At 34.4% G+C, this 144,179-nt stretch overlaps 8 protein-coding genes, 2 long non-coding RNA genes, 1 other non-coding gene and 1 pseudogene across 28 annotated transcripts; 1 reads left to right on the forward strand and 11 right to left on the reverse strand.

Annotated features, from left to right (window-relative positions):
• Positions 1-11,959: 11,959 nt before the first annotated feature.
• Positions 11,960-12,043, reverse strand: TRNAL-CAA (transfer RNA leucine (anticodon CAA)). Its single transcript has one exon. It is a non-coding gene; the product is annotated as a tRNA-Leu (tRNA).
• A 1,190-nt stretch (positions 12,044-13,233) lies between these two features.
• LOC113693706 (uncharacterized) lies at positions 13,234-21,344 on the reverse strand. Of its 5 annotated transcripts, XR_011841312.1 has the most exons (4): positions 21,164-21,339; positions 19,621-21,062; positions 17,639-19,513; positions 13,234-17,454 (listed from the first exon to the last, which is right to left on the reverse strand). It is a non-coding gene; the product is annotated as an uncharacterized lncRNA (long non-coding RNA). The 5 variants fall into 5 exon arrangements; XR_011841282.1 differs by having other exon boundaries at positions 13,234-19,513; positions 21,164-21,338; XR_011841307.1 differs by lacking the exon at positions 21,164-21,339 and having other exon boundaries at positions 13,234-19,346; positions 19,429-19,513; positions 19,621-21,157.
• A 2,723-nt stretch (positions 21,345-24,067) lies between these two features.
• LOC113737543 (linamarin synthase 1-like) lies at positions 24,068-53,546 on the reverse strand (annotated as a pseudogene).
• Positions 53,547-65,609: 12,063 nt separating this feature from the next.
• Positions 65,610-71,880, reverse strand: LOC113693764 (linamarin synthase 2-like). The gene is made up of 2 exons (XM_027212481.2): positions 71,289-71,880; positions 65,610-66,786 (listed from the first exon to the last, which is right to left on the reverse strand). Exons 1-2 carry the CDS (start codon positions 71,797-71,799, stop codon positions 65,843-65,845), a joined length of 1,455 nt encoding a protein of 484 aa, XP_027068282.2. The 5' UTR covers positions 71,800-71,880; the 3' UTR covers positions 65,610-65,842.
• Positions 71,881-73,656: 1,776 nt separating this feature from the next.
• LOC113737686 (linamarin synthase 2-like) lies at positions 73,657-76,007 on the reverse strand. The gene is made up of 2 exons (XM_072081608.1): positions 75,387-76,007; positions 73,657-74,746 (listed from the first exon to the last, which is right to left on the reverse strand). Exons 1-2 carry the CDS (start codon positions 75,904-75,906, stop codon positions 73,752-73,754), a joined length of 1,515 nt encoding a protein of 504 aa, XP_071937709.1. The 5' UTR covers positions 75,907-76,007; the 3' UTR covers positions 73,657-73,751.
• Positions 76,008-83,142: 7,135 nt separating this feature from the next.
• On the forward strand, positions 83,143-87,148 carry LOC113693826 (putative late blight resistance protein homolog R1A-3). The gene is made up of 2 exons (XM_027212594.2): positions 83,143-86,501; positions 86,848-87,148. The coding sequence occupies exon 1, from the start codon at positions 83,355-83,357 to the stop codon at positions 86,460-86,462; it is 3,108 nt and encodes a 1,035-aa protein (XP_027068395.1). The 5' UTR covers positions 83,143-83,354; the 3' UTR covers positions 86,463-86,501; positions 86,848-87,148.
• Positions 87,149-90,501: 3,353 nt separating this feature from the next.
• LOC113693900 (uncharacterized) lies at positions 90,502-97,968 on the reverse strand. Of its 13 annotated transcripts, XR_011841456.1 has the most exons (7): positions 96,756-97,966; positions 96,477-96,628; positions 95,585-96,379; positions 92,866-95,176; positions 91,341-92,776; positions 91,117-91,226; positions 90,502-90,980 (listed from the first exon to the last, which is right to left on the reverse strand). It is a non-coding gene; the product is annotated as an uncharacterized lncRNA (long non-coding RNA). The 13 variants fall into 13 exon arrangements; XR_011841451.1 differs by having other exon boundaries at positions 95,585-95,669; positions 95,765-97,967; XR_003449216.2 differs by having other exon boundaries at positions 95,585-96,628.
• Positions 97,969-102,923: 4,955 nt separating this feature from the next.
• Positions 102,924-103,772, reverse strand: LOC113737835 (dirigent protein 22-like). The gene has a single exon (XM_072082043.1). It carries the CDS (start codon positions 103,703-103,705, stop codon positions 103,127-103,129), a length of 579 nt encoding a protein of 192 aa, XP_071938144.1. The 5' UTR covers positions 103,706-103,772; the 3' UTR covers positions 102,924-103,126.
• A 4,585-nt stretch (positions 103,773-108,357) lies between these two features.
• Positions 108,358-117,476, reverse strand: LOC113694011 (uncharacterized). Of its 2 annotated transcripts, XM_027212887.2 has the most exons (11): positions 117,297-117,476; positions 117,115-117,169; positions 114,855-116,996; positions 114,469-114,760; positions 114,276-114,358; positions 113,187-113,425; positions 112,441-112,527; positions 111,194-111,293; positions 109,786-109,984; positions 109,340-109,713; positions 108,358-108,681 (listed from the first exon to the last, which is right to left on the reverse strand). In XM_027212887.2, exons 3-10 carry the CDS (start codon positions 116,979-116,981, stop codon positions 109,553-109,555), a joined length of 3,288 nt encoding a protein of 1,095 aa, XP_027068688.2. In that variant the 5' UTR covers positions 116,982-116,996; positions 117,115-117,169; positions 117,297-117,476; the 3' UTR covers positions 108,358-108,681; positions 109,340-109,552. The 2 variants fall into 2 exon arrangements, with proteins under 2 accessions (XP_027068688.2, XP_071938048.1); XM_072081947.1 differs by lacking the exon at positions 108,358-108,681 and having other exon boundaries at positions 109,438-109,713; positions 112,438-112,527; positions 117,297-117,437.
• Positions 117,477-128,210: 10,734 nt separating this feature from the next.
• On the reverse strand, positions 128,211-128,848 carry LOC113692702 (dirigent protein 22-like). Its single transcript, XM_027214364.2, has one exon. It carries the CDS (start codon positions 128,828-128,830, stop codon positions 128,243-128,245), a length of 588 nt encoding a protein of 195 aa, XP_027070165.2. The 5' UTR covers positions 128,831-128,848; the 3' UTR covers positions 128,211-128,242.
• Positions 128,849-133,206: 4,358 nt separating this feature from the next.
• LOC113694101 (dirigent protein 22-like) lies at positions 133,207-134,174 on the reverse strand. The gene has a single exon (XM_027212982.2). The coding sequence runs from the start codon at positions 134,027-134,029 to the stop codon at positions 133,448-133,450; it is 582 nt and encodes a 193-aa protein (XP_027068783.1). The 5' UTR covers positions 134,030-134,174; the 3' UTR covers positions 133,207-133,447.
• Positions 134,175-137,557: 3,383 nt separating this feature from the next.
• LOC113694186 (dirigent protein 22-like) lies at positions 137,558-138,361 on the reverse strand. The gene has a single exon (XM_072082148.1). The coding sequence runs from the start codon at positions 138,262-138,264 to the stop codon at positions 137,680-137,682; it is 585 nt and encodes a 194-aa protein (XP_071938249.1). The 5' UTR covers positions 138,265-138,361; the 3' UTR covers positions 137,558-137,679.
• Positions 138,362-144,179: the final 5,818 nt, after the last annotated feature.

Genomic DNA, 144,179 nt, shown 5'->3' on the forward strand with positions numbered 1-144,179 from the left:
CATTTATTTTTTCTAAATGATTTTTAAATCAAAATGTTTTCATCATTATCATTTTATCAATTTAGCATCAGTGATTCTAACTTGCATTAATTTGTTTTAATTTAGTTTTTCATGTAGTTTTGGAGATGAGCATATTTTAGTCATGAATTTATAGTTTTATATATAATTATTAGGTGTATATTTGATTGCAAGTTTTTTTTTTTGGAACATTTTGTATGATTAGCTGAATATAACTAAGAACTTAATTTGAATATTTCTGAAACTTATAAAAATATAAAATAATTATGACATCATGCTAACGTCAACGAAACAGTTTGACCAATTGATTCCTGATTCAATATTTTAGCCGAGTCACTATCCGATTTGAGTTTAACAACATTGCCTACAACCATGACAACTTTATCATTTAACACTCATTCTTACCGAAAAAAAAAAAGCACAACAAATCTCGATGATAAATTTTCAATTTTCAAGTTATTGTACATATATGTCTCACCTCCCCTATCACTTTCTGAGAACAATCATATACAGCAGTTCGTAGCCCTCAATGCTATGTGTACATAGAAAACTGCATTAGTTTTTTTTTTTTTTGGGGTAAGAACTGCTTTAGGTTGCTTACAACGAAAAGGAAATCATTGTATTCTTTTACCTAAAAGCTTTTCCCAGTGGTCCTCATTTTGATTTGCTCTTTAAGAAGAAAAGATTGTTTAGAAGCAGTACAATTGAACACTTCTTTGGCATTCTAACTTATTATAACATCCTTTCAATTTTTTAAACATCTCTTTTCAATAATCATCTTTGGCTCTTCCTAGATATGGAACAAAATTGGTGTCAGCCAGGAGGCTTGCTGTGGCTCATGCAGCAGCAGGGAGTGCAGGTTCAATTTGGAATTTGACGTTCAGTCCTAATTCATTGGCTTGTTGATTGATCCTTTCTAGGTTCGTGTTAATGTCCCTGATCATTGAAATATTGAAGTCAACCTCAAACGAAAACCAATTGTACTGAAGAATGAGAAGAAGAAGCATGCCTTCTTGAATCTTGAGTTGATTTCGATGCTTCGCCACTCGACTGAGATTTTCATAGTTGAGCCAAAATCAATCCATTCGCTCTCGGATGCTTATTGCTGCTTTGCTGGCTCCCATTATTTCGAGAAAAGGAAAACAAAATGGAGAAAATTCTATGATGACAACATGAAAAGAAACTCTTATGCTTGTTAAAAGTGCGTAACCAACTTGTTAAGAGTTGCCCTAAAATCCAATTCAAGTGACAGAAACATGAACTTACCAATTAGTTGAAAGTGGCAGCGGATCCTCGGTTTTATAAGTTAGTGTTACACCCATATTACACTACTTAAGTTGATGTAACTTTTACACATGTACTTTTTGTTGGATATTTTAATAAAAAATATCACATATTTATTTTGAATTCAAACACAACAAATTACAAATTGTTCAATGAATTTTCAGCTACAAATACAACCGTTCAAAAGTGTAACTTATGTATTTAAAATGAGATTTATGTCTTGAATTGTATAACCTATGTAATGATTAGGTTTATGAATTCTTTTTTTTTTTTCCGGAAATGTTGAGAGATTATATTGATAAACCATAGTAGCTTTACAAAAGTATGGGTAAAGACCCAAAGACACTATACATACGCTGACCCATTTAGTAAATTTTTTTACCATGATACAATGAATCTAGACTTTTCAATCTATAGCTGAAACATGAGGTGCTAATTCCTCTTAATGTTGGTATTTTAATACTCCTAATTTCTTAACCTATAAATAGAGGCATCTATCAACCAAACTTGATATATACTTTGCCATCTCTAGACTATCTTCTACTTTTCTTTTTGAATTTTATAGGGTAAAAAAAGGAAAAATCGCCAATTTAGTCCTCAAACTATTTTACTAAAGCCGATTTGGTCCCTAAAAGTTTTATCGCATCAATTAAGTCCCTTAACTAAAATTCTTGTGCCAATTAAGGATTTATACGGCGTCGCCACCCAAAACTCATGTATCTGTACAGAAAACAACGGCCAGGCAGGGGCTTTTTTGGAAGTTCGCATCCTAATTTCTACGAGAAGCAAGACAGAGCCCATTTTGCATCCGAATTGGGAGAAACATGTGAAATTAGGGGTTTTCCAAGACAGAAACCCATTTTGCATGCAAATAGCAGAAGAAATTGGGGGTTGTGGAAATTAATTTCATAGATACAATTGCATGTACTAACAACTAACTAAATAAAAGTAGCTAAACTTTCGCAAATTACCATGAAGACGAATGGGTAAAAATAATTTCTTATTGTATCTAATCTTGACGTAATTTCCTCTGCTGGTCCATTGGCCTTACTATAAATGAATCGACAGACAAAGACAACCATCACTTTTGTTAATGAACTTACCGCAACATGCGTATCTATGGAAAGTCTTTCTTTCTTCTACTTTCCTCACTCCTTCTCTTTCTTTCTTTCTTTCTTTCTTTCTTTTTTTTTTCTCCTCTCTTCTCTTCCTCTATTTTTTCCCCACCTCATCACTCAGATTATAGACCTCATCAATGAAGTACCAAGCCTCTGAACTTCCGTTGGGGAAACCACAGGCACGGAAAAAAGCACCTAGGATAGCTCCGTTACTTATTGCCTTGACTGTTCTTTTCACAATTATCCCTTTATATTATCCTGCATTAAGATACAACAGTAATCCCAAGAAAATAAATGAAGCATCCTCTTTTGACCATCATCTAGGCGAAGAAGGTGACCGAACATTGGCGGCCCCAAACGAAACACAAGGGGATGATGATATTGCAGAGAGACCCCCCCGAAAGCTCGAAAGATCAAGAGGACGAATCAGCAGATACAGAGACAAGAACAACAACAACAGGAAGGACATAATGGAATTTTGAATCGGTTTCAAACCCCCAATTTCTTTCGCTATTTGCATGCAAAATGGGTTTCTGTCTTGGAAAACCCCTAATTTCACAGGTTTCCCCCAATTCGGATGCAAAATGGGCTCTGTCTTGCTTCCCGTAGAAATTAGGATGCGAACTTCCAAAAAGGCCCCTGCCTGGCCGTTGTTTTCTGTATAGATACATGAGTTTTAGGTGGCGACGCCGTATGTCCTTAATTGGCACAAGAATTTTAGTTAGGGACTTAATTGGTGCGATAAAACTTTTAGGGACCAAATCGGCTTTAGCAAAATAATTTGAGGACTAAATTGGCGATTTTCCCGGGTAAAAAATGGTGTTGCGTGAGATTTTCATCTTACTCCAATAGTTAGATTGGAGTATATTACAGTGAGATAGATTGGGATGTTGTATCCTTGAGACAGCATACTGAGACCTACTACACCGAAAGATACTCCGTAAGAGCATGAATTGTCTAAAAAAGAGCGACCTAATCCATGTCAAATTAATTTTTTATGGTACAAATTATTTGCATTTTTAATATAATATTGAGGTATGAAATTTTTGTTAATTTCTTTGTTAAATTTTCTTAGAGAAATAATTGTTACTTATATGATTATTTTGGCCTAGAACCAACACTTTTTTTATTAGATTGGTGTAAACTAATATTTGGTATATAAGTTTTTTTTTTTTTAAAAAAGCAATGGCTATGTGTTTAGATTTTTTAAGCTCAATTTCAATTAAATTTGTGGTTAAATTTTGAAAAAATATTAATAAAATTGTTACTAATATTGTGTGTATATATATATATATATATTAAAAAATAATAGAGCAAGACAAGAGAATATCATAAACCCACGGGTAAACCGTGGGTACTGGAAATGAGGTGGAAACGGGAAGTGAAAGGAGTGGGGAGAATATGAGCAAGAGCTCTGCCATCTCGAAGTCATACGTTTGCCATTCCAAATTCAATTCAATTGAACTATATTTTGATTTTCAAACTCTTTTACCTTCCTTTTCACCTTGTAAGGCTAGGATTTCAATTGAACCAAAAAATTATACATAACTTTCAAATCATATACACGTTTAACATTTTTCGAGATTATTTTACCTATGAAACTATCATAAACTTGATGACTAGCAGATTATATTTTTTTTGTTTGCAAACTAAATCGGAGTAATTTACATTAGAAGCTATATGCACCATACAGACTTTCGTAGACTTTTCAGACTTTCGTAGACTTAGAATGTAGCAAGTGCCATGTGATTTTTCCCTTCACTTTGTGTTTGTTGGCAGGGAGTTTTCGTCTATTTATAAGGGGAAACTCTGTCAAAATTTTCTTAAAATAAATAAAATTTTCCATTAAAAAAAAATGCACCATACAGGATTTGGAGTGAAAATGGTTTTCACCAGGCCACGAATCAAGGGTAGCTACTCTTAATGCCAGGCCGATCGATGATATAATCAAGAATCAGAATTTGACCATACACACTCCAGTGGCAACTTATGCTCACAAAGAATCTTTGTTTCTCTTTTTTTTTTTTTTAAATATAAAAATAAGCAAAATTGCGCCACCAAACGAATACTCGAATAGTCTTGAATGACGAATAAATACTTAGTGGAGAAGAATGGCAAAGCAAAGATTAAAGCATGACTTCCAAGCTAAAATAGCAGTCACTATGAAAAAAATCAACCCTCAAATAAGGTTTTTTTTTTCCTTCTTCACCATATGGTTACCAAGAAGGCAAGAAGCATCCTTCTTTTTTTTTTTTTTTTTTTTTTTTTTGCAATACATGGTGTTGCCACACAAGTGCTGTGCAGCAACTGTTGTAATTTTTTATTTTTTATTTTTTTTGCACTGGGGGACTGAAATAACAAGTTTTTTTTTTAAAAAAAAATAGAAATTTGTATGTTGCAGCACAGCTACTATACGGCAACAGATGAACTTTAAAAAAAAAAAAAAATGTAATGTGTTTATTGCCTCACCACCAAAGCTGTGCAACAGCAGACAAATTTTAAAAAAAAAATGTATATGTTATGGACAGAATTATTTGAAAAAATTTTGATGAAAATTATATGTATACAATATAAGAAAATTCAACCATCCCTTTTTGATACCACATCCATGATCCTAATTTAATAAACTCTTGCAGTAAAATTTAATAATTTAAACTCCTAAATTCATCTATAGGTTGATATATCTTTTTCCATACACAACAATGAATTAATACTCATGGACATGATATCCAAAAGGTACTGTAGAACTCCTCTATAATGTATAATGCCTAAAGGATTGACAGGTGGTGTAAACACTTTTCGTCATTTTATAAACTTTCAATTTTACCCTTATAAAAAATTAATTTTTACCGTAATAAGTCAATTAAAATTTTCCAACAAAACTACTCTTAACCATCTAATATATTTTTTAAAAATTTATTTCCTTAATTAAGGTGTATAAATTTTTGGGTCCCATAATTTAAAAAATTATGTTATTCAACATTCAACTATGCCTAATTTCCTAATTAATGCAATTAAGAAAATTTTATTTTCTTAATTAATAACATAAATTAATTAAATTACGTACAACTTAATGCAATTTATATTTTTAAAAATTTATGTTCTTAATTAAGGCGTATAAATTTTTTGGTCGCATAATTTACACAAATTATGCCATTTAAAATTCAACTACGCCTAATTTCCTAATTAATGCAATTAAAAATTTTATTTTCTCAATTAATAGCATATATTAATTAAGTTAGGCACAACTTAATATAATTTATGTTTTTAAAATTTTATTTTCTTAATGCAACTAGTCGTCGGACAATTAATTAATTTTTTTTTGAACCTTGCCGCACTTGACAAGTGCGGCAAGCCGGCAACTCTAAAGGTATCCCCTCAAGTTTACGTCTTTCGTAGTCTTTGTTCCTCCAACTATGACGGTGCCCAGAACTACAAGGGTACAAGATTGGATTTTAAGTATTTCGTTGTTCCGAATAGATCAAGCCCTTACTTTTCCATCAAAATGTAATATTCCTCATTTTGTGATTATGCTTTCACTTAATTTATGCAATCAACATCTTGCTGGATTCTTCCATTAGTTATTATTAGCTTTCTATCAGATGATGCACTTGGCCTCTCTTAGATAATATATTAATCAAAGTTTTTGTTCTTTGATAAATTACTTTCTTTCATTAATCATAGGACACAAGAATACTTTGCAAAAATACCTACATTTTATCTAAGTCACAAAATCTGTGGTTTTAAAATCTAAAATGTAGTACAAGAGCTCACGGAGTTTCAATGCGGCCATAGAAACCCAAAAGATATAAGAAATTATTATATAAATAAAGTCAGTTTCTAGATATATAATTAAATTGCCTTCCCCATCAATATGCAACATCTCAATAAAAAAAATAGCTAAAGAAAATAACAATGAAATAGAGATGTACCTGATTAGAAACCTATCAAAAGATGCAAAAAGATGCAAATGCCACCTATTTCTCAGAGAAGGAAGAAGATGGTTAGATAAAGCTTAGTTATTATTACCAACTGGGCATCATCCCGGTAGGAGGACCAGGTTGAAGGGTCAGTGGTTCAACCAGTGGATCACGGGTTGAATCGTTGGATCACACTATATAATGAAAAATATATATAATATAATTAAATAAACATATAAATTATAATATAAGTACATAAATTCTTAAATGTTAACAAGTCATAACCTATTCATATTTCATAGTTCATACACACAAGCCATACTCATACGTGTTCCTTAATTCATGAATTCATATTGATATTATATGCAAACATAAATAATAAATCTAAGTGTAAAAAAAAATAAACCCTAATTCCCAAATTTCTTTTCAATTTTTCTCATCTAATTGTCAAAAAAGCGACAAGGCCCATGTTGGTGTGGCTGATCAAATTAAAAGATCAGGTAAAAAGTTAATTTCAGAAAAAAAAAAAAAAAGAAAGTTCGTAAGAAAGATAAAATGCTTACAAGTGAGCATGTTCTTTGCTATTTGCCATTTTCACCATTAGGATTATAGACCATGAATTAAAATTTTTTCCTCCCTCTTCTTCCCGTTCTTAATTCTTGAAAGTTAAGATGGTTTAATTCTCAAAACTGCAATAAGAAATGAAAGTTCATTTTTACTGTCGTCCCTCATTCTTTTTTTGGGTTGATGAGTAAAAACTATGTGTCGGAAAAAAATACGAATTCATTTATCATTTATGAGTAAACAATCCACTGATGGTTGATGCGTAAACAATCCACTGATACCAATTCATTTACCAAGAGTGAATTTTTCCGTCAACTCGTCCCTCATTCTTTTTTTGGGTTGATGAGTAAAAACCATGTGACGGAAAAAAATACGGGATAAGGGGCTTCATTTCGAAATGTATTTGTCATGCCCCATAAAACCTTCAAATTATCAATGCCGGCCTATAAATTGAAAGAAAATTAAGCTTATATATTAGTAAGTTGGCAAATCATATATTCTGCTGCTAGTTCCAATGTTTTAAAAGGCGAGAGCATTAGGAAAGGTGTTTTATGTATGTGTGTGTATTCACCTAGGCATTAATCAGGCCGAGCTTTAGAGGCTGAAATTTGACTCACATTTTAATTGGGTCTTAAATCTAAGTTTAAACTCTACTGTTCCAATATTTTAAAAGGCTCAATCCCTTTTCTTTCGAGCCAGCCTGGCCTTATTGACTTTTTTCTTTTCGCTCATTCAATTGACAACATCCATATCATGCTATTTTACAGGAGAAAGAAAACTCAAATAGGTTGTATAATGAGCCAGAGGTTGTATAAGCCTATAAGGAGCTAGAGAGAGGACTCAGCTAGACCAAAAGGGTTTCTAGCACATTTTTTTAATTTTTTAAACTACTATGAGATTTAATCTCTCGATCTAGAGTCCAAAAAGGGATTTCAAATCCCTTTTGGCAGCCAACTTATTGCTTGCTTAGCTCTATTGACAGTTCTACATTAAATTAAACTATTACTTATGGAAATTAATCATTGAAAGTCATTTGCATAAGATAAAATTACAATATATAGTAGCTTTGAACTGCTTTAGTAAAAAGGTATTTTAATTGTATAAAAATTTTAGGGATAATTTCAGAAATCTCCCTTGAGGTTTAGATTAATTTTAGATAGCTCCCCTCATATTTTGAAAATTACATATTCCTCCCCTAAAACATAGGGTTTCACCGTGATGATGTAAGACCAAAAAAGTATATGAATGCCCCTTGAGGTTTAGAGTAATTTTAGACAGCTCTCCTCACGTTTTGAAAATTACATATTCCTCCCCTAAAACATAGGGTTTCACCTTGATGATGTAAGACCAAAAAAGTATATGAATGCCCAAAATTGCTCTCATCTAAATTTTCTTTATATGAATAATCATTAAACTTTTTTAAAAGTCAAGAATACACTTGTATACTACCAATAATGTCTTGATATTTTCCATCCCCATGGTTTTCTACATTCGCCCAAACTTTCAAACTATTATCACTTCTTCTTCAAATTATACTTTTTCGTAATCCAGTAGTTTTTTTGTGTTCAATGATATAAATAATTGGGTTGTTGGTAGTAATGATTGTTTCCATCATCATCAACAACAGTAGCATATTTGAGTGATAGAAAGAATGAGACATCAATCTTGATTAGCATATTTAAGTGATAAAAGGTTACAATTTAATGGCCATAGTTGAAATAGTTTGGCCACAATTTATGATCTGGACAAAAAGAATTGCTTTCCTTTTTTCATTTTCCTTTTTTCCATTATCTTTTCCCGTTTTTATGAATGGCTTGTTTTTTAAAAAATTATGAAGGTTATTATAGTCATTGTCTATTATCAAGGGAAGTAAGTATAATATTAAAACTTCAAGGGAACTCAGTGAAATTGTTAGAAATCTTAGGGGAGGTTTCTAAAATTATCCCAAAATTTTAAGATGTAGTTACAAAGATGTATATGGGTTAGGATAGGATTCTGGATTCAAAACTTGGACCTTGATTTTGTTTAGAGTTGGAAACAAGGCATCTAAATACGGTTAATGCAACAGTTTGATTGCTAATTAAATTTTTTATTACAGGAGGATAAATTTTGATTTGTCTAAAAATATTTTTCATGGTTTAAAATTTAAATAAATAAAAGCCCAAATTTTCTATTGTAGCCTTAACATAATTTCCAAGGAAAAGTATTTAATTCATGAGAATTGGAATTTATCCTTTCAAGTCAAGGTTACTAATATTCTGTAAGACTCAAACATGTATCCATCCTGTATTATATTTACTTTTTAAATTATCACCCTTGTCAAAATGCTCAAATTGTTTGCACAAGGATTTTTAGTCCTGTTACCAAGGCATCAGAATACATTAAAACAACGTGTTTGCTTATTAAATTTTTTTTTTTTATCGACAGTACATCCAACTATATCAAGACCAACCAAACTCGGTTCATATGTTGTCCAAATGTACTGTCTTGCTAGTTAGTTGATTTTGTGATTCTATTATAAATACATTGACAAGTATATGTAGATTCCCTCCCGTCATAGACGGAACTAGATTTAGGACGTGAAATTATGAAAAGCTTAGCGGCTTTAGAATTACGAAACACTTAAAATTCAGTCTTGTGTCCTTGTAGTTCCGAGTACCTTCAGAGTTGGATCGAGGAACAAAGACTATGAAAGATGTAAACCTGAAGCGATACCTTTACCGCTAGTTTGGGAGGAAGGAAATGAATAGAAAGTAAAAGTTTTGAAAGGACAAAAAAACTTTTTCTATCGTTTGAAAGTAAAAATAAGTACGAAAAGAAAATATTTGGAAAGATTTGACTTCCCTCCATCTCTTTAAAAACTTTCCACCCAAAGTTAGGCAGAAAAGGAAGGAGGACACAGTAGTTTTTAGTGAATTTTCAAATATGATAATATTACTCTTTAAATCATGATACAAAAAATTTAATTCCCGAAGAATTTCTTCATACAAACATCCTTTCACTTTATCTCATAGTTATTAAATCCGGTTCAACTCAACGGTTGAACCGGTCAAACTGATGGACCTATCATGGAACCGAGTGATTTAGCAATTGAATTAGAGTTACAGATGACTCGCTTTAAACCGTTTGATTCGGATGGTCGAACAAATGATTCGTTAAACCCGACGGGTTTTGAAATTTTTTTTCTTCCTTTCTGAGGTCTTTCTTAAGAACTTGAACATAATCATAGAGTTTGATTGTACCAAACATAATTGTTTTAACAATTTTGTTTGATATCAATATTTTTCAATACCATTAATTATATAGAAAGAAACATAAAAGATTCAACATTTGAAGATATGGGAGTAAAAGGACAATCTTTCTTCCTATCATTTTAGAAATTCTTTTTTTTAGGTATAATGTTAGATTAATTAACAATAATTATTAAAAGAGACCTATCATTAAGAAATTCAAACCTAAGAGAGTAAAATTGTTTTCAAAGATTCCATTTGTAAGCACTATATTGTTCTTAAGAATTTTTTTTTCTGAGGTCTTTCTTAAGAAATTGAACCTAATCATAGAGTTTGGTTGTACCAAACACAATTGTTTTAACAATTTTATTGAATATCTAAATATTTTTTAATACCATTTATTGGACTCAGCAGATGAAGATACAAGAGTAAACCTGTCATTCAAAAATTCGAAACTAAGAAAGTGAAGTTGTTTTCAAAGATTTCAGAAATGCCTCCAAAATGTGTAATACTTTAGATTTGCAACTGTGCATATGCCAGAAAAAAATATGAAAGACAAACTATCTTTAAATCTATCTCACATAAAAAAAAAATCTAGGAGGAAATTAAACAATCGGATACTTTTGTTAGTAATACTAAAACCTCTAATTTCTACAAATCTTGTGTGACAATAGTAGCATTCCTTTAATGAAAAATAAGGACACAACCAAATGTAGACTAAAGCCTTGTGGCAACATTATGCCAACAAATAAACAACTTCTGAAATAAGTCAATACATAAATAAAAAAGAAAAGAAAGGAAAATGGCATACACAAGAAAGGCATGAACTACCTAAGACTCGAATTTTAAGTGCCTACAACTATTATGATGCCATGAAACCAGGAAAAAGACTCTTGGCCAATCTTCTCCTTTGTTTTATTTCATCCCATCACCACCAAGACTTTTCCACCAATACTCATTCTAACCAATATATATATATATATATATATATAGAGCACAACAAATCTTGATGACAAATTTCAATTTTCAAATGGTTGTGCATAAATTTTTCTCACCTCCCAACCATAGTTGATCATTACATGCACCTTTGTGCCCATGCCTCAATTAAGCGCACCAAGATGAAATAAGAATAAACTATTTAGTAGGTTTAGACTACTTTGATTGTTAAATTTTGATCAATAATATATTTTAAATTTGAATTTAACTCCTCAAAGTAAGTATGTCAAATTTTACTCCTCCATCATTAAATTCGATGCAAATCCTGTATTTGTTTTTAGTCGAAACAATTTCTTCTTGTATAGTTCTTGAAGAAACCATGTGGATGCGAATGCCTTTTTAAACATTTATCTTCCATTTGATGCTTTTATCTGATCGTGTAAAAATGTTGGATCTCGTCTAAATTCTACAGAACGACCCCAAAAGAAAGTGTACGAATGTTGTACTAATGCCAATTACTATTTAGTTGAACACAAATACGGTGGTTCATTCTTTATTGTGAAGGGCCAATTTGATATATAAAATACATGACGGACGAAAAGTAACTAACTAAAATAATTTAAAAACTTCCTAAATAGTTTACACCAAATATTTCTCCAGTTGGGGATTTTGTTTGAAATATTCCCCAAGAAAAGAATGAACCACGATCCAACATTTTTACACGATCAGATAAAAGCATCAAATGGAAGATAAATGTTTAAAAAGGCATTCGCATCCACATGGTTTCTTCAAGAACTATACAAGAAGAAATTGTTTCGACTAAAAACAAATACAGGATTTGGATTTTATAACCATGCCCGAATTATCTGCTGTCACTCTATCGGTTGTTTGTCAGAAGTGGGATTTGAACCCACGCCCTCTCACGAGGACCAGAACTTGAGTCTGGCGCCTTAGACCACTCGGCCATCCTGACTGACTGCCCAGTTGGAGCAACACAGTGATTATATGATAATAAAAGCCGAAATGCTAAACGTAAACTAATTCCCCCCGTTGTCAAGTTATTAGGCGATGATTTCCTAGTTATTTGCACGGCAAGGCAAATTATACGCACTAGAACCTCCTTTTTCTTTCATATAGCTTTTGTTCTCTCGGAAGAAACATGAGCAGTAGTGTTTAACCCTTAAACCGAACCACATCAATCATTGTGATCTTCTAGTAAAACTTGAAGAACCATATTTAGTAATGACCGATACTATCTCATAAGATCAGGCTTTCCCTCCTCTTTTTCCCGGGCTTGGGACCGGCTGTCTGATGAGACAGGCAGAGTTACAAGCATCCTACCAAACAAAACAGCACAAGCATACAAACAAGCAAGCCACAATTAAGAACCACAGACAAGAAAGTGCTGCTATAGATGCATCTCCCACAAAACAAAACAAAAAAAATCGAACTCAGATGCAGCAAAGTCAAAAAAGACCGTCAGGCCGAGGGAACCATCAAGCCACATCCCCACACAGCAATCTCAATTAATCAGTTTTAACAAAAATAGCAAAATAAACTGTACTAATAGCACACCTTTCCTTAATAACACACTTTTTTTTTCTTTTTTTGGGTGGCTGGGTGTGTGTGTCTCCATATGGAGGGGGGCCTTGAATCCCATTAGACAACCTTGAGGTTACCTGACCAAACATATACCACGATTACAACCGCCCAACTTTCTTCACTTGTTTTCATACCAAATCTTACCCTTAAACTGCAGCAGGGTTAACCTATAAATCAACTAAGTTACCACCCCTCAGTTATGAACTTCCAAATTAGGAGATCTACTACCGTGTGAAACTATTAGGCGACAGTTAATTTTCTATAGCATTCAAGGGGCTTAAGCTGCACAGATAAATCGTCCACAGCAAATGACAAGGTTGCCCTGGAACACACTCATTTCATGAATCCAACGAAATCATGAATCCACACTTCAAACAAATTAATGAATTTCGATACTTGAAAACAAGGCATTTGGATTCCTCTCAATTTCTCAATCATTTACAAAATGGTTCTATGAACATACACCTGTGCCAGGGCCTGTTAAGATGCAACCCCCTCCCAAAACAGCAATGCATACAACTATTGCAGATCTTAAATTGGACCTCATAATGCCACACCATATCTGTCAAGGCCATAAGAAAATATTGTCCAATAACTTCTCCCTAAAGAAAACAAAATTCAGTTACATGCACTTCAAATTGCATACTAAACCCATGTACCAGGGGATCACAAAATTCAAGTATGAAATGAAATTCACAAACAATACCAGTACCAGTGGTTTGCAAGTTGATGACTACAAAAACAGATATTGCATCTGTTCTTACATGACTAAACAATACCAATAGCAATACCAGTGGTATGTAAGTCGATGACTTCCAAAACAGATATTGCATGCATCTGTTCTAACATGACTGAACCAGCATCTGCTTACAAGTGCGAATAACCAAATGTTTTCTTCCATTCAATTATAGATAATGGAGGCTAGCAGCAAGTATTCAATGGTGATAGGACCACTGCGGATTTCTGACCCTCGTCTATAATAGTGGGCGTACCAGTTACAACACACCAAAAGCCACAACACACCAAAAGCCCAAGAATGATAGAGGCGGCAAGAAATATACCAACAACTTGACCATGACCATGAACTTGATAATCCATACTGAGTTACATCTTAGGCTGCACCCCAGAGTCTATCAGAAGTTTCTTTCCACATTCAAAGTTGTCAATCAAATTCCAGGTAGACTAGGAAGCGCTACATCTTCACCATCTATACAACTTGAAAGGAGAGACAAATAGAAATCCCAATTTCTGGATATTGAACTCAAGAACTGGTTGAGGTAAAGATGTCTTAAATTCAATGGAATAAAAATGCTTGCTATAGAATATACAAAACTTCGCTAAAGACAACCAAAACTCCTCTCATGCTATCAAAGCAGAATCTGCAACTTCAAAGTATATTGACAACACCGTCATGAATAAACCTGGACAAACAAATGACACTGCAATTGCGCTCAAAACATATCCATTACAAATGATCAGGATAAGAAACCTCTACGTCTGTTTCGATTTCTTGGTGATCAGTAGTATGCAACTAGTATGGATTAATAATGCAGAAATTCAGGCTTAAAATCATTCATCCGAGTTCAACCCCCAGCTCTTCCTGAAATTGAATGCCATAATTTAAAAAACTATAGTGCTATACAAAGAAAACCAGGCACAATCACACGAGCGAGGAACTCCTTCGAAATCATGTAGACCACAATACCAGGTAACAAAAGGTAACAAAATGACCAGAGATTCTTGAATTCAAACTCCCTAAATGGAAACCAGTTATGCAACATCACATTCAACATGTGCAAAATCAATCAGGATCATGGTGAACCATAAATTGAAGTTCTTCTTTGCATCCCCTAATTCTGATAATTCACCCCGTCAGTCTACAGCAATAACATCAAACAGCAACAGAGAGAATTTTGACAGATGAAGAAGCTAATTGACGTCAGAATTTTCCAAAAACTTGTACTGAACCCTGAAGAACATGACAAACCAATTATTTCTATGCACCCTGAAGAACATGCCAAACCAAATATTTCCATGCACCCTTTATTCTTTCAAATACTTTATGAACTCAATAGTAAAAATGCTGAAAACACAGCATAGTTGGACGACCATCATGAGTAATTCAGAATTCATCCATCAAAAGCTAAAGAATTGAAGAAGTATATGTGAACCGTCATCCCACCTTATATTCAATTCCATAAGGCCTATAACATATATCTTGAACCTGTTACTTAAGAACAATACCATGACCAAAACTCCTAAATCCAATCTGCAAAATTAAACAGATTATAAAGCATGACTAATGCATCAGTGATGTTTTCAACAAACACAATAACAAGATGGCATGAAGAGAGATTCCATGATTCAAACCACAATATCGTGGATATCTGAATAACATAATCATCCAAGAGACCCCTATTTCTTCACAATCCTCTCGCTAGGACTACAGTTGTGCAAGGGAGTACCAGGACATCAGAACCCAACTTAAAACTCGACACCAAGATGAAAACCAATATCAGAGCTGTCCATTATCAGAGCTGTCCATTAATCCCAACCATCCAGAAATTTAGGTTATATACATACCATCAAAACTAATTAATATACCAAGCATAATGTTAATTCTTTTCAGATCATGATGAATCATCAAAACACCAGGAACCGCCAATACATGCATGTTCAATGGCAGAATTAGATAGTTTACAAGAAAACAATCCCCAAATAAAGAAAGGGCCTGGGATAAAGCTAATCAGAAACTAATAGAGAAGCAAAATAGGTGCAAGTGAATTAAATGGGCAGGTCACAGCACAATTAACAGTTGGGATTAAGCAGTGATACGCAAATCACTGCTCTCTTAAATGAGGATCAGGAACATGGGCTTCACATCCCCAAGCGGAAAGGAATGGTAAGAGTAGACGAACACCCTCCAAAACAATGTACTAGCCTTTGATCTGACAATAGAGACCTTAAGTCTTCGCCACACCTCCAAGTCACTGGAAGCCTAGACTCACAAAAAATAATATAGTAAATTAAAGAACAGCGAGAAAATCATTTTTCAAGAAAATGAACAAAAAAATAGAAAAAAAAGGTTGGGAAAGAGAAAAGCTCATCCAAAATCTTATCACAAAACCAGGATCCCAAACATGGCCAATAGTCCCGGTTCAAGCTTCCCTAAAATCAAGACAACAGATAGAAACCGTCACCAAATACCCCCAGTGAATTTTCAAGGAAAGAGAACAAACAAAGACCACGTTGGCAAGAAAAACTCCCAATTTAATTCACATCCATCCAAATAAAAGCTCTTCTACCCTCCGCAAACCAGAAGTCCACTGTTCCTGAAAGACAACATCAAAAGAACCAGAACCCGAGGAAACGAAATCTTGAAACATCACCAAGATCGGAACAAACAGTAAAGCAACTGCCTATAGCAATGCAACAATGATGCAGAAAGCAAAACTCCAAATTACATATTACATTCACATCCATCCAACAATTTTTAAGAATCATCACCTCCAAAAGCCCATATTCAGTCACCACCCTCATTAGAATTCTGCGAGTGAGTGAAAACATGAATAGCCAACAGAGACTTGAACTTGGCACAAAGATGAAATAAAAATTGTAGATCATCTAGAATATTATCAGAACTGATAAATGTAGCATTCAATCTTCTTCAGACCAAGACGAATCAGCACCACCAAAAAACACTACCTATACAGACATGTTAGATGACAGAATTTAATACCCGTTAGATACCAAGCACCGCAGAGCCATCCCCAAAGAGAAGTCCTGGACTAAGCTAATCCATCAAAATACGAAACACAAGAAAAGAACAATAGGGTACAATAACTTAGGTGAATTGAATGGAGAGAAGACAATTCGTAGATGGTTTAGAAAAAAAAAAGTTGAGAATAAGCAGAGATATACACTTGGTTATACCTCAATCTATTTCTCATGGATCAGGAAAGTCAACTCTGCAGGGATTACCACCAGACCAAATAATGGAGACAGAATAAGAAAATATTAACAGAAAAATTATAGTGTCAAAACCCCTAAATTCCTCATGCACAAAAGATAAATTAGTATAGGTGAGAAAATAACTCCCTCCAAATAAGTTTACTAGCCCTTGATCCGAGAATGGAGAGGTAAGTTGAACCACCTTCACTGAAGGCCCTAGTAATATAGGAAATTATAAGACAGAGCAGATCTACCATCCAGAGATCTCTCACTCAATTCAAGGAAACAACAGAAAACAAGTAGGGAAAGAGAGAGCTCCTCCAAAATCTTTTCGCCCAGAATAGCACAGTAACAAACATGATAACAATGCTTTGATCCAAGCTATCCTAAAATGAAGACGAGAGAAGCCATTACCAACAAACACCAGTGATCTCACGGCAAACAGAACAAACAAGAGAACTCCTGATTTACCACATCCATCCAAGAGAAGAGAGCACTTTTTGCCCATGCAGAACTCCACCATTCTAAGACAACCACACCAAAAGAACCAGAAAAGAAGAGACAATCTTAGAAAAAGAAAAGAACAAGTACCATTCATGAAGTACACAACATACTGCAAAAGTGCAAGAAAGTGCAGGCCTTCATGATCAATTCTTAATCAACACCACAGAGAAACTTCTGGAAGCCCAGAGCCACCACCTATAGCAACATCACCTAAAGCAACAACAAAAACACCACCTGGAGGTCCAGGTAAAAGCTCCAGATTTTTCATTACATTCAGACCCATCCAATTTATTCACGAAGAGACACATCCCAGAGACCTCCCTTTGACTGCGGAAAGCAACACAAAAAGCCAACAAAAATTCAAAATTCGACACAGATGAGAACTGACAATGGAATGAACCAATAACACCAGCTTTTTACAAATTTAGATTACCTACCATAACCCCAAACCTATTCATATAACAAGCATAAACTTCAGATCATGATGAACCACCAAAACACCAGAACCTACCTTAAAACATGTTTAGTGGCAGAATTTCAGCACTAAGAAATACTTCAGAAGATCAAAATCGCCAAACTGGTAAGATCCTAAGCATCTGAGAACCATTCCCCAGAGATAAAGAAGGCATGGGATAAGCAGCAAAATGGGTGCATGTGAATTGAATGGGCAGGTCGAAGGTGTTCAACCATTAATCGCTGGGATTAAGCAGTGATACCTTTTCCTTGAGGATCAGGAACACAAGACTTCCAAGCAATTACTGACAAAACAAATAATGCATAACATTTCTACAAACATGGTGGACTATGGAAGAAAAGATTTACAAAAAAACTAGATTATATTTATAATAGTCTGCAGACATCAAAAAGTACTAAAACCTGTAAAATGCTCAAGCCAAAAAGAATAAAGAATGATAAGCATAGGTAAGAAGATAAATCCCCCTCTATAATAATGTACTAGCCTTTGATCTTGAGGACAGAGACCTAAGTTTTGGCCACACCTCTGAATCACCAGAATCCTAGATTCGACACAAAATGATATGGTAAATTAGAGAACAAGTAGAGAAAATCATTTTTAAAGAAACAGCAAAAAAAAGAGCAGGGAAAGAGAGAGCTTATCCAAAATCTTGTTACAAAACCCATTAGCAGGGTACCAAACACACCAACACTCCTGCAACAAGCTTCCCTAAAATCAACACAACAGACAGAAGGCATCACCAACCGCCACCTTGATTTTTTCAGGCAGAGGGAACAAAGAAAGACCAGGTTGAAAAGATATCTCCCGATTTTATTCACATCCATCCAAGAGAAAACTCTCGCCTCCACACACCAGAAATCCACTATTCTTGAAAGACATCAAAAAAACCAGAAGACAAGACAAATCTTGAAAAATCACCAAGAACAAAACACAGTAATTAGCGTCAAGTCCTTTTACCAATCCACTCTATAGGGAGACTGCTGAAAAACCAGAACTGCTGCCTACAGCAATGCAAAAATAAAGCAGAAAGCAAAATCAAGGATCACATTCACATCCATTGCATAATTCCACGAAGAATCACATCCCATAATTCTAAAAAGAATGGCATCCAAAAGCCCATGTTCCGTCACCACCCTCAATAAAGGAATGGATCAAAAGACTTGGCACAAAGACAAGAATAATCCTCAAATAAAAACTCTGAACAAGTTATCATTCAATCAAACCAATATGCATAGCCTTAACTCTTCTTCAGATCAAGTTGCATAAGCAAAATACCAGGAACCCCAACCATACAAAAATGTTTGATGACGGAATCTACTTCCTGTTATATACTGAGCAGCACATAACCATCCCCAAAGAAAAGCGCTGGATTAAGCTAGTCCATCAAATACAAAAGCCAAAAAAAATGCTAACCTTCGGTGAATTGAATGGGTAGGTTGAAAGCATTCATACAGTTTTTCCAGAAATAAATGGTTGAATAGCAAAGATATGCACTTGGTTACAACCCGTTCTATTCAGAGTGGATCAGGAAAGTTGACTCTGCATGACATGCTGCAGACCAAAAAGATTCACGGACAAATTATATTATAAATATGGTGTCCAACCCCCTAAATTCCTCAAGCACAAAAGAACAATTAGCGTAGGTGAGAAATTAACTCCCTCCAAAAAATTTTACAAGCCCTTGATCCGAGGATGGAAAGGCAAGTTTGAATCACAAATCACTGGAACCCAAAGTTGCAACACCCTAGTAATATAGGAAATTAGAGAACAAGCAGAGCAAATCCACAAATGTCCTAATCAACTTCAACAAAACAGCAGAAAACAACCAGGGAAATAGAGGTCCTCCAAAATCTTGTTAAGCCCGAATAGCAGGGTAACAAACATGATGAAAATGCTCCGATCCAAACTTCCCTAAAATGAAGATAATAGTTAAGCCATTACCAACGCGCGCCAGTGATTTTTAAGCAAAGAACACAAACAAAGAATTGATTGGCAGAAGAGAACTCCCAATTTATCACCTTCATCCATCCAAGAAGAGCTCTTTTTGCTTCTATCCATCCAGGAAGAGCTCTTTTCACTTTCATACACAGAACTCCATCATTCTAAGATCACATCAAAAGAACCAGAATTTAAAAGCTAAGAAATACTTCACAACATCAATATTACCATATTGATACGATCCTAAGCATCTGAGAAACATTCCCAAAGACAGAAGGCAGGGAACCAAAATAAATTCAAAAGCCTAAAGAGAACAAATGGGCAAAACCCAGCAGCAGCAGCAGCAAAATAGGTGGAGGCAAATTGAATGGAGAGGTTGGAAGCTATTTCAATGGTGTTTGTCCTGGGAAGAAAAGGTCTGCAGATATCAAAAGGTGACAAAAGCACAAGATTGTTTGGAAGAATATAACTCCCTCCAAAACAGTTTACCATCCGAGGAAGGAAGGCTCAGTTGTCACTACAACTCCGAATCACTGAAACCCTATATTGCACAACACAAATGCAGGAGATCAGAAAACGAACTCGCTGTCTCACAGAGCAAATCAGCATCAACCAGCTGAAAACAATCAAGGACAGAGAAAACTTCAGGAATCTTGCAAACCAGTATAGCAGGGACAAAAACATGACCAGAGCCTCCTGCATCCAAGCTCCCCTAAATCAATACAACAGATAAGGCCAGTTGCTAATTACTCCCCAGTTAATTTTTTCAGGAAATAAAAAAGGAAACCAAAAAAAAGGGGCGAGGGAAAAACTCCCGGTGTCGTAGCATGATATTCGCATCCAGAAAGTCTCTTTTTAGCCCCACCGAAGACTAGGATTCTGCCACGCCACAACGAGAACATCAAAAGAACCAGGAAAAAAAGACGAATCTTGATAACAAAAAACGATCGAGAAATTACTAATTAACAAACCCAACAATAGTAAAAACTCAATCTTCCTCATCAATCCTCGATAGACAACACGCCAAAACTACCGAAAGTCCAGAGCACTGCCTACAGCAATCACAACAACAATAACAGCCACAGATTAAATATAAACTCCAGATTCAGATTACGCTCACATCCATCCAACAGAAAGTTGCTTCCTACTCCATCCGCCCGAAATCCATCATTCTACAAGAAGCACGGCAAGAAAACCAGAAAGAAGAACCAAAACGGGGCTATTTTTGAACCAAAACAGGGCTAATTTTGAAGGAAATTTGATGTCAAATTTGTCCAATAATTGGAATGATCCAGAAATTACCACATAAACAAACCGAATCTAGTGCAAAAACTGGTATCCTTCCCGTTCAATCCTTCGAAATACCCGATCAACCGCCAAAAAAAAAAAACCATGATTAAATCTCAAAAGTCGCCATCAAAAAAATTAGCGATAATAAGCTTCAAATTAATCAAATCATCACAACCATAGAAGCAACGATCGAACCTAGCGATAATCATCAACCGAAGATCCTAACCTTCAGCTGAGACAAAAAACCACAACAATTGAATCTCATTTACCGAAAGCCTAACCGTAGAATCCCAAGAAAATCCACGATGAAGATAAAAGCATATGATTTCTTACCACAAAACGAAACGGAAGCAAAAGGCCACAGGAAAGGAAAGCGGGGATTGGGGGTATTTATAGATGCTTGGGAAGAGAATGAACTGCTAGGATTAAGCTGTCTTACGTGATCTGGACGGTTAAAAAGAGCTCTTATCCTCGTTGGACTCGGGCTAAGATTCCCTTACGCGTATTGCCCCAAAGTCGGTTGTTTATTTGATTTAGGAAATGTGGTCGCCACCAGATTTATACATATTTTTTTTTTTGGGTGCGATAGAAATCATTTTCTTTTACTGAAATTATTTTTAAAAAAAAACCTTGACAGCTGTGAATGGTCAAAGCCCGTAGGCTTAGGGAACTTTCTCAAAACTTCCGTTCGAATTGTTTTTTTTTTTCTGAAATTTTTGTAGAAAAAAGTACAATAATAATTTGACGTATATGAGATAAAAATATAATTAAAAAATAAATTTATAAAGAAGATAAAATTGTTTTAGAGAAAAATGACAAGATCTAATTTAGTATATAAATTGATTTGTTTAAATAGATTATTTTTTAAAAAATTAATTACATCAAAAGCACTCATGCTTTATGTCACAAATATGTTGTTGGTGTGCTATGTGTGTGGATTGAAGATTATTTCACTTTATTTATACCTTATTGACACATACTGATTTGATTACATTATCAACACATTTTTCAATCACCTTTTTATCTCACATACATCACATCAAAAAAAGTGTTACAATAAAAATATCTCAAATAATTTACAATCCAAACACACTTGCCTTAATATATGTTTATTAACGTAATCTCCTTATTTTGATTTTTTAGTTTCTTGAATAAATTAAAAACACTTAGACTTTTAATTTGGTTGCAATTTAATAATAAAATAGTGGTTGAAATGCAATAATGGATAGCAAGATCGAGTAGGGATATCGTTGTCTAATGGATGTCGTAGATAAGTATTTAGAAAACACATTGATAAATAACGATTAACAAAAAATAATTTTAATTAGATTGTAATTATTCATACTTTACTTCATAACTCCTTGATTTTTTAATTTGTGTGAAAAAATACTTAAAATATTAATTTCAATTACAATTTCATAATGAAATAGTGATTGAAATGCAGTAATTGGTAGCAAGATTGAATGGTGATTGAATAGGGATGTTATTACTAATTAACATGGTAGATAAGTACTAAGGGAACATTGATGAATAATTGTGTGCCAATAACAATTTTCTAACGGAAAAAAATGTGAATATAGATACTTTTTTCTTTCTCTTTTTTTTTATCCAATGAATATGGACCGAATGAAAAGGCAAATGGCCAAAATGAAAACACCAGCAGATTAGAGGATTCCAGATTCCTCTAAAAATGGATATCGGGTGGGATATTATTCAGTATTTCAAGAAGGTTTCACATTCCTCTGAAGTCTCATTTAGGCCCATCTCCAATTTGAATTGTGTCATTCCATAGTTGGGGCCTGGCAGTTCAAATTTCTAGGAGATTGGGTATCAAATAAACAAATTTGTTTGGATTGTGCTTTTCGCGGAAAAATTCTAACTTTTTTATAAATATATTTTTCAAATTATCTTTTTATTTCACATGTATCAAATCATTACAGTACATTGAATTATAAGCACTTTGGCATGGCATTTGGAACTTTGACATAGAGCTCTCAATGAATTGAATTTTTCACGAACAGGTTCTTGTTCAACTTGTATATAATACTCTAATTGAGCTTGAGTTCCGTTCATATATCATATGAGCAAAATTTGAACACTAAATATTTAGTTTGATTCGACTCATTAAAAGCTCTTTTCATATATTATATGAACAAAAATTTCAACATTAAGTATTTAGGTTGATTCGACTCATTCAAAACTCTATTTTGACATATTGAAGTTGTGTTGCACTATCACGTGAACATTCAACTTGCCAATTATGCAGATGCTCATCATAAGTTTTCAACCTGTGTTAGAAAATTGGGAACTTCTAAGTAGTGGCTGGCAATGCAAGCAGTCTCAAATACTGCCAGAAAGGCAATTCCTGTGTTGATCTGCTTAAAAAGATGAGTTTGTCTCTATTATCAACAAATTTTATGAATGTTTCCTTGATGAGTTTGTCCAGCTTATAAACAGAGAAAGACTTTAGAAGCTTTGCACCGCACCACCACAGCCCCAAGAAATGATAGCTTATTAGGAAAATCTTTTTTTGTTTTGTGTTATATTGAGTAATCTCTTGTATTGTCACTTTCTTGTTTTGGGGCTTTAGAAATTTTGTTCTACATTTTATTTTTGTCTTCATTATAATAGATTTTGCTCATCTTTTCTGGTGGATGTAGATCTAATTGATTGAACTACGAAAAAAATCCACAATACAAAATATGCAAGAACATTAGGTTGGTACATTTTCACACCAAAACCTAAATCAAATGCACCAACCAGATGTAACCGTTTCACTGAAAATTATATAGACCTGTCCAAATCTCTAATTTGGAATAGTCGATAGTCTTTATTTCACTGATTGATCTTGTTTAACCTTCTTTCATTTTTCTCTTTTGTTGGTCCTTCTTCTACAGAACAGGAGACTGGTGGAGCGTAGATACTTAGATCATCTGTCAACTCGTGCGAGCTCATAAAATCAATACTGATGAATCTAGTAATCCTGTGATATCTGTATGTTGGATCAGATACAAGAGATACTTGTAGGAAGCACCCTTTCATTAGATTATTCTATCTCTGAGCATATTATTTGCCTTCATTATGCCCTGTTGGTGTTTTCTTCAATTTCATGATGAGCAATTAACAGATATGTTAGCTAAGAAAACAAAAAAAAAAAAAGAAAAAAGAAAAATTGATGCTTTATTGAACCTTCTAATTGCAACGTTCTTCTTAATCCAAGGCATGCAAGTCCAAATACAGATGTAGTTTAAAATGAATAGGACTAACATAGACCAAAATGAAAGATGATAAGCAGCAAAGGAGGGAAGAATGGTGATTGAATTATTTTGAGTATCAAAGCCATTTCAGCCAATTCTTTTCCTTTCAGGCCACAGGAGAAACATTTTTTGCAACTCATCCCTTGTAATGAAGAGCCTCATTGATGAACTTGTTGAAATTAATGTAAGATAATCCCCTTACCTCAGTTGCTTCAGCTTTCTTCTTCTATTCTTTAGCTTTGAACCTCATTTTTCCCCTTCCTCTCCCACAATCATTTTGCGTACAAGTTCTGCAACTTCATCGTACTTCACGTCATGATTTATTTCCATTCCAATTCCCCATTTCTCACAAGAGTAATGACAATTAGTTTGCTAATCAACAAAGAAAGGCCAGCAGATGACAGGCACACCAGCACAAATAGTTTCCATCATAGAATTCCATCCACAGTGAGTAAAAAATACGCCAATAGCTGAATGCTCCAACACTTTCTCCTATGCACACCAGCTTGTTAAGAACCCTCTATCCTGAATCTCTTCCAGGAAATCTTCAGGCAACATTACTGATTATCCTCCCTGCACTACATTAGGCCGAACAATCCATAAGAACTGTTGCCTGCTGGTAGCAAGTCCCCAAGCAAATTCTCTGAAATGATGGTTAGTCATGGTTGTTACACTTCCATAATTAACATAAACAACTGAGTTTGGTGCTCTTCGATCCAGCCACTCGAAAACTTTCAAGTCAGGCTTCCATAAACTTGAATTTAGGGAATTGACTTGGCTTTTGGAAACAATGTGCCTGGCTAATAACTGTAGAGGGCCTATAGTATAAATATTTGGGAAATTGAACTTCGAAATGACTGCCTCCAATGCTTCTGTTTCAAATTCATCGAAGGCATTGAAGATTATTGATGAAGCTTTGAGACAACTCTGTGCTTCCTCTCCCATGAAATCAAACATGATGTCATTGGATCGGTTGCTCTTAAAAAGCTTCGAAGGTCCCTGAATTTTACATTGCTCATTGATAGGGTACAATTTGTTAGTAATTTTATTATTAATTTTCCCTTTTATCCCTGACAAATATTGTGTTAATTGCTGATATTTACTCATATTTGGTATGTGGACTTAATTTCAGGAATAAAGCAGAAAACTACCAAAAGGAGGGACTTTATGGAAAATATGGAGACTTCTAAGGGCTTCAATGCTTGGGTCCTTGAATTGGTGGGGACCACAAGCTAGTGGAAGGCATCTAGTCATTTGGACTCTAAAAAGAAAGCTACGGAAGGAGACTTGGGGCAAGAAGTACTTTGAAGGCTTTGTCCACATGTGTGGGGACCACGTAGAGAGCCTTTAGTTATCTTTCTTTTGTGGCTTAAATAGGGATAACGTAGAGTAGCAGAGGGATATCTCTAGTTTTAGTCTTTTAGTGTAGCTTTACTTTTTTCCTTCTTTTGACTGGCCTCTGGCACACGCCAGGTGTTCGACAAAATTCCCCAACGGGAAAAACACATTTTATTCCTTGCTTCTTAATAGAAAACGCTATGCTTTTGCAATCCATTAATTCGTGTGATGATTTAATTATGCGGCGTGGCTAAGTCTTCCATCTAGTCAAGGGTCAACTCGACGGCGCAGTCCCGAAAACCTGTGAGATCTAATTAGTTTTCACGCGTTCCTTAATTTATTAATATTTGCACGTTGCCTGCTTGTATTTTCATGGGATTATTTTATTAATTGGATGTCAAGGGCCCGATGTTCAATGTGATTTATTAGTCTCGTGCCAATTTAGTCAATTAAATCCGTAATTGTTTGATTGATTAATATTAGTGGCAACTGGTGTGTTTACACATTAGGGGAACGTGCGATCTAATTTAAATAACCCTCGTAGCGTGTTATTGGTTAGGGCTAGGTTTTTCTAATATTAATGCAATTGGGAAATTAATTCCTACGGTCGTACCTAGGAGTATTTTCTGGTTAGGGGTGATCAATGGTCGTACCTTGGTTATCAATAATTTAAGGAAAAATTGGTCGTCAGACTATAACTAGCCTATTAATAAATTAAGTGAACCTCTCCTGCATCAATGATCGGATAAATGGACTGTGCCTGAGTAGTTGCATCCTTGGCTAGAATTTATTTATTCTTGATTTAATTCCTGCTATATTCGTGCTAGTTAATTATTTATTTTTAGTTGAATTGTTTAATTGTTTTTAGTTTCATTCCGGTAAAACCCCCCCTTATCAATTGGACTTTAAAAAGAGACAAATATCTCCAGTCCCTGAGGAGACGACTTTACTTGCCACTGCCTACTATTTTTGCCAACTAATTAATTTTGGTATATCGGATTCAGCAAACTCTTCGGGAACAGGGTGAATCAAGTAACCCATTGCACACCTAGAGTCCCTGCTCCAGTACCTAGGATTAATTATTGACAGCTCTTAGTGGTAGCTAGGTTCTATATTATTATTATTATTATTGCACAGGTTGACGACCTGTCAATTTTTGGCGCCGTTGCCGGGGACTGGCATTATTATTTGTTTCTTTTTAAATTTCATTTTTGCTCTAATTTTCTGGTATTTTTCTAGTGTATGCCTAGGTCTTCTCGTGCAGGTGAATTGATTTTTGACCCTGAAGTAGAGAAAATCGCGCGTAGAACAAGGAAAGAAACCAGACAGCTCAGAGAGGAGCACTCCAGGGCTACATCTCAGAGACCTGAGCCTGAAGTTGAACCAGCAGATTCGTTTGGTGACACTTCAAGTGATTGTTGCCAAGAGAGCGTCGACATGGCAAACACACAAACATTAAGGGAGTTGGCTGCTCCAAACTTGACCCAACAACCTCTTTGCATAACTTTTCCTCGCCTTAGTGAGAATGCAGCTTTTGAATTAAAACCTGGTCTAATACATTTGTTGCCTGTTTTTCATGGTCTGCCAGGAGAGGAACCCCACAAACACATGCAGGAATTTGATGTGGTGTGTTCGAGTATGAAACCTTCGGGAGTAACTGATGAACAAATTAAATTAAGGGCCTTCCCTTTCTCTCTCAAGGATTCGGCAAAGGACTGGTTATACTGTCTACCTGCAGGCATTATCACCACGTGGCCAGAGATGCAGAAAAATTTTTTTGAAAAATATTTCCCTGCATCCAGAGCTGCTAGCTTGCGAAAGGAAATATGTGGAATCAAGCAATTTCACGGGGAATCCTTGTATGAATATTGGGAGAGGTTCACCAGGCTGCGTACCCGATGCCCACATCACCAAATAAGTGATCAACTGCTGATTCAGTATTTCTACGAGGGGCTACTGATGAACGATAGGAATATCATTGATGCAGCAAGTGGTGGTGCACTGGTAAATAAGACTACCCAGGAGGCATGGGACTTAATTGAGCGAATGGCAGAGAATTGCCAGCAGTTTGGTACGAGAGCAGATGTTCCTACGAGAAAGGTAAACGAGGTAAGTTCATCTTCCATCGAACAGCAGTTATCTGAATTAACCTCATTTGTTCGACAGATAGCTGTAGGAAATGCACAGCAGGCCAAAGTGTGTGGGATTTGCACGAATATTGGTCATACCACTGACTCGTGCCCACAGTTACATGAAGAGGGAATTGAGCAAGCAAATATGGCTGGTAACATGCCCATGCCACGTAGACAGTATGACCCCTATTCCAACTCATACAATCCGGGTTGGAGGGATCATCCAAATCTAAGCTATGGGGGAAATAAGCAACAAAATTTCATCCCCAATAGACAGCAGGGTTTCCAGCAACAATATCAAACAAGGAATCAACCCTCCTCTACCTCAGGTATGTCCCTAGAAGACATGGTGAAAACCATAGCCTCTAATACTATGAAATTTCAACAGGACACTGAGGCCAACAATCAAGAGATGAAAGCACGTATGCAAAACTTGGAAAATCAGATGAGTCAATTAGCCTCCATTGTCAACCGACTAGACTCTCAGGGGAAGGGAAAACTCCCATCCCAACCTGAGGTGAATCCCAAGAATGTAAGTGCAATGACCCTCAGGAGTGGGAAAGAGGTTGAAGGTCCAGCCCCAGTGGCTCCGAAGGACAAGAATGAGGACCGTATTGAGAAGGAGCTTGAGGAAGAAGGAACTCCTGGCACAAATGAAGAGGTACTACGTAACCCAGTGGGGCCAGTTAAGCCTAACCCACCACCTTTTCCTAGCAGGTTGGAAAGGCCTAAAAAGCAAGACAAGGAAAAAGAAATTTTGGAGATGTTTAGGAAGGTGGAGATAAATATCCCCTTACTTGACGCAATTAAGCAAGTACCCCGGTATGCCAAATTTTTGAAGGACCTATGCATCAATAGGAAGAAATTGAGGGGAGATGAAAGGATAATCGTGGGAGAGAACGTATCTGCAGTGCTTCAAAGAAAACTTCCACCAAAGTGCGGAGACCCGGGTATGTTCACTATTCCTTGTAAAATAGGGAACACTAGCATTAGGAATGCCATGTTAGATTTAGGAGCCTCTATAAATGTGATGCCCAGGGCTATATATGCTTCTCTGAATTTGGGCCCTTTAAAGGAAACTGGCATTATAATTCAATTGGCTGATAGGACTAATGCTTATCCTGATGGGGTGATAGAAGATGTGTTAGTACAAGTGAACAATTTAGTGTTCCCTGCTGATTTTTATATTCTTGATATGGGTGATGAACGTTCTCCAAATCCATCACCAATTTTGTTGGGGAGGCCCTTCTTGAGCACGGCTCGTACAAAAATTGATGTTAGTAAGGGCACCCTAACGATGGAATTTGATGGAGAAATAGTTCATTTTAGTATATTTGAGGCCATGAAATATCCGTGTCATTCTAATGCTGTTTTTGCTGTGAGTATAATTGACCCTTTGGTGCAAGAAGTATTTGAGATTAATGGCAGGGATGAATTGGAGGTAGCAATCACCAAACATTTGGATCTGGAAGTGGCCTGCGAAATGGAGTTAGACATCAATTTGCAAAGAATGGTTGGAGCCTTGCATTCACTAGGCCAAAGTCCTCTAAGGTATGATGTTGCTCCTATATTTGTGCCTGAACCACACCTAAAGCTGTTACCTTCTATCGTGCAGGCGCCTGAAGTGGAGTTGAAACCCCTTCCCGAGCATTTAAAGTATGCCTTTTTAGGTGAAAAAGAGACGTTACCAGTGATAATCTCATCCAAATTATCACCCACGGAGGAGGACAAACTGCTGCGGGTTTTAAAGGAGCATAAGGAAGCTATAGGGTGGACAATTGCAGACATCAAGGGTATAAGCCCGTCTGTGTGCATGCATCGAATTCGCCTGGAAGAGGATGCTAGGCCGATAAGACAACCACAAAGGAGATTGAACCCCATCATGATGGAAGTGGTCAAAAAAGAGGTAATCAAGCTTCTGGACGTAGGAATTATTTTCTCTATCTCAGACAGCCCATGGGTAAGTCCGGTCCAAGTGGTGCCAAAGAAAGCAGGGGTAACTGCGGAAGAAAATCATGAAGGGGACCTTGTTCCAATTCGAAAGCCTACGGGTTGGCGCCAGTGCATCGATTACCGTAAATTGAACGCAGTGACCAAGAAGGATCATTTTCCCCTTCCATTTATCGATCAAATGGTTGAAAGGTTAGCTCGTCGTGCCTATTATTGTTTTTTGGATGGTTTCTCTGGTTATTTTCAGATAGCAATTGCGCCAGAGGATCAAGAGAAAACAACTTTCACTTGCTCCTTTGGCACTTTTGCCTATCGAAGGATGCCTTTTGGATTGTGTAATGCCCCTGCAACATTCCAGAGGTGCATGATTAGCATTTTTTCTGAATATGTAGAGAGAATAATTGAGGTATTCATGGATGACTTTAGTGTCTATGGTGATAGTTTTGACGATTGCTTAGATAACTTGACATTGATTTTAAAAAGATGCATTGAGACTAACCTGGTGCTAAATTGGGAAAAATGTCACTTCATGGTTGAGCACGGGATAGTTCTAGGACATGTAGTGTCATCTAGAGGAATTGAAGTTGATAAAGCTAAAATAGATGTGATATCTGCTTTACCTTACCCCGTAACTGTACGGGAAGTTCGTTCTTTTCTTGGACATGCAGGTTTCTATCGCAGATTTATCAAGGATTTCTCAAAGATCGGGGCACCACTTTTCAGGCTTTTACAAAAGGATGTCAGTTTTGAATTCGACGAGAAATGCGAAGAAGCGTTCGAGAAGTTGAAAAAATTACTCACTTCTCCACCTGTCATCCAACCCCCTGACTGGAATCTCCCATTTGAAATCATGTGTGACGCCAGCGATTACGCAGTGGGTGCGGTACTAGGTCAAAGAGTGGGAAAGGCAGCCCACGCTATATACTACGCATCTCGAGCCTTGAACGGAGCCCAACTGAACTATTCGACCACCGAGAAAGAGCTCCTAGCTGTAGTTTTTGCTTTAGAAAAATTTCGTTCCTATTTACTTGGTGCTAAAGTTATTATTTTCTCTGATCATGCAGCCCTGCGGTATCTGTTGACCAAGAAAGAGGCAAAACCGCGACTGATAAGGTGGATATTGTTGCTACAGGAGTTTGACTTGGAGATCAGAGATAAGAAAGGGGCAGAGAATTTGGTAGCAGATCACTTGAGTCGGGTACAAGTCACCAAGGACGATATCCCGTTGAGAGAAACCTTCCCTGACGAGCACTTATTTTCTGCTAATTTAACTTTGCCCTGGTATGCAGATATTGTTAATTTTCTAGTTACTGACAAGTTTCCTGCAGGATGGTCTAAGGCAAAAAGGGATAAGTTAAGGAGTGACGTAAAATCGTACATCTGGGATGACCCTTACCTCTGGAAACGTGGTGCTGACCAAATCATTCGGAGATGTGTAAGTGAAAATGAATTCCAATCCATTCTAGCTTATTGTCACTCTTTTGCATGTGGAGGTCACTTTGGACCAAAGAGGACTGCTCGTAAGGTTCTAGAGAGTGGATTTTATTGGCCGACCCTCTTTAAGGATGCCTATTTATTTTGTAAGTCATGTGATAAGTGTCAACGAGTAGGTAGTATTTCTCGAAGGGATCAAATGACCCAAACCCCAATGATTTTTGTTGAGATTTTTGATGTTTGGGGTATTGATTTCATGGGCCATTTTCCTTCATCTTTCGGTTTTTTGTATATATTGCTTGCCGTAGATTATGTCTCAAAGTGGGTGGAAGCAAAAGCCACCCGCACTAATGATTCTAAGGTGGTTGCAGAATTCATTAAATCTAATATCTTTGTCCGTTTTGGGATGCCACGAGCAATTGTAAGTGATCGGGGTACCCATTTCTGCAACAAGACGATTGCTGCACTTTTTAGGAGGTACGGTGTCTTGCACAAAGTCTCCACGTCTTACCATCCGCAGACAAACGGTCAGGCGGAAGCATCGAACCGAGAGATCAAGTCAATTTTGGAAAAAATGGTTCGACCTGATAGGAAGGACTGGAGTGGGAGACTTGAAGATGCCTTGTGGGCATATAGAACGGCGTACAAGACACCAATCGGCATGTCTCCTTACCGTTTGGTATTTGGGAAGCCATGCCACCTCCCTGTCGAGTTCGAGCATAGAGCATTTTGGGCGGTCAAGCAATGCAACATGGATATCGAAGAGGGCGGAATTCAAAGGAAGCTACAGTTACAAGAATTGGAGGAGATTCGCAATGAAGCCTACGAGAATGCTGTGATTTATAAGGAGAAAAACAAGATTTTTCATGACCAGCAGGTCTCTAGGAAGACGTTCGAATGTGGGCAAAAAGTTTTACTGTACCACTCAAAGTTGAAGTTATTTCCAGGTAAGTTACGTTCTCGTTGGATCGGTCCCTTTGTTGTAACTAATGTCTTTGATTATGGTGCAGTGGAGATCCAGAGTCTGAAGACGGAGAAGAAATTTGTGGTGAATGGTCATCGTCTCAAGCCGTATTATGATGATGTTCCAGTTGAGCGGGTAGAGATGATGCATTTGGAGGACCCAATTTGCTTGGTTTAAGCAAATTATGGGTTATGTCTAGCCAAATACACTAAAGAAAGGCGCTTTTTCGGGAGGCAACCCGAATATTGATTTTATTGTTTTTAGTTGTTCATTTCTTTCATTTTGTCGTTTCCTCGTTGGGTAGTAGCAGTATTAATATTTCCTTCACTGAAATCAGGAAGATCAATCTTGGCGTGCCCACGCGGTGTTGGTGTATCCTGAGATCAGAGGACGAATACCAATCTTGGCGTGCCCGCGCGGTGTTGGTGTCTACTGAGATCAGAGGACGAAGAGCAATCTTGGCGTGCCCGCGTGGTGTTTGTGTCTCCTGAGGTCAGTGGATGTTTTGTAATCTTGGCATGCCCACGCGGTGATTGACGACCCAAAACATGGATATAAAAAAAAAAAAAAAAATTTTTTTTATTACTATTATTATTATGATTATTATTATTAATCCAATCAAAAAAAAAAAAAAAAAGTCAATAAACATTTTCAGAGAAATTTTCTTTTAAAACCTTAGGCTTTCGTTTTCTTTTCAAAATTCAGAATTTTGAAATATAAATTCGGAATAATGAAGAAACAGGGTTTTGAGAAATTTATATTTAAAAAAAAAAAAAAAAAAACTCTTTTTCTTCTTTCCTTCTCTTCTTTTCTTCTTTTCTTCTTTCTTTCTTTCTTTCTTTCTTCTTCCCCGCGGCCCTACTTCCCTTTCCCTTCTTTTTTTTTTTTTTCCCCGCTTCCTCTGTTTCTCCCTTTCTTCTTTCTTTCGCTTCCGTCGCGGCCAAGCTCGCCGCGCCTGTCCCCCCGCCAGATCTGCTCTCTCCACCACCACTGCAAGCCGCGAGCCACGACGGCACTTCCCTCGCACGCGACTGCAGTCGCAGCCCACGGACAGCCGCCGCTGCCCGCTGCTATTTCCACCACCACCGCAGCAGCTTCACCCACGCAGGCTGCCGTCGACGCCGCCGCCCACCTCGGGCGACCCTCCTCCGCCTACACCAGCCGCGCCCTTCCACCCCCTCCAAGCTCCAGCTCCTGCAGGCCCACCTCGCTGCGCACGGTTTCTCTCTGCCCAGTTCCACTTCGCCGCCACAGTCGCACGGCTGCTCAACCCTCCAGTCCACCGCCAGTCCTCCAGAAGCTTCCTCCTCGCGCGGGTAGACCAGGCGCTACTTCTGGTGAATTCGTCCTCTATTTTTCTCTTTCCTATTTTTTAATCACTGAGTAGCTGAGGCCAGAGCACTAGTTTTTCATTAGCTGATGCCAGATTTTTGATTTGCTAGTTGAGAACGAAACTTGTGGGCTTATTTGGGTGCTGTGGTATATCTGTGGTTGGTTGTTGATTATTTGGTAAATTTTGTTCTCAATCGATGGTATTTGGGGAGAATCTTTACTCGATTTGACTGTTTATTTAGTTTTTGAGGGGGGGTTTTCTGCTCTGTTTATTTGCTTAATTATTTCTTGGGGGAACTGTTTGGACAAGTTTGAGTTTAATTGCTGCCAAGTGGGGATATTTTCTACTATTTGTTGAACAGCTAGCCCAGTTGCTTTAATTTTTCCCTGTGCCTCACCAGTGGTACTGGTTGAGCACTTTAGCCTATCATTGTTGCTGTTTTGGGAGATACTGGCTTACGTTCAGGTTTCATTTCTGGGGGATTGGGTCTCATTTGCTGAATTTTGTGTCCAATTGTGGGTGAATTGCTGCGATTATTTGCTTATTGGGGGCGCCCGTGACGCTTATACTTGCTTATTGGGGGGCGCCCGTGACGCTTATACTTGTTTATTGGGGGCGCCCGTGACGCTTATATTTGCTACTTGGTTGTTTGGGTTTGCCTGTTGACCACCATGGTGAAGCCTCGATCTTCTTCTAAGACTAGGACCCCTAGGACTCCTAAGCCCCCTCCACCTCAGCATTCCATTCCCGCCTCTGACCCCTCGCACGACCCTTCCTCCTCTGGGAGGCGGGCTCGTCTTGGGCGACAAAGAGGCGTCCATATCTCTGACCCTGCACATTTTGGGGGTCATTTGGTTTTCACCAGGGCGGCCGACAAGCGGCGCTATGAAGCGGCTTGTGAACGACGGATTATTCCTTGTCGTTATCGGGACCTCGCCACCTTGGGCCTTCTTAATATTAGCGTCCCCTTTCACGATTTGATTGAAGCCATCGGGTGGCGCCCCTATTCTCGTATCACTGACCTCCCGGCTTTTGTCGAGTTGGTTAGGGAGTTTTACGCCACGTTTGAGTTTGACCTTCCCACTAACTACACAGTTTCTACCCCTGATGTCATCCGCTTCCGTTTAATGGGCCAGGAATTCCACCATTCCATAACCGACTTCAATCTGGCCTTTGGTTTCATTGATCCTGCTTATGCTGAGTCTAGGGAGTATGCCGAGAGTGCGTGTGACTATGTCCAGCCGTTTTTCTCCCGCTATCGCTTTCTTTGGGATGATATGTCTGTAGACAGGGATAACTATGACCCTCGTCTATCCAAGGGGTCCTATCTGAAGGACCCGGCCTCTCGCTATATCCACCGTTTTTTGGCTTACAGTTTCTCTGGTAGGCGAGATAGTTCGGGCATTCTGTCTAAGCCCGAATTTTTCTTTATATGGTGCATGCAAAACAATATTAAGGTTAATCTTGGGTGTTGGCTCGCGTCTCAGTTCAAGTCCATTTTGCCTAAAAAGAAGCGGCTCTTGATTCTTGGGTCTTACATTACTCACTTGGCTATTAATTTGCATGTCCTTGATATTTCTAACCATAACTTGCATATAGCCTGTCAAATGGAGCCTTTGGATATTCCAAGCTTAGAGAAAATGGGCTTAGTTCGAGAGGGCGACAATGGTTGGGAGGTTGTTCCCCCGGGACCGCTACACCCTCCCCCTCGTTCATCCTTTGCCAGTGCCTCCACGGCAGGCGGTGATCCCGGTCCATCTTCCTCCGTTCCCCTCCATTCCGCCCATACGGATGAGGAATGGAACCAGCTCCGCAACACAGTCGAGCGGCTTGAGATTCGGCAGAAACACATGGACGTTAACATTTACAATATGGCGCAGAATCTAGCGGCTTTTATGCAGCAAGCCGGGTTCCCTCCTCAGTTTCCGCCTAACCCACCCTTGTCTTGACGCCTTCAGGGAAGTACCGTTGCCCCTCCCCTTTTTCTGATATTATCTTTTCACATTGAGGGCAATGCGTCATTTAGGTGTGGGGGGGTCAGTTTGGGTGCTAGTTCTCGTTTCTTTATTATTATTATTATTTTTTTTTTATCTTGTTTTCTGCTTAGGTGTTGCTCCTTTATCTCTTTTGAGTGTCTTTCCCTTACTTCTATCTTGGTGAATATTTTTGGCAGCGCACTTTTTCTTGTTAGTTGTGGTTTGTACTATGAGTTGAGTTACAGTGGCAAGTAAAAGCATGCCTTCTTGGTGAATACTTTGAGTCTAACGACGTGGTGCAATTTATGGCTAACTTGTTTAGGCAGTATAAATATTTTGCTGGCACTGTTGTGTAGTTTGGTCTCCTGTTTACCTTAGTTCTCCATATTTGGGACATGACGCAGGCTATGATCTGTAATTATTTGGTATCTTGGTGTTTTCTGGTGAATAATGTATGGCTATACTCCGCTGGTGTCGCCACCTAGTAACCGGGAGTCTTCACCACAAGTGTCGGCTCTCGCGTCAAAAAGTGACGATATCTATGAGTAAATAGACCGGGAGCTACGAAAGGTCGAGTAACTGGGCTCTTTCATCTAAAAATGTCAGAGTTCACGTCAAAAGATTTGAATAGCTCGGGGCTAAGCATCGGAAAAAGGAAAAAAGAAAAAAAGAGAAACAAAACAGAAAAGAAAAGGGAAAAAAAAAAAGAAAAAAGAAAATCAGATGTGGAGAATATGTGAGTTTATGACCATATTAGCCTGCCGATCCTTGGTTCGTATTGTTGAGATTTTGGTTGCCAGTTGACTTAATTACTAACTGTTGCTAGTTATTATTTGGATTTCCTAAGCGAGTTAGCCATGAATTGGACAGGTCTATGGACTTAAAAGCTAACCGTGAGAGATATGTCTTGACACTTAGTCACTAGACCTTGATTTTGGGTATAGGCACAGCTGGCTATGATAATGTGAAAACTAGCCATTGTTGAGTTAAATTTTCCTCATGCTTGGGGGCAAGCATGATTCAGGTGTGGGGGGAATTGATAGGGTACAATTTGTTAGTAATTTTATTATTAATTTTCCCTTTTATCCCTGACAAATATTGTGTTAATTGCTGATATTTACTCATATTTGGTATGTGGACTTAATTTCAGGAATAAAGCAGAAAACTACCAAAAGGAGGGACTTTATGGAAAATATGGAGACTTCTAAGGGTTTCAATGCTTGGGTCCTTGAATTGGTGGGGACCACAAGCTAGTGGAAGGCATCTAGTCATTTGGACTCTAAAAAGAAAGCTACGGAAGGAGACTTGGGGCAAGAAGTACTTTGAAGGCTTTGTCCACATGTGTGGGGACCACGTAGAGAGCCTTTAGTTATCTTTCTTTTGTGGCTTAAATAGGGATAACGTAGAGTAGCAGAGGGATATCTCTAGTTTTAGTCTTTTAGTGTAGCTTTACTTTTTTCCTTCTTTTGACTGGCCTCTGGCACACGCCAGGTGTTCGACAAAATTCCCCAACGGGAAAAACACATTTTATTCCTTGCTTCTTAATAGAAAACGCTATGCTTTTGCAATCCATTAATTCGTGTGATGATTTAATTATGCGGCGTGGCTAAGTCTTCCATCTAGTCAAGGGTCAACTCGACGGCGCAGTCCCGAAAACCTGTGAGATCTAATTAGTTTTCACGCGTTCCTTAATTTATTAATATTTGCACGTTGCCTGCTTGTATTTTCATGGGATTATTTTATTAATTGGATGTCAAGGGCCCGATGTTCAATGTGATTTATTAGTCTCGTGCCAATTTAGTCAATTAAATCCGTAATTGTTTGATTGATTAATATTAGTGGCAACTGGTGTGTTTACACATTAGGGGAACGTGCGATCTAATTTAAATAACCCTCGTAGCGTGTTATTGGTTAGGGCTAGGTTTTTCTAATATTAATGCAATTGGGAAATTAATTCCTACGGTCGTACCTAGGAGTATTTTCTGGTTAGGGGTGATCAATGGTCGTACCTTGGTTATCAATAATTTAAGGAAAAATTGGTCGTCAGACTATAACTAGCCTATTAATAAATTAAGTGAACCTCTCCTGTATCAATGATCGGATAAATGGACTGTGCCTGAATAGTTGCATCCTTGGCTAGAATTTATTTATTCTTGATTTAATTCCTGCTATATTCGTGCTAGTTAATTATTTATTTTTAGTTGAATTGTTTAATTGTTTTTAGTTTCATTCCGGTAAAACCCCCCCTTATCAATTGGACTTTAAAAAGAGACAAATATCTCCAGTCCCTGAGGAGACGACTTTACTTGCCACTGCCTACTATTTTTGCCAACTAATTAATTCTGGTATATCGGATTCAGCAAACTCTTCGGGAACAGGGTGAATCAAGTAACCCATTGCACACCTAGAGTCCCTGCTCCAGTACCTAGGATTAATTATTGACAGCTCTTAGTGGTAGCTAGGTTCTATATTATTATTATTATTATTGCACAGGTTGACGACCTGTCACTCATGCCACAAATCCAATCAACAAACTTATCAAGAGTACCATCTGTAAGGTAATCGTCATCTGGATAGAAAAACGAAAAATCATTTTTCAAGATTGAGGAACAATTATGAAGACTGTCAAGCAATGAAAATCAAAATTCAAACATTTGAACAACCATCCTTATCAAGTTTTATTCCTTTCAGTATCTGTGTTTCAGAAAATTCATATAGGATTATCTACCAAAGTTGTTGACGCATTAATCAAAATGGTAAAAGAAAGAAGAAAAATTAGAAAGATTGTGTTGAGATATACCAACTTTTCCTATAGATTTTATCAGATTGAGTTTGATATCAAAATAATTAAGTTATTAGAAAAATAAGGATATTTGTTAACAAAAAATCATGTGGTTTGTTAACAAATATTTTAACTAAGATTTGCTAGTAGAAGAAGATTATATTTTGTTAAAATTTTTAAGATAACTGTTAGTTAGATATTTTGCTAGTTTGTTTCATGTAATCACTACAAATAGTGAGTTGATAAATGTAGAACACAAACTCATTTTTCATCTTTAATACAAGTCTCTTATAAGTTTTTTTTGCAACGCTAAGGTGTTGTTTCTTAGTTTATATTTCAAAAAACCAACAAAGTGGTATCAAGAGCCCAAATCTTAAGGGCCTCTTTCTTTGAGAGTGAGTGAATCTAGTGAAAATCTCTTTTTCACTATAAAATTATACATTTAAGCCTTCAACATCAAAATGCCAGGAAACAACTTCTTGTCGAATCCTTCAAGTTTCACTGGTGACAACTACTAAATTTGGGCTGTCAAAATGAAGTTCTATTTGGTGGCTATGATCTTTGGGATATGGTAGAGACAGATCCTGTTTCTGAATTGTCGGAAGATTCAACTATTACAGAGATGAGAGCCCAGAGGAATGCCGTTAAAATGAGATCAAAAGCCATGACATGCATTCATTTAGCAGTTTTCAATGCAGTATTTACAAAAATTATGGCTTGTGAAACTGCAAAGGAAGCTTGGGATGCTCTCAAAGTGACTTTTTAAGGCAATGACAGAATAAGACAGATGCAAGTTTTGAACCTTAGGAGAGAATTCGAACTGTTTAGGATGAAAGACAAGAAAACATTAAAGAGTATTCTGACAGACTCTGAAATGTTGTGAACAAAATCAAGTTGATTGGAGAACAACTTTCGGATAGCAAAGTTGTAGAGAAAGTATTGATAAGTTTACCAGAAAGGTTTGAAACCAAGATTTCCTCCCTTGAAAATTCAAGGGATCTCTCTCGGATGACCTTGTCAGAATTGATCAATACTTTAGAGGCACAAGAACAAAGACGAACTATAAGAACTGAAGAAATCATTGAAGGTGCTTTTCAAGCAACAAATAAGGATCAAATTCGACAAGGTGGTAGAAATGACCAAGAGAAAAATAGCAAAGATGAGAAGAAAAATGGCAAAAATCCTCCGTATTCACACTGTAAGAAAACCTCACATCTTCAATATATTGTTGGTTTAAACCTGACATTCATGTAGGTTTTGTAAGCAAATGGAACATATGGAGAGAGTTTGCAAAAATAAAGGAAAAAGAAGACATCAATCTCAGATGGTTGATGAAAAAGATGAGAAGCAACCTTTTGTGGCCACTTGTTTTGCAAACAATAATTTTAGTTCTGAAACTTGGCTAATAGATAGTGGTTGCACTCATCACATGGCATATGAAGAATCTATGTTTAGAAAACTTGATAAATCGCAAATCTCCAAAGTCAAAATTGGAAATAGAGGTTATATTGAGGTGAAAGGCAGAGGTAGTGTTGCTATTGATTATGGTTCAGGTATCAAAATTATTTTTGATGTTTTATATGTACCTGAAATTAATCAAAATCTATTAAGTGTTGGACAGTTATTGGAGAAGAATTATTCTGTCATTTTCAAAAACAGGACCTGTGTTATACATGATCCAGTTGTGAATGAGTTTTTCTCAGTGAAAATGAGAGGCAAAAATTTTGCTTTGAATTTGTCAGAAATTGACAATACTAAGGTGTAGTATTTTGAATCAAAAAATTCAGATATTGCTAAAATTCAGGAGAAGATCACTGATGAGGCAATTGAAGGAGTTTATGTTGTGAAAATTCATGAAAAGCTACCCAAAGATGATGGTGGTGACAAAACTGATAAAAAACCATACAAAAATTTGAAGGATTGCTTTATGTCTCTGATAGCAATTATTTTTTGTATTGCAAATTTCTTCTTCAGGTTCATCTATTACATATGGGAGTTCCACTTTCAAGTTGCAAAGAAATCATTTGAATACATCAAAAAATTTGGTATTGATTTTGAAGTTTGGCTCAAGAAACATTGCAAGACTGATTACCAGATTGCAGACATTTTTATGAAAGTATTGTCCAAAACAAGGTTCAAAAATTTAAGAAGACAATTGAAAATCTACAGCAAAAATGGCAAGGAGGAGTGTTGAGATATGCCAACTTTTCCTACAGATTTTATCAGATTGAATTTGACATCAAAATAATTTAGTTATTAGAAAAATAAGAATATTTGTTAACAAAAGATCATGTTGATTTGTTAACAAATATTTTAGTTAAGATTTGCCAGTAGAAGAAGATTATATTTTGTTGAAATTTTTAGAATAATTGTTAGTTGGATATTTTATTAGTTTGTTTCATATAATCACTATAAATAGTGAGTTGATGAATGTAGAACACAGGCTCATTTTCCATCATTAATACAAGTTTCTTATAAGTTTTTTTTGCAATACTAAGGTGTTGTTTTTTAGTTCATGCCCCAAAAAACCAACAGACTGCTTCTGTTATTTATGACAGCTAATATGTATCATTAGTTTTGCTATCAACAACTTATCACTGCACATGTATACTTACTAATGTGGTAGCCCATCTCAGTAGATCTAATTGAAGGAGTTACTTAACATATTGCAATCCTATCTTTCTTTTTGTGATAATTTCATGAACCTTCTTTAAGGTTTTTCGTAATATCACTTAGCATTAGTGGTGGAGTCAAGTCTTATAATCATTGGGGCCCGTACTGTATTTCTAAATTGATATTATTGTTATGTTAAAAAAAGTAGTTTACATTAAGATTGTATTTTATCTTGAATTTTCAAGTTTTAAGCTTCTAACATTATTTCTTTTCCATATCCTATTCAATTTTGTATGTTAATAGCTTCCAAACAATTTCACCAATGGAGAGATGTCTAGAAGAAAATACTAATATTTTGGGGCCGGGGAGGGAAGGGGAGGGAGGGGTAATGTTTGGGGAGATTGGGATTTTTCAACATATAAGGGGCAATGTAAATCAAAATTTGTATTTTCCAAAATTTAGGGGTTACAATTATAAGAAAAAAACTAAAAAACTTTCAAATCTTTGAAGCCCATTCTTCATTACAGGATGGCTCTATCATTCCTTATCATCCATGAGATTTTAAAAATATTCCTTACCTCGTCAGTTTGAACTGTCTAGATATTTCATTAAATGCCATCAACTGACAACATTACCCTTGCACTATTAATAACTATTATTTTACCAAAAAAAATCCAAAAGGAAGAAAAAACTTTTAAATAAAAAAATTATGGACAAAAGATAACCAAATTGTCATTCCAAATTGGTTTGTATTTCTCTGTGTCTCCAACTGGTACTTGAGCTTAGTCTATAGTTGGTCACTTGAATAATTTTAGTAAATAATTAACACCTTGGAGAATTTTATCAGTCGAATTTGTAGAAGGCAGGCAAATTTTTTTACAAAGTGCATTCTAATAAATGATGTTATGGAAGTTGCATTTAAAATTATATTAATATTTTCATACGTGTGGTATGCATGCAACCTCCACTTATAAAAAAAGTTATTGAAAATATTAGTTTAAGAATTATTTTGTAACCAAAATTTTTTTAGCTTTACTATTACCCTTATTTATCCTATTTATGAAGCTTACAATAGACATAAAAATTAAAATAAGGCTAAAAGGTAAATGTAAAAATATGAGAGGTTGCATGTAAGAAACTTGAGTTAGATGGAATTCCTTGCTCCCACGCGTTTGCAGTTATGAAAGCGGAAGATATGGACGAGATTCCTAAATCATGCATTCTGTTTAGATGGACTCAGCAAGCAAAGCCAGCAGAAAAAAAAAATTCTATTCAACTTGAAGATTCAGCAATTCAAACAGCTCAATTTGGTGTTTTATATGCATTAAGTAATCAAATGTGTTTTTATGCAGTTAAGACACAACAAGGATATGATGAAGCTAGAGATTGCATTATAAATTTAGCATCTCGTTTCAAAAATCTTTGGGTGAATGACACGCCTCTAGTGCATAAAGCTAAATGAAAGGACAATATGATGGATGAGTCCACAAAGAGGAGTGATTTTGATGTTCCTGATCCAATTCTGTAACAAAGTTCATAAAGCAAAAGTCCTACTTATTTGTATCTTTCTTGTAACATTATTTTTTCTTGCAATTTTCTATTTTAGTTATCCATCTGACACTAGTACGGGCATAGATACGGATTAAGCAACTAGTTTGAGGAGTAATATTTTTTATCATAAAATTAATTTGAATTGAATTAACAAGTTGATATTTTCAAAAAAAAAGTGTAATTTTTTGGGACTTAGATTGTCATTTTTGAAAAAATTTTAAAAAACTATATTTTGGCAATTGTTGTCTTTGACACTTAATTGTCTAGACCAACTTTTATCAGTTATCCGCATACAATTAGTGTCATTAAGAATAATTGAAGTTCTGATAGCAATACTCTATTCAAATGTAAATATCAACCCAAGTGACAAAATAAATGATAACTAAACAAATGAAATATGAGCTCAATTAATCGTGTTCAGACTACAAATTCGGTTAATGGATAATTAGTATATACTAAATTGTATTTCCATTTGTAGAAAAATAATATGCATTTTATATCTACTAACGAATAAATTACTGATGTTTTAAATAAATCAAACCTAAACTCATGGTATGATATGTATGCAGTTGCTCACATTTATATTTATGCCATCATTCTTTCTTTCCATTTTCTTTTTAATAGTGCAAATTTCTTTTAATTATATTGGTAAAAAAAATAAAATACTTTACTAATTATTCCAATTTATGTAGCAAGTGTTAGTAATTTCATTAGAAATTATGCTATGTAAAAATGGTTTAATAATTTTTTACTAAACATAAATACTGCATACAAAAGAAAAAGATATTTGATTTTGTTTTACTTTGATTAGAAAAACTTGTGATAGTAATAACGAAAATGGTGACAGTGGTGCAAATTTTGAATCAACAATCAACGTACCCTTGATTATGGTAATTTTTTAGTAGATCAGACCAATATATGCCATAAAGTGGTAAGATTTAATCATTTATGAGTTGACAATTTTAGCAGTCTATACACCCTTCACCTATAAAAAATTATGATTATTATAAAATGACATTTTATAATAATTTACATAATATTTGCCAACTAAAAATAAGTTTGATAAAAAAATATGCATACAAATTTATAATGTAAATGATACAAAATATATTTGAAAGTCACAAAACTTAATATATGGGTAAATTTAATAATTTTCAAAGATCATGCTACATTAATACACCTTTAACTTTTATAATTGTGACCTAGAAAATAAATTTATTAAAATTTTACCATTTTATTAAATTCATAAGTATTAATATACGGAAATTGTGATGTATAGATAAGTGCTATTCTATATATAACTCGAAAGATTTGTTATTGTCATCCAAACTGTCTAACCTTTCACAAATTCAAAAATAATTCAAAAATTTGTAAAATGACAAATTATTCTTACATATTTTATAAGGTCATGTGAAAAAATAGCCTTCATAGTATATTTAAAATGCTTGAAACACATAACATTTATAAATGATGCATACAATCGTTTATTAGACATTTACGTTATGAGCAATTACTAACTATAATATTTAGTTTCAATCATTAATAAAAAATCTTAGCATTATTTTAAATAAACTTTCTAATACTTGTTTCATATAAGTTTCTTTAAGTAAAATAATAAATTTATGCCACAAACTAGTAAGTTTTGACGATTAACCAAATTTATTATTCTATCAACAAGATTTACTGTTAATCTATAAAAACTTACTATTACTTGAAATAAACTTACTCTCCAAAAAGTAAGTTTCCAATATAGAGTAGTAATTTATTTTTAAAAAAGTAATTTTTCATATATAATTCGATTTGCCTCGGGTTAACTTACTATTTTTAATGCGAAATTTACTAACCAAATTTTTAGGTATTATCTTATTTAGATGACCGGTCCAACAGATAATCAAATGATCGTTAAACGTATTTTTACCTGTGATATTAGGTAAAACCAGTTTCATTATCATAATTATGTTACTTCAGACTTTTCCAAAAATGGAAAAAAAGCATTTGTTTTTGTTTGATAGATAGAAAAAACATTTGCAAACTTGTCTCTATACCCTTCTCAATCCCTCCCTATCCCTCTCGCTTACACAACATCATCTTCCACACCAATACGACCTTACACAGAGTCATTCTTACCCGGTATTTACTTCTCCATCTTGAGTCATTCTTACCAGTGAAAATAAGTCCAACAAGTCTTGGAAGCCTATCGGTTTGCGTCATTCTCTGGAAAGGTCCTTCTTTTTAGCGTCGTTCTCTAGAAAGGTCCTTCTTTTCTTGATTTCACCACGAGAAAGCTACTAGCAGACGAGGGGAAGAGTAGCTCCCAAGGAGGGTCAGCAGAGCAAGGCAAACAGCAAAGGCACTACGCTTTTGGTGCTTTTGCCATTTCACTCTCACAAGACAAGATCATTATACAACCTTGGGATGGTCTAAAACTTGCACCTTTACTACAAAAATTGGTTGTTTTAAGTAAAACTTAGTACTTCATCTTTGTGTTTTAATTTTTTTCTATCCATATCTGAAAACTTTCTAGGAACATCATTCATGGCTCAATGAGGCTGGAGTTGTGCTACTAGTCATCAAGCAAGACCCAGGTTCAGGTAACGACCCTATCTCCCAATATTTAGTATAATATTTACTAGTAATGAGCGGTAGTTTTGGACATTAATGTATTTGTTAACCTATTTTTAAGATATGTTGTTATGAACTGAGTCTTATGGATGGTGATGGAGCTAATCATATGATCAGCTACAATGATGATCAAATGAAAAGCAATTGAAAGTTAGTTACTGCAAGCAAGCAAGAAGTTAACAGTTTGCTAGAATATTAGTGTTAGGTAATAGAGGGAATTTTGTAGTGCTTATTACTAAATCTTCAACCCACTTTCTGTATATAAATAGAGGATTGATTGTATCTTAGGCAGCAATGATTTGAGTTGTAATAACTTCTCCTCTCTGGAATAATAAAATCTTCTCATTCTCCCTCAACCTCTTTTCTGATACTTACCTTTTTCTCAATTCTCACTTCTTCTACTTTCTCCCTAAACCTCTTCTCTGATACTTACCTCTTTCTCAATTCTCACTTCTTCTACTTTCTCCCTAAACTCTCTTTTCTGAACCAGATCATTATATATGTGTCCTATAATATAATATTTAATATTTTAGTTTAGTATTAGTGAGTAATATTTAGTATAATATTTTACTAGTAATGAGCACTATTTTTTGATGGTAATGTGTTTATTAATCTATTTTTTTTAAGATATGTGTCCTATAATATAATATAATATTTTAGTTTAGCAGTAATGAGGAGTGAGCACTAGTTTTGCATATTAATGTATTTGAATATTTGGATGTTAATGTATTTTTAAGATATTTGGATATTAGGATATTAATGTATTTGTTAATTTATTTTTAAGAAATATGTTGGGCTATTATTGGATTGGAAGTAATCTCTTCACAGTATAAAGCTCTCCACCCTGAAGAGGAGCACCAGTCATTGTCTATACAGAAGGCTATCAACTACGTTAGAGACTACTACTATAGCATGCAAGTACCGGACGATGTGAAGGAAGACGCATACTCTTGTCAACGGGTATTTGAATACGCCAATGGGCTTGTTTGGATTGAGATGATTTCAAGTAAAATAATTTGTTTTACAAATTCCAACTATATTTTTATTTTCTCAGTCACCTTTTTATCTCATATATATCACAATACAAAAAAATGCTATAGTAATTATCTCAAATAAATCATCCAAATAAACTCCTATCCAAACAAACGCAATGTTTGAATGAGGATTATCCATGGGATCGTGCCAACAGGAGGTGTAATCCACCTCAAAATGTAAGTTTGTTCTAGTTAATGTTTTCTGTAATTTTTTTAAAAATAGCTAATACTAAATAAAATGTTTGAATTTTTGTCTTTACAAATAAAGCGATTCTTTGCAAGAAGTTTTATACAGCCAAGCACAAAGGAAGAAGTCAATTTGGCACTCTCACAATTTCCTCTTACTGGTGTAGTGTGTGTCTATCAAAGCTTTATCCGTCTCAAAGGAAGGGTTAGGAAAAAAATCAACTAAAATTATGTATATGCACAATCATGTGTTTTGATGTAAAATTGAATGTTATTGCATTGTAGGACATTTATCATGGACCAACGGAGGAGGAAAATTATTTGGGACTTCATGCAATTTTGTTGATGGGGTTTTGGGTCAAAGATGGGGTTGAGATATTTCAATCCAAGAATTCATAGGGTACTGGTTTTGGACACAATGGGATTAGAAAAATCAGAAGAGAGCTCGTCTCCAAGATAATGTATCCTACGGATATATTTTGGTGTCATAGGGGACTAAAATCCTATCAAGTAGGCCTTTCCAAAGGTAAGGAAGAGGACAAAGATGGGGGTGGAAATAAAGGAACAAAAGAAGTGGCAAAAGGGGAAAACCTGGTGCTTCTTCCAAAAATCAATGGCAAAGGGAGAAGGAAGCCTGGTGCTTTTCAACAAATGAAGGTGTGAGTTCTACATTTTGCAGTGTATATATCTGTTGAGCCAAAACATATTTTAGGATGTTATTTATTTTTGATTATGTGTTGATTTTCATGAATGTTAACATGGGCTTTGATAATAGGATATTTGAGGTTTTTCTTTCAAAAGTAAAAATGATTTGGGGGATACTTGTTCATATTCTGAACTCTCTTAAAGGTTATTGTTAATTTTTAAGCTTATTACTTTCTCTGTCTCTGCTGCTGGCAATTTGTTGACCTTGGTCGATCAATCCTTGGTTTTGATGATTAACAAACCAAAATGAAGATTTGGGCTAATGTTTTTATGTGAGCAATTTGTTAGAACAGATTCTTGTGGCACAAAAGAAGAAGCAAAAACAGGGCACTCATGTGGGACGTCCGAAAGGATGAAGAACATCAACGGACGCACGCATCGGACGCACATCGATCGCATCGGACGTCCGAGAAATTTCGCAAAGATTTGATGACTCTCTGACGACGTTCGGACGCAGGGTTCGGACGTCCGACAGGTGGTTTGGACGCAGGGTTCGGACGTCCGACAGGCCAACGGCTAGTTTTGACAGCATTTAATATTTGACCGTTGGAGAGCCTTTTGGAGCCATTTCTCACCTTCTATAAAAACCCCAAAGCACAAGAAGACAAGGGACTTTTGCCAACACAAAATACAAGCTTACAAGTGAGATTTTTGAGTAGAAAGATTCTTTGTTGGTTGTATAAGGGGTTGGGAAAGTTGGGTTGTGAGGTTGCTCAAGTGAAGGTTATTCTCTAGGAGGAGTAAAACCTTGGTGAAGGTGATCCTATCACTTGAAGTGGTAAAACCTTGGTGAAGGTTGCCTCATTTGTATAAAATAGTTCTTAATTGGGTGAGTGATCTTTCAAGTGTAGGTTGTTGAGGGTTAACTAGAATTGTTGTAAAACTCCTTGGTTCAACCAAAGTGTGTTTGGGGTGAGGAAGGAGTGAGTCTTCACTTGTACATCTTGGTTAGCATCGCCATCTATTGAAGAAGCTATTGGATTCATATTTGGTTTGCATTTCTTATCTTTTCTCTTTAATTAAGTTTTCTTTATTGTGCTTAAATTTGATATATCTTTGTGCATCATTGTGATATTGTTTGTACTCATTGGGTTGCACCGGGCACTTACAATTGGTATCAGAGCTTGGTCTCTTTTGATCAAGTTTAACCGCTTAGAGTAAAGATCATGGCAACCATAAAAGTTTCTTTTTTAGAAGGGCAATCTATTGATAGACCACCTATGTTTAATGGTTCTCATTTTAGCATGTGGAAACAAAGAATGATGATTTTCTTACAATCCGTTTATATTATTATGGTATGTGGTAGAAGATGGTACTTATGAAGTTAGAATAGTTGACTCTACCACTAATTTGAGTAGATTAAAGACTAGACAAGAATTGAATGAAAAAGACAAAAGATACCTTTCTTTGAATGCCAAGGCCATGTGTATATTGTATAATGCATTAGATGTAAATGAATCTAGTAGGATTAAAGGTTGTAAATCAGCTAAAGATATTTGGGATAAATTGTGTGTATTTCATGAAGGTAACCAAGATATTAAAGAACAAAAGAAATCTTTGCTTGTTTCTCAATATGAATTTTTCAAAATGCATCCTCTTGAAAATGTTGATAAGATGTGTAGTAGATTTTGTGACATTATTGAAAATCTTAAATTGCTTGGAAAAGAATATTCTTTGGATGAGAAAAATAGAAAGATTTTGAATGCCTTGCAAAAAGAATGGGAAAACAAAATAAATGCTATAGAAGAAGCAAAGGATTTAAATTCTATGTCCATTGAATCTCTTGTGGATACCCTAACCTCTTATGAATTAAAGCTGAAATTCAAAGTGCAAGAGGAAGAAAATGCAAGATTGTATAAGAGAGGCATTGCTTTTAAAGCATCTCAAGTGGGGGATAACCCATCCTTCATGGGTAATGAAATCATGGAAGTGGACAATGATATAACTCCTCACATCAAAAGTTTCAAGAAGATCTTCAACAAGAGATGTTCAAGAGGAGATTGCAAAATTACATGGGATGAATGCAATTCAAAAAGAGAAAAAGAAGAGTTGGCCCAAATGGCACTAATGGCCGTTGGAGAAGATGAGGTAAGTTCTTATCACTCTTCTTGTGATGAAGATAATGAAGATGATGATGTGAAAATTCTTATGATTAAAATGCATAAAAGTTTGAGAAAATCTTATGCTAAAAATAAAGATTTGAAAACAAAAATAAATGATTTGTTGGAAGAAAACTCCAAACTTTTTCAAGAAAACAAATGTTTGAGAATGGAAAATGATGATTTAAAAAATCAAAAAAGTGTTTTGATTGCAAAAATAATTTGAAAAGGAAGTTGGAAGAGAAAACAAAGTTTTATGAAAAAATGTTGGAGGAACAAAATGTGTTAAAGAAAAGAATTAATGATTTGAACGAGTTTCTCCAAAACGAAAAACAAAAGTTTTCTCAAACAAAAGAAAACAAATCTTTTCAAGGCACAAATAAGTTTGCTATGATAAGAAATAAGAAAATTAGTTGCATTAAATCCACCTATGTGCAAAATACTTCTATCATGTGTCACTTTTGTTGCAAATTTGAACATATGCAAAATGATTGCTATGTAAAGAAAAATATGAGAAAATGCATGAAATCCATGTGGATTGCTAGATCATGTCGTATTAACTCCCAAGGACCCTATAAAGAAAGGGTACCAAATGAAATTTCTCATATTTAGGTACATCATGAAGATTTGATCCAAGGAGTGCTGAATGGTTGTAAGTACATTTGAAAATTTTGATATTCAATATGGTCTTGATTTGAAAAATAAAGGGGGAGTTTGTTTTTTTTGATTGATGCCAAAAGGGGGAGTAGGATTTATTGAAATTTCTTTGTATGTTGGCACTTTCTAAGGGGGAGCTTTATTTGAACTTATTTGATAAAAGAAATCTTCATTTTGTTTGTCATCATCAAAAAGGGGGAGATTGTTGACCTTGGTCGATCAATCCTTGGTTTTGATGATTAACAAACCAAAATGAAGATTTGGGCTAATGTTTTTATGTGAGCAATTTGTTAGAACAGATTCTTGTGGCACAAAAGAAGAAGCAAAAACAGGGCACTCATGTGGGACGTCCGAAAGGAAGCTATCGGACGTCCGAAAGGATGAAGAACATCAACGGACGCACGCATCGGACGCACATCGATCGCATCGGACGTCCGAGAAATTTCGCAAAGATTTGATGACTCTCTGACGACGTTCGGACGCAGGGTTCGGACGTCCGACAGGTGGTTTGGACGCAGGGTTCGGACGTCCGACAGGTGGTTCGGACGTCCGACAGGCCAACGGCTAGTTTTGACAGCATTTAATATTTGACCGTTGAAGAGCCTTTTGGAGCCATTTCTCACCTTCTATAAAAACCCCAAAGCACAAGAAGACAAGGGACTTTTGCCAACACAAAATACAAGCTTACAAGTGAGATTTTTGAGTAGAAAGATTCTTTGTTGGTTGTATAAGGGGTTGGGAAAGTTGGGTTGTGAGGTTGTTCAAGTGAAGGTTATTCTCTAGGAGGAGTAAAACCTTGGTGAAGGTGATCCTATCACTTGAAGTGGTAAAACCTTGGTGAAGGTTGCCTCATTTGTATAAAATAGTTCTTAATTGGGTGAGTGATCTTTCAAGTGTAGGTTGTTGAGGGTTAACTAGAATTGTTGTAAAACTCCTTGGTTCAACCAAAGTGTGTTTGGGGTGAGGAAGGAGTGAGTCTTCACTTGTACATCTTGGTTAGCATCGCCATCTATTGAAGAAGCTATTGGATTCATATTTGGTTTGCATTTCTTATCTTTTCTCTTTAATTAAGTTTTCTTTATTGTGCTTAAGTTTGATATATCTTTGTGCATCATTGTGATATTGTTTGTACTCATTGGGTTGCACCGGGCACTTACACAATTTGTGTTGCAAACTTAGGGGGATTGGCTTTAAGTATGAGAAATGCCAATTTTGAGAATTGTTTAACCTTTTTATGTTTCTCTAGAACTGTAGCTTATTATATTCTGTAGGTTTAACTTGTGCGTCTATAAACATATGGTACCTCATTGTCATAAGATTCTGATTTTTAGTCCTAGCTTTTCAGCGTTAATATTGGCACATGATTACATGCTGATCTCAATATCTTGATCCTGTAGAATTCCAATATGGACAAGCTTAAACTAAATGTGCCAAAGTTGCCTTAACTTGAACTTAATGCTTTTAGCCAGAGACTGCAAAAGAATAAGAATCATGCTTATAAAATGCCTTAACTCTCGTATACTTGTTTCCAGCATGAAAGCATAAAATGCTTGAAATGGTTATCACCACCGTGAATCTAGTCTTCTCTTCTCATGCACTGCATTTTAGTAGTTCAAAAATTTGAGTAGTTTAGGAATCTAACTTTTTGTCAAATACTTGCTATTTATTTCATGCTTGGATCTACGACTTGTTTCCTGTTTGCCATTTCCTTGCAGGTTAACATAGCTCTTCATGTTCTTACATGCCCTGTGGCAGATCAGGTTAACTGTCTATTGAACCCTTGGTTGCTCTGAAGGCCGTGATTGCAGGTTAACTTCAATGCATGGGCCTTGCCTTCCAGAGTTCATGATACTTTGAAGGCTGTGGTTGCTCATTACAGTGCAAGCCAGCTCATAACTCAAAGAGAGGTGAGGACCAGATATTTGCTCCATTAGAATTCTTTAACTGTAAGGGGAATAAAGGAAAACTTCTGATATACAAGAACTTGTTCTTATCTGGAAATGCATTTTATCAGTCACATAAACATGAAAGTGACATAGACACGAGCCTTTCTAAGTATGACATTGATCTTTCTAATAGATATCTGTCAAGTGCTTAGTTTTTAGTTGTGCTCAATCAAACATTCAATGGATCCTTCTTTATCTTTTCTAAGATTACAGGAGGTATACATTTGTTGATTTTTGTTTATGCAGACTGTCAGTCAGGAAATTCGGGGCCTTTTGGCCAGAAAAGCAGCCTCCTTTAACATTTCACCTGATGATGTTTCTATAACCTGTCTGACTTTTGGAAGGGAATTTACTGCTGCAATTGAGGCAAAGCAAATTGCTGCACAAGAAGCTGAGACAGCTATATTTGTTGTGGAAAAAGCTAAATAGGAGAATAAAAGTGCCATAGTCAGAGCATAGGTAAGATAATTTCTTCAGTTACTTGAACATTGTATGTGCAACCAGTTTCACAAAACACAAAAGTTGTAACTCTTTGAGTTAACTTTTCATGCTTCAAGAATCATTTAATTTGGAGTTCTGCGGACCGAGATATGGCCAAAATATCATCAACTGGTCAGAGCTCTGTTTCATGTTTCGATCATGCATATGTACTTCTGTATCTCGACTTTTTGACAAGAAAGACGACTAAACTGGATTTCGATATCTTCATACCAAATGTAGATCTCTTTCTTAGCTTCAAAATGGTTAAGAATTATCTCAATCCAATACTTGTATCTCAAGATATTGCCAAAATACCACAAGATGTCAAAACTGTCTTCACTTGCATTCGTTCCTTTAAATGTTTTGCACTTCATGTCTTCTTTAAACCACTTCAATTCATCAATAATCATCCAATTCTCTTCTCAATTCATGCCAATTGATGATTGAATCACCAAACTTACAAAAACATGAAATTTTCACTATTAAAATTCATAGAAATGTAATTTTTGCCACTTAAACCACAAAATGTATATTTTTACCAAAATCTGGTCAGAGCTCTGTTTCATCTTTCGACCATGCACATGTACTTCTGTATCTCAACTTTTTGACAAAGAAGACGACTGACTGGATTTCAATGTCTTCGTACCAAATATAGATCTCTCTCTTAGATTCAAAATGATATAAGAATTACCTCAATCTGATGCTTGTATCTCAAGATATTGCCGAAATATCACAATGTGTCAAAACTATCTTCAGTTGCATTCCTTCCTTTGAATGTTTTGCACTTCATGTCTTCTTTAAACCACTTCAAATAATTAATAACCATGTAATTCTCTTCTCAATTCATGCCAATTGATGATTGAATCGCAAACCTACAAAAACATGAAGTTTTCGCCATTAAAATCCATGAAAATGCAATTTTTGCCATTTAAACCACAAAATGTATATTTTTCCAAAATCCTAGTTAATTAGTTATAAAACTAAATAAAACACACCAAAATTAGCTAATAAAATATACTAAAAATATGTAAAATATATACTTATCAATACCAATTAAGTTGAGATGGAACGTTAAAGACAATAATAGCATAGTCCGGAGACAACAAAACAAATAAAGAAGAAGTTTATAGTACATACTTTTGAATGGAAAAATTCCTCTTCTAATAAGCTCTCTATAGTGCAAGTATCCAATGAAAGAACAAGCAGAAGCAGTCCAAAATTGAACTTCAAGGATGCCCAAATCTTCAGCAGCTTTGATGACAAAGCGCATGCCACCATTAGAAATCACACAACTAACAGGGGGCACTTCAGAAGACGAGTTCAGTTTAATCAAAAGCTCATTAAAAGGAACCAAACAATTTTTTCTGACAGAATCACAAATCGGAGGTACATCTTGAGTGGCATCTTTATCTGATGGTGGCATCCCATCAGGGATAGTCTCAAACCTGAAATCATGGAACCTTTTAACTGATTCTGGCCCTTTTGATCAAATCAAACGTTTGTGGTTAAATTCAGTGTTGACAAAGGTTATATGGAACCCTTTGGCATGCAAAACCTTAGCGAGTCTTATTAATGGGTTAACGTGGCCTTGAGCTGACAATGGAACCAAGACTGCATGAGGTTTTTCTGTGGTTCTTGTGGTTTCCAGAGAACCCATTTTCTATTTAAATGAAAGTCGAAGGCGAAGTATTATGCATAAGTCCCTAATTGATGGTGCCATTTATGGGATTTGGGGCAAAAATTAATTCAGACCATACACAAAGGTCTACACAAGTCATACACTATACTACAAAATATAGTACAAAACATTTGTTTCATGGGTAACACACGTCCAATGAAAATCAAAGTGAACTTTTTAAATTTTTGTTGTGTATATTTAAAAGGGTTAATTACACTTTACTCCTTGAATGTGGTGTTCATTTGCACTTTCCCCTTGAATAAATAAAAGGCACTTTGTGCTTGTAGAATTTAGGGAAAAAATACCTTCTAATAAATCTGCTTAACAGAGTAGGTGTAGAATAACATTTATCATGTCCAAAAAAAAAAAAGAAAAAAATCTGCTTAGCGGATTAGCCAAAAAGACAAATGAGCCCTTTAATTAAGTTTTAACTAAAGTAACAAAAGTTAATTATGAGCAGATATATTTTTCAAAAAAATAAACATGAAATGAGGATATATATATATATTTAACTATTACTGATTCATTTACTGCATATTTATTTACTGTAAACAAACTTGAAGATGGTTCATCAATATTCTAAGATGACCATGTTGTAATGCAATAAGATCCCATTAAATATGTTTGCAATAACATATAGTCCACTTTCGCTAGTAAAATATTTTATCAAATAATAGCAGCCTTTTTTTATTGTTTTCATAAGTTGAGCTTAAGAAAAATATTATAATTCAATTATCAAACTTTAAGCATGTACAAATGAATGAATAATCATATAAATTGGATGAGGAAACACATTTTTTGAGTTATTTTATGAAGGGTATAATTATACAATATCCTTAACCGTCAAAGTTTTAAACAATTTATTAGTTAAAATTGCAAGCATCATATTTTTCTCGGAGCAAAGAGAATATTGTTTGCATTTAGTGGGAAAAGTGCTTATTATTCCCACATGCAGGGGGCAAACTACAATCAACTTTTTGAGAATTTGAAACTTCAATAATTCATGACTGGGTTACCTTTTTCCCACGGGGATGTCATGCCACAAGATGGCCTATGCAGACTAGTACACTTGTCCAACATTAATTGTATAATATAGCTTAAGAATTTTATGGCTAAAAAAATTCATTTTTAAAAGTACACAATAAAGACATATAGTGACCCAAAGACGTCAACCAAATGATATTAAAAGCAACCTCTTCCTATTTATATTGCCAACTTTTTTGGGTGAAATCCTTAAAAATTATTAAATGAAACATGGGAAAAGTTTAGAGATTTGTTTCGAAAATATCCATACCATGGATTTCTCGATTGGCTAATTGTACAAATTTTCTATATTGGTTTATCCTTTTCTACTAAAACTACTATCGATGCAGCCGCAAGTGGAGTTTTGAAGGCAAAATCATCTCAAGAATCTCAAGATTTGATAAAGAAAATGGCAGTAAACAATTATCAATGGGCTAATGAAAGAGATAATCTAAGGCACCTAACATGTATGATTGAAAGTGCTTAGTGCTCAAATGAGCAATATGATGAAGGTGTTGAATAGACAAGTCGGATGTAGTACACATTCTTCTTCCATTGTGCATGTTGCTTGTTGTTTTATATATAGAGGTGATCATGAGGCTAACGAGTGTGTTGATCTTGAGTAGGTTCAATTTGTCAATAATTACATTAGGAATGCTCAAAATAATCCATACTCAAATACATACAATTCGGGATGGAGAAATCATCCATATTTTGAGTGAAAAGATTAAGGCAGCCCTCAAAGACTGACTAATCTGTCGGAATTCTAATTAAGGCAACCACAGACGAATACTAAACCGGATTGGGAGATAGCGATCGAGAAGTTAGCTAAGGGCATTTCGAAAAGATTTGAGCGAATTGAGGGGTGGTTAGACTAATTGATTGGGATTATAGAAAGATGGGGGTTCAAATTGGTCAAATTGCTAATTCAATTAACAACAGAAATTCTGGCGAATTGCCGAGTAAAACTGAAATGAATCCAAGAGAACATGTCAATGCTATCACTCTTAGAAGTGATAAAATGGTTGAGGGACCTAACTTAGGCAATTCAAGTGGTGATAAAGATAAGGAGCAAGTAATTGAAGGAGTGAAAGAAATCCAAAATGATCATGTTGTAATTGATATAGAAGTACTTCCTCCAATGTGATTCCTTTTCCACACAGGTTGTAGAAAGAGGAAAGATCGAGAAGAAATTTTCAAAATTTTTAAACAATTACACATTAACATTCCTTTTATTGATGCTATTACAAGATTTCCTCTTATGCGCGTTTCTTAAAGGATATCATGCCAAAAAAGAAGAAAATTGTGGATAATGAGATGATAGTGTTAACGAAAGAATATAGTGCAATTAAGATATAGAAGTACTTGGTCCTCCTAATTTAAAGTTTAATGTGATTCCTTTTCCACACAGGTTGTAGAAAGATGGGAAAGATCGAGAGTTTGAGAAAGTTTATTTCGAGTTGATGATGAGGAGTTGAAATTTAATTTGATTGATAAAGATAGGGGTATAAATTTTTAAACAATTACACATTAACATTCCTTTTATTGATGCTATTACATAGATTTCCTCATTTATGCGCGTTTCTTAAAGGATATCATGCCAAAAAAGAAGAAAATTGTGGATAATGAGATGATAAAATGTATGAACCCTAAAAACCCAATGTATGTTTCGATCATTTTACATATGCATGCGATGATAAATTTAACAAAAAAATGATCTAGAATGCATTTTGAGTTTTTAGGGTAGATTTGCATAATTTTGAGAAACTTGAAATTTCTACAAAATTTGCAGAAGAATACGCACAACTTAGAAAGACGCGACTTTGAATCGCGTGTTCTATTATTCGCGTATTCAGTTCTGCAAGTTCATTGCAGAAAATGCGACTTCGAATATACAACTCAAAGTCGCGTATTCACATCTGCAAAGATATAACTAAAAACACAACTTCAAATACGCAACTTGAAGTCGCGTATTCAATAAAATGTTTTCACAGAAAACGCAACTTGCAATACACGACTGGAAGTCGGGTATTCTTCCCTTGATACAAAACCCTAAAACGCGCGTATTCTTCCCTTGATACAAAACCCTAAAACGTGACTTTCCTTTTCAGTTTTCTTCTTCATTCATCTTCCAGCCGCCTTTTCCTTCAGCCCAAAACTCCTCTTCACAAAATTCCACTTTTTGCTCAATTTCTTGCTAGATAGCATCAACCCATTATCATTTAGTCCTCATAAAGTCTTTTTAACTGATTGAAATCGAAGAAAAATAACTCAATCGATTTTTAAGAAATTTGGAGCTAGGTTTTGTAGTTCTTAAATTCATCAATTGGAGGTCAATTAGAGTGATTTTCATAAGGCTTTTTGCATAATCATCATCTCCAAACATCACTCTTTGTGATTGAAGTGAGTTTCTTCAATAAGTTTTTGTATTGTAGAAGTTGATATTTCTCAATTTCCTGAGTTTTCTGACATCTTCTAATTTCGAATTTTTGATGATGTTTATTGAAGTTTTTGGCCTCTATTATAATTATTTAGATTGTTTAAGCATGTTTACACGTTCAAATGTAGCAAATTGATGGATTATTAGTTCTTTAAATTTTTAATTTACTATATTTGGTTAAAACTGAAAAATTAGTTTGGAATGTTATTGAACCAATTGTGATAAATGATTATGATTCAAAATAGTTTGTTGATGATATTTTAGCATGTGCATTGTATATAGAGAGTGATTTGATGAATTTTGTGAGTTATTAGGATGATTTTTGTTTAGCTATATTTATAGTTAACTGTGCATTATTGTTGCTAATTATAGATTGTTATAATCATGATTATTGCTAGTTTGATTAAATGGGATATATTTGTTGCCTATTTTAATAAATTGATAATTTTGGACAATTTTGGACATGTTTTATGTCATTTCTCGTATGTCATAATAGTAGTCATTTAAGTATATTTACTTGATTTCTTATAACATGAAGGGATATATTTGTGATTATTTGAGCCAATTATGGTTGTTTATTGTTAAAGCTATGAAATATGTCTTAGTGCATGTGGATATAGGAATCATTTTTCTTAGGTATTATGGCAAGAAGAAAGCAAGTTGTCTACTCATCATTTAGTAGTGATGAAATGGAGGTGAGTGAGAATATTGAAGAAAGTGAAGAAGATATGTCATCTTCACCCCAATCGGTAAGGGGACTACAAGGGAAGGGCACTTTTCAAAGTGCTGAAGTTACCGCTTTGATAATGCCAAGTTTACAAGTCTTAGGAATCACGAGTGGCACAAAACACATGATAATTTTGAGTTTTTCTTTGAGATGCATATGAGTCCAGAAATTAAAGTGGTTTATTGTATTTCGGAGGCGTTTAACCAATTTGGTTGGGCACCGATGCTCACATTGCTGACTCACTATTATCCTGACTTGGTGCGCGAGTTCTACGTTAATATTGATAACAAAGCACATCATAGTGGCGAGATAGTGGAGTCATGGGTGCATGGAAGGCACATTGTTTTATCGTGGGAGTACTTAACTGCTATTTTGGGTTGTAACAACCAAGGTCGGGCAGTCGATCTGAATAAGAGTTTCGTCGCACCCAATAGGCGATGGTATTCATCGTACGCCATGACTAGGTTTGGTCTTGAATACCAACCTTTTAGATTTTCAAGGAAGGAGACAATGGTGGCAAGCATCTTAAAATCTCGCCATCGTCTCATTATCTATATGATGGTACACAATCTCATACCCAAAAAGATGGGTCATACAGAGGTCCAAAAAAGTTATATTTATTTTTTTGATTATATGTTTTATAATCGAAAATTCTCCTACGCTCGAATTCCGTTGTCAAACATCATCATTAGCTACATAAGGTCTACGGAGAGGTGAAGGACTATTTCGTTCAAATTGACATTTTCTCGTCTTCTCTCTTTGGTGTTCGAGCGGCTAGACGTTAACCTGTAGGGGGTAACTCGGAAATTTGTTAAGCCTAAAACTAAGTTATCGGTTTTTCCCCTTCGTCGTATGGGTATTGGTACAGAAAACATTCCTTAGCCTGTTCGAGAATGTAGACAAAAGGCACGACATAGCTGAGAGGAAGCGGGACCTTCTACTGCTGCACCTCCTCCTCCACCATCACAATCGAATTGGTAGCGGCTCTTTACTCGCTTGGACGATATCGAGTATCAGTTGGAACGAATGGACACTTGCTTGGAGAGGATTGAGTAACACCTAAGCATTCCTCCACCTCATGACGGCGATGAAGATGATGATAATGATTGAAGCTGCACCTCTAGAATAGCTCTTATTATTGTTTCCTGATTTTCTTGTCGTTTTTAATCTTTTGTTTGTAGGATATTTAACTTGCCCTTTTTCTTTTACATTTCATCTTTTGGACAGTGTTAGTAGATGTTTGTATTTTAGCAAAGGTTCGTGATTCATGATTGATCTGGATCTCAGCCATTGCATTGGGGAGTACTTTTTTTCTATCTTTTGTTATTTTTCTTTCCCTACACATTGAAGACAATGTGTGTTTTAAGTGTGGGGGAGAAAATGTGTGATAGTTTAATATTTTTTGTGTTTATTACTTGGACTTGATGTTTGGAATATGAATTGCACTTAATTGTTGTTAATCTTGGGTTGCTGGCATTTTAAGGAGAAACTCTGTCAAAATTTTTTCAAAATCTTGTTCAAATTTGCAAATTTACCCCAAAAAATTTTAAATTTTTTAAATTTTATCTAAAGGGCAACAAGTTTCACATTTTTAGTAACTCAAATTCCTTCTATTTTTGAAATAAATATATGTGATTTGAAAACTTCTTTTCTCATTTAACTTGAAAATAATGTGATTGTAATTTGTGTTTTTATAGGAAAGTATATCTTATAAAGTGGAGAAAATTATGCCTACATTTTGCATGATTGATGAAATTTCTTCTCTTTACTTGATTTTATAAGTTAAGTGATAAATATGATCAATAATTTCAATACTCATCTCATGATTATGCTTTTGAGGGACTGATTATTATCTTTATTTCGAGAAAAAAAAGTTTAAAAAAGGAAAATAAAAAAGAAAAAAGAGAAAATAAAAGTTTTTCTACTCTAGTGGTTTTTGTACTTAATAATCAGGAGTCTTCATCTATAAATGTTGACTTTCGTATAAAACAGTACTTGAATTAAGAGTATGCAAAGTAATTTGAATATGTGAAGTGTTGAGTAACTGGAGATTTTCATCTAAAATTATCGATCGCCACGTCAAAAGACACTTTCACAATTTGAGTAATATTTAGCTATGCTATATGAATAAACTCTTTTTTAAATTTGAATAAGACCATAATCATATGTTTAGGAAGCAATTGTATTGATCATAGGAATCGCTTGCTTGTGAAATTGGGTAAGGATGAGAAATTGAATTGAACTATTTATAACTAGAATATAATTAGCTTTCCTTTACTTGATATTATGAGTATTTGAGAATTAATGAATGATTGTATAATAGTTGTTTACCTTATTTTTGAGAAAATGAAGTTGAAATGTGCACATATGTTTATTTTCAAAATATTGGATCGTTGTTAGCTTGTATTTTTAATTGTTTGAAGACAATCAATGGTTCAATTGTGGGGGAGTTTGACAAGAGCATATTTTACGTGTTTTTAGTGTGTTTTATTAGTTACTTTTGATGAATTTTATTTAGTTTTATAGCTAATTTATTAGGATTTTAGTGAAAATGCACATTTTGTGGTTTAAGTGGTAAAAATTACATTTTTATGAATTTTAATAGTTAAACGTCATGTTTTTATTAGTTTAATGATTCAATCATCAAAAGAAATGAATTGAGAACATTTGTGGATGATTGTTGATGACTTAAAATGGTTTAAAGAAGATATGAAATGCAAAACATTCAAAGGAAGAAATGCAAGTAAAGACAGTTTTAATATCTTGAGATATTTTGACTATATCTTGAGTTACAAGCATCAAATTGAAGTGATTCTTATACCATTTTGAAGTAAGAGATAGATCTAAATTTGATATAAAGATATCAAAAACCAGTTCAGTCGTTTTACAGAAGTGCATGTGCATGATCGAAAGTTGAAATAGAGCTCTGACCAGTTAATGGTATTTTGGTAATATCTCGGTTCACAGAGCACTAAATTTGATGATTCTTGCAGCATTGGAAAGGGTTACAACTTTCATGTTTCGCACAAGAGCTAGTTTAGTGTCGATCATTGAGAAAATATCAGTTGAAATGATGTCAAATTCACAGAAGTGAATACATTACTCTTGAATACATGACTTGAAGTCGCGTATTGTAGCCAGATTTTTTGCAACTTACTCTGCTTTCATACTACTTTCTACCTCTACTCCAGACAAGAATTTGGGCTGCACATGTTCAAGGAACCTTTTGAAAGAAAAAAGGAGCTCTATGTTTTATCCAAAAACTACTTTTTGACTCTCTTAACAAGAGAAATGTAAGAATCATTAGAGGAGGGGAGAGTAGGACATTTATAAGGAGTTACCATAAGATTTTAGCATTAGAGTTTAGTGGTTAGTCTTGTTTTGTTCTCTCTAACTAGAACTTTTGTGAGAATAATTGGAGACTTCATTGTACAACTCATTTGTTGGAGAAATAGAAGATCATTGGGAGTTTCTTCACTAATCTTGGCTAAACTTTCTTTATCTATCTCTTACTTGTGATTCAATATGTGTTCATGTAATGAAGCAATGTTCTTTCTAGTGATATATTATATGAGTAGCTAAATTTCTAGATTTAGGTAGTAGATGAATCTTATGGCTACTTAATATGAAGTGAATATGATTTACACTTATTACACCTTATATTAACTTTTTATTTATGCATGCCTATCACTTATTTTGCTTGATCACCAATAGCAAGCTTATAGTTGTTATTATTCAATGAAAGTTGGTAATAATGATGGAACAACATAAATAAACTTGAGTAGTATTCTCATGAGAATAGAGATACACTTAAGTAGATTAACTTGCATTTCATGTAGGAAACAAGAGTAGATCTAGTTATTCATCATGAGAATAGGGAAAACTAGTTTATTTTAGGCCATTTTATCATGAGAATGAGATTTGGTAATATTAGAAATGAATCCCTAGTTAAACAAGAGTTGTAACAAGAGGTAAATTTATTTACTTGTATCTTTTATGTCATAAGTGAAACGTATATCTCTAGACTCAAGTATTTGGTGAATTTTCTCCATTGTTACCTTGCAAATATCTAGTTAAGACTAGTAGATAATAGTAATTATAACATCTTTTGCTTAAATCGATCATTAGTCTAAATAATAGAGTAAGTAAGGACCTAGTACTTGCAAAGTTACTCTCTGTGGGATCGACCCGATATTTGCACTGAACTCTAATTTGACATGTATACTTGCAGTCAAAATGGATATATTTCGGAATTAAATTTGTACTTATATAAAAAAACCCGTCACTATCCCAAATTGATGGTGTTATTTATAGCATATGGGGCAGAAATTGATTTTAATTTTTTTTGGGACAAAGGTGTACAAAATCATATGTTGTATGCTATGTTTTCAGACTTGGACCAGGAATCGAGTCGACAGAGTTGAGGGGTTAAGGGTCAATGGAATCGATAGAAGGTTGAATCGGATGGCATCATAAATACGTCATATATATATTAATAATATATAAACAAAATAATATATAAAATTTATCATTAAATTGGTGGCTTACAACTTCATTTACAAATTTGATAAGTTTACATTTAGTCCAAAAGGATTCAATTTAAAAAAAATTTAAAATTATAGCTAAAAATGTGACTTGGAAAATATATTAGGTTATTCTACACTTTGTTAAAATAATGAAGGGCCAAAATGCATTTAACATAAGCTTTTAGGGTATTCATCAATGCTGACAAATATCAAACCTAATCCATCTTCTTCCTTATTCTTTGCGACCATCAATTCCTCTCTCTCTCTCTCTCTCAATCTTCATTTTTTCTTCTTCTTTTTCTACACTTGAACTCTATTTTTTTCCTTTCATCACACACAATAAACAAACATGATAACTTTCTCTTTTCTTCATTTTTCCTTTTCCCCTCTCTCTCTCTTCTCTATTCTTTTTTCTATTTTTCCTATTTAATATGAAATCTTTCAAAAACTTAAAGAATTTGGAGAATGGAATTTTTCTCTTAATTTGGGTTCTTAATGAAACATTTCAGATTCAATAAAAAAAACAATTCACCTAAGCCATGAATTGATCTCATATTCAAGCAAAGAAGAAGGGATCTCCTCCTTTTCCTTCATGTTCTATAAATGACAGAGAGTTGAGAAGAAAAGATGTGTGTCCATGGCATAAATCATGCTACAATCTCCAAGTGAATTGCTTGACATTCACCATTTCATTTGGATTTTTCAGTTGTTGGAAAATTGCAGAGGCATGAACTCTCTACATGGTCAAATTGTCAAAGGAAAAAAAAAACCATCAAGATAGAAAATTGAAAAATGAGAATACCGTTGAATCAGGAGTCACGGCCCTCACGGGCACTCTGTAGTGGATTTTGACTCCATTGATCGACACTTCCTTAAGACACGTATTCTTTTCTTACATTTCCTTAGTGCCCCTAGTCCCCACCACCACCCGCTTTCCTCCATTTCTAAAACTTGGGTTCTAGCCAGTTTCGCTGATTTTCGATCAAATCAGGGTTTTGCCGAGTTTGACTGAATTTTTGACAACCGACTTTTAAGGAAGACTCAGACCAGATATTTGACTGATTCTCGATTCGATCATTGTTTCTGTTGGAACCCATGGTTGGACTGGAAATGCTGCATCTGCACCATGTGATTTTTTAAAACGAAAAATTATACAGAAATTTAAAGTTTATAGTGTACAAAAGTGAAAAAAAAATTAATCCTAAGCATATTTGTTTCATTTCAAATATAACTTGAATTTGCTTGTATATTTTAACCTATTGCTAATTCCTTCGGTCCGTACTTGAAACTTAAACTTGAAGCTGATTCATTACCATTTTTCTAGTTGTCCATGTTGCAATTAATGCAACAACATTACATTAAATTAGTATGTGCAGTAAGATTCATTGTAGCTTTCCACAAGTTAGTATCTTTTTTATTTTCCACTAGTATATGAACTTGTAGGATGTACCTTTAAATGAGATTGCCTCTTTGTTTCAAAAAAAAAAAAAAGAAAAAAAGGGGGAGAGAGAGAGAGAGAGAGAGAGAGAGAGAGAAATTGCTTGTCTCTGAGCTCATGAAGTTGAAGATAACCCTTAAAGCCACTATCAAAAATTTAATAACATGGCATATTAACATTGAAGATTTGCAGCTGAGGTGCCAAACTAAGCGTAGCATTTCATAAGGATTGTTGCCAGTTGAACTCATGATGTTACTTCAAATTTTGACCTGTCAACTTTTTTACGTGTGTTCCTTTAGTAATAGAAAAAACTTAACAAGACGTAGATAAATTGAAATGAATTCTATGATAGAGATGGTTCCCAAGCAGACAAATAATTGATAATTGAAGCAATTACTATCCAGGTTCTTTTCATTATTTCACTCCTATTAATTGTCAAGATTTCACTCAGTCAAATAGGCACATACTAGCAGGTTATTGTAATCATATTGATTAGCATTATACATTATGTCCTGTTATTAATTGTGTCAAATTCGAGATGAGAAATTAATAGATATTGTATCTAAGACAAAAAAAAAAAGAAAAAAAGAAAGTGATGCTTTATGAAACTTTCTAATTGCATTGTTCTTGTTATTCCAAGGCATGCAACTCCAACCATAGAGCTAGGTAATTCAAAAAAAAATTCTATGGCATCAAATAATTGTTAGTTTCAATACATACACATAAAAAACTTCTATTACATCACTAGGTACTTAATTATTATTAGTAAATAGTAGCTATAAAAGCAACAGGACAAATTAAAAGCATGATAACAGCTAACAGGCGTGGATCAACAAGCTTGGTTTGCACCGACATGGTGAAAAAACTACTCATAACCATAGAAAGTAGAAATGAATTTTGCCAAATTCTAGTTATATGTCTAACATTTCAAATGCAATCTTGCATGTTGATTTATGTGCATGTTGTACATGCATGTACAACCAATCACTTTGACAGACACGAAGGTTCCATATCTTGCAGGTTAATAACTTGGGTAGAGTGTGGTATATTAGAATGAAGAGATAGAATTCAACTATGCATTTTATTGTAAGGACTTCAAAATCAATGAATATCGAAGCTAGGATATTGGCCTTTCCAATATCTGCATGATTAATTACCAGTCATGTGAAAAAATCCCAACTGATCTAGCCATTGGCAGTGCAAGCTGTGCAGAGCCAATGACCAGCGACAACAATCCGGAGAAAATTCTCTAAGTCCTTTAATCTGCATTGAAACCCGCAAAATGGTTATGAAGTTAGAGAAAGAACTTTTTGGAATACTCTATAATTTTTATTTCACTGATTGATCTTGTTTAACCTTCTCTCTTTTTTCCTTTTGTTGTTCCTTCTTTTGCAGAACAGGACGCTTGGTTGAGTGTAGATACTTAGATCCTCTGTCAACTTGTGCGAGGTTGGGTAGGGTATGCATAAAATCAATCCTGATGAATCTAGGAATCCTGTGATATCTATATGCTGCATCAGATACAAGAGGAACTTGTAGGAAGCACCCTTTCATTAGATTATTCTGTCTCTGAGCTTATTGATTGAAGATGGCCCATATAGCCCCAAACAGAGGCTGTCAAAAATTTAATAACAGGAATGGCCAAAGTTAATTTGGCAGCTTCAAGGCATGACTGTGAAAATGTGAAACACGGCATATTTGCACTCAAGATTTGCAGTTTAGGTGCCAAACTACGTAGGATTTTATATAAATTGTTGCCAGTAGAAATCGTGATGTTACTTCATGGCCTGTGTACTTTTTACATATCTGCCTTCATTATGTCCTGTTGGTGTTTTCTTCAATTTCATGATGAGCAATTAACAGATATTGTAGCTAAGAAAACAAAAAAGAAAAAGAAAAATTGACGCTTTATGGAACTTTCTAATTGCAATGTTCTTGTTAATCCAAGGCATGCAACTCCAAATACAGATGTAGTTTAAAATGAATAGGACTAATACAGACCAAAATGAAAGATGATAAGCAGCAAAGGAAGGAAGAAGGGTGATTGAATTATTTTGAGTATCAAAGCCATTTCAGCCAATTCTTTTCCTTTCAAGCCACAGGAGAAACATTTTTTGCAACTCATCCCTTGTAATGAAGAGCCTCATTGATGAACTTGTCAAAATTAATGTAAGATGATCCCCCTACTTCAGTTGCTTCGTCAGCTTTCTTCTTCCATTCTTTAGCTTTGAACCTCATTTTTTCCCCTTCCTCTCCCACAATCATTTTGCGTATAAGTTCTGCAACTTCATCGCGCTTCACATCATGATTTATTTCCATTCCAATTCCCCATTTCTCACAAGAGTAATGACAATTAGTTTGCTGATCAGCAAAGAAAGGCCAACAGATGACAGGCACACCAGCACAAATAGTTTCCATCATAGAATTCCATCCACAGTGTGTCAAAAATGCGCTAACAGCTGAATGCTCCAATACTTTCTCCTGTGCACACCAGCTTGTTAAGAACCCTCTATCCTGAATCTCTTCCAGGAAATCTTCAGGCAGCACTGCTGATTCTCCTCCCTGCACTACATCAGGCCGCACAATCCACAAGAACTGTTGCCTGCTGTTGGCAAGTCCCCAAGCAAATTCTCTGAAATGATGGTCAGTCATGGTTGTTACACTTCCATAATTAACATAAACAACTGAATTTGGTGCTCTTTGATCTAGCCACTCGAAAACTTTCGAGTCAGGCTTCCATAAACTTGAATTCAGGGAATTGACTTGGCTTTTGGAAACAATGTGCCTGGCTAATAACTGTAGAGGGCCTATAGTATAAATATTTGGGAAATTGAACTTCGAAATGACTGCCTCCAATGCTTCTGTTTCAAATTCATCGAAGGCATTGAAGATTATTGATGAAGCTTTGAGACAACTCTGTGCTTCCTCTCCCATGAAATCAAACATAATGTCATTGGGATCTGTTGTTCTTAAAAAGCTTGGAAGGTCCCTGAATTTTACATTGCTCATGCCACAAATCCAATCAACAGGCTTATCAAGAGTACCATCTGTAAGGTAATCGTCATCTGGATAGAAAAATGAAAAAAGGTTTTTCAAGATTGAGGAACAACTATGAAGATTGTCAAGCAATCAAATCAAAATTCAGACATTTGAACAACCATCCTTATCAAGTTTTATTCCTTTTAGTATCTGTGTTTAAGAAAATTCATATAGGATTATCTACCAAGGTTGTTGACACGTTAATCAAAATGGTAAAAGAAAGAAGAAAAATTAGAAAGACTGCTTCTTTTGTTTACGACAGCTACTATGTATGATCAGTTTTGCTATCAACAACTTATCACTGTACATGTATACTTGCTCATGTGGAAGCCCATCTCAGTAGATCCAATTGAAGGAGTTACTTAACATATTGCAATCCTATCTTTCTTTTTGTGATAATTTCAGAAACCTTCTTTAAAGTTTTTCGTAATATTACTTAGCATTAGTGGTGGAGTCAGGACTTATAATCATTGGGGCACGTACTATATTCCTAAATTGATATTATTGTTATGTGAAAAAAGTAGTTTACATTAAGATTGTATTTTATCTTGAATTTTCAAGTTTTAAGCTTCTAACATTATTTCTTTTCCATATCATTCAATTTTGTACGTTAATAGCTTCAAAACAATTTCACCGACAGAGAGATATCTAGAAGAAAATACTAATATTTTGTAGGGGGTAATGTTTGGGGAGATTGGGATTTTTCAAGGGCAATGTAAAGCAAAAATTGTATTTTCCAAAATTTAGGGGTTACAATTATAATAAAAAAACTAAAAAACTTTCAAACCTTTCAAGCCTACTATTTAATTTTTACAAAATTGAGTGACGACGTTGCCCATCCTTCATTACAGGGTGGCTCTGTCATTGCTTATCATCCATGAGATTTTCAAAATATTCCTTACCTCATCAGTTTGATATGACTAGATATTTCATTAAATGCCATCAACTCACTTGCACTATTAATAACTACTGTTTTACAAAAAAAAAAATCCAAAAGGAAGAAAAAATTTTTAATCAAAAAAAATTATGGACAAAAGATAACCAAATTGACATTCCAAATTGGTTTGTATTTCTCTGTGTGTCCAACTGGTACTTGAGTTTAGTCTATAGTTGGTCACTTGAAGAATTTTAGTAAATAATTAACACCTTGGAGAATTTTATCAGCCGAATTTGTAGAAAGCAAGCAAATTTTTTTTAGAAAGTGCGTTCTAATAAATGATGTTATGTAAGTTGCATTTAAAAGTAAATTAATATTTTCATACGTTTGGTATATGCATGTAAACTCCACTTATAAAAAAAATTATTGAAAATATTAGTTTAAGAATTGTTTTGTAACCAAATATTTAGAAACATTCTATGCTGTTTCTTGTCTTTTTTTTTTTTTTTTTGGAAGGGGGTGAGAGGGGTCAAAACCTACTACTTATTTTGTTTTTACATTTATAAGCTCTCATATTTTTACATTAACCTTTTAGCCTTATTTTAATTTTTATTTCTATTGTAAGCTTCTCAATTAATAGGATAAATAAAGGTAAGAGTGAATCTAAAATATCATCTCTCTTGTGATATGCAGTTTTTTAATGTTGATTTCTCCCAAGAAGGCTAATACGTTATAAAAAATTTTAATTCAAGAAAGGTAGGTGAGAATGTGAGATACCTCTATCGTTTGAAAAAGTGCGTTTGGATTGAGTGTTTTTGCATCTGTTTTTGAAAAACTATTTTTCACATTTCAAATGCTACAGTAATGTGTATTTCAAAAACAAATTCAAAAACACCATATCCAAACAATATATCAAAAACAACTCCAAATATATTTCAATTATGTATATTTAATTTGTATATTTTAATAAGTATATTCCAATTTGTATATTTTAATTATGTATTTTAATATGTATATTTCAATTATATTTTAATATATTTTAATATGTATATTTCAATTATGTATTTTAATATGTATATTTCAATTATGTATATTATATATATATATATATATTATATTAATATAAATATATTTATTTCAATTATGTTTAATATTATATATATATCAATTGAAATAAATATTATATATTTATATAAACACATTTATTTATATATAAATTTATAAATATATTTATTCAATTTTGTTTTATAATATATATTAATATATATTAATATGTATATTTCAATTATGTATATTATACATAAATTATATTAATAATAATGTATATTATATATATTATACATTTCTAATATTATATATTTATACATACATATTATAAATATTTTATTTTATTTATAATATACTTTTATATATTTATAATATATTTACATAAATATTATATGTTATATAAATTATATATAATATAATGTATAATATATTATACATTTATATAAATGTACATTTACACATAATATATAAATATTTATGTATATTTATAATATACATTTATATTATGTATAATATATAATATAATACATTTATATTAATATACAAAATATTAATTTTACATTTATACATAATATATAATACATAATATAAATATATTTATAAATGTATAAGTGTATATTATTATAAATGTATAAATTATAAATGAATATTATAAATATATTATAAATTATAAGTGTATATTACTAAAAATGTATAAATTATAAATGAATATTATAAATGTATAAATTATATATTAATACATGTATACATTTATATTAATTATATTAATACATTTCTACATAATATTAATATATATTTATAATTTATTAATTTATACATTTATATAATATTCATTTATAATTTATACATTTTTAATAATATACACTTATACATTTAAATATATATTTATATTGTGTATTATATATATTAATACATTTATACATTTATATTAATATACATAATATTAATTTTACATTTATACATAATATCAATACATATATACATTTATATTAATTATATAAATACATTTCTACATAATATTAATATATATTTATAATATATTAATTTATACATTTATAATAATATACACTTATACATTTATAAATATATTTATATTATGTATTATATATAATATAATACATTTATATATTTTTATATGAATATATAAATATATTTATTTATAAATATCTACAAATGTATTATAAATGCATAAATGCATATTTATATAAAAATATAAAATTTATAATTTATAATTTATACATTTATATAATATTCATTTATAATTTATTCATTTATAATAATATACATCTATACATTTGTAAATATAAATGGATTATAAATGCATAAATGTATATTTATATAAAAATATAAAATTATAATATTCTAAAAATACTCAAAAATATGTTTCAAAAATACCTCTAAAAATAATCCAAAAAAATCTACATTAAAAGTTTTTCATATAATTTTTGAAAAACAACCCTAAAAACAACTAATCCAAACGGACTTGTTTTTCAAATTTAAAAATGCTACAATGGTGTTTTTGAAAAACAAACCCAAAAATAGCTAATCCAAATGGAGCCAAAGGCAGGTGAGATATTGAAAATCCTGGCCGTGACTTGCTAGCCTCCTCGTCTCTCCTTTTCTATTGCAAGATTTGGAGTCTCTTAATAAAATAAAATTAAACAGAACCCTTCATCATGCAACAGCATCGCCCTGTCACACGCCTAGACAAAATTTTCTCCTCGAAACTCGAAAATATGCTCCATTCCCATCAGTCCCCAGTCCTTGGTCCGACCCAAACAACTTCTATAATGTTTTCTAATATGTCCAAGCAACAGAATATATCAGCCAAGTAAGTATTATTTGTGTGTGTGTGTTCTATTCCGATTCCGGAAAAAAAAAAAGTAAGTATTACGTATGTTAGTTTTGTATGTATCTTAAAAATGTAGATGTTATTTAATGAAACGGTAAAATAAAATTTTATAACATGACTAATGCATATTTGAACAAAAAAAAAAAAGAAATTAATGCATATAACATTAACAGAATTTTTCTAACAGATGCAACCGGTCAGTACACCTAGAATATATTTAAATTATACCTAATGTGTTAGGTGAATGCACATATTTATATTTATTGTATCCCTATAATTGACTATTATTTTCAAATTAACTTGCAAGAAATAAACACCACCTCTTTTATCGACTATTCACTCATTGACTAAACACATGTTAACGAGTTTAGTCGGATTTGAGTTCTAATATGATAAAAATAACAATATTCCTACTCGATCAATTATTTTTTTTGTAAGTATATTCGGTCAATTTTATTAGAATGTTTAAGCGGATAATTCAGGGCTGAATTTGGGTAATCAAAATTAAACATCTTCAAACCCAAGTCAAAACGGATCACATCCGGGTCAAGACTTGAGCCATGGTCACCTTACTTTTCAACACTCTCATAATTTCTAAGACAGTGCAAAAATAAAAATAATATGATAAAAGGAAGAGATCCTAAAATTGCTCAGCCATACCAATTAAGTTGGGACGTCGAAGACAGTGACACACCAGGTCTCATAAGACAAGAGAAAAAGACATGGTAAAGAAAGAAGTTTATAGAACTTACTTTTGAATGGAAAAATCCCTCTCCTGATGAGCTCTCTGTAGTGCAAATATCCAATGAAAGAGCAAGCAGAAGCAGTCCAGAATTGAACTTCAGGGATGCCCAAATCTTCAGCAGCTTTGATAGCGAAGCTCATGACACCATCAGAAATGACGCAGCTAACAGGAGGCACTTCAGAAGACGAGTTCAGCTTAATCAACAGCTCCTTAAAAGGAACCAAACAATTTTTTCTGACAGAATCACAGAGCTGAGGCACGTCTTGAGTGGCATCTTTATCTGACGGTGGCATCCCATCAGGGATAGTCTCAAACCTGAAATCATCGAACCCTTTAACTGACTCTGGCCCTTTCGATCGGATCAAACGTTTGTGATTAAATTCAGTGTTGACCAAGGTTATATGGAACCTTTTTGCGTGCAAAAGCTTGGCAAGTCTCATTAATGGGGTAACATGGCCTTGAGCTGGAAATGGAACCAAGACTGCATGGGGTTTTTCTGTGGTTTCTACAGAATCCATTTCCTGCGTAGATGACAGTTAATAGATGGGAGCAGAATGTACTAGTCCCAAATTGATGGTGCCATTTATAGCAGCATATGGGGCAGAAATTGATTTTTCTTTTTTTTTTGGGGGCCACAAAGATATACAATATCATATGTTGTATGTAATATGCACCATTTCTTTATCACAATGAACCAGATGCACAAAGCGACAAAATATAAATAGAAAACATCCTTTCATAGGTCCCATGCATCCCGTTGAATGAAGTAATCATACATTTTTAAAAGGGTTAATTACCCCTTGAATGTAGGAATTATTTGTATGTTTTCCTTGAATAAAAAACGATAGGCACCACTTGTTACCTTTGGAAAAGGATTCCTTCAAATAATTCTTTTCAATGGAATAGCTGAAAGGACAAAATATCCCTTCATAATTTCATTTTGCACCCTTTAATTATGCTTTATTCTTTACTATGATCCATGAACTTTAGTTTGAAACACGTTGCTCTTAAATTCTTAATCTCATCTCATTTTAATCCAATAAACAATGGAGCAGGCAAAAACTAATGGATCAGTTACTACTGTCAATTACCTTACGAATAAAATTAGAATATTTTGTTAATGAAGGGTGGCAACTATTTCAGCAGTTTTGTATATTTTGTTAACAATTGGACTAAATTAGGACAAGTTTAAAACTTTAGGGACCAAAATATACTAAACTTTAGTTCATGGATCAAAGTGAAAATTTTTGTATATTTCAAGGGAATAAAATGCAATCAGCCTTAAGTTTTCCTAACTAATATACCACTTTGACAACAAAATCTATTTCATTATTTATGTTGGAACCCATGGTTGGACTGGAAATGCTGCATCTGTGCCTTGTGATTTTTGAAAAAGAAAAATCATACAGAAATTTAAAGGTTATAGTGTACAAAAGTGAAAAAAAAAAATTAATCCTAAGCATATTTGTTTCATTTGAAATATAACTTGAATTTGCTTGTATATTTTAACCTATTACTAATTCCTTCAGTCCGTACTTGAAACTCAAACTTGAAGCTGATTCATTGCCATTTTTCTAGATGTCCATGTTGCAATTAATGCAACAAGGTTACATTAAATTAGTATGTGCAGTAAGATTCATTGCAGCTTTCCACAATTTAGTATCTTTTTTATTTTCCACTAGTATATGAACTTGTAGGACGTACCCTTAAATCAGATTGCCTCTTTGTTTAAAAAAAAAAAAAAGGAGAGAGAGAGAGAGATAAGAGATTGCCTCCGTCTCTGTGAAGTTGAAGACAAAGCCACAATCAGGGCTGTCAAAAATTTAATAACATGGCATATTCACATTGAAGATTTGCGGCTGAGGTGCCAAACTAAGCGTGGCATTTCACAAGGATTGTTGCCAGTTGAAATCATGACGTTACTTCAAATCTTGACCTGTCAACTTTTTTACGTGTCTTCCTTTGCTAATAGAAAAAACTTAACAAGACGTAGATGAATTGAAATGAATTCTATGATAGAGATGGTTCCCAAGCAGACAAGTAATTGATAATTTACTTGACCTGTCAACTTTTTTACGTGTCTTCCTTTGCTAATAGAAAAAACTTAACCAGACGTAGATGAATTGAAATGAATTCTATGATAGAGATGGTTCCCAAGCAGGCAAGTAATTGATAATTTAAGCAATTGCTATTCAGGTTCTTTTCATTGTTCCACTCACATTAATTCTCAAGATTCCACTCAGTCAAATAGGCACATACTCGCAGGTTATTGTAATCATATTGATTAGGATTATACATTATGTCCTGTTATTAGTTGTGTCAAATTCGAGATAATAGATATTGTATCTAAGACAAAAAAAAAAAAAAGAAAGTGATGCTTTATGAAACTTTCTAATTGCATTGTTCTTTTTATTCCAAGGCATGCAAGCAACTCCAACCATAGAGCTTAGATAATTCAAAACAAAAATGACTAATATAATCCATTTTTCTTTTTAGCCACAGGAGAAACATTTTGTGCGGCGCATCCGTTGTAATGAAGAGCCTCAATGATAAACTTGTCAAAGTTAATGTAAGATGACCCCCCAACTTCAGTAGCTTCCTCAGCTTTCTTCTTCCATTCTTTAGCCTTAAACCTCATTTCCCCCCCTTCCTCTCCTATAATCATTTTGCGTACAAGTTCTGCAACTTCGTTCCGCTTCACATCATGATTTATTTCCATCCCAATTCCCCATTTCTTGCAAGAGTAATGACAGTTAGTCTGCTGATCGCCGAAGAAAGGCCAGCAGATGAGAGGCACACCAGCAGAAATACTTTCTAATGTAGAATTCCATCCACAGTGAGTCAAAAATGCACCAACAGCTGGATGCTCCAACACTTTGTCCTGTGCACACCAGCTCGTCAACAACCCTCTGTCCTGAATCTCTTCCAGGAAATCTTCAGGCAACATTGCTGATTCTCCTCCCTGAACGACATCAGGCCGAACAATCCACAAAAACTGTTGCTGGCTATTTGCAAGTCCCCAAGCAAATTCTTTGAAGTGATGGTCAGTCATGGTTGTTATACTTCCATAATTAACATAAAAAACTGAGTTTGGTGCTCTTTGATCTAGCCACTCGAAAACTTTCGAGTCAGGCTTCCATAAACTTGAATTCAGGGAATTGACTTGGCTTTCGGTAACAATGTGCCTGGCTAATATATGTAGAGGGCCTATTGTGTAAATATTTGGGAAATCAAACTTGGAAATGACTGCTTCTAAAGCTTCCCTTTCAAGTTCATCGAAGGTATTGAAGATTATCGCTGGAGCTTTTAGACAACTCTGTGCCACCTCTCCAAGGAAATCAAACATAATATCGTTGGGATCAGTTGTTCTGAAAAAGCTTGGAAGGTCCCTGAATTTTATGTTGCTCATGCCACAAATCCAATCAACTGGCTTATCAAGAGTACCATCTGTGAGGTAATCGTCATCTGGACAAAGAGAAAAAAACGGTCTTTCAAGTTCGATGAATAATTATATCAAGACTAACAAGGAAGGGACTTCATAATTTGGACATGTGAATCCAATTTTTTATTTTTTTTTAAGTTTCAATAACTACTAATAGAGTAATAACAGAAATAACAGTTATATCAGAAAAAAGATTGTAATCGTTTCTTACATATATACCTACATACATACATATACTACTCCATTAGTAGCCATTGGAACTGAAGAAAAAAATAGTGTTATATAACTTTATAAAGGATACATAGCTAGGAAGCCATTTAGAAGGTAAGACAGGAAGTGGAATAGAATATTCTCATTACATATTTGAAGCCAATAAATGGGTATAAAACCGATCGCTTCGGGGTGAACACTCGGTCTGGACGGCCAAAACGTCGGAAATGGTCCAGCAATAACGTGGGAAGTGGTCCAGATACATGTCGATTTCATATTTTAAGCAGGTATGCATGTTTCATCATTCTCATGATCAAGAAATTACAAGCTATAAACGAGATGATTAAAAAACAGGTTTAATCATACCAATTAAGTTGAGATGGAACGTTAAAGACAATAACAATACAGTCCAGAGACAACAGAACAAACAAAGAAGAAGTTTATAGTATGTACTTTTGAATGGAAAAATTCCTCTCCTGATAAGCTCTCTATAGTGCAAGTATCCAATGAAAGAACAAGCAGAAGCCGTCCAAAATTGAACTTCAGGGATGCCCAAATCTTCAGCAGCTTTGATGCCAAAGCTCATGCCAGCATCAGAAATCACACAACTAACAGGGGGCACTTCAGAAGACGAGTTCAGCTTAATCAACATCTCCTTAAAATGAGCCAAACAGTTTTTTCTGACAGAATCACAGAGCCGAGGCACGTCTTGAGTGGCATCTTTATCTGACGGTGGCATCCCATCAGGGATAGTCTCAAACCTGAAATCATCGAACCCTTTAACTGACTCTGGCCCTTTCGATCGGATCAAACGTTTGTGGTTAAATTCAGTGTTGAGCAAGGTTATATGGAACCCTTTTGCATGCAAAAGCTTAGCAAGTCTCATCAATGGGGTAACATGGCCTTGAGTTGGTAATGGAAGCAAGACTGCATGAGGTTTTTCTGTGGTTCTTGTGGTTTCCAGAGAACCCATTTTCTATGCAAACGAAAGTTGAAGGCGAAGTATTATGCATAAGTCCCTAATTGGTGGTGCCATTTATGGGATTTGGGGCAGAAATTGATTCGGACCATACACAAAGGTCTACACAAGTCATACACTATACTACAAAATATAGTACCAAACACATGTTTCATGGGTCACACACGTCCAATGCCAATCAAAGTGAAAATGTATAGGAATCTTTCATTTTGTAACTGCAAGCATTTTTTATATTATTTATTAATGATGAAATGCAATGCAATTTGTCCATTTATTAGAGAAGTGTAATTTTGGTATCAATAAGACTGAAAACAAGTCTCAACGAGTTGGATAGAGGTATGTTCAGGATTGATTTGAAAATGAAAAGGGATGTTTGAACTTAGTTTGTGTTTGATAATTTTTTGAAAGAAATTGATCGAGTTTGGTTTGAAAATTCAGACATATGTTCATGAAAAACTTGACTTGTCAAAATATCGAGTTCAATTACATACCATCAAAGTTTGCTTGACTTGAAATTTCATTTTGTATTATATGGAGATTTTCACCCGAATTTGTTGCCTTTTTCCCCGTTAAATTTTGCTCTCTGATATTCAAGAAATCTATTACGATGAATTAGGGATGCAATTAAAGTCAATTATGCCTATCCAAGAAAACTATTACAATGAATTATGGAGGTAATCAAAATCAATTATACCTATTCAAGAGACGAGCATTATATGCTTGCTATTTTATAAGATAAGCAATATACGAAAAGGAAAGAAGTGGAGTTAAGAAGGAAAACTTTAGATGTATATTTATGAAATTTATTTGCCTTATATATTTCTAAACATATCGAGCTAGACAACGTGAAAATCGTGATTGTTCATATTTTCGAGATTGGAATTATGTTCAAATTTGGATTAAAACCTAAACAAACAAACTTGAACGGGTTTGGTTCGACCGAGTTCAAATCAAGTACCAAACTATTTAGTTCAATTTACGGCCCTAAACATCACACGGACTAATCTTATTTTCTGCTTACACCACTAAAATTTATATTGTTATTATTTATAAAAAAATTTTGTTCTTCTTTTTTGGATTTAATTCACTATAACTCAAGGGAATGTTTTTCATTCTTCTAATTGTTGGCATGATTGATATTGATGGTTGATCAAATGCAATGAATTGATTGTTAATTTTTTTTTGGTTAAATTACCAGAATCACTACAATTCAAGAAATGATTCTTTGTTACCATTTTCAGTCTTAAATCATTCTCTTCAATGGATTTATATGACTCTCCGCAATTTTTGTTTGTGATGACTATTGTCTAATTTTTATGTTTTATATGTAATTTACATTTAACTTTTATGGAATTCATTAAATTCTAATTCAACACTACTGAGTGGTTGGATTTCGTTTAAAGCCCACAGATTTAAATTCTAATTCTCTTGTACAGCTTTCCCCAATCAGTTATCCCTTTTTCTTCCCTCTAGAGCTTGGAAACAATCATTTAGCTTTTCTTTTCCAGTACAATGTTTTCAATTATTTCGGCTTCAAGTTTGTCCAGATTGTGCTAAAGTAGACATTCATGGTCCCACTCATCAGTACACAACTTTAAGATATTTTCATCAGTATACTGTATACCAACTTGCTCACAAGCTGAGCACATTCTAAATTTGTTTCTGGAAGATGAATTCGTAGGCCAAATTCTTCAGATCCATCTCAAATCCAAAAATTCAATTTGTTTCTTGTGCTGAATAGAGAATATATGCAAGTAGGGACAAAATTTTAGCATAGAAATACAAAAAAGTTAATCGATCTGAGAGATCGATCTATATGTAGTAGAAAATTTTTTGGACATGATGGCTTCTGCCGCTGGTGCTGGTTCTTCAAGCTTGGATCACCTTGATTCTGCACTCAGAGCCATAAAGTATCCCTCGGAGATCCTATCAAAACTCAGAGATGATTGGAGATTTTTGGGAAAAATTTGGGAATCCACTCATAAGGGGAGTGGTCATGCTGTGATAGGATGCTAATTGTTAGTAATTTTATTGCTAATTTTCCCTTTTGTCCTTGCCAAATATTGTTTTAGTTGTTAATATATACTTATTTTTGGTATTTGGACCTCTCTACAGAAAGTGGAACTGACAAATGCTAAAAAGGAGATTTTATTAAGAAAAATCCTGCACACACTAGAGCCTCTGGTGGATGTACAAGTTGGGCACGCATGGTGCTACAAAAACTCCAGTTTCGGGTGCTGATGGAGAGCTCTTATTTATTGGTAGTTGACTTGTACGTGTAGGAGTCCTGCTGGCAAGAGGAAACAAGAAGCAATGCGGCAGGACCCACCTTGTGGACTTGGTTTCTCTCAATTCGGCAGTATTCTTCTTGGACTTTGACTCTTAATTCGGCGGGATCCACGCACTAGGAAAGGCATTAGTCCTCTTTGGCTTTAAAAAGAAGCAGACGTAGAGAGATCTGGGAATCAATAGTTTTTATCATTAGTTCTTACTGTTTTTTAGCATAGTTTAGTTTTATTCTTTCTTGGTTCCTTTGATTGCCTGGATCTCAATTAAATTACTTGGAGATTATTTTATGAGGCGTGACTAAGTTTCTTATCTAGTCGAAAGCCAACTTGAGGACTCGGTTCCGAACATCTGTGAGATCTAATTATTTTACTTATTTCTTTTATTTATTGGTATTTGTACGTTTCCTGATTTAATTGCCTATGCTTGTTATGTTATTTGAATGTCAAGGGTCCGATATTCGAGTTAACCTAATAATCTACTGTCAAATTAATTGATTGAATCCGTAATTGTTCAATTGATTAATACCAGTGGCAACTAGCGTGATTGGTTTCATGTTAGGGAAACGTATGATCTAAGTTAAACAAACCCTCGTAGCGTGTTTGTTGGTTAGGATTAGGCTTTTCTAATTATTAATGCAATCGAGTAATTAAATCCTATGGTCGTACCTAGGGTTATTTCTTGGTTACAGAAATAGTTAACGGTCGTACCTTAACTATCGAGAAATTAAGGAAAGGTTGGTTGTTCATCGCGTGTATGACAACTATAACCAATCTAGTAATGAGTAATTGAATTATCTTTGCATCGATGATCAGTTGAATGGACCGTGTCTGAAAAGTTGCACCTTTGGCTAGACTCATATTGGTTATTGATTAATTTCTATTAGTTGTTTTATTAGTTAGTTAATTAGTTATTTTATATTCTCTAAAAAATCCCCATACTTTGGACTTTAAAAGAAACGAATTATCCCCAATTCCTGTGGATTCGACCCTACTCACTGCTATATACAAAATTTGTATTTTTCTTGAGTAGGTAATTATTATTGCACAGGTTCGACGACCTGTCAATTTTTGACGCCGTTGCCGGGGATCTTCACCTAAAGTGTTGATTTTCGCGCCAAAAGTTAGTAGTTACTATGAGTGCGTGGTCTCGTAGCGATTGGAGCTGAGTAACCGGGCCCCTCCATCTGTCAAATGTTGGAATTCGTGTCAAAAGGCTCTAAGTGCTATAGACTAAGTCTTTTGTTACTCAAAAAAAATAATAAAAAAAAAACAAAAACAAAAAGAAAAGAAAAAAAGAAGTAAAGTAAAGATTGTGTTAGTATGTGAATAAGTCAGCTTGCCGGTTTGTGATCTTAATGTCGAGATTTTGGTTAATAGTTGGACCATTTACTGATAAATGTGAGCAACCATTCTTTTTTCTTAAATTAGTTTGCTTTAAATTGGAGGAGTTGGTGGTTGGGAAGCTAACCGGGGTGATTTTTCTTGGATTTTGACCTGTGACGCTTGATATTTGTTTTTTTTGGGTATCTTGGCAATACGGTAGTTGGAGTACTAGCCATTGTCAAATTTTTGGTGTTCAATTGCTGTTCCCATGCTTGAGGACAAGCATGATTTAGGTGTGGGGGGAATTGATAGGGTGCTAATTGTTAGTAATTTTATTGCTAGTTTTTCCTTTTGTCATTGTCAAATATTGTTTTAGTTGTTAATATATACTTATTTTTGGTATTTGGACCTATCTACAGGAAGTGGAACTGACAAATGCTAAAAAGGAGATTTTATTAAGAAAAATCCTGCACACCCTAGAGCCTCCGGTGGATATACAAGTTGGGCCCGCATGGTGCTACAAAAACTCCAGTTTCGGGTGCTAATGGAGAGCTCTTATTTATTGGTAGTTGACTTGTACGTGTAGGAGTCCTACTGGCAAGAGGAAACAAGAAGCAATGCGGCAGGACCCACCTTGTGGACTTGGTTTCTCTCAATTCGGCAAAGTTTCCTTCTTGGACTTTGACTCTTAATTCGGCGGGATCCACGCACTAGGAGAGGCATTAGCCCTCTTTGGCTTTAAAAAGAAGCAGACGTAGAGAGATCTGGGAATCAATAGTTTTTATCATTAGTTCTTACTGTTTTTTAGCATAGTTTAGTTTTATTCTTTCTTGGTTCCTTTGATGGCTTGGATCTCAGTTAAATTACTTGGAGATTTTCTCATGAAGCGTGACTAAGTTTCTCATCTAGTCGAAGGCCAACTTGAGGACTCGGTTCCGAACATCTGTGAGATCTAATTATTTTACTTATTTCTTTTATTTATTGGTATTTGTACGTTTCCTGATTTAATTGCCTATGTTTGTTATGTTATTTGAATGTCAAGGGCCCGATATTCGAGTTAACCTAATAATCTACTGTCAAATTAATTGATTGAATCCGTAATTGATTAATACCAGTGGCGACTAGCGTGATTGGTTTCATGTTAGGGAAACGCATGATCTAAGTTAAACAAACCCTCGTAACGTGTTTGTTGGTTAGAATTGGACTTTTATAATTATTAATGCAGTAATTAAATCCTATGGTCGTACCTAGGGTTATTTCTTGGTTAGAGAAATAGTTAACGATCATACCTTAACTATCGAGAAATTAAGAAAAGGCTGGTTGTTCATCGCGTGTATGACAATTATAACCAATCTAGTAATGAATAATTGAATTATCTTTGCATCGATGATCAGTTGAATGGACCGTGTCTGAAAAGTTGCACTTTGGCTAGAGTCATATTGGTTATTGATTAATTTCTATTTATTTCTATTAGTTGTTTTATTAGTTAGTTAATTAGTTATTTTATATTCTCCAAAAAACCCCCCATACTTTGGACTTTAAAATAAACGAATTATCCCCAATCCCTGTGGATTCGATCCTGCTCACTACTATATACAAATTTTATATTTTTCTTGAATAGATAATTATTATTGCACAGGTTCAACGACCTGTCATGCTGCTACAGATGAGGAGAAGAATATGGCCTTCTACCTCAAAGATTGAAGCTACGGCTGAGGAGATTGCCCAGGAACTTATTCGTTTTCGTGAAGAAATGATTGTGAATGATGACCAGGTAAAAGATGAAGAATTACTCAACGAACTAGCCCTTGATTGTGCAACAAAAAACCAAGCTCATTCCGATTCCAACTCCCCAATCGCTTAGACTATGGGTTTCCATCTCAACTTGCTTATGGCTCTCTGCTGTGCTGAGGTGGTTGCGATTAAGGATTTGGTGGGGAGTTTTTCCTGCCGTGTCTTCTCTGGTAAAGATGGACATTTTCGAGATGAGGTGTTTTTCCTATTAAAACTTTTTTTTTTCTACACCACTCTCTGTACTAGATGTTGAGGATTGAGGGCGGACGCGGGACTGGAGCGGTTGTCAGAACAACCGCTCCGGAAGGTGTAACACCATTTGTACATAGTGTAACATCATCTGTACAAAGTGTAACAATTGAACAACAGCAAGTAAAATAGAACAACATTTTTGTGGGTTTCACACGGCGTGAAAATCGAGTTACAACACGTGATTTGAGCCGCACAAATTTTTGAGGCCTCATCCAGGCCGTGACTGACAACCGTCACAGGCCCCTCGTCCATTGAGGGCACAACACCAAGCTTCATTCCAGAAACTCGTGCTCCATTTGGATTAGTATTTTTTAAGATATTTTTAAAAGATTTTATTATATAAATATATATAAAAAAAATTTTATTACAAAAAAATTTTAAAATTAATAATTTAATGTATTATATAAATGAGATATTTTTTAAAATTATTATAATCCAAATAGACTCCGCTGCTTGTTTCACAGCTTATGCCTTCCCCGTGTAGTCACCCACTCCTTTAGAAATGTCCACGTCCATTAGAAACGTCAAACACGCGTAGAAAAGGGCCACGTTTTCATCCATTATTGACGTACACGGCACACGGTATACCGCCTTTGCTTCGCTCTTTTTTTTTTTTTTTTTCTTACGCAGTGGATGTTGGAGATTCGACGCGTTATATTCTGTGTTTTCAAACTCGGACCGGACCGGCCGGTTCGATCGATTGAATCGAGAACCGATTAAGTGTCCGGTCCGAGTTGGTCATCAGAACCGAGAGATTCAAGACCCGGTCAACTCCGGTCAAAAATCGGGTTTGACCGGTACAAAACCGGAAAAACCGGTCCAACAGGAGTTTTTGTATAAAAAGTTCAAATTTTTTTAATATTATGTTTTGGCCCCCTAAATTGTGAAAATTTATTAATATATCTCAAATATTTCATACTTTATAAATATTGTCCTAAAATTTGATGTTATTTTTCAATTAAATCCATAATTTTAATTCTAAACTTGTTAATGTTTATTAAATAATATAAATTGTTATTTGATTGTTCTAATTTCTTTGTATTTTCTTGTTAAATATATTTGAAACATCAAATATATATGAATATACCTTTATTAATATCAATATGTTATTGGATATTTTATATACAATAATTTAATTTTTAAATAATTTTTATTTATGACGTCATCCGGTTCGACCCCTATCGACCCCCGGTCGAACCCATTGACCCCTGACCCCTGATCTCGATCGAGTCGATATCCGATCCGGTTCTGAAAACATAGGTTATATTTCGGGTTCGACTATTTTCACTGTACCTGTGACCCGTCTTTTTTTTTTTTTTTCCTGATGCAGTGAATATTCAAGATTCGTCGGATTATATTTCGGACTCGACTATTTTCACTGTACTTGTGCCCCGTCTCCAAGAGACACAAGATGATAACAGGATTAGAATCGCGACCACACAATACCAGGATATAAGGCCCGGCCAAACCCGGGGGCTTTTACCGCCTTTGGTTTGCGTCCTTTATTTATTTGTCAAAGCCCTCGCACCTTTTCCCACTTCATCATCTTCTCCACAGAAAATAGAAAAAATTTTTCCTTCCCGTTTGCTCTTCCCCCCTCCTCTTGGCCGGCGCCTATCTTGTTTCAGCAGAGGCCAGACTATTTCTTCATACAGTCTTCCTTCATACTTTCGTGTAAATAACAGTGCTGGTCGAAAGGGGCAAAACTAGACAACTCACCTCGGTGTTCTGAGTTACTTACGAAGATTTGTCTTCTCGAGGCAGGAGCAAATCCTTTCCTTCAGTATGCCTCCTGATTTTGAAGATGTCATGGACAAATGTAGACAAATCCCCAGAAGACTGTGCAGATATCCCCAAAAGTTGTTGGCACGGATTGAATCAACATTCAAGGATCATGAGTCATCTGTGGTGAAATACTCACTTCCGCTGCTTCGTTTTCAGATTGAGATGTACAAGGGAGAGTTCTTTCTGAAGAGGCTATTACGTCTGAAGAGCAGGAATGATGAAAGGCTTATGGCTCATCAGAAAGATCAAATTAAACTTTTCGTTCAGAAGTTCGAGTGTATCGCACTAATTCTCTCAGATGAAAGAATTAAGGACAGAGAGGACGTATTAGGAGCAATTGGAGAATTTTTTCACAGGCTGCCATATTTGCCTTTCTTCCTCAACGAACAAGATGAAATGACCAACCCTTCATTTCCTGAGCTGTTAGATAAGGAGACACATTTGATCAAGGCAAAGCTCATGGATCTTATTCCTAAATTTCCAAAGTTTAATTTCCCAAAAACTTCCAGACTGAAGTCTCTTGATTTTCTTGGGAGGAAGCTCAGGGAGCTGCTGAAATATAATTCTGCATCAACTGCATTGGCGAAGCTCCACACGGAAGAGATACAAATACACCTCCAGAATGTTTCGCAGTTGGACATTGAGGAGCATCCAAAGATAGAAGATCTCGTTGACCGATTCACTGAGTTGGCATATGAGGCGGAGTACATAATTGATTCAATAGAGGATGATGCTCAATGGCAGCATTTCGTCTGGTTGGACAATGTGCTGGATGAGTTAAGACTTCTTAGCGAGAAGGCCGGAGGAATTCATTTGAGAACCCCTGATATGGAAGTCCAAGATTCCAAGAGTGTCACCCAGGTTTCAGTTGACAAGTTATCAACAAAAAATACATCAGCAATTGACGAAATTGTGGTGGATCTCAGTAACAGAGAAGATGAAATCCTCAACCAGCTGACTAGAGGACCCTCAAAGCTGGATATTGTTTTTGTTGCTGGAATGCCTGGTTTAGGCAAGACAACGTTGGCGAGGAAGGTGTACAGCAGTCGTAAAGTCATGCGTCACTTTCATCTTCGTGCATGGTGCTCTGTTTCCCAAGAATATGAGAAAAGGAGATTGTTGCTCGAAATTCTAACAGGGATTCATGGGCTTACAGAAGAGATTCGCCAAATGAGGGATGAAGATCTCCAAGATAAATTGCGTAAGTTGTTACTGAGAAACAAGTATCTCGTAGTTATGGATGACGTTTGGGGTATTGGAGCTTGGAATGACTTGAAAAACTCATTCCCAGATAATGCAAATGGAAGTAGAATTCTGTTCACCAGTCGCCTCCACAAAGTGGCCTCGGAAATTAAACCAGACAGTCCTCCTCTTTCTCTTAGCCTTTTTTCTCAGGAGGAAAGTTGGCAGTTGTTAGAAAAGAAGGTATTCAAGGAAGAATGTTGCCCCAATGAGCTGGTGGGAGTCGGAAAGGACATTGCTTACCACTGTCAAGGATTGCCTCTTGCTGTTGTTGCGGCTGCTGGTATACTGAAAACGACAGAAAAAAGCCAAAATTCGTGGAAAACAATCGCAGATAACTTGAGCTCACAAATAATTGATAATCCCGAAGCTCGGTGCAAAGAAGTCTTAAATCTCAGCTACAAACATTTGCCGGAGTATCTTAAATCATGCTTTCTATATTTGGGAGTTCTTAATGAAGATAGAGATGTTCTTGTCAGCAAGCTGATACGGTTTTGGATCGCAGAAGGTTTCATACCAGAAACTAATAAGGGCTCTGAAGAAGTGGCCGAGAATTTCTTGATGGATCTAATTGACAGAAGCTTGGTGATAATCTCCAAAAGAAGATCCAACGGCAAAGTTAGAGCATGTCGCCTCCACGATCTTGTCCTTGATTTCTGTAAGTCTCAAACCGAGGATGAGAACTTCTTTCAGCTGATAACCAGGTCTGATAATCCATATGCTTCTTTTCCTAATACAGATTATGGTTTCGAATTTGATTTTTACCATCATTCATCTCCCGTGTCATTTGCATCCTATCGGTTGGCTATATCTTTGAAGAGAAGCCACTTTATTGAATCAAAACCTTCTGGCTTGGCCAGCCGTTCCTTGGTTTTCTTTGCTTCTACAGATTCAGAACCAAAACGCCCTTATGACATCTCATTCATTTGGCACAACTTCAAATTGCTTAGAGTCTTGGATTTTGAATGCTTCAATTTGGGTATTTCATTTCCCGTAGAAATTGAAATTCTGGTACAATTGAGATATTTAGCAGTTGGAGGCTATTTGGAGTCCATTCCGCAGTCGATAGCCAACCTCAGGAAACTGAAAACTCTTATTGTGAAGGGATTAAGTCGTAAGATCACCTTACCAAATACTATCTGGCGCATCACAAGTTTAAGGCATTTTCATGTGAGTGTCCACGTTGATTTCGATTCAGATGCTGAAGAGCTTGGTGATTGCTCCTTATTAGAAAATTTGATCAGTTTTTCCCGCCCATCTCTTTCTTGTGGTGAAGATGCAGAGAGGATTATAAAGAGGATTCCAAATCTTTGCAAACTGAGTTGCATATTCTATGAATCACCAGATTCTTCCATGAACTGCAATCATTTTCCGAGATTGAACTGTCTCACTCATTTGGAGTCACTGAAGATATTCTACTATGGAAGCCCTCTTAACAATGGCGAGTTCATCCTCCCTTTGAATCTAAAGAAATTGACTTTATCAAACTTTCGCCTTCCATGGAGTCATATATCCACAATTGGGAGACTACCAAACCTGGAAGTCCTCAAGTTACTTTCTGGTGCCTTTGTGGGGAAAATATGGAAAGTGGAAGAAGAGTTTCAGAATCTCAAGTTCTTGAGCTTAGACAGTCTGAACATTGCTCAATGGAATGCCTCTTGTGATGATTTTCCCAAGCTTGAAAGACTCATCTTACAAAATTGCAAAGACCTTGAAGAGATTCCTGCAGAGTTTGCAGACATATACACATTGGAGATGATTGAAGTACATTGGTGCAGTGAATCGGCGGAAAAATCAGCAATTAAGATTGGAGAAGAAACTGCAGATATCAAAGTCCTTATCAGGAGTTCGAATTTGAATTCATGAGCACAATTTGGATCACGTTACTTGTACTTCCAGCAACTTGTAAGTCTATTTAATGATTTCCAGCTTTTCATACAATTGCTCCATTCATTTTTGAGATGACACCTGTTGTATTTCTATTTGCTTCAAGACACATAGCTAGTCGAAAACTACTTAATCTGCTGTTTCATAAATTGCAAAGCTCTGTAAAATCCGGGAAGGTGCATTTTCTGTCCTCTCGAAACTCATTGCGCGTTGTTGTCTTAATTCTAGTGCTAACTTGGATTTAAACTCGTTAGTACTGTTAATTGCTAATTTTGCAACGGACCACTCGTAGCTTCTCAAGCTAGGATTTTGATTTGGTAAATCATGTTTGAACTTGAACCTGAAAGCATTTTCTTTGCCTTAGATATTTTGGGGAATTGGTGCTCAAAGGAATGGAGGTTCAGGTCTATAACTTGAAGACTACTCAGCTGGAACTTTGGAGGGTCTCGTTCACCATAAGCAAGAAGTTGTTGCCAAGCTTTGCCTCTCATTGGAACCTTCTAATTTTGTATTCTAGATTATGTTTTTGAACTAATGTAGCAATCTGACCCTGATTGCTAGAGGTTTGGTGGATTTTTTAGATTGGATGATGTGTATTGGGACCAATGGCCTTGAAATCCTTACTTCCTTACTTATAATACTACATAAGAAGCACTTTCCGTTTCTACAGTAGAGCGATTTTCAAGTGCAACTTTGCTTAAATGGATGGTTTGTACCTTCGAGTGCTTCTCCTTGCTTAGAGGTATTGTACCTTTGAGGTGGTAGTGGTTGTTGTACATTTGTTTTGTACTGCCCCTGCTTCTGCGCTGTGACTTCTGTGGATTTCTGTTCGAAATTGGATACACATATAGTATTTTGAACACAAAACATGTCTTTTTTCTATTAAACAAGACATGTACAACTACTAAAACGAGTTTCCAAAAAATTAGCAAACTTAAAAATGAATAATAAAGTTCGGCAATGTTCAAGTTTAACCAAGTAAACAAAGGAAAACAAACTGCTATGATTTTTGACAATATACCATTCTTATCATCTCTTGCATATTTGCGTGCACAACTTGTTCAATCTCAACACACCAATTGCCTTAAGATCAAAACATAATTTGGATTCTCAAAACATTCAATACGAACAAAAGCTAACCTCCTAAGGGTACATCTGTTAAGAAAGACATAAACTGGGGTTCACAACCTCCCCAAAAACTAATTTTTAGGTTCTTGTCAGTGACAAATAATATACAGAATAATTGACGAAGAGCATAAATCCAATCATTATTTTACTAAGTGTGCACAATGACAAAAAATGTTCACATAACCCAAATACTAAATTGCAACACTTAATGGCCACGATTCAACACAATTCACAACCAAACGAAATGTCTAATAAGGGACCAGTTCACACATAAACCAGCATGGAATAGTGCTAAAAATTGCTTCTTAAAACAAAGTATCTGTTAAGAGAAAAGAGTTTTCGGGGAAATATTTTCTCTATTTCATACAAATGATACAATGGTATTAGACCTATATATAGGCTTATAATATAATAGGCTAAGATTCAATAAATCTGGATAAATATGCAAAATGGTGATTACCTATTTAATCCATATCTAACACCTGATTGATATATAATTTAAATTCAAAAAATTAGATAATTATAATTAGCTCACTCCAACACTACCCCTCAAGTTGGTGCATAGATATCCCTCATGTCCATCTTGCCGGATGAGTTGCAGAAATTCTTAATCCGCACAGTTTTGATAAGTATATTAACCAGTTGATTTTTAGATTTTACAAACGATTAAAAGGGGTTATGATTTATAGTAAAAACAAGTTTGTAAATATCACTTATTCTCAGCAACAAAAGCTAAATATATTATATAATTAGAAAGTTAAACAAGTTAAGACTCTTATATTGTTGAGATAGTGAAGTATATCATCTCAAATATATAAATATTTGATGAAAGATGATTATATATTCCTCTATTATTTTTAGTTTTAATGGACAAAATTATAAGTATATCCTTGCATATGAATTGGGTCAGGTATCTGCGATTTTCAAAGTTTTTGAATTGTGACGGGACGTCCTTCTTTGTTAATCTGATTTGCTGCTACCCGAACTACACATATTAAAACCGATTCGAATATCCTAAATTTGCGGTTCAGATCGAATCAATATTTACGATTTTTTGGGTTTCTCTGATCAAAATAAACAACCTATGTTACGTAAACTTGCAAATCTTTATTACTTACAATCAAACAAAAATTTATTCCTATCCTACCATAGAACCCAACAGACAACGGGAAAAAGAGGAAACCAAAGAACATTAAAGCGGTTAGCAGTTGAGAATTTTTTACAACCAAAACTGTAATTTATGAAGTGGAGTTAAGAAGGAAAACTTTAGATGTATATTTATGAAATTTACTTGCCTTATATATTTCTAAACATATCGAGCTAGACAACGTGAAAATCGTGATTGTTCATATTTTCGAGATTGAAATTATGTTCAAATTTGGATTAAAACCTAAACAAATAAACTTGAACGGGTTTGGTTCGACGGAGTTCAAATCAAGTACCAAACTATTTAGTTTAATTTACGGCCCTAAACATCACACAGACTAATCTCATTTTCTGCTTACACCAGTATGCGTATATCACAAAAGTTGGCTTCTTGATGACCACGAGTTTTGCTTTCACTGAAGGTATGTATAATGGTAGCAGCCTCGCTGTGTCGGAGGAATCCGGTGCTCAACAACGTGAGGGAGATGCCGCTGGCCGGCACAAGCGGCCTTTTCCTGTTTGCTAATGGTTAGGCGCAGGCGACAACTCACGACTTTGACCACTGAGCTCCGGCTCAATAACCATAAAAAGGGACTAAAATGGTGATAGAACGCCCTTTTGATCAAGTAGATTTTTATATAACCTCTTTAAACTGTTTTTTCTTAAATTAGAATAAATTAAGTTATAAAAATATTATTATTACCTTTAAAAAAAAAAAAGACAACTCTATTACCATTAAAAAAAAAAGACAACTCCGAAACGGATAATGCTGAGTACAACATATATGTAATGAATTATTGATGATCGTGGGATTATTTTCCTTATGAAATCGGAGTTTTTCCTTTGCTTTTGTTTTCTCTGAGTAATTTCAATAGAGTGCTTAATTGTTGAATTTATAGTAGTATCTACCACCACCTATCATCGGATATTGGCGATAAGTGTTTGTATTAGTGTTAATAATGGAATGTAAAGAGGATAAGGCTAATGAAGTTCAAATTGTAGCTAAATTGTAAATCTCGACATGTACGCAAATTATCTAAATTATGCATGATACCCAATTTTACACTCAAAGCTAATATTTATAGAACTTTGGGCATACTAGGCAAATCAAGTCTCACCAAAAGCCATCCACAAATCCACCAAAAGAAAGAGGAGGAAAGATACCCTCACAAGGAAGAGCATCAGCAAGCATTTCCCAGATCACAACTGCCTCGTTAACTTCACTAGGAAGACCTGGAGAAGAACCATACTATCGCGTAAGACCAGGCTTTCCCTCCTCTTTTTCCCGGGCTTGGGACCGGCTGTCTGTGGAGACAGGCAGAGTTACAAGCATACTACCACACAAAACAGCACAAACATACAAACAAGCAAGCCACAATCAAGAACAATAGAGAAGAAAGTGCAGACTTATATCACAAATTACTACACATTCCTTCAAAGCGATCAAGTCTCACAATTTACTTTCTTCACTTGTTTTCATACCAAGTCTCACCTTTTATCATAACTGCAGACTTAACCATTAAATCAACTAAATCATCACCATTAGTTACGAACTTGCAAATTAGGGGAATCAACCACTGAAACAAATATGATGCAACAGTTAATTTTCTATAGCATTGTACCAAAAAGAATTCGAAAAGGTTTAAGGAAAGCTCCAGTGAAGAGAATGCGATATAAAACAGATTTACATACAAAAAATAAAATAAAATAAAAAACTTAAAAAATTTGAAAAAAATCATAATGCTAGACTGATAAAGATCAAATATTATGTATTGCAATCATCCAACAAATAGACCCTACTCATGGGACCGTCATACAATCACAGGGGCTTAAGCTGCACAGGCAAACCATATAGAACTAATGATAAGTTGACCTGGAAAACAGGAACTCTTTCATTTCTTGAAAAATCCAACGAAATCAACCTCAAAGTTGTGTACGCACTTCAACCAAATTGATGATTTTCAATACTCGTAAACAAGGCATTTGGATTCCTCTCAATTTGTCAATCATTTACAAATGGTTCCATGAACATAAAAACCTGTGCCAGGGCCTGCCAAAATGGAACCATCTCCCAAAACAGCAACGCATACTATTGCTGATCTTAGATTGGACCTCTTGATGCCACACCATATCTGTTAGGACCATAAGCAAAGATTGTCCAACAGCTTCTTCCCAAGGATGACAGAATTCAGTCACATGCACTTTAAAGTTGCATACTAAAACCTACGTACCAGAGGATCACAAAATTCAAGTATGAAATGAAATTCACACAAAATACCAGTACCAGTGGTATGTAAGTTGATGACCACAAAAACAGATTGCATGCATCTGTTATTACATGACTGAACAATAACAGTACCTGTTCTTACATGACTATGAAAGCAGATATTGCATGCATCAAGCATCTGCTAACTACTGAGCATAACCGAATTTCTCTTCCATTCAACTGTAGATGATGAACGCTAGCAGCTGAGTATTCAATGGCGAAAGAGGACGAATCCCGTTAGACCCTCTTCAACAATAATGGACATACCAGTTACCACGCACCAAAAGCCCAAGAACGATAGGAGGCAAGAAATATACCTACTTCACCATGACCATGAACCCATACTGAGTTGCATCCTAGGCCGCACCCCATGGCATATCAGAAGTTTCTTTCCACATTCAAACATCAAAGTCGTCAATCAAATTCCATGTAGACTAGGAAGAGCCACATCTTTACCATCTATATGACTTGAAAGGAGACAAAAAAAAAAAAAAAAGGCAACGAAAGAGAGAGCTCATCCAAAATCTTGTTACAAAACCGGTTAGCAGGGTCCCAAATGCACCAACACTCCGGGAACAAGCTCCTAAAAATAAAAAAAGACAGAAGCCATCACCCACCACCCCCAGTGATTTTTTCAGGCAAAGAGAACATAGAAATAGCAGGTTGAAAAGAAAATCTCCCGATTTATTCCCATCCATCCAAGAGAGAGCTCTTCTCGCCTACACACACCACAAATCCACTTTTCTTGAAAGACGACATCAAAAGAACCAGAGAAGGACAAATCTTGAAAAATCAACAAGAACAAAACACACAGTGATACCTTTTCCTTGAGGATCAGGAACAGAGACTTCCAAGCAATTACTGACAACAAATAATGCATAAGGCATTTCTACAAGCATGGTGGACTATGGAAGAAGAGATTTACAAAGAATTTAGATTATATTTATAATAGTCTACAGACATCAAAAAGTACCAAAACCCTTGAAATGCTCAAGCCAAAAAAGAATGATAAGCATAGGTATGAAGATAAACCCCTCTAAAATAATGTACTAGCCTTTGATCTGAGGACAGAGACCTATGTTTTGGCCACCCCTCTGAATCACTGAAATCCTAGATTCGACACAGACAAATTAAATTAAAATGACATAGTAAATTAAAGAACAAGTAGAGAAAAATCATTTTTAAAAGAAAACAGCAAAAAAAAAAGAGTAGGGAAAGAGAGTGCTTATCCAATATCTTGTTACAAAACCAGTTAGCAGGGTACCAAACACACCGACACTCCTGGAACAAGCTTCCCTAAAATCAAGACAACAGAGAGAAGCCATCACCCACCTGATTTTTTCAGGCAAGAGAGAACAAAAAAAGACCAGGTTGAAAAGAAAATCTCCCGATTTTATTCACATCCATCCAAGAGAGAGCTCTTCTAGCCTCCACATACCAGAAATCCACTATTCTTGAAAAATGACATCAAAAGAACCAGAGAAGAGAAGACAAATCTTGAAAAATCACCAAGAACAAAACAAACCGTCATTAACCTCAAAATCTTTTTACCGTCTTTTTACCAATCAACTCTATAAGGGAACTGCTCAAAAACCAGAGCAACTGAGTACAGCAATACAAAAATAAAGCAGAAAGCAAAACTCAAAATTAAGGATCACAATCACATCAATTCCATAATTCCAAGAAGAACCGCATCCCATAATTCTAAGAAACATCGCATCCAAAAAGCCCATGTTCCATCTCAAGTAGTGTTCTGCAAAGAAGTATGAGAACATGAATAGCCTACAAAGACTTGGCACAAAGATGAGAATAATCTTAAAATAAAAACTGTCGATAATTTACCATGCAATCAGACCAATATGCATAGCCTTAACTCTTCTTCAGATCAAGCTGAATGAGCAAAATACCAGGAACCTCACCCATACAAATAAACTTGAATAAGCACAGAGATGCATTTGGTTATAACCCATTCTATTCATCGTGGATCAGGAAAGTTGACTCTGCAAGACATGCCGCCAGGCCAAAAAGATTCACAGATAAATTATAATTAAGGCATTGAAACCCCTAAATTCCTCTAGCACAAAAGAACAATTTGGGTAGGTGAGAAAATAACTCCCTCCAAAAAATTTAACTAGCCCTTGATCTGAGAATGGGAAGGCAAGTTTGAAACACGAATCACTTCACTGAAACCCCAAGCTGCACCCTAGTAATATAGGAAATTATAGAAGAGGAGCAAATCCACAGATATCCTAATCAATTTCAAGGAAACAGAAAAAAAACAAGTAGGGAAAGAGAAAACTCCTCCAAAATCTTGTAAACTGGAATAGCAGGTCACACAAATGACGAGAATGCTCCAATCCAAACTTCCCTAAAATGAAGACAATAGATAAGCTATTATCAACGAATACCAACTATTTTTATGCAACAGAAAGAATTGGTTGGCAGAAAAAAAAAACTCCCGATTTATCACATTCATCCATCCAAGAAGAGCTCTTTTTTGCTTAGGGAAAGAGAAAACTCCTCCAAAATCTTGTAAACTGGAATAGCAGGTCACACAAATGATGAGAATGCTCCAATCCAAACTTTCCTAAAATGAAGACAATAGATAAGCTATTACCAACGAATACCAACGAATACCAACTATTTTTATGCAACAGAAAGAATTGGTTGGCAGAAAAAAAAAACTCCCGATTTATCACATTCATCCATCCAAGAAGAGCTCTTTTTTTATTCCATCCATCCAAGAATCACGAATCACTTCACTGAAACCCTAAGTTGCAGCACCCTAGTAATATGGGAAATTAGAGAACAAGGAGCAAATCCACAAATTTCCTAATCAATTTCAAGGAAACAGCAGAAAAACAAGTAGGGAAAGAGAAAGCTCCTCCAAAATCTTGTAAACTGGAATAGCAGGTCACACGAATGACAAGAATGCTCCGATCCAAACTTCCCTAAAATGCAGACAATAGATAAGCTATTACCAACGAATACCAGCTATTTGTAGGCAAAAGAAAGAATTGGTTGGCAGAGAAAAAAACTCCCGATTTATCACATTCATCCATCCAAGAAGCTCTTTTTTGCTTCCCTCCATCCAAGAATTACTTCCATACGCAGAACTCCATCATTCTCAGACCACATCAAAGAACCAGAAAAGAAGACAACCTTTAAACATCAACCAGAACCATTCAAGAATAACTACATCAACAAACCGCAAAACCTCAAGATCAATCCTCAATCAACACCACAGAAATTGCTGAAACCCAGAGCCACAACATATAGCAACACAACCTAAAGCAACGACTGAAATACCAATGTTGAGCCCAAAATAAGAGATTATGTTCAAATACGTCCAATTAATTCACAGAGTAACATACAAGAGACCTTCCTCTCATTAAAGTTGCAAGTGACACAAAAAGCCAACAAAACTGAAATTGGATGCAAAGATGAGAACTGACAAATGAATTGACAAATTCAGATAATCTACCATAACACCAAACCTATTCATGTAACAAGCATAAACTCGATTCTTGTTCGGATCAAGAAGAAAATTCTATGGGAACTACCTAGAAAAACATGTTTGATGGCAGAATTTAAAAGCTAAGAAATACCTGACAGCAGCAATATTGCCACATTGACACAATCCTAAGCATCTGAGGACCATATGGAACCAAAATAAATTCAAAACCCTGAAGACAACAAATGGGCAAAGATAACTCTGATGGAGAAGCAGCAAAGTATGTGCGCAAATTGGATGGAGAGGTTGAAAGCTATTTCAACGGTGTTTCTCCTGGAGTTCTCAAAAAGAAAAATACTCGACAAAACTGTGTACAGGTATCAAAAGGTGCCAAAAGCATAAATTCTTCAAGTACAAGATTGTTTGTAAGAAAATAACTCCCTCCAAAACAGTTTACCATCTGAGGAAGAAAGGCTCAGTTATCACAACTCCAAATCACTGAAACCCGGTATTGCACAACACAGATTGATGCAGGAAATCAGAAAACGAACACAGCTGTCTCACAGAGCAAACCAGCACCTTTAGCCAGAGAACTCCCTAGTCAAACAGCAGAAAACAAGGACAGAGAACTTCTGGAATCTTGTAAACCAGTATAGCAGGATAAAAAATGCGACCAGACCCTCTTGCATTCAAGCTCCCCTAAATCAATACAACAGAGAGGATCAGTTACTAATTGACTCCCCGCCTAATTTTTTCAGGAAATAAAAAAGGAAACCAAAAAGGGAGGAGGGAAAAACTCCCAATTTCGTATAATATTCGAATGCAATATCTTTTTTAGCTCCACCTAAGACTAGGAATCTGCCAAGCCACGAGGAGGACATCAAAAGAACAAGAAAAAGAAAAGGCGACGATCTTGATAACAAAGAACAATCGGGAAATTACAAATCAACAAACCCGACAATAGTAAAAACACAAATCTTCATCAATCTTCGAACGACACCACACCAAAACTATTCAAAGTCCAGATCACCGCCAACAGCAAAAAGAACAACAATAACCACACCACAGATATGAAAAAAAAAACTCCAGGATTCAGATTACGCTCACATCCATCCAAGAGAGAGTTCCTTCCCACTGTACACATCCATCCAAGAGTGTTCCTTCCCACTGTACATGCCCGAAATCCATCATTCTACAATAAGCACATCAAAAAAACCAGAAAAGCACTAATTTTGGAGGAGACTTGATGTCAAATTTGTCTGATAATTGGAATTATCCAGAAATTACCACAAACAAACCAAAACTACTGCAAAAAATGGTATCCTTCCCGTTCAATCCTTCGAAATACCAGAGCCACCGCCCGGAAACAACCATGATTAAGTCTCAAAAATCACCATAAAAAAATTTAGCGATAATAAGCTTCAAATTAATCAAATCATCAAACCATAGAAGCAACTGTCCAACCCAGTGAAGATGATCAATTGAAGATCCTAACCTTCTGCTGAAACAAAAAACCACAACAATTGAATCTCATTTAGGGAAAACCTAATCCTAGAAAGAGCAGCAAAGTAGGTGCAGGCAAATTGAATGGAGAGGTTGAAAGCTATTTCAGCAGTGTGTGTCCTGAAGTTCTAAAAAAGAAAAAAAAAAACTCGAGAAAACAGTGTGCAGATATCAAAAGGTGCCAAAAGCACAAATTCCTCAAGCACAAGATTATGGGTGAGAAGATAACTCCCTCCAAATCAGTTTACCATCTGAGGAAGGCTGGCTCAGTTATCACCACAACTCCGAATCACTGAAACCCTATATTGCACAACACAATCCTAGACTCGAGAAAGAGCAGCAAAATAGGTGCAGGCAAATTGAATGGAGAGGTTGAAAGCTATTTCAACACAGTGTGTCCTGTAAGATCCAAAAAAGAAAAAAAAGTTGCCAAAAGCATAAATTCCTCAAGCACAAGATTATGGGTGAGAAGATAACTCCCTCCAAATCAGTTTACCATCTGAGGAAGGCTGGCTCAGTTATCACCACAACTCCGAATCACTGAAACCCTATATTGCACAACACAATCCTAGACTCAAGAGAAGAGCAGCGAAATAGGTGCAGGCAAATTGAATGGAGAGGTTGAAAGATATTTCAACACAGTGTGTCCTGTAAGATCCAAAAAAGAAAAAAAAACTAGATAAAACAGCGTGTAGATATCAAAAGGTGCCAAAAGCATAAATTCCTGAAGCACAAGATTATGGGTGAGAAGATAACTCCCTCCAAATCAGTTTACCATCTGAGGAAGGAAGGCTCAGTTATCACCGCAACTCCGAATCACTGAAATCCTATATTGCACAACACAAGTAATGAAGCAAATCAGAAAACGAACACCTGTCTCGCAGAACAACTCAGCATCTATAGCCAGAAAACTCCGTCAAACAGCAGAAAAGGAGGACAGAGAAAACTTCTCTCGAATTTGGTAAACCAGTATAGCAGGGTAAACCCTCTTGTATCCAAGCTCCCCTAAATCAATACAACACATAAGGCCCGTTACCGATAGACTCCCCGACTAATTTTTTCAAGAAATAAAAAGGGAAACCAAAAAAGGGACGAGGGAAAACACTCCCGATGCCGTATAATATTCGCGTCCAGAAAGTCTCTTTTAGCCCCACCGAAGACTAGGATTCTGCCACGCCACAACGAGAACATCAAAAGAACCAGAAAAAGAAAACACGAAAATCTTGATAACAAAGAACGATCCAGAAATTACTAATCAACAAACCCAACAATAGTAAAAGTTGAATCTTCCTCATCAATCCTCGATCGTCACCACACCAAAACTACTGAAAGTCAAGAGCACCGCCTACAACAATAACAACTACAGATATGAATGAAATAAAAACTCCAGATTCAGATTACCCTCACATCCATCCAAGAGATAGGTCCTTCCCACTCCACATGGCCCGAAATCCATCATTCTACAAGAAGCACAGCAAGAAAACCAAAAAGAAGAACCAAAAAGGGCTAACTTTGAAGGAAATTTGATGTCAAATTTGTCCGATAATTGGAATGATCCAGAAATTACCACATAAACAAACCGAAACTAGTGCAAAAATTGGTACCCATCCCGTTCGATCCTTCGAAACACCAGATCCACCGCCAAAAACACAATCATGATTAAATCTCGAAAATCACCATAAAAAAATTAGCGATAATAAGCTTCAAATTAACCAAATCATCAAACCATAGAAGCAACGATCGAGCCAGCGATGATCATCAATTGAAGATCCTAACCTTCAACTGAGGCAAAAATCCACAGCAAACGAATCTAATTTGGAGAAAACCTAGCCCTAGAACCTAAACAAAACCTACGACGAAGAAGAGCAAACCAATATCTTACCACACAACTAGCAGGCGAAAACGGCAGGTGCCAGTGGACTGGGTGGAGGGATTTGGTTCTTTATACATGTTTGGGAAGAGAATGAACGGTTAGGATTAAGCGGTCATCTGTGATCTGGTCGGTTGAAAAGAGGTCTTACCAAAAAGTCCGCTAGGACTTGGGCTAAGATTCTCTTACGCGTATTGGACAAAAGTCGGTTGTTTATTTAATGGGTTAATTACATTTACCTCCCCTGAGGTTTGATCATATTACCAATTAATCCCTATAATTTATCCAAATAACGGTCTCACCCTTTGAATGATCAAATATTTAACAAAAACCCCCTTAATATCGAAAATGCCTTTATTGAGGCCATGTTGCATTAAAAAAAGAACATATTTTTATTTTATTAACCCTAAAGCAATCTAAAAAAATAGAAAAAGTTTTTGCTTATTATTTTATAAAAACCATATATTTGCTTTCATAAATAGTTTTGAATCAATAATTATTTTAAATCTTAAAAATGAATATTAAAAATTAGATAAATTGAAAGAAAAATAAAAAAAAGAAGAAATTATTTTAATTCCTGAAGTATGGTTCAAATTGAGGAAAACATACCTTGTGCTCTCCGCAACATGCCTTGAACCACAAATTCGAACCATACTTAAGGATTTAAAATAATTGCTTCTTTTTTATTTTTCTTTCAATTTATCTAATTTTCAATATTCATTTTTAAGATTTAAAATAATTATTGATTCAAAACTATTTATGGAAGCAAAGATATAATTTTTATAAAATAATAAGCAAAAATTTTTTTCTATTTTTTTGGATTATTTGAAGGTTAATAAATAAAAATATGTTCTTTTTTTAATGCAATATGACCTCAAAAAGGGTATTTTCGGCATTAAGGGGGTTTTTGTTAAACGTTTGATCATTCAAAGGGTGAGACCGTTATTTGGACAAATTACAGGGATTGATTGGTAATATGGTCAAACTTCAGGGGAGGTAAATGTAATTAACCCTTATTTAATTTAGGAAATTTGGCCACCACAAGATTTATAGATTTTTTTTATTTATTCTTTTACCAAAATTATTTTTGAAAAAATCCTTGACAGCTGTGCATGTCAAAGCCCATAAGCTTTGGGGAACATTCTCAACACTTGCCTGTTGAATTGTTGACAGCTGGACTTTGATAGCAGTAGTACTTATCTTGTGTATGAGAAGAACTGTTTTTTGTTGTTATTTTCTAGAGTTCTCGTGAAAGAATATATCTGTAGAAAATGTAAAAAAAAATTTATTAAAGATCAATTCGTAGAAAAGATATAATTTTTTTGAAAGAAATATGGCAATCTGAACAAGGATTACTTTGGTAAATAGTAAATAATTGATTTGTTTGGACAAGTTATTATTTTAAAAAATATTTTTAATTACATCTCAAACACTTAACATAAATATACTGCTGGTATATATATGTTCATTAATATAATCTCCTTGATTTTTTTATTAGCGTGAATAAATAAAATACTTAAAAGTTTTAATTTCAGTTACAATCTCATAACAAAATAGCGATTGAAATGCAATATAGATAGCAAGTTTGAGTAGGGATATCGGGTACATCTATGTTTATTAGTATAATCTTCTTGATTTTTTTTAATATGTGTGAATAAATAGATACTCAAAAGCTTTAATTTCAATTACAATCTTATAACAAAATAGTGGTTGAAATATAATAATAGATAGCAAGATGGGGTAGGGATTGTTGCGTGATTGATGTTATAGATAATTATTTTTAAAAAATTGATAAATAATTATTATTCAAAAAATATTTTTAAATTCATTATAAAAACTCGTGCTTTATATCATAAATATGTGGGTATATCTATGTTTGTTTAATATAATCTAGTTGATTTTTTTTTTGAATAAACAAAATACTCAAAAGTTTTAATTTCAACTATAATATCATGATGAAATAGGTGTTGAAATGCAATAATAGATAGTATATTATTTGTCAAAATTTATTTATTTGTATTATTAATATATTTTTTAATTATTCTTTTATTTCACATACATTACAAAAGTGCTACATTATTTTTTCAAAAAAATTATTCCAAATAATCTATTATTCAAACACAGGCTGATATTGTTGCCTAATTGACGTGGTAGATAAGTATTAGACAAAAACATTAATAAGCAATTGAGTGCCAATTATATTTTTCGAATGGACAAAAATGTGAATTTGGAGACCTTTCTTTTTATTTTTTCTTTTTATAAAATGGACCGAGTGAAAAAGTCAAATGGTCTAAATGAAGCACAAGAAGACTCCAGATTTCTGTGAAGTTGATATTGGGCTGGAATACTCCAGAAAATTCCAGACTCCTCTGATGTCTCATTTAGGCCATCTTGAGTATGAACTGCATCATTGCCCAGTTCGGCTGACAATATGCACCATGTTCCTGTAAACTTCTACGAGACCGGGCTTCAGCCTTTAATGTTTAAGCTTTGTAAGCATTCTTCAGTTTCTAGGAGATTGGGCTTGGCAGCTGATTTGTGGGCACTTTGCCATGGCATCTGTGGTTTTGAAATCCTATATATATATATATATAAAAAAAAAAAGAGTTATAGTTTGTCTGTTGGGTGATTTTTATCTAATATTTTAAGGGGCAATTTAGAGATTGTATAAGTATCATACAAGTAATCCACCTTACCGTACAAGCGGGCCATGCTCATTGGGATATGAGTTTACTAAAGTGCCCTTTGTGAGATGATGATTACATTCATAAATGGTAGTTATGTGTTGTTAATGATAAAACACAAAGGAAGTGAGGTGAATTGGGGGAAAGCCATCCTATTGAATTAAATGTGTTTAAGACAATATTAATTGGCCAAAGTAGAAGAACCATTTGAAAACTCTTTGTGAATTGTAACCGTCCGAAATTTTGTGCTCTTCATCGTTAAAGTTTAAGAAACATTAATTGCATTCTTCCAACAAAACACACTCATTTGAACAGGTAATTGCAGCATGTTGAAGAGCTCATTAAAGTGTGAGAGATTAAGAATCATTTGAGTTCAATGTTCAAGTTGTAACTGAAGACCCCCTATTTTCTCCACCATTTATAGATTAGTTTCTGAACTAAGTGGTAATAATGGTAGTCATTAATATAAAAACTGTGGGTTCAGATGTTTCTATTTCACACCATTAGAGTCAGATTTGTAGAGGTATGCTCATTTTCACTCTTTCTTCTCGCTTTGTTAACTGTATAGCTTTGTTTGCACAATAAAAATTCCTAATTTAACTTTTGTAATAGCTATTGCAGGTGGGTGAAGTGTGGGCAAATTTTCTTAGATTGCATTTTGTTCCTCAAGGTACAAGGTAATTGTGTATTTCCACTTGATGCATGTCGTCTGTTGTTTAAATGTGATTTCAATTTTATTGCATTGATTACAACTATGTGGCGATTTTAGCAAGTGTTTGAATGATTGATCTAGTTTTAAAAGTATATTACAGGTGATGCAATTTTTTATTTCAATAGTTAAGTGCATGAATTGGTGTGTGTGGATTGAAATTACTAATTGAATAGACAAATCTCTATATTCATATGCTATTTTATTTTCTTACTGAATTTAGTTGAACTCATGACAGAAGTCTTCAGAAGTAACAACAAAACCAAGCTCCACTCTAGAAGTTCCGACCACAATTACTAAAACTCAAAGTTCTGCAGAAGGTGCTCAACTACCAATTAAGAAGTACTGTATCTAGAGAAGTAGAAATCTAATTGTGTCTTTGCTCATTCCTATATCACCTACTCTTCATTAGAAAAGATTGCGAGACTGCTACCCCAGTTATTTACTTAAGCATCAACCCTCAATTTGAACTATAACTCATGTCTATTATCCCTTCACTATGGTTGCGGAAACTTTTAAAATTCTCTCAACTGATTACCTATTATAATAATATGCAATATTTAGATGAACATGGTATGACATTTTTGGCTACCATTAATAGTATACCTTGCCTAAGATAAAAACAAATTATCCAACATTACCAAATTATTCAACAAAACCATAGGTATAAACTCCCATGCTTTGCATGGGCCTTCTCCCTAGTGCTAGAATAGAATCGAGTCAAATTCTCGAGTGGATATTCAACTTGTCAATTAGATCACGGTCTCACAAGTTTTATTTCAGGCTAGTTGAGAATAAAAGGATTATTTTACATCACATTATAATAATATTGGTTTACTTTTTTTTTTTTTTTTGCCGGAGACGATAAACCTAATCTATCTTACACTAAGGGGAAGGGGGCGGGCCTAAGGAGGCCCAGGGATAAGTCGGAGGAGACTGAACCACCACCGGACCTAATAATATTGGTTTACATCGTGCCTAAAATCTATTTATACCATATCTCTATGTAGAGTAAATTGATTTGAATTGAAACTTGTGAAGTCTTTGATCCCTTGTCAATCGTGCATACGCAGGTCATAAGTTTTCAACATGGTGTGGAAATTGGGAACTTGTCACCAGATTTTATGGATGTTTCCTTCCTTCATTGTGCTACTATTACGTAACTGGCAATTAGGTCTCCGATTGACCCAAAAAAAAAAGACTTGGGTATTTAAAATTTTTGCTTCTTTGTAATTCTTTTTGGTACAAAGTGTCATCATAAATTTATGACCTATATGTTCGATATGTGAGATTTTTTTTTTTTTTTGGAGATTGTCTCACATTGATTATAGCTACATTAGTTAATATGCTATAAAATCACCAGTTCTTTTCACTTAAAATAATCTTGTGTATACAAAATTAAAAAAAATGATTGATCTACATTAAAACATAAAATAGTTCAATACCCTTGTTTAAGTGAATTATGAACTGTACATATAATCACATCTTTCTGAAGACTCAGCAGATCATTGTACATGCATTATTCACTCCGGATCCATTTTAACATGAACTCCCAATCTCCTGTCATGTGATTTTCCTTTCTCCCACAATGAAACAATTTTGTTGATATAATTGACTAGAACTTCGACTCAATTAAATTGTTTTACTCCCATAACTTTTCCTCTCCAAGTATATCTGGACTAAGTACTAACTTCATGGATCCCCATTGGATTATCTTAAAAACAGAACAATGGACAATATTGAATTGGATGATAAACTTCGGTCAGTATATCCCATAGAGATAATTGCTATAGAATTGGAAACCTACCTAATTTCTTATTGAAAAAACTATGATGGTTTTAAAAAAAAACACTCACAAGTACCAACAAAAGCAAGATCACAAATCAGTAGTGCATTACATAGATGTTATACTCAACAGTAGCTTCACCAGTCTTGAGATTAAAGGAATGAGTTCTAGCCTGAGCATAGCCCCGAGCTAACCGGAGAAGCCCACTTCCCCCGATCACCGGCATCTCCCTAACCTTGTGGAACACCGGATTCCTCCCTAGCAAGGTGATAGTGCTTCCATTATACTTCCCTTCAACAAAAACAAAATTCATTATCATCAACAGAGCCAACTCCGCTTGTGAAGCTGATGCATAGAACCCTTGTGCTCTTGCAACTAGTTTGGAGCTCAGTTCAGATTCTATGGTCACCGGATTATCGATCATGTTAACAAAGCCAAACCCATTACGGAATTTTGGTAGTGGCTTCACTACTGTGACTGAAGTGGGGTGTATACCAGTGCCAATATCATGCCAGAAGAATCTAAAATGGCTTAGCTTTTCTTCTCTTAGTTCGAGTGCTTCTTTGTTAATTTCTTTGACAAACTCATGCTTTTGCTTACAGGTGACATGAATAGGCATGAAGAAAATGAGGATGGCAATGGTGGAGATGTTGAAGGCTGAGATAGTACTAGCCATTGAGAAATTATGCACTGGAAACTTAGTTTCTAACTAATCAGGAAAAGTAGATGAAGGCAATATGTGGAGGGGGCTGTCTATATATCTGGAGAATTGGTAGAAGCAATTCTTTAAGACGCCATATGCCTAAAGAAGACAAGCTAACACATGCAAGCGTGGTTTTGCTTTCTTGTTTCAATGATTAATAGTAGTTTCCACTTACTTTCTTGATGATTCAAATCCGTGACCTGTCAATTACCTGTGAAGAGTGGTTTTGTTCTGGATACTGTGAAGTGAATATGTGCTCTTTTTCTGTTCTTTTTTTTTTTTATTTTGGGAAAGGTTTATATGGATTATGTACATCAAAGGTAAATTCTCAAGTAGCTTCTAATGTTAATTAAAAATTAGGATTATTTTCTCTTTCTTTTTTCCCCAATTAGGATTTTTGTCCTGTGTAGGTTAGACTTGCATAGCATTAATTTATGTACATCAAAGATAAATTATGCTATATTGTGGTTTGGAGTATTTTCCACTTTTTTCAATAGAACAATTATACATAGAGAAGTGATATCTCATTTGAACTTTCAAAAGTATAGCATATTCATTTGTTTATTTATTGGACACTTAAATGGTATTTAGAAACTAAAAATGGTGTGAGTTATAATTGGAATAATCAACATTTGGACCATGCATCAAGACTCATCTTTTTAACTTGAACAGATTAAACAGATAGTGGTTGAAAATCCACTTTTTCTTATTTTATTTCAATACTTATTAAGACAGAATACCAACTTGGAATTTTCAAATGTTCATAGAATGGCTTCAAAAGCTAAAATAAAGAAGAGTAGGTCATCATTGTATATCAGGTGTGCATCACAAATCTCCCATTTCGAAGCATCTTCTACACATGAGGCAACTACATCAAGATTCATCACCGACTCTTCTACTTTCAATAAGGTAAATCTTGAGACTCAAGGGATGAAAACAATCAACTAAGGTGACAATATTATTTCAGTCACCTTTTCAAATTTTCTTCCTTGGCTGCTGCTTAAACCGTCCACCTACAAGCTAGACAAATTAATCATGACTGAGTGAGTGGGAAGAATGTGTTAGCAGGAAAATGGGTTCTGCATAACATGATGGTTAGATATCCTTTTTTCCACTTTTCCAGAACATAAATTATAGTGGGATAAAGCACATATAAGTCAAGGACAGCATCTGAAAGTCACGCTCACTAGCTACTAGTATATAAAACTTAAGCAAGCAGTAAATTCCCCATGCTTTAGAATAAATTATTGAAAAAAGTTATGCTTTTTTTGGGTTGGAAATAATTTACTCGACTTGCCTTTGAGTGAAAGTTGTCCCCTTGAATTGCTATTTTCTGAAGTTTTTTTTTATAAAGAAATGTATTTTAGCAATTTAATAGTTGTGCGATAAAAAGATAATTGAGATATGTGTTCATGAAAAAACATCAAAATTTTTTTGGAGAAAAATTACTTTTCCAACAAGGAAATTAATCCTATGAAGACATTAAATTCTTTTATGTTAGAAGATTCATGGCTCAGGGATGAAGGTATGGGGCGCAATTTCCTGCATAGTCCTTATTTTTTTAAAAAGCAAAAAGAAAAAGAAAGAAGTGGGAAACATTTTATTTTCTATTCACTAATTTTTTTTCTACTATAGTTATGGGAAATATGTTAAAGGAAAATTATATTTTACTACTAACAAAGGTATTCCGATGTCCTTTAAAAATAAATAACAAAAAAGTGGCAAGTGGAATCCCCTCTGTGCCATCACCTTTTTTTTTTTTTTTTTTTTTTTTGCCATTTAGAAAGTCCTTGAAGAATCTTATTTGACAAACTAATAGGCCAGAGCAAAAGCATTGCTAAAAAGGAAACGAAGACGAAGAGTTTGAAACATCAAGATTTTTTTTTTTTTTCTCTCTGAAACATCCAAGATTCAAGAGCTGAAATTGTAGCTTGTATTAGACAACGATTTAGCAATAGCTGGATCTTTTGTTGGCAAGTACATTGGAAATAGTAGGGTAAATCTTTTAGTATACTTAACAGTGTGTACGCTAACGAATCTAGATACGCCTGCATATGTAAAATTTAAAATTCAACTCCAAATATTTGTTGTGTTTGGATAGCAAATTATTTACATAAAATTATTTGTTTAAATCATAAATATATTTTTCAATTACCTTTTTATTTCATATATATCACATCAAAAAGTGATACAATATATTTTTTAAAAATTATCCCAAATGATCTCTTATCCAAACACACTAGACAAAGCAAGTTCCATCGTGTATGGACAGCTCCATCATGTTGCTTTGGCAATCACCTCTCCTATTTTTGCCTTTTTGGTAGAGCAGTTCCAGAAAGTTGGTTTTGTGCAGCATATCTGCTGTGGCGGGGGAGAAACAAAAAGTTCCACGAAATCAGAAAACTTACATTCAAAGCCTCGACAAACTGTCCTGCACTTCAGAGAAACAACAATGGACTCAGTAATTACATGGGATTCAAACTCATTCATTACATGGTGACTCTGTACGCTGTTTATTTATGTATTAGGCTGTGCAAGACTGAAAGTCGTAGTTCAAGTTGGCTAACACATCTCCTTATGCCCAAGTTTCTTTTTTACTAAGTTTTGCAGAGTAGTTTAACCGATTGTATGCCTATTTATATATGTGAATCACTACAAGTTATATCAGAGAAGTATGAGATTTACTTCGGAAAACTGACCGATTCAAGCTAGATTAGATTTCTAATTTTGATAAAATGGAATTCGGTAATATTGAAATATATTCAATTTTAATATTTGATAAAATGGGTCGAAAATGGATATTAAAAATACATTATCAAATTACCAATTACTGGCTTAATTAGTAAATACTAATAATTACTAAATACTAATTAGTAAATAATAACTAATAATTACTTAACTACTAACTGGTGACTAGGCACGTTAATAAGCAGGGTTTGAGTTGAATTTCTAAGATTTAAATTCAAACTCATTAAATTTAGTTAGACCCAAACCCTTATGGGTCTGAAAAAGTAAACTCAGATTTGGATCTTCATAGATTGGATATCCGTGGATACCTTTTTGAACATACAGTGAATAACCAAAGTGAAAATATTTTGAAATATATAGAGTCAAAAAATAACATAAATATTATCCAATTTTTATTTTTAAATAATAAAATTAACATTGATGATGTTCAATACAATATTATATTAACTAAAACTATTTATTTTTAAAGTTTCATCCGTCTCTATTTTCAATCTTTCATTTGTTTACTTTTATTGTTTCTCTTCTTCCTAAAAATGTTTGTACTAATTACAATGACATAGAATATTAGATTATTTTATAAGTTTGTTGATACACATACAGAGAATATTACATGGGTCTAGGTAGGGTCTAATTTAGATCTGAATCATAAAAAATCAGACCCTACTCAGACCCATGGCTCTCTTGCAGGATCTGGGTCTGGGTTTAATAAATTAAATCTAAACCCTATCCAAGTGTTTTGGATCTAGATAAAAGTCAACCCATTGACATGCCTATTAGTGACTACATATTACTACTAACAAACTTATTGATTAGAGAAAGTGATATTTAGCCTCCCAAATTAGCCTATTGCACTGGTTGGAGGTATAATACTTAGTTCGTGGATTGGAGTGCAACAGACTAAAATGGATGTGCAAATATCAATTCCCTAATTTAGTTAGCTATTGACTATTGAGTGCCAACTACTAACTATTCGATATTTGAGTATTAGTTTACTGCATTGCGGAATTGGTTGGAGTTTGGACAGTAGAAATAGATTATTGGCATTTCGGATATTTTAGGAAAAGCAATGAACATATATAAAGTTGAACGAGTATAATTTTGCCATTTGAGTAAAATGCACTCTGATTGGAAGATAATTGCTCAGGCAATATTGCTTGTCTTTTCAATTTACTTGTGGTTATGCTCCTTTCTCCCTTTTCTTTTTCCCAAAATTGCAGAATCACTACAAGTATCCACAGTTTGGTACTGACCAGATTAAAAATAGATACAGTGGAAGCCAAATTAACTCTTCGGGAACTGAAGGAACCTCTGTCAAACATCCTAAGAGATGATAGGACCTAATTGCATAAACCTAGTTACCCGAATTGCAAAGGCAGGGGATAGGTACAATTTCACAGCTACTCTTTTAGGAAGAACAGTTGAAAAAAGAGTAGTTCTTCCAAAATGAATAGTTCTGTAGTTTTTTCGTCTATTGGTTTTACATTTGGTTTAGTTTGTCAATGGCATGAAAAGGAGTGGCCTACTTTATGGACGTGTAAATCCAAGAGTACACATATATCACATTCATATTTACTAAATTCAGATTTCAGATTTCAGTTTTGTCAAACGCAACCTTAATCAAAACTAAGCTAAATTGTTTTATTAATTTCATCACTTATCTTTAGTTACCTATGAATGTACTCCTGCTTGTCTTTACTCATGGTTCCAACAAGACAATCCAGGAAAGAATCACATGGGTCCAACAAGCAGTAGTTGAAAGCTCTGATTTTACAATCCAACCCTGTACTTGAATGACTAAAACAAAATGAAACCTGCATTCCATGTTAGCACCACATTCTTTCTCTTCTGGTTAGACATGAGGCCACAGACAAGAGCAATTGAATTAAGAGTAGATACAGTTTCTCATACTATATATTGTAACTGCAAAATTAGTTACAACTTTTCAAGGAACCAGACAAACTTTAGGTCTGGGATTCCATTTCCATTAGACTATGAAATTATCCAGGAGTTTTTAGTCTCCAACTAAGTACTGGTAATCCGAGAATCATTTGACTATTTCCAGCCTGTCTGTCAAAACCAAAACAACAGGGCTGCAATACTGTCATCTGCTATTTGCATGTAATATATCACAAAGCTCTACTCTACAACCATTCTGATTGAAACTTCTACAGCTATACACCACCAGATCACCAAGGTTACACCTGTAGAGAAGAATTGTATCATTAGTCAATTTCATTTCACACACCTTCACCGCATGCGTCCAGAGCTGGATTTTCTTTCTCTGATGAATGTGTGATTATACAGTCAAGACATGTAAAACACCTTCAATGAAATATGAAAACATCATGCTGAAAATTAAAACTATCATAACTTAAACTACAGGCCAACTCATAAACGGAAAGAGGAACATTCATGCCATCTTACATGATAATGGGCTCAGAGTGGGCCTTCACTTACTATGAATATTCATTAAAGTTTTCCATTTTTTATTAAGTTACAAACTATTAAAAAGTACAGCAATGAAAAAAAAGGGTCAGTGGTTGGCTGTTTTATTGCCAATACTTAGTTAAGCAAAGAAAGAACCCCAACGGTAACAGACGTCTCAGCCCCCTTGCTTTCTCCAGAACACAAGTACAGCAGACATGTAAAAAGGAGGTTACTACTTAACTAAGCACTTGAACCTGATGATCTGAGGAAACATACTAGGGAGACATGTATAAATCATATTTGTAACTACAGAAAGACCATTACCGTGAAAATATTCTATTGTAATAACATGTTACAAAAGCACCATTACTGTGAAAATATTTTATTGTAATAACAAAATGACGGTGGAACTCAAAGAAAAAAGGAACATACCTATCAAACATAAACCTTCATTATAAGCTTCTTTTAATGATGCCACCAGTTAAAGAGAACTTCATATCCATCACCTCAGCAAATCCCATGTACATCCGTTCGATGCAAAGCAATCTTGCATAAAAATCACTAAAACTTCTTTGCCCTAACACTACTATTTACATTTTTTAGTCACCAACTTGCAAAAATTTACTGCTAAACAGAGCCTTCAGTCTATGCAACAAGAACAATGGTGTTATGCTTCAATCCCCCAGATCCTACAGCAGCAACAGTCTCAACATTCTCTTCAAGCTTGTCAGCAGTAGAAGCATCAAGATTACATGGAGTGGTAGCCCCATTCACAAACTCAATTGTGGGTTTGGAAACTTCCCCACCTTCAATAAGAAGCAAGAAGTAAGCATCTTAACAGCACGGATAATAAAATGTGTCAAGATTTGATGAATTACCCATAGTAGACGTTGTTCCTTCCATGCAAATAGGCTTCTGCAACATATCTGTGCCAGGAAATGCAACCATACTCATATACTTCATTTCCTGCCTCTTTGATTCCTCAAGGGGGATAAAACCAAAAGCCTTTGTCCATGTTTCTCTAACTTCAGCTACAGCAGGAATGACCAGCTTCTCCACATTAAGAGAGGAGAGAGCCTGCAACAAATTTAGGAGATTTAGATCCAAAAGGTACAAGATAAAGGAGGCAAAATAATCCAAAAGATAGGATATGAATAGGCAAACAACATTATATGGCCCCTTAGAGTGGGGGAAAAATTTAAATCATGGAACCAGCAGATCAATGAAACAGACAACTGCATGCAGAAAAATCAGGGCAACAGTAAAACCCATAATGCATTGTAAATCAATATCTGATCTAAAATAAAGAGCTTGCACATCAACAGCACGCGTAGCTGAAAGGGAACTCCAGCTGCATAGAGCTTTTGTTACCAAAGAACTTTTTTACCAACTCTAATAAAATATTCTGATAAAATCATTAAGTTGTTACCAGATATAACTTGATTGAGATACATTTTGCTGATAACATTCAACAAATTAAAAATCACAACTTCCCCTGTAGATGTCAAAGGTGGATGCTCAGGTGAAGTCATCAGTATATAAAACATGACTTGTGAGAGCAGACTTCAGAATATCTGATAGTGCAGTGTTTGGACAGTGTAGAATACATGAATGGGATGAGAATGAAGATTAACGCAGCAGATTTTTGTTTTCTTTACTTTTCTTTTTTCTGGGTGAAGTCAACCCAGCAATTAGAATAACATGGATGTAGCAGACACAAACAAAAATATGACAGGGATCACTGGCTTGTTCTCCATAGAGCTCATCTCAGTAAGAAACTGAAACATAAAGTCTATCACCAACCCCAGTGGGACCTAAACATAAAAACGAACTTTGAAGCACAAAGTGGATACAAGACAAAGAGAAGTAACAAGATAACAAACATGTAATCCCTTCTAAGGCTATAATGTTTTTCTTTATAAAATCTGCAGTAGAATGCTCTCTTAGCTACTACTTATATGCATGTATGCTTGTATGTTGACACTCTTCCATCTTCCAACTTTTTACTGACAGGATTGAGATAGTGAGAAATTCTCTATAAATTCCACATTAATCCTTCATAGAATCTGGTACTGAAAGCAATAATGCAGTGGAAACACCTTATCTTGCGAAGTTCTGGAAATCTAGAACTTGTTCTGTTGTGCAGTCATAATACTTACTCGAGGAAACACATGGGCATTAAACACCACAAGAATGAAGTACATCTAGAAGCTTTGATTTCCATAGTGGGGCCTCTTATAAGCATTAAAGAATTGACAAAAATATGAAGGTATAGACAGGAAATACCAGTTCAATTGCAGTAAGAAGCCGACGGCACATCCCTTGACGTCGATAAGTAAAGCGAGTTCCTATGAAAGGCATCTCAGCTACCTGATTCCCATGCACTCTATTGTTAAAAGAGAAAAAGATTCGAGTGTTAGCTTTTAGATTATAAAGACGGGCAAAAAATTATGGCACACACAGAGAAGTTGGATCCAATATTGCTTGAACTCTGGCATTTCAGCAAATCAGCAAACAGCCAAATAAATGGGCAAAATATTTAACGACCATAGAAAGAGATCATCACATATAAAGTGCATCTTTATCATATTTACTGAAGGAGTACATGAAAGTAATTCAACATTTATGGCTTACAGTTTGACAAATCATTATTATCTATGCAAGAAACCAGCCCTGGATCTACCTTAAAAGAAAAGCTATTAAAGTGACAAGAGTGGAGTTTGTAATGGTATTTTAAGACCACAAAATCAAAAAGTAACAGTCACAGCACTATTTGGTGCAAAATCTTTGAATACCTAATATATGGAAAGGTCTCAGATTGGAAGGTCTCACAGAGATCATTTAAGATCTTAGTAAGGGTTACAACACAAAACATTGGCAGTGGAATCAAAACATATGCTTCCAGTTGACAGTCATATACTACTCATTTCATCCTTCGAGCGTTACTAACAATCACATTCTCTATCTTGCTCAATAGGGCCCTACTGGTTGGGTTCATCGCTTTGCTCACATATAAAATAGAGTCCAGTGAATAACCACACAATCTTACATTGTATGTGCAACTTGCCGTCAAAATCCCAGATACTTGCAATGGCCAACTCAACCTGAGTAGACTAAATCATGACCATAACTAGGCTATTTAATTGCTCGTTTCCTGAAGATTTATCTTCCAAGAAGACCAACAAGCCTCTGCTATTTCCAATACCATATCATGCAAGCCACTCAAAATATGCAAGTTTGTTCGTGCTGCTGTTTAGCAAAAAATGAAAGTCAACAGTTATAACTTAATTGTTTATCCTATTGTAAACAATAACGGGTAATATCTGCATAGATGATTGCAGTTTGGATCATTAAATCAACCAGATTAACCCAGCATGTAAATAAGAAGTATGATCATTCTCTTCATGTTTCTTATTGCCACATAAATATAAACAAAAATAATACAAAGGGAAAAACATTAAGGCATGTGATAGTTTCAGAAATTCTGATGGCTCAAAAAACATTGCAAGGCAACAGAAGAACCAACTCACAACCTTACAGCTGCTGCAGAGACAAGTTCATCTCCCCTCTCTAAAATGAAAGTATAGAACCACTGGAAGTTTAGCCTTCTCAAATTTGATCTGGGAAAGAAAAATTGTCAATAAATATTACATTTTATTCTATGCTCAAGCTAATGTGCATAGTTGGTAGATTAGCTACATATTCGAAAACAAGTAATAATAATTTATTTGGAAGATTAGCAAAGGAAACAAGAAGGTTCTCCAAAAATTAACCACTTTACAGCCAAAAGAATAAGTCAGCACCAAAGAATATCAAAGAATGGAAAGATGACAGGTCATTCAAGCGTCAAGTGCAAACCCCGTAAAATAAGAAAAGAAGTAAAACTTCACCTATCAAGAGTGGAAAAAAAGTTTGGTTGCATGGACTTATAAAATGCATTGCTAGTTTCATCTATTAAAAGTCTTTGTTGTAAGTGATGCTAATACAGATGATACAAAAAAATAAGGCAGAAGTTTCAACATCAATAACAGGAACCTAGACCAGCTAGATCTCCACCAAAAATATATAGTATATTAAGAATAAACAGCTTCAATATAAGAAAACACAAACTTGACTGCAATGTGATTGCCAAATTATTATTTCATTGTTGCCTATACACTTGAAAATAATAAGAAAACAGAAAAAGCCACTCCTATAACCTTCCCAAGTATTTTAAGACACTCCACAACAGTGCTAAAAAAATCAAGCACACCAAATAAGGAAAATGATAGGTACGTACCCGCAGCTGTATATCACACTCTGAATCACATTAATGTTGCTTCTCTCGTCAATGATAGGTTCGAAACACTCGTCCATGAGAGAAAGTGCGATGGCCAACTTAGAATTGCATAGAACCTCCAATGAATCAGCATTACCAACCACATCGGTAACAACATCTTGACGACGAAGAACGGTCCACGAGTATCCTGCTTCCAACTCATGTCTCACACCAAGAAGCTTCTGTAGATTTTCATATAGCTGTTTAATAAGAAAAAGAATTCAGTACAATTAATAAAAGTGGGTAAAAGTTCATATTAACCATAAGCCTAATCTAACTATAAATAGGGCAGAGGTTGTGTTAAAGCGCATTTAATGCATGATAAACCTCTAGATAATATATCCAAAACCAAGTATACATCATTTGGCAGGATAGAATAAGGAGAAAAAAAGCCAAATGCTGACCAACATAGAAATAAAAAGTGGAATGAATACATTCAACAAAACTAAGCAAAATGGATCTCTATCTATCACAAGATGCATTACCGCTAAGCATTCACATAGACGCCAGAAAGGTAAGAGCAAGATCTGAAATATTAGAACGAGTATAGCGTGAAACACAAATAATGGAATCTTTGAATAAAGCTTAACCAACCATAAATCATATATTTGTGGACGAAATTCGGTTACCGTAAAACTCATGTCCACAGAAAATTCACACATCTTCTTCAACATAACAACTGCACAGATATGTTCAAGAATTTTTAGCATGTACACATTCTGTCCAAATTTGCTTACTAACTAGAGGCACAATAAATGCATCAATATTAAATCAATAAGCTCATACTTAAGCTCATACTTTATGAGTTTGCTATAGTTAAGTCATGATGTTGTATCTCAGGTATCTCCCCCTCAAAAAAAAAAAAAAATCCTTGCCTTGTGAAGTCCACTATTTAGTGCAGTGGCATTTAACAAATTTAGGCATCAACATATGGCCTTCAATGTGCATGAACTAAGATGAGCACATTTACTACAACTCCAGTCCTGTTGAAATACAAGCCAAGTTGTCTGCAAAGAGGAACGTGTTTACATTATATAATCAGTATCATACCTTCTGGCAGCCCCTCCCACAAAATGAAAAGTCTGCTGCATGATTGTCTACAGCATCCTTCCCCGATCTGCAATGAGTGTGGACTGCAAATTGAAATGGGACAGGTTAAAAGTTATCAAAATGAAACAGAAAATGAGAAATTAAAGCAAATGAATGTCACAGAAATTACAGGAGAATGTATATATTTACTTACATATTTCTTCACAGAAATAGCATCTGAACCTTTCATAGTCATCCATATAATCAATCAGAACAGGATCAACTTTTTTCTTATCAGGATTCTCCTCCGTGTCAGTAGCATCATCTGTACCAGGAGCATCATCCATATAAGGAGTATCGTCTGGACCAGGAGCATTCTCAGTACCCGGAGCATCGTCACTCAGGGAGGCTTTCTCAGAGATCTTCTCACAGAACTCAGCAGAGAATGCCATCCCACAGAACTTACAGGAACAGTAAACGCACCGCCAATATCCAACTGGCTCGTGCTGCAATGGAAAGTGAGGAAGATACATCATCTGAACTATTTAAAAAGGAGAGAAAACTAAAAGAATAGGAGGCAATAGACCATAGTCACCATACTTCCATCTGCAAGCATCTATGATGAAATGTTGATGAGCAACCATCGCAGCAGGTCAATTCACCACCATCTGCACATATGTTACAGGTATCGTCATGGGGATCATCACCAGCAGCAACATCAACATTTACTTGATGGAATCCTATATTATCAGTCTTTTCTTGTTTACTCCATGATTCTCTAATGCACTGCAGAAGTGAATGTCCAGACTCCAAAAATATGTTCTCATAAGCCTGGCCCAGTGAGCTACCAGCATGAGACTTAAAATCTGCACAAGTCACTACTTTACCACAACAATCACAGGATATACCCTCGCTAGTTATCCTCCCTTCGAGCAGCGAAGCAGTTCTTTCATGATTCATGCACTGCACCTTGACCCCTGGTGATACAGTTCCCCAGTCAATCATCCACGAAAGTAGAGTGCGTTTCCCCTTGTACATCTCAAAACCATCAGCATCATGGTCATTTTCAGGGCAACGAGCCAAAAGAGTACAAGGCTTTCTTTCTCCTTTCTTTCTTGATTTTGACTTTCTCCTGCCTGAGAATATCACTTGGTTACCTTGCTCAGAAATATCCACCTTCTTCTTCCTAGATGGTTTCTCTCCAAGATATGGGTTAGCATTGGAGTTTCCTTTGCACATGGAGAGAGCTGTGCTATCATGCCCCTTCCCAGTCTTACTCCCACCCACTTTTGGTAGCTTTTTGCATTTGCTCCCTTTCTCTTTCGTAATTCTATACAGTTTGCTAAGTTCATCCTCTGGAATCAGAGTAAAAGCAGATATGGCCTTGGCATCTGCAGTCCCATTTTCGACCATTTCTTTAAGCTTTTTATATGCCAAGGTAACTGACCAGTAAGTTCTTCCTTGATGGTCAACATAAACTGCATCACAGTACTCTTTGCTCATTCTTGGTCGATACTGAATTGTCCAACCTGCCTCCTTGAGAATGCTGATGATTCGATTTCTCAGCAACTGTTTTTCTGTGTTGCGTCCCACTTCGCTTTCATTTTTGTGATTGCTTTTCTGCTCCTGGAGCTTAGGCATGTCAGACTTCACTTTTTCCTTGTGCTTTTTTACCTTGACAACTTTGGCTCTCCGTAAGTTGAAATTTCTCTCGGATCCTGCTTTTGTTTTCTGGCCGGCAGCCACCTTCAAGTTCCCACTTTTCCCGTGAACTTTAGGAGGTCTTCCACGACGGCCCTTCACAGTTTTCCTTCCCCTCCAAGCAGGTCGAACACTTTCGTCAGCTTCAACCTTTGTCTTTATAATGTCCAACTGGCCTTCATGGTCTCCTGCATTCCCTTCTCCCTGAGCCTGCTTCACACTACCAGTTGAAGCTATTGTCCTAGACCTCAAAACCCTTCCAAGTATTTGAGGTCTAGCTTCCACGGCCAACTTTTCAACCTTCTTTCCCCCATCTTCACTAACCCCATCACCACTAGGATTTGTCTTCCTTTTCCTTCCTCTGCGGCCCTTGCTGGTTTCCTGCCTGCTTTCACCAGTACTAGGATCAGCAACCACATCTCCAACCATATCAGCATCTCTACCATCTTCCAAAACTTCATGCGTACTCCCATCCTCCCCAATTTTTGCAAGTTTAGCACTCTCCACCTTCAGGGACTCCAGTTCCGCACCCCCATCACCAGATAGTCCACTCCCCGCCACCTTTCTTTTTCTCCCTCGTCGTTTTTTACCTACCACTTCCCCGCTTATGCTAGCACCACCACTCACACCAACATTTACGACACCAATATCAGCAGCATTTGTACGACATGCCAAAGGTTCAGACTCACTCACCTGCTCAGTGACTAAACCTGCATTGGTCGAAGGAAAATGAAACTCAGCCTTCCCCACAGCATCCTCAGAATATTCACCACCGTTGCTTTTCAAATTGTTTTCTTCCTTCCCTTCGCCCCCCTCTCCTTGTCCAACATCATCAGCATCAGCATTGTCAGCAACCTTCATATTAACACTAGAATCAACATCTCTCCCGTCTTCTTGAGCTGAAAAATAATCAGTAGAAGAAGGCGAGGCAGAAGAGGGCATTTTATTTTCACTAGGTTCCTTATTCAAATCAAGCATTTCCCTTTCCCCTTTCTGCCGAGCATTTGATCTCAAACCCTCCCTCATCTCCTTTACCAAACCCTACAAAAACAAAATCCCACATAAAATCCAAAAGGGTTTTCAAAAAGAAGTTAAAACCAAAAAAAGGAGAAATCAAAACAAGACAGAAAGACGGAAACTGGAAACACTAAATACTAACCTTTTCCAGCAATTCCAATTGAAAAACTTCAAGATTTTCTATCTCCTAACAGACCCTGAAAAAGAATTATAGATTACACTAGATTTCCAACCCAAAAAGGGACAAAAATCGTAAATGTACCAGGGAAGCAATTAAAATTTACTCAACAAAAAAAAAAAAAAACTTCATACCAAAAAACTTACCAATAAAGAAAAATTTCCCGAATAATCAATCAAGATTGAATCAAGGCCTTCTCCTCGAAAAGTCAATCCTTCAATGACCAGCTGCATTAAAAAAATTCGGGAAAAATAAAAAAATCTAAAGGGGTTTTAGATTTTGGAAGGGGAAAATAAAGGGTTTTTGGGAACTGCGGAATTTGAGTTCAAAAGGACAAGAAATGGATGTCGGAGTATATATGGGTCCGAGGTCGATGAAGTGAATTACTCTTTAGGACTGATGGGTTTGTCGAATAGCGCTTAGACGGGGCTACATTTTGGGGAAGATGGGGAGGAACACGGAGGGCTAATTTTGTAATTTAAAAGAGGTATGTTAAGAACTTTACATAAATTTCCCTCCATAAAATTGAATCAAAGAATTTAAAGAAGGAAATTAAAATAAAAGTTTACGGACAGTGGTTTGACTTTTTTTTTATGGCATCTCGTTTTAAGGGATGGGGTTTTACTCTAACAAAATTCCACAGTTTAAGAAAATTTTGGACCAACTTATCAAGAAGAGGGAAATAATAAAATTTAGTCAACTTTGATTTTTTTTTAAATTGTAAGAGAATAAAAGTAAAAAAAAAAAAAAAGAAATAGCTTTTGAAATTTTCTTTTTTCTTTTTTTAGAAAATTTTGGTTTCCAGATTAAAGTCAAGCATGATTTTGGAAAGAAAACTCGTACTCATGAATCAGTATTGATTAATTACTAAAAGATCATAGAAGCAAACTCAGTTTTCAACCAAAAAAAAAAAGAAAAAAAAGAGAGACATGGTTAAGTTGCATTTAAATTAAAAAGGTTTTGGGGAAAAATTAACTGATTTAGCAAATAAATAAAAAAAATAATTCAAAAATGATTCAATCAGAATTGATTTTAAATTGATCTCGATCAATCACCAGATAATGGTACGATGTTGTTGAAACAAATTAGTGCAAATTTGTAAACTGCAACATTAGTGAAGAGAGGGCAACAAATGTGCAGATCACTTAGCTAAGTGCAGTCTCGATTAGAAATCTGTTAACTTTGGCTGTCAGTATATGATAACAAGTTGAAGAAAATAATTTAATCTATAATGATTTACATGATAGAGCAATTATCACCCTTTCTGTGTATTGCCTTCTATGACTTTCAGATCTCTTACCACAGTACCGTCCTTCCTGTCATGTCTTTATACCATTTTTTCTTTTCCCTTCTCTTCAGCCAACTTTGTAGTAGTTTATTTTCTTTTTTCAACTTTTTTTTCGTCACTTTTTATCTTCTCACTATTCCCTTTCCTTTGCCTATATCTAGCCTCTAGCTAGACTCTAGCTTCCTATCCTTGCCACCCAATATTTCTCTATTATTTATTCAAAATATAACTTAACATATGTTTATATTACACTATTATAAAGTGAATTTGGCTAGTAAAATATAAAAATGAAAATTCAATACAAAAGTATAAAAACACCAAATTTAGTTATTTTCATATTAATTTTGAATTGAATGATTTCAAATTTTCAAAGGAGAAATATTGTCGTTGAATCTATATTCAACCTCCAAATTGAAGAGTTAAAATTTGAAACAAGAAACGATTTCCACAACGTGCAATTTGGTTTTAGAATTTTAAAATATATACTTATATTTGTACTTTCAAAATAAATTTCAAAAGATAAATTTTGAAGCAAAAGAAAATAAGAAAGCCATAACCTGCAATTTGATTTAATATTTTTATAATATATTTAAATTTGACTCTCATAATATAAAAATCATATAAAACTGAAGATTGATCACAATAGTTGTACGTGTTTGCATTTAAAAATGCAAACGAAAAACTGATAGTATCTTATAAAACCCTAAATACTACAAAAATATATATATAAATAACACAGCAATTGTAGATTTACATATGAAGAAAACAATAAGAATACATAAAATAACCAATAATTATCAGCACATAAACTGGTATGAAGCACATATTTATGTCAACCAACTACATTTAAAGCCAATTAATAGACTTTGCTGTTGCTAATGTTTTGTTATTTAGTACAACATTACTTAATTAGTCACTAGGATAGTGGCTATGCTCTCCCTGTTACTCCAAATGTAAAAATATATGAAAACTTGAATTGCTTGTGAAAAATCATCTATAGAGCATATAATTCTCATGCAGAAATTTAAACAGATAAGTTTGGATCATGTTGAAACTTAAAGAATGCAGATTTTGTAATACCAACTATGTGAGTTAAAAGCCTATGAAATTACTTCAAACCCTTTTTATATCTTACCACATTACGCTGGTCTGTCCAAACCTAAGGCGCCTCTAAATTTCTATTATTACCATACAAATTGGTAAGCAATACAGATTTGCATTAACCAGAATAATCGAACGTACATAACAAATATTATGGTGTTATGGAGTCATACCTGCATTTTGTTCCTCTATTTTTTTTCTTTTTTTTTTTGGTGAAAAAAGGAAATAGCATAAATGGATTTATCTTTTTTTTTTTAGCATTTATATACTTTTTCTATTTAATCTTGTCTGCCCTCCCCTGTATTATTTACTTTCTTTAATTAATCAAATCAGAGGACCTTTAATTATTATCTTGTTAATTGCTAATATCTTGTCATTTAGTACAATGTTCCTTAAACAAACATCAGAGGACCTGATTCACAAGGGCATTTGCTGTTTCTCGTCTTGTGTCTCCAATTGTAAAAGGACTGAGATTTCATTTGATCAAATTGAAGAACATAAACCTTGAATTACTTTAAAAGCTTATATAAAAAACACGTATTTCTCATGCAAAAATTTAACGAAAAAATTTTGGTTTATGGCGAAACTTAAAAGTATATAGATTTTCTAATATCAAACTATGGCAAGTCAACATCGCATGAAACTATTAGATGTACTAACGAGTGCACGTTCAGCACGTTCGGAAAGCTCAGTTATTGTAAAACCTTTTTTTTTTTTTCTCATTTTTTGGTTAGTCATCTTAAATATTTGAAGCTAGATTCTTAATTACCTTTTTTTTTTTTTGGGATAACCTGTACTGTAACATGGTCTGTCTAAACTTAAGGAGCTTTTAAATTTCTATTATTATCACACAAGCCGGTATGAAGAACAGGTTTGCACTAACAAGAATAGTCTTATAGCTAATTAATTAGCCAATTAGTGGAGAATCGAATATTAAGATGTACTCGAGTATGCTGTTATTGGAGTCATTTCAATATTTTTGTGAAGTTGACTGCTACTTAGTTGTTTACTCTTATGCACTAATAGGCCCCTTTATAACTTTTAAGAGTGTAATTAGGCTCGAGCCTGCGATATAGATTTCTAATTATATTTGGGGCAAATTCATTTAAGTTTGACTTGCATATTTGTATTTTATCATCGGTTTTTTGCTTTTTTTTTTTTTTGGGGGCAAATGAGAAGAACAGCATAAAACTAAGACTCTGTTTGGATTGAGGATTTTTTGAAAAATAAAATTTTCAATTACAATACCACGGTAATACACAAACAAAAACAATATAAAAAACACTATAAACAACTTCAAAAATACAAAAAATACAAAAAAAAAAAAAGCAACCTCAAAAATATAAAAAACAACTTCAAAAATACTAAAAACATAAAAAAAAACCTTAAAAAATATCAAAAATACAAAAAAAAAACCTCATCTACCGTAATAGTTTTTCAATTACATTGCTACAACAAAATATTTTAAAAATACATCTAAAAACAACTAATCCAAGCCTAAGTTAATAGTTTTCTAACTGTTTTTGGACATATTCATTTAAGCTCGACCAAACTCAAGCAATCAAACTTTTAAACAAACAAAATATGAATGTCCAAGTTCAAAATAATACATCTTTTTCGGTGATTGTTTCTAACCATTATAAATTTGCCCCAAAGACCATAACAAGTCCAGCTAATGATTGCAAGAAGAATTGGCATCATTACAAAAGTCTACGTTCAGCCTTCACACTGCAATAATGAGTAGGGTCCATGATCAATAAATGGCATTTGGGAGAATTTTGTTGCCATAGTTTTCAACAAGAACTTTCCTATTTTGTGTTCTATAATTAGTACGCAATAGTTTTCAACGAGAATTTTTCCTATTTTGTGTTCTATAATTACGTACACGGTGCCTTGTTTGGATTGTAATTTTTCGTAGAAATTTTTGACGTTTTTTATGAACATATTTTTTAATTATTTTTTTACCTCACATATATCTAATCGTTATAATATATTTTTCTACAAAAATTTTTAAAAATAGCAATTCAAACTCCTAAAAATAGCTATATTTTCAGGCAAAAACTAATGAAATCATCATAATCTTACACTTGAATAATGTGTCACTTGGTCGAATAATGAGTTATTAAGTAAAGAAGGTGTCATTATATCCTTTGATGTCTATATATTTATTTCATGTTCCCAATGAATTTGGTGGTGAAGCAAATTATCTGCCGTTTCAATTTTGAAAAAAAAACATGTAGAAGTAAAAGCACAACATATGTTACTCTGTTAAGTGTAAACAATTGATGAAAAAGTTACATGATATTGGAGCGTTTTTACTAGGCAAGCGCGAAAAAGTACAAACATCACATGAATTAATGGAAATGGGGCTGCATATGTTCAAAACTGGAAATTAAAACCTGTATGGACAAAATAATAACACAAGATAGGCTTAAATACATATAATTGTAAGGTAAATCTACTATTATTGGTAAGGCAAAGTTGGGGAAGAAGGGCAATGAAATTCCTAAAGATTAAAGTAGTAACAACCCTTGCTTGCCCTGGCTTTTCTACTTAGCAATAAGCAAAAGAGTTGGCCCGAGGGCCCTTTAGCTAAGGAAGTTTTATGTATGTATATACCATTCATACATTTATGTACTGAATATGTTGTACTTTCACCAAAGATTGTACCAATCTTCAATTAACAATAACTTTTGGTATCCTTGGAAAAGTTTTAATTTCTCACTGTATGAAAAACAAAGTAGGGTTAATGCATATCAGGAAGCAATTAATATTTGCTAGTTCTAAAAACTTCATTATTAAAACTAGGAGTGTGTAAGATCGAAAAATTCCAATTTACCACTGAATTCCAATTGAATTCAAAATTCGGAGCTGAAGTTGGATTTTTCGATTTCGAATTATGCAAATTTGGTTCGAATTCGGTAATGGGATTTTTCAAATCGGAATTTCCAATTTAGAATTCACAATTCGAAATCGAAATTCAGAATTCCTATTTTGATTTCAAATTCCTTTTTCATATATATATATATATATATATATAATTTTTATATATAAATGTAATATAACATTTATATAATAATAAATAATTTTTATATTCCTGAATTCGGTGAAATAGGAATTTACAGAATTCGAATTCAGAATTAGTAAATTCGAAATTGAATTTGGTTGAAAATTTTGATACCAAAATTTCAAAAAATCCTGATTTCAAAGTTTCGAATTATCAATTTCATTTCCCATTCGCATCCCTAGCTAAAAACTACAATAATTGTACTGATAACAGTACTAATCCACTAGTAGAGTATAGGCGAATCTAGAAGACTGGACAAATTTCCGTGGGGCAATCTTGAAGTTCCATAGGCCTCTTTTGAGAAAGTAGAAATGGAAAAAGACATTTTTTTCGGCGGTCTTGTTATGGGGTGCCGGTGGGGTAAGCTGATGTCGGCCTCTCTGTCTAAGTGTCTATTCAGGAAAAGCCATTTAAATTTCAGGAAAAGTCGAATTGGAGGGTGAACTGGCCTTTTTCAACCTAAGAGCCTATTTGAATTGCTTTTTTTTTTTACGAAAAATGTAAAAATTTTCTCCAAAAAATTGACAATCACAAGGCATAAATATTTCAATTTTGTGTCATACTGGAAGTTCATCTCCTCTGGACGACAACTAGGCAAAAAGCAAGTTCGCAGTCTTATCCTTTTTCGATTTGTATTTTGCTTCCCGTACCAGACAATATGCTTCATTTGGTCTTCTATATATAGTTGTTTTTGTTGTCTTTTATAATACTATTACTTATTCTTTGATTTGTTTTGTTGGATAATTATGCAATTGTATTTTTCATTTTATATTTTTATTGAAAATGTGTAGGTTATCTTTAGACAGATTAATACCCATCATCTGTTCGTATATATTATGCAAATTCTTGAGTGAAATGCAAATTCTTTTTTGTTTCCTTCGGAAGCTTTACAGAATTATTATGAAGCTACGCGACTAGAAATTGATCCCCATGATCAAAATTATATACAAAGTGGAGAAAGAATGAGAGAGTTTCAAATTTGTTCTTGATCTTTCAAAGTTTTCACTTCTTGTATACATTCTTTTTCTTTTGCAACCTATAATTCAACAGTAATGACAATTCTAAAAAAGGGATAATTTCAGAAATCTCCCGTGAGGTTTGTCATAATATTACTCAATTCCTCTCAAGTTTTTAAAATCTCACTTATCTCCCTTGTTAACTTGACAAGACTAAATATTCCTATCAAAGGTCATAAATTCACAACATTACCCTTGCTCTTAATAATTATTTAACCAAAAAGTCAAAACAAAATAAATTTTAAAAGCAAAAAATGTAAATTAAAAAAAAATTGCTAGCTAATAATGGTCCATATTTCTTTACATTGGGGTCATGGTGAGATAGCAAAGGCTATGGATAAATTAAATCTAATCAATATCAATCACTTAGGAAGATTTTAGAGAGTAATTAACCCTTTAAAAAATTTCATGTATAGTTAAAATTAAGGAAGTCAAAATATTTTTTGGAGAAATATGTTTTAATTCATGGTGTAGTTTAAGTTGTATTGAAAACTAAAATAATCTCTTCATATGTGTGAATTTTTCAAGGTGTAAATTTTGCTTTTATTCCAATACAACTAAAAAAAATATTTTACGTCAAGAAATTTACACTTTATAAAAATGAATTAATCTTTCCTATACTAACAGTGTATATACTGTCAATAAAGGATGAATGACAGTTATCTAAAATTTGAATTTGAACTCCAACTTTTGCATATGTGTTATGTATCCAACGGCGAAAGTATGTACACTGTCAATGTCTATGAGATTTATTCTCTAAAAATTTAACTTTATCTTATTTTTTATTGTCATTATTAATTCCATAAGTAGGATAACATAAGGGTAGTATTGGAACAAAAGTTTTATCTTTCTTGTATTTCCTCCAAAGGGGTTAATATGTTACAAGAAATGTCATTTCAAGGAGGTAAGTAAGATTTTAAAAATCTCATGAGAACTGAGTGACATTATGAAAAACCTCGGAGGAGGTTTCCGAAATTATCTCTCTAAAAAACCCATGTATAAATTTCTCTTTGCAGTAAAGCTTAAGAAGCGCACGGATTAACAACAAAATTTTCCTCCATGAAATATAGAGCTTTTGTCTCACTTTACGCGACGTCCCTTTCGGTGTCCACCTCTAAACTTTTCAAGTTTCAATCAAACTAATGTTAGTCCAAAATTAAATACACGTGCAGATGTTGGAGAAAAGAGACATATAAGAAATTATAAATCCCGTTCAATTTATGGATTAAATTATGGATTACAACATATATGCACGTTAGATTAGGTCATTTCATCTTAATGAAATGAATAAATTATGGATTAAAACATACATGCACATTAGATTAGGTCATTTCAATTTAATGAAATGAATAAATTATGGATTAAAACATAAATGCACATTAGATTAGGTCCCATCTGAGAGAAATTTTATTTGGAAATCATAAATTTTTTATATCATATTTATCCTTCTATGTTTCTATGTGTGTCATCCATATCTCTCTGTCTAAATTCTTTCATTAATTACATTTCTTTATATCCTTTCAGTGCAACATGTGCATCTAACGTGAAAACCCTAAGGCATCTCTGATTGTTAAATAATTAATATCAAGCAATCTATTGCTGCAGGAAGAGTTGAGCAATTAGCGTTTAATTTTTGGGGAAAATTAATAGAATTCGTCCTAATTTGTTTAGAAGACTATAACGTACTGAATTTATTGACTTAAAACCAAATCTGTCCAAAAGGTAGTTTATGTATGATATTAGTCCTAAACTTCAGTTTTCTTTTTTAGAATAATACCTAAAATAATCTGTTTCCACCTTTATATTTTCTTCTTTTATTTCCCCTTCTCTTACTTCTTTCATTTATTTTCACATCTAAAACCTGAGCCCATGATTCCATCTACCATATAGCTTTAATTGGATCATTGTTTCCACAGAAGAACTCGCCGTAAACTTTTATCCTTTGTCATGGGGGGTAAAAAGCTGATAAAAGAAATTTGTGGGGGCAACCGGGAGAAAAAGTGCAATTACAACTCCAAAGATGTATGTCAGATTGTAATTAACAATAACAAGCCTCTTGGAATCATCTATGAATGTCCCTATTTACAACATCGTCATGAATTGGGGCCAAAATGGTAAACTAAGAAGACTTTGGTATTTATTTATCTGAGCGAATTGCACGAAATATCACTAAACTATTACAATGTGCCGCTTTTGTACTAAACTTTTTCATTAGCAAAAAATGTTATCGAACTAGTAAATATATATCGTTTAGACCACTCCGTGTACTTATGCCGTCATAAGAGATGAAAAGTTACATTTTCATGGACAATTTCGTCTGCTTGTTTGCAAATTCAATATATGCCAACTAAATCAAAATGCATGTTCAAGTTCCACACATTTGCCAATGAACCATCCACAAGAACACCACTGAATGGATGAATGATAAACATGCAAAAAAAAAAAAACATAAAGAAGGAATCACTTGCAGCTCAACATTAATGAACCAGGTATCTACTTGCTTTAATAGTTCTTCCTATACTTTCTTCTTTTTCAATGCTAGTAAGGCCCTATCCTTCTTCTTTTCGCAGAGCAAGCCCCTTGTAGCTTGCTTCTCAGCCTCAATCACATTCTTCGGCTGAAACACCAATGATGATGGAATATCACAAATTATTATGTGCATTTTCAATCACACACTAAATTTGCATTGTTTGATCCTAAAATAGTCAAGTTCTTTAACAAACCATCATCTGTATACTCTAAATAATAGAACATTCAAAAGCTTAAAAATATTGAATCTTTACAATACTAAAAGCAATCCCACAAGAAAAAGCAAGCTTTTAGGCCTTTGGGTCCTGAGGGAGAGGATTGTCTGATCCACCTCTATTATTTTTGGTTTCTTCACAAATACATATCCCATTATTCAATCCCCTCTATCGTAAGACCCCCCAAGAAAAAGAAAAAAAAATGATGATTGAAAAGCTATTATTTCAATCCAATGAACAGTTATACCAATTAAAAATTCCAAACTTTGTGCTTAATAGAAATTCTTGTACAACCAAACGGAATAGAAAATCTAATTATGATGAAAACCCAAAAAATTTCTCAAATTTTGGAAGACCTCAGGAGGAAAACAAAAGAAAGAAAGAGAGAAAGAAAAGGCAAAAGCCCAGATGCAGTTTAACAAAGGGGGTTAGATGCTGACTCCTGGGCTCTGGTGCTCAGCCTGGACATTTAAGGGATCAATGAGCTCATCCCTTTCCCTTTTCACCCACTTCGTTGCCATCGATCACTTGTGTTTTACTGCTAATTTTCATTTTCGGCCGATGCTTTGTTCTCCTCACTGATTACTTTGTTTTTGCTGGATTAATGCTGCAACTTTTCTCATCGGTTGTTTACTTTGTTAAAAATTTTGCCAACATTCTAAACCCAACTCACCCCACTCTTGTCCCTTCATTGCCACAAAAAGTTGTGCAAACGAAATTACCCCTCAAAAAGTTACTTTCCATCTCTTCTAATGATATAAAGAGACGGAGTGGCCTAAATGGTATAGATTTACTAATTCGGTGACATTTGTGACTAATAAAAAAAGTTTAGTAACCAAAAATGACACATTGCAATAGTTTAGTGATATTTCGTATAATTTACTCTATTTACGTCAAACCAAAGCTACACATCTATTTTATTACTTTCTTCCCTATCTTTTCCTAGAAGACTTGCTCCTTGTTCTGTCACACCGTAATCTTATTAGTTTTTTTTCTTACCCTCTCACCCCTCCCCAACGTCCCCTTTCACCTCCAACTGCTAGGTTCAAAATTTAAACTTTGAATGTACTAGCCTCTAAGAGTCATCACTTGATCATTGGGTTAACTCCTATGGTTCTACCATTCTCTTATTTAGTCAATTAACTAGTGCAAAAGAAACTTTTGATTGACAAAGAAATTCAACGATCTAGTTAGATTGATACTAATATTCGTGTCGAATATGTTATGCAAATAAAATTTGAGAAGTCTAAAACTAAATGACTAATTTTTTGTCGGTCATTAATTGTGTGTATGTTGTCACTTATGATCCATTAAATTTACTTTTTTTTTTCCTTGTGTAAGTATTGTTGCACAATAAAGCGTTCACATGATTCTTTGTTTGCAAATTTGCAAATCCTAATTACTACAAAACACCACATATACATAGTGCACATACAAATAATTTCATAATATATGGCTTTAATACTTAAATCTGAAATCCCGTACTTTTGGGGACGACTCTAGTACCACTAAGGCAAAGCTCATTAGGGCTCATTGCCCATACTAGCTACAACCACACTTCTTGTGCGAGACCAGTGTTTATGCCTCATTACTCACCATCTCATGAGATGTTGGTGCGTTTTGCATAAGTTAGAAACTATTCAACAAATAAATTATATTAATTCTCCACGAAAAATGAGTACAAGTTTAAAAACTGACAAAATATTTATTAGAAAAAATGAATGCCCTACAATATTTCGCCACAATTACTACACACAATATATATTTGTATGTATGTGTATATAAATATATATATGTATACGTAAGTATGTATATGTATATATGTATGGAATACAAAAATAAAAGAAACAAAGAAATAATTTAAAATAGCCCAGAATCAATAATGCATTACATAGACGTTATATTCAACAACAGCATCACCGGACTTGGGATCAAAGGTGTAAGTTGTTGCCAGAGCATAACCTCTAGCATATCGGAAAAGCCCACTTCCACCTATCACCGGCATCTCCCTGACCATGTTGGAAGCGGGATTCCTCCCTACCACGGTGATGGTGCTTCCATAATACTTACCCTGAATGAAAGCAAAGTTCATGGTCATCAACAGACCAATCTCTTCTTGTGAAGCTGACGCATAAAATCCCTGAGCTCTTCCGACCATCTTTGAGCTGAGTTCTGGGCCTAGAGTTAACGGATTATCGATCATATTCACCAGGCCAAAAGCAGTGAATGAATTGTTTTTGGGTGGCGGCACCACCGTGATTGAAGTAGGTGTTTTGCCACTGAGGATGTCGTGCCAGAAGAACCTGAAATGGCTTAGCTTTTCTTCCTTCATATTTATTGCTGTGGGATCAACTGCCTTGATGAACTCGTATTCTTCATCACCGTAAGTGACCTGAATGGTGATGATGGAAATGAAGATGAAGATGAAGATGGTGAGGACATGGAATGCTGAATTTGTAGCCATGGAATGGAAGGTCAATTTCTTCTTGGAAATGTGTCGACGGTGCATCACTATATATATATAGATTGTGAGGCAAATGATTTGCACAATGAACACATATTTGTAAGCTTGAAGAAGGGGTTTCACAAGTTGGTTCTGTCCTTTCAAACCAATTCGTGTAATTCTTATTATATTTAATATAAATTCGTACAATTTTAATATAATTGTCAATTTAGTTGTATTAGTTGACAAATTTAAATTTATACTTAAATTGTACGTGTTTATATTTAAGCTGTAAAAATTATATGAGCCTATTTGAATTGGATACAACTCATGAGGCCATCAAATGAAACAATTGAATAGGTGCGCACTGTTTTGGGAGCATTCGTTCCTACCTAAGCTGAGAAATCATATCATTTTCCCATTGACAAGGAGCCACATTTGTTGCTGAAGTTGAGGACTGATATTGCTTATCCCGTTGGGAATTGTTTGGAATTTTAGAATTACCTTAAACTTTATTTCACTAATCTCATTTTTCCCAGTTTTCATTAGAATATTAATTTGACTTAAAATCTTGAGAAATGATTGCATGTGATAAACAGAAACCAGAAAAAAAACACACACACACACACAAATTCGCATATTAAGTATGCTGATCGGGTTTTAGTTACTATTTGTCATTGAAATAATTTCTGTGAACATTGAAAAGATTGATTCCAAACCCCTGATCAAGTTTGACAAATTTACACTTCAAAACAAGAAAACTTTTCTTTATAAGCTCTTATTATGTTAAAGAATTTTCGCACCAAGAACGCTGGAGAAACACTTGGTTGTTGTAGACCCGAGACTACTAGGTGAACAAAGACCAATTCCTGCATGGTGCATTTCCCACCTACCTTTTTGTTGACAGGTTTTTCCATAGCATGCAGTTCCCTACTCAATTTTTCAATTTGATTTCTTAAAGCAAAGAGAAAGTACTAAATATTTTTCAAGGGGCCATATTAATCTAATTGAAACAATGAGGGGATGCATAGTGAAGGAGCTGTATTTTTCAAGGGGTTGTAGGGTAATCAACTAATGTTTTGTTCTCATCTATATGTTTTAAACATCAATTTTTATTGTGTGAAAGAAAAAACAACCTATGCCATGCACGATTTCTCATGCCAGTATAAATTAAAATGGCGTTTATGCACTAAGATCCTAGTGCTAAACATAATTTCCAGGCCACTGAGGATTTGTATTATTATTAATCTCTTCGTCTCTTGGCAAAAAAAAAATTGCCCACTTTGCTTTATGAATATATCAAGTATTTTAAGGAGCAAGTAAAATTTTACAGCTCCTGAATTTTAGATAGTTCAAAGTTTTGCCTTTACATACTTTATGCAGCAAAATGTATTGAAACTAAAGGACCATTAACGTCGTATTTGTTATAAAGTTCCTTTCTTTGATTTTTTTTAAATTAATGTTCAATTTTTGTTGTTTGGTACCTTTTTAAGAAAATTGCAATGATGACAATCATGAATTTTACTAATTTAATTGTTAATTTGAATTTTTTTAAATTTTTTGTTACATTTGAAAGTGTCAAGATAGTTTGAACAATGGCACTTGTAGTGATATGAGAACTCAAACTTGTTACACTTGTAAGTGCCTTTAAAAATTCATAGAGTGGCATCTTTTCATGCCATGGGTTTTTGGTCCAATGACATGTTCGAAAAAGCATTGAAACAACTACTTTATGAATATGCATAAGTGCCACGAGACTACAATAGTGACATCGGTGGGTAAATGACACCTAGGATAGAATGTCATTATTAAACCAAAAAATGCCGCTAAAATACAAATAAAGCGATATAAATGACTTGTAATGCTTGTGTTCAAGATTACATTAAGGGTCTGTTTGGTTGAAAGTAAAATGTTTTTCTTGGGAAAATATTTTCCGTGGAAGTAATTTTCCAGGAAAATTATTTCCCTTTCATCATTTTCAGGTGTTTGGTTAGCTTATTGAAAATATTTTCTTACTTTATTTTTCTGGTGTTTGTTTAACTTTTGAAATATTTTCACTTTTATCTCTATCTTTACTTTCTACACATTATAACTACATACTTCTTTTCATGCAAAATAAGAAAATTTATCTAATTGTTTAACTTTAAAAAATCTTGGAGAAATGTACATATGAATAAAAAATATCTCCTTAAGCAATAAACAAATTACTGGCCATTTAGTGTCAAATATCAATCACATGCAATGCTTATTGTGACATATATCTTGCACTCTCACTGTTGAAAGTTTCTCTAGAAAAGAATGTCCCTATTATACATAATTAATTACTAGCATAGGATGAGCAGGATGAGATTTTTTTTTATTTTGAATATACTAGGGGGAGGGTTGGGTGGTACGGGGGAGGGAGGGTTGGGAAGAGGTATTGGATTCGAGTCCTCCTGTTTACACTAAAAAAAAAAAGAACATATTACAAGATATTTTCAGTAAGTTTGGAACATACTACAGGCGAGATGCATGCATTTCGGAAAACAACTTCAGTATATTTGGAAGGGAAGTTGTTTTCCATTAGATGAGTGAAAATATTTTACATAGGAAAATATTTTCAGTAAGTTTTGTGCAACCAAACACGGGAAATTAGGAAAATATTTTCCTGGAAAATATTTTCACCCGAAACAAACGGACCCTAAATCCAATTAATTTTTTTTTGGGAAATCAAACTTGGATGCTTGCCTTGTTTGGATTGTGGTTTTTTGCAGAAAATTTTTTACTTTTTTAAACATATTTTTCAATCATTTTTTTATCTCGCATATATTAAATCGTTACAATATATTTTTCTATAAAAACTTTTAAAAATAGCAATCCAAACAAAAGGCCCCGAGCCTGAACCATATGTGAGAGAGAGAAAAACTTTGAGCCTATGAGCTGTACCTTAGTTTAAGGCATCATTGACAATGACTAAATCTTAAAGTTACTTCAAATTAAAGCATCGCAGCCCTCAAAAAAAAAAAAAAAAAAAAAAACCCTAAAGCATCATTGGTGTTGTTAAACAATGAGTATACATCAAGCAATCTATTAATTGGTGGAGGACGAGTTGAGCAAGTCGCGTTATAATTTGTTAAGGGGGAAATTGTAAGATTAGACATAATTATTTATTAACTTAAAAAGTTTTGTTGTCCATAAGTTACTTTATACATTATTTTTGTCCTAAACACTTCTTTTTTTAAGCTTCACTTCTTTTTTTTTTTTTTAAGAATAACAAATCATATTCACATTATTGAATCCATTTCCTCCTCTTTGTTTTGTTTTTGTTTTTGTTTTTCCCCTTCTCCTACTTCTTTCATTCATTTTCATTGCTAAACCTGGATCATTGATTCCATCTTGTCCACTTACATTATGTCATAAACTCCAAAGATTTATGTCAAAAGACAGTGGACTAAGTATCTTTTGTCCATTCACATTTTCAGGTCTACTTTACTTAAGAAACATTAACAGAGGAAAATAACATTGACAAATTTGTTGTAATCATAAAAAATTCCCCGTGTACACCATTATCATCACTAATTGAGGTCATCATGGTAACCTTGGAAGATTTTGGTATTTATTTCTGTCACGCCAAAGCCACGAGTTTGTGCTGTATTACTTTCCTTTCCTTTCTTCTTCTAGAAGACTTGCTTCTTCTACTTTCTCTTATTGGTTTAATAAGCAGTGCAAGGGAGACTTTTCGCTGTCAAAGATATGCAACGATCTAAGTGTAGTGATAATGATATGCATGTCGAATTTGCTATTAAAATAGAATTTCAAAGAGTCTTTAATGGTTGTCCATCGGCCACTCATTATGTATTTCAAGTGTTAAATTTTTGAATAGTTAAAATTAATTAAGAAAAGTGTATAAATGTGATAACAATTATTTGTGTATTTATATATGTGATAGGTTAGATGAAATTTAAACGTATTAATGAGAGCTTATTAGGTAACTTCACGACCCTAAAACTTGATGACTAATTTTTGGAAGTTGGTCATTAACCGTTTGTAAGTTATTACTTATGATTCAAATTCACTTGATTTTATTTGGTAATATTGTTTTTTTTTTTTTTAAGTGGCAGATCTTGAATTCAGAATATCTAACTAACAATTCTTCCTACCTTATCGCTCAATCCAACCCTCCCTGGTAAATATTGCGTCAAAATAAAGCTAGCTTTCATTTTTTGTATTTGTTTGATAATAAGAGATTTGCGATTCCCAATTGTTATAAAACTACCAAATTACATACATATTTTCTTGCCAAGCTACAGCTCATTGATACTCATTATCATTGCTAAAACTGCCCTATATAGCTGTCTGTGACCAACGTTAATGTCTCACTCATCACTATCTTGTGAATGGTTGGTGAGGTTTGCTCAAGCTGGAAACTTTTCAACAAATGCATTAATTCTCCATGAAAAGGACTACACGTTTTGTAACGGGCAAAATAGTTATTAGAGATAGAAACATTGCCCCACAAAATTCCGACACAAGTACCACGAAAAGAAAAAGGAACAAAAAAAAGTAAAAAGAAACCACAAAAAGAAAGAAAGAAAGAAAGAAAAGGTAAAAAAGCAAAAAAGAAAAGAATCAAAGAAAGAAAAAGGAAAGATCCCGGAATTAATAGTGCATCACAAAAACGTTGTACTCAACGACAGCATCACCGGACTTGGGATCGAAGAAGTAAGTTGTTGCCTGAGCATAACCTCTACTAAATCGGAAATCCCCACTACCACCGATCACCGGCATCTCCCTGACCTTGTTGAACACCGGATTCCTCCCTAGCACGGTGATGGTGCTTCCATTGTACTTACCTTCGGTAAATGCAAAGTTCATGGTCATTAATAGACCAACCTCTTCTTGTGATGCTGATGCATAAAATCCCTGAGCTCTTCCGACAACTTTAGTGCTGAGATTCGGGCCGAGAGTCAACGGATTATCGATCATGTTAACAGCACCAAAGCCAGTGAAGGAAGCGGTTTTCGGAGGTGGCACCACCATGACTGAAGTAGGTGCTTTGCCACTGAGGATGTCGTGCCAGTAGAACCTGAAATGGCTTAGCTTTTCTTGCTTCATCTTCAGTGCTGTGGGATTAATTGCTTTGACGAACTGGAATTCTTCATCACCATAGGTGACCTGAATGGTGATGATGGAAAAGAAGATGAAGATGGTAAGGAGATGGAGGGCTGAAATTCTAGCCATGGAATGGAAGGCAACGAATTTCTTTTAGGAAATTTGCTAAGGGTCCTTGATTATATATATGCGTATTGTGAGGGGAATGACCAGATACGAACAACTTTTGGAAGTAATTCTTTTTGACAATGTGCAAAGTATTGCACGAGTTGTGCAAGCTCACAAATAATTTGTTGCAACAAATATATTTATGCTAGCATACTAAATTAGGACTTAAAAATAGAAATTTTCATATTGTATTATTTAGTAGTGCTTCAGACAAATTAAAGTTTTAATATTACATTATTTAATAGTGCTTTAGGCAAGTTAGGATTTTTGTAACTCTATTGGAATCAAATTATAATAGTTTTATTATTTAAAACTAGTATTTTATTAGAAAATTTTTTATGATTATAAAATTTGTTTATCAGATCGTCCAGTTTATAATAAAAAAATAGGGAGTCTTGTTGGTGTCATCAGTTGACAAGAGTGGATTTGATAGCTTTGTTATTATGGCATTTGATATATTATTATTGGTACTATTTTTCTTCTTTCACATATATTTTTATGTGTGTAAATTGCCTCCCTTTATACATTAAGATCAAAATACCAATTAAGATCAAAATTTCATGAATTAGAGGTCCTGCAATGAAATTGAATCTTACTAAATGTGAGCTCATTTTAACTTAATTGTTGGTTTTCGTCCTACTATATATGAGTCATTAATTGTACTCTAGTTAATGATCATTCATCTATATTGATCCTAGTATTGGGTTTACCAGTACATATCTCTAGGTTTCTTTTAGTACTATTTTCTACATATCTGTAAATGACAACAAATAACCATGTGTCCACGTACTTATATGAGATTGTGCACAATGACGGAGCCAATTAGGGGGCTGAGGGGGGCATGGCCCCTCTAAGTTTTGAAAATTTTAATTTATAGTATGTAAATATATGTATAAGATAAAGTTGGCCCCCTCATTTTTTACAATTTTAGTTTATATTATGAGAGTTTATATATATGTGTGTGTCTGTGTCTGTGTGTCTGTGTGCGAATTAGCCACCTTTGATGTAATTTTTTCTTCAAAAAAAAGTTATTTATTTTTTATTGTGCTAATTATTTAACATTCAAAAAATTAAACATATAATTTGATGATCCATAGTAAATTGACCCAATTTGATATATTATAATAAAGACTCAATTCATAATTATGAATGGGCTAAAATAAAAATAATTACATTATTGATCCATGTACAAATATACAACTTAGCCTAATTGATAAAAAAATTTAAAATTAGTGATCTATCCTCTTGTTGACCCATATACAAATATACAAATAATTACTTGAAGACTTGGTAAAGACAAAAAATTGAGTGATCTATCCTGTTGTTGACAGATTGATTATATTTCTTTTCACTCTTCATGTATCAATTACAACTATAGAACGGGCATTTTCAATTATAAATATAATCAAAACAAAGCTCCAAAACAAGATAAAAGACAATTTCTTGAATGATTGTCTAACAATATACATAAAAAAGGGAAGTTGTTCAAAAATTTAGCACTGATTTAATTATAAATGAATTTAGTTCTATGAAATAATGTAAAGCTCAATATACTTTTAAGAAAAGAGGTTGAAATTTCAAGGTATGCTAGTATAACTTTTATCTTTTTTAATTGAAAATAGTTATATTTATATTGCATAGTTATATTTTTGTTTTTGCATAAGTGATGTATTGGATCATCTTCTCATAATGTACAATTTGGATAGTTTGTGATGTTATAAGACATTTAATCAAAGATTATTTCTTATCTTAATTTTAGTTATGACTATGCTACATATTTATGAAATAGACATACGTTTATAATTAAAGTTAATATTTGATATTTTAAGATGCCATATATTTAAATAAATGAAAATTATTTTAAACATGATATATTAAAATAATTTTGTTCGAAAAATTTTTGGCCCCAAGGAAAAAATCCTAGCTCCGTCCCTGATTGTGCACCTATACGTATGCAAAAGAACTTCGAGTGTGTGTTTGTAGTTTCAAAGGAATCGTGTCATTTTCCAGTTGACATTGGATCCCACTTATGTTGTGGAAGTTGGGGATGGATTCTGCCTGTCCCACATTGGATTTTATGGACATTTAGTAAATTTCTCTAATCCCAATTCCCAATTCTTTTGTAGTCTTCATTAGAAAACTAATTTGACTTAAATTATTGATAAAACTTTTCATTACAAGCTCCTTTTGAGTTGAAGATTTTCGCAGCAACAACGGAGGTGGAAAAACTTTCTAGTCGGTAGCGAGACTAGTAGGTCAACAAAGATCAATTCCCTCGTGGTATATTGCCCACATACCTACTCTTGTTGACAAGTTCTTCCACAGCATGCTATTTATTCCCCATTCAATTTCTCAATGAGAATGCGGAAAAATTGATCTTAAAGGAAAGAAAATGTAAACACTGTCAAAGTAGAAGTGTATGATGACTGATCATAACTAAGAGTAGAAGTCTTTTGCCTATGCACGAAGTCTATCATGAAGGGTCTTTCTGTCATAAATTTCTTGGACCACCTACAAATTCGACAAGTGCATGATGACATGATACAATACAAGAGGAGTAGGCTTGTTTCCATTTTCAGTTCTGAAGTATGCATTCAAGAAAGTTTTACTCCTTTTTTGTCTTTTAAAGGGAGGTTTTTAATAAAGAAGGGACTGTGTTTTTGACATTTTAGTGTTTTCATTTAATGTTATTGCATTATAATCACTGAACTTTGGCTCAGTGGTCACCAACCTCTTTGAGCTGTAAGTCCAGGATTCAAATCCCATTTGCAGTGGAAAAAAATTCAAAAGAGGTTACAGGAATGTTATCTGTATACCTATTAGCCCTTACTTAATTTCTTTAGACTTCTCTTCCCTGTAATATAAGATAGATTAGGCTACAGGAATGTTATCGTTATGATAAAAAAAAAAAAAAGTTATTGCATTATGGCTTTTCCATTTCGCATCGAATATGCACATTAAAAAAAGAGAGTAGATCAACTATTAATATAACTTTCGATCATCACTTACCTCTTGAATTGTAATATTTTTGCATAAAAAGTTTATCTTTTTGTCGAAAATATAGCAGTGAATCCACTTCTTATTAGAGTACGAAATAGACAAACTCTTTTGTTATATACATCAGTTATGCCATTGCAAAGCAAAAAAAGAGAGAACCATTGCAAAGCCAAAAAAAAAAAAAGGAAAAAAAATAAATGGTCTGATTGCACATTATTAAGTCATGGGTCGTAATATATATTCATATCCATGTGAATTTCTATGACCAAAACAACATCTAAGCTGATTTATGAATCAGCAACCTTTTGAGTGCAATTTATCATTTATGATTCATGTTCACAAAATTTTCTTGATTAACATTCAATTTGTAATTTGTAGTTTGCAAATTGTGATACACAGGCTTGTTATAGATACTTTTAACAGCAATAGGTGGTCCATCTCATATGAGGGATTGGTAGAAGCTACAAAAATTACTCATAGAACAGCAAAACGAGTACAACATTGACTGGATATATTATGCCCCACAAAATTTCTAGCAGAAATACCAAGAGACAAAAAGAAAACAAAAGCAAAGGAAAAAGTCCGATCTCTAAGGGAAAACAATCCCACGATCATCAATAATGCATAACATAGATGTTGTACTCAACAACAGCATCACCAGTCTTGGGGTCAAAGTTGTGGGTTGATGCCTGAGCATAACCATTAGCAAATCGGAAAAGCCCACTTCCGCCGACTACCGGCATCTCCCTCACCTTTTTGAGCACCGGATTCCTCCCTAACACGGTGAGGGTGCTTCCATTATACTTACCTTCAGTGAAAGCAAAGTTCATGGTCATCAAGAAGCCAATTTCCTCCTGTGAAGCTGATGCATAAAACCCTTGAGCCCTCCCGACCAATTTTGAGCTGAGGTCCGGGCCAACAGTTAACGGATTATCGATCATGTTCACCAGGCCAAAAGCAGTGAATGAATTGGTTTTCGGAGGTGGCACCACCATGACTGAAGTAGGTGCTTTGCCACTGAGGATGTCGTGCCAGTAGAACCTGAAAAGGCTTAGCTTTTCTTTCTTCATCTTTAGTGCTACTTTTGGATCAATTGCTTTGACAAACTCGTATTCTTCATCACCATAAGTGACCTGAACGGTGATGCAGGAAATGAAGATGAAGATGGTGAGGAGAGGAAATGCTGAAATTCTAGCCATGAAAGTTGTGGAAGAGCTTGTGAAACTAGCGAGTAACTGCTAATGAGTAATGACCAATGAGTAAAATAACAAAACGACAGTAAATGTTTTCTCTTGGGAAAAAGTTTTGGGGGTTCATAGCTATAAATATTGTTACATGTTCCAATCACATAGTACAAATGGATCCCACTTACGTAGCTAAAGTTGATGATTAATTTTGCTTTTCCAATTACAGTACCTTAAACTTTATTCCTTGGCCCCATATCTAATGTTGTATTAGCATTTAGCATTTGAACATGACTTAAATGGGTAATTAATAAATGGATTTAATATTCATATTCACATATATCAAAGCACCAACCCATTTACTAAGACTGAAGATTAGTCACCTAATCAATTAATAAAGTGCAATATCTCTGTTGACATAATGTGAATTTTTTCTCTTTTTTTCCCTTTTTGGATGATAGGAATACTTCACCTTACATTACTTTGGTCGAGCCAAATCCCTATGAAACATAGATTTAGCATCGAATGGCACTTCAATCATGTACTCATCTAGAACCATGCATTATTTCGTTAGATTCTCTTCTCATACACTTAATATTACACCAATGGGTGATGTTGAGAAGTGCTACTACTTTGGTATCGTTAACGAAATTATTCAATGTGTGATTTTGGAATAAGCAAAGCATGATGCTTAATTCAACAAGACATTAAAAATCTATCGAGTACTGGAAATTTTCATTGGTATGACGTTTTTTTTTTCAGATTCGAAACCTCACAAGTTGAATCTTACTCCATTTTAGAGTAAATTGATAATTTCATTTCTCGTTACACCAATTTTTAAAGTCTCTTACACCACATTTAATTTTTCGTTATATTATTTTTTTTAACCCAATTACAATAAAGGGTAAACTTGTGAGAGGTAGGCGTTTTTCTATGACAAAATTTCCACATCAAAAGCATAGGAGAAAAAGCTCTCGTGAAGAATAGAGAGTTGAGACTTGGACCCTACTAGGTCAACCCGACCAATTCCCTCATGGTCCGGGCGTATTGCAAACGTACCGACTTTGTTTTGACGTGCACTATGTGGCATGGTTTCCCGTGTAATCATAGAAAATTTGTCTTAGACTTGGGGTTAATTGTAACGAGACTCACGAACTTTTGAGAAAGTTGCACTCTGCTCTCTCCAATGTTTGAAATATTCATTTGGCCCCCATATTTAGTGTTTTTGGACAAATGCCATCAGAATATGCTTTGTTCTTAGTTACTAATTTCTCTCTAACATATCCTTTGTTCATTTTCTTTACCTTTCTTATATATTTTTTCGTTATTCCTTCCCTTCATTCTTCACCAGAGCTCTCAAATTTTAGTCAATTTAAATGAGATTAGCTCGTATAGTTTTTTCTTTACATTTTCCTTGAATTTACTAGTAACTTTCATTCCCCAGATTTCATATGTAGTAAACAAAATACTCAATCTAACATTTATTTACGATATTCCAACCTGCATCTAAGTATGTAGATAGGACCATGATCGGCTCATGCATAAAAAACTTAGAATAACTCAAGGAGATGCGAAAGGTTAAGATTTGCTAAGTTTCGTTTTTTTTATTTATTTTTTTAGAGTAGAAAAAGGGAAAAAGCGAATAAAATGCATGGAGTCTCATGATGCTTAGGGTTTGGCGGAGGAAATAGGCTTAGAAAGGAATTAAAGAGAATAGAATTAACAAAGCAAAAAATTAGAAGGAAGAAAAAGAGTTGAGAATAAAAAAATAAAATTTCTATGTTTTGATCAAGAATCATGAAACTGGAAGCAAGAGGTAATATGACCATTAAAGAAGTTATGGGGAAAGTGCAACTTTTCCAAAAAAATAAGGGTATACTGTAATTAATCAGAAGCAAGTGAGCGTAAAAACGTTAAAAGTAGAATATTTGAGTTCCAGCAATTATTGACTATGAAGTCATCACCATTGCGTAATTGGACCTCTATCCTCCATTATAAAATCAAAGAAAGAATGGATGACACTAAAAGGTGGAACAGGCAGGGTCTACCTAACTCAATATGAACTGGAATTTTTTCCATTTATTCCGAAGCCCTCTCCTTCAATGGTTAGATATGGTCACCTTTCGTATTTCTTGGGGACCTCTTTCTACAAATTGAGACAAAAGATGACGTTGGCAAAGAAGAAAAGTACATTTCTCCACTACATAAGCATTCACTTCTATTTCTAAAGTTTGCAACCAAATTTTTAAGAATAAGTCTTATATACACTGACAGTGTATATACTATCATCGTTGGATTCACGACATAAGTGTAAAAATTGAATTTCAAATTCAAATTTTACATAGTTGTCATTCATCCAACACTAATAGTGTATACACTCTATCAATATAAGAAAGATTAATTTAATTTTTAATCCTTTTAAAAAAGAAAATCTTTTACCGGTTCAAGTGCACATCTCTTTATAGTAATACATTTAAAATATAGTAGTAAATTTTTATACATTGTCAATGTACAATTTTTTTTACACTAATAGGTTTAGGTCATTCTATATAATATGAATTTGAATTTCATATACATATGATATATATTCATGGTTGTTAGTGTAAAAAAGTTACTATACTGTCAGTGAATAAAAAGTTATTCCTTCAAAATAACAGAACAAAAAAAAACTAGATTTTTTAATGTACTTTGAGAACCTTGACAACTGTATATAAGTAAAAGGCAATATCTCAAACAATTTTCTATATATATATATATACACACACACATCTCAAACTTCCTTCAGGAAATCACTTGTAATGTGCTCTGGTCTCTTGATAATTTTTCCTTGGGAAACACTTACAATGCTCCCTTGCTGATCATTTCTTAAAATTTGGGATAAATCTATAGCATTTTTGTGATGCAATATATATATATGAAATAGAAAAATAATTAAAGCCATATTTATAATGTAATTAATTTTTTTTTTGGTTGCAAATAATGGCCAATCCAAAGGAACTAGTCTTGTAATTTTTCTAACAGCACTTGACTTCCTTTTCTTTCTTGGCGGTTGGGATGTACCATGTTATGTACATATATATGTATATATATATATCATGATAGACGAAGGAAGCTCATCATATATATATATATATATATATATATATATATATATATATACAAATTGGCTTCCCATGCACTTGTAAGTTACTAGTATTTTCGGAAAGTGCCCAAGATCTCATTCAACAAGTTATCAAGGCCTAATACTGTAATACAGAATATGAGAATGCCACTTGTGGGCCGAAATAGGAGCTTAGAGGAAGGAATCTCTATGCTTGTCCCGTAAATGTAACTCATAATAAGCTAAGTAATGGAGAGGTCACGGGATTGAATCATCATAAAAATAAGTGGAAAATCAATATTGTTTCTCTTTATGAAAAAAAAAGCTAAGTAATTAGAATTTTTGAGATCCCTAGTTCAATTCATAAATAAATTTCTTTCACCTTCCTTTTATAAAGTCAAGAAAAAAAAAAGGAAGATTTAGCTCCATGCTCTAGCCCAAGGTGAGCATTTGAGTCATTCTTTTTCGTGTCTTTCCGAGGGGGTCTGGAAAAAGTTGCAATTAATAGGATTTTCCTAATCCTCCCTTCCCAAAAGAATGAGCATGAAATTCTTTTTCCAAAATGAACTTCTTTCTTTATTTTCTTTATTTGGTATACTTACTTGAGTCACATCAAAGGAAATTTTCACGTTCGATTTCAAAGGGGGAAGATCCAATAGGATCATGTCTCAAATTTTCTTTTTCTAGGCCCATAACTTAAAAACCCATTACGAGATTCTTTCGAACATTAGATCCAATTTTGAAAATACAACATCCCACTTTTTTTTTCTTTACTGCCCAAGGCTTTGATTTTCAAACATATACAAAAATGCTTTAGTTGGGCCTCGACTTTGCCACCCGGGTCCATATGCACGATGTTAGCAAAAAATAATTAGTTTCAAAATTTACCATTGTTTGTTGTCCAAATATACTGATCTTGTTCTTAATTGATTTTTAACACCCGATTTTTAGATTTTAATTAAAAAAAACTATTTTATCGTGTTTACAACTGTTTTTCATATTCTGATTATAGGAAAGCTGAAAATCTGAAGCATCTAAAATCATCTTTTACATAATGATAATTAGCGCAGAACAAGGCCATTATTTGAAAGCTAATGTTTGCAATTACATTGATGTTTATAATCATAAGAATACACAAAAAATTAAAAAGAAAAAAAAAAGAAAAACAAGTTGGTGTGAAGAAAAGCTAACGAAACCAAAATTTTTATTATTGAGTGCCCGATCAAGGGATAATTAAAAGAGAAAATAAAATAGGGAAAAATTTTTGAGAACCAAAACAATAAAAAGAGGTACCCACTTTTTTTTAGAGGCAAATTCCATGCACGGAATCAGAATGCTACCCCGTTATATTATTAAAACAATAAATGAACTACAAAAATTTCTTTTTTTTTTAAATTTTAATGTAAATGAAAAAAATTCAAATTCGAAATCTTTCAAACCACTCAATTCATCTCTCTTCCCAAATGAAATACAAAAATTTCGAGGGGTCAAACCTAACCTCAAGAACAAACAAGAAAAAGGTACACTTGAAAACAAGAGGTTAACAAAGTTATACCGTTGCAAAAATGTCCAAGTGTCAACTCAATCCCCAAAACTATTTAGAAAAAACTAATGAAGCCTCTATAGAAAGGGAGGAAAAAAAAACACATTTGTAAGGCCTGGCAGCGTAACATGAGGGCATCTGCTGAAGAGCTTATCTTTGGACCGCCAGTGCATGTTCCTACTTGGCATACTTCCACTTTTCACAACTTATTGACAAGGGTATCACGCCACTCAAAGGTAATGATAAATTCAAAATTCAAGTTCAAAATTATTCATACTCTTGTTTTTTTTTTTTTGTTTGGGAACTTTACTTAATTCAAATTTTGACTGCTTTCTAAAGTGTGTTGGACTGTTTTAGTGCCTGAGGCGGATGCAGAGCTTCTTGATTTTATATCATTTACTTTCACATCCTAAGAAGAGTGCATTGTGTAAATAGAATTTTTAATAGTTTCAAGAGAAGGATAAAATTCTTTTTCTTTTTCTTTTTTTAACTTCTGCAATTTTGATGAAACTAAATCACTATGTTACGTTTTGCAGATGCTAGTTACTTGACAAATGGGTATCTTGATACAATTCTTGAATGAATCATTCCCGGAAAGGAAGATATTCGCTTGACAGATCTTCCAAGTTTCCTAAGGACCACAAATCCAGATGACTTTATGATAAAATTCATCCTACAAGAAACTGAGAGTGCTCAAAGGGCTTCCGCTATTGTTTTAAATACTTTTGAATAATTGAAGCATGATGTAATAAGTTCTCTTCCAGCTTATCTTCCCCCAATCCATCCCATTGGGCCACTATATGTCCTCGAGAATCAGGTTGATGATAAGAGTCCAGAGGTGCTGGGATCAAATATTTGGAAGGAAGAACCAGAATGTCTTGAATGGCTTGATTCAAAGGAACCAAACTCCGTGGTTTATGTGAACTTTGGAAGCATTACTGCAGTGACACCTGAGCAACTAGTTGAATTTGCATGCGGACTCGCTAACAGCAAACAAACTTTTTAATGGATCATAAGAGATCTCGTCAAGGGCGATCTAGCTATTCTTCCTGACGAACTTGTGGAAGAAACCAAACATAGAGGCTTGTTTGCAAGTTGGTGCAATCAAGGGAAAGTTCTTAGCCACTCGTCTGTGGGAGGATTCTTAACTCATAGTGGATGGAACTCCACAATTGAAAGTATTAGCAGTGGGGTGCCTATGATATGTTTCGGTGATCAATAAACCAATGGTGATAGATAACTAGACAATAATGTTAAGAGGGATGAATTTGAAAGTCATGTTATAGA

The sequence above is a fragment of the Coffea arabica genome, chromosome 1c, assembly GCF_036785885.1.
Source record: "Coffea arabica cultivar ET-39 chromosome 1c, Coffea Arabica ET-39 HiFi, whole genome shotgun sequence".
NCBI lineage: Eukaryota > Viridiplantae > Streptophyta > Magnoliopsida > Gentianales > Rubiaceae > Coffea > Coffea arabica.

Coding starts and splice junctions, on each gene's coding strand:
- LOC113694186 (XM_072082148.1), bottom strand. CDS start 138,264: ATGGCTAGAATTTCAGCATTTCCTCTCCTCACCATCTTCATCTTCATT.
- LOC113737686 (XM_072081608.1), bottom strand. CDS start 75,906: ATGGGTTCTCTGGAAACCACAAGAACCACAGAAAAACCTCATGCAGTC. Junction 74,747..75,386: donor AGGAATTTTTCCATTCAAAA/GTACATACTATA, acceptor CTCTTTGTCCAG/ATGACGATTACCTCACAGAT.
- LOC113692702 (XM_027214364.2), bottom strand. CDS start 128,830: ATGGCTACAAATTCAGCATTCCATGTCCTCACCATCTTCATCTTCATC.
- LOC113693826 (XM_027212594.2), top strand. CDS start 83,355: ATGCCTCCTGATTTTGAAGATGTCATGGACAAATGTAGACAAATCCCC.
- LOC113694011 (XM_072081947.1), bottom strand. CDS start 116,981: ATGAGGGAGGGTTTGAGATCAAATGCTCGGCAGAAAGGGGAAAGGGAA. Junction 114,359..114,468: donor CTATTTCTGTGAAGAAATAT/GTAAGTAAATAT, acceptor TTCAATTTGCAG/TCCACACTCATTGCAGATCG. Junction 109,714..109,785: donor AGGAACAACGTCTACTATGG/GTAATTCATCAA, acceptor TTCTTATTGAAG/GTGGGGAAGTTTCCAAACCC.
- LOC113694101 (XM_027212982.2), bottom strand. CDS start 134,029: ATGGCTAGAATTTCAGCCCTCCATCTCCTTACCATCTTCATCTTCTTT.
- LOC113737835 (XM_072082043.1), bottom strand. CDS start 103,705: ATGGCTAGTACTATCTCAGCCTTCAACATCTCCACCATTGCCATCCTC.
- LOC113693764 (XM_027212481.2), bottom strand. CDS start 71,799: ATGGATTCTGTAGAAACCACAGAAAAACCCCATGCAGTCTTGGTTCCA. Junction 66,787..71,288: donor AGGGATTTTTCCATTCAAAA/GTAAGTTCTATA, acceptor TTTTCTATCCAG/ATGACGATTACCTTACAGAT.